We start from the raw sequence: 114367 nt of genomic DNA on the forward strand, positions 1-114367 counted from the left end.
ACTCGTATAGGAGGCAAGAGTAGATGTTTAGGGACGAGCAGCAGGCTATTGCAGTAGTTCAGATGAGTGATGCTGGTGACTTGAATTAGGGAACTGACAGTGGAATTGGGAATTTAAAGCATGTAAAATATATTTTAGAGGTAGACTTGGATTAACTGGTGATTAGATGAGGTAAAAGAAGGTGTTAAGAATGAGTTCCAGGATTCTGACATGAACAGCTAGTGATGCAGATGCCATTTACTGGAATAAATACTGAGGAGAAACAGGAAAAGTGCAGTTGAACTAATGTTGTCATAGACAACAAAGGCATGCCAGACAGATATGCCCATAAAACAGATAAAAACAGAATGTATTATAAAATGAGATGAAAGAAATTACGAAGTAATGGAAAGATTAAAAAATAACATCGTAATTTGAAAAACTGAGAAATGGGAAAATTTCCCAATGAACTAGAGAAGATAATAGGAAGGTATGAAAATATTGCTGGCCGAGCTCAGGAAAGAATACAAAACTTAAAAAATAATTTCAGACATGAAGAACAAATTAGAAGGAACACAAGAGTAAATAAGATGCCATAGATAACTTCTTAAGGGAAATTAAAGATGGAGGAAAATTAACAAATAAAGAGAAAAAAATGTGGAGAAAGTGATGGATATAAAAATTAGGCACAGGTGATTTAACATACATATAGCAGAAGTCCTTGAAGAAGAAAACCAAAAGCAATGAAACAGAACAAATTCTAAAAACTTTAATTCAGGAAAAATCTGCTGAAAGAAAATTTAAATATGCATATGAAAAGGAAATTCAACGTGAAAGAAGGGGGGAAAGGAAAATAAAAGCAAAGAAGTATGGTTAGTAGAAAACACAGAATAAGATGGGAAGTAAATGCAATAGAACTGTAATGACAAACAGTGAAAATAAATCAGAAATGATAATAAATGTAAACAAAGTAGACTACAGAGCTTATTACATTGGATTGAAAAAATTCAGCTGTATATTATATATGAGAAATACCTGAAACATAGACACATTAAGACTTATTAAGGAGATGATAAAAAAAATACACCTAAATTCTGTCAAAGCAAAATGTATTTGAGTCTTTAGCTTTCAAAATTAAGCTAGGACTTTAATTATTTCCATTTTTAAGAGGAAATTCTTTCTTCTAATCATATTTTTATCCCTAAGAGAAGGGTTTACATAATTTTCCTCCCCAAAGTTGGATTACCTATGTATTAAAATAATTCTAATAGATATTACCAAATTGCTTTATCATTTACACCGTAATCAACAACACCTGAGAAAGCCCTGCTCATTGTACCACTATTATTTTTTTTTACGAATCTTTCATAAAGGGAAATGATTTTTGTTTTAATCTTGTATTTCTCCAACTACAGATGTGGTTGAGTATATTATATGGATTTTGATTCATTATATGGATTTTCTCCTTTGTGAATTATCTGTTCATATCTTTTGCCTATTTTTTTATTGGGTTGTCTTTTCCTTATTAACTGTGCAACTTATGTTACAAATTATTATTTTTCTTCTCATTGCCATAGGTAACAACCTCCAAAACAATGCTGAATAATTGTGACATTGGGTATTCCTGACTATTTAATGGAATTGGCTCCAATATTTCTCTGATTATAAAAATCAGCAGGAAGCATTAACAGTCTTTATATTTAAGTAGTTTCATTCTATTCCTATTTTACCTTGAGTATTTCATTAAGAATTGCTGTCCCACTATCAAATATTCTTTTTCCTCATGTTAGTTAATTGCATTGTTGAGGTCTTCAGTGTTAAAATGTTTATCATTAAAATATACAGATATTTTCAGATAAAGGTAGAGAAACAATGTACTTACCATTTGAAAAATTAATTTAAAAAATTTAATTGGGTCTTAAACAGGCAAAAAAACTAAAAATGAGTTTACTATGTAAATTATTTTAAATTATATATTTTTCTTTTTTAAAAAAAACTTTTGGCTGTGTTGGGTCTTCATTGCTGCACGTGGGCTTTCTCTAGTTGCAGCAAGCGGGGGCTACTACTCGTTGCGGTGTGCGGGCTTCTCATTGTGGTGGCTTCTCTCGTTGCAGAGCACGGGCTCTAGGCGTGCAGGCTTCAGCAGTTGCAGCATGTGGGCTCAGTCGTTGTGGCTTGTGGGCTCTAGAGCGCAGGCTCAGTAGTTGTGATGAACGGGCTTAGTTGCTCTGCAGCATGTGGGATCTTCACGGACCAGGGATTGAACCCCATGTCCCCTGCATTGGCAGGTGGGTTCTTAACCACTGCACCACCAGGGAAGTCCCTAAATTAAGTATTTAATTAAATAAATCAAAAGATAAAGTAACACTGTATTTATTATTTTTTAATAAAATGCATTTTCAGAAATGTTTCATCACAAACTAGTGCTACAAAAATAAATATAAAACAAATATACATGTTTACATATGTTACTTGTAACATAAATACACATTATTTACATGTTCAAAATTCTGAAACTCCAGCATGTTTTGTCCATGATTCTTAACATGTCTAAGAAGTAGGGAAAAAAATAAAAGCACAAATATACCACACACCATTTATATTTTTGCTTTAAAAGATTGTTCAATACAAATATGTGAACACAGTAATTTTAGGAGTATATGTTCTAAGAGCAAAGTTAGGTGTCCTATTTTAGTCTACGACCACATTTTGTAAGTGACTCAAGTTTCATTCTGCTTTGTTCTCTCATTAGAATACATCTGTTATGGTATAGATTAAAATTCTCTTTTATAGAAGGGCTTTCTGAAGAAGTTTTTTAAAATGAAAAAAGTCACTTTACTTGAAAGCCAACAAAAACGTTATTTATTAAACATATATATATCTAAAAGGAGCTTTAATCAATGAAGACTAGGCGTTGAATTAGAAAACATCAAAAGGATGGAAGAAAGACACTGTAATTTCTGTCTGATGTATTCTGGTAATTTTTCATTTTCTCCATACCTAAGTGAAGCAAAAGAGAAAAAGATAAAATTATAACTTAGTCACCTGGTTTGTAAGAGTACCAAAAGTCACATTATATTTTTCAGTAATTCTTCAATGGCAAAGGCACTTCAGAGAGATCATACAAAATTATTAGATACTTAAATTAAGCATACTCAATTTGTTTCCTTATTTTTTAAAGATTTTTTTGATGTGGACCATTTTTTTTAAAGTCTTTATTGAATTTGCTACAACACTGCTTCTGTTTTATGTTTTTATTCTTTGGCTGCGAGGTATGTGAGATCCCAGCTCCCCGACCAGGGATTGAACCTACAGCCCCCTGCATTGGAAGGTGAAGTCTTAACCACTGGACCGCCAGGGAAGTCCCTGTTTCCTTTTAAAATAGACCAATTTCTAAATGTATTTAAATAATAAAAAGAAAATTAGGTCAAAAAACTTGAACAGACTTTATAATTTCAAAAGCAAGCTGAAAATCTGGATTCTTCATTCAATTGAAGACCCTAATTTAAAGAAAATACTAAGCTAAACACATTATAAATACATTTCTATTAAATATTAAAAATTTCCAAATGACCATATCAAGTAAAATCTGAACTTTTATCTTCTGAACATGGGTTCTACCCATTTTATATCTGTATCTTTCCACTTTCTGGATCATTTGAAAGAGTTGATTTAACAAAACCTCTCACTTTATGAGTTCTTTAAATGATGGTACTGCATATATACACACAAAAGCAGTTGGTAGATATCCACAAGTTATATTTGTACCAAGTATTTTCTCTACAATATGCACTTTTCATAAAGTAGCATGTTTGTACTGGTACTGTTGGCACCCTACCTCTTTTCAGTAGGTTATGGTTTGAAATGTGGAGACCAAACTACTGCTTATTGTTACTATTCCCAGATCCTCCTTGTTAGCATACTTATTAGCCTGGCATACATCCTCATTTAGAATGAATATATACATTCAAAAAAGTCTTTTAACATTAATCACTTTACATTAGATCAGGGGATACAGCCTTTCATTTGGGAAAAATAATCTGGTTACCTTTTAAAAGAAAGCTTCCTTGTTTCTATGTTCTTTTATGTAAATTTTCTAAGTATATTTGAACTTAGAAGTCCATTACTTATGAAAAGGGCCAACCTAGTTAGACTGAAGGAATAAGAAGGCTAAAGGAGTCTAACCACTTGGAGTGGATAATCCATACCAATTACCCTGCATTCCTGTAAACACTCATAAAATATGCATTAGACTATATGAGCTGCTATGAATATTTAACAGTTTAAATAATAATATGAACTTTGTCAACATGAAAATAGTAACTTTATTAAGTCATTTATTTCATCATATAGATAAAACAAAATTAGAGCAAAGAGCTGAATCTCAACCAGTATTTTAAGAACTTACCTAGTTGTTTGACCATCTGGAGATGTATAACTAATAGAAGACACTCCTGCTTGCACAACCAACTGGGACCCATCATTAAACTGAACCCACACAGCTCCACTAGTTAACTAGAAAAGTAATAAGCAAGCAAAATTACTACAGAGGATATGAACTTCTTAAAAGGTACTCATGTTTAAAAGGATTTTCATATAGTTTAAAAAGAAAACAAAACAACCCTTCAGGTAACTACAAATTTGGGGCTGTGATGGTAGTAACATTTGAGAATATTCATATCTTTTTCAGATTATTCCTTTAATGGATAGGGCATCATAAATTAAAATTATTCTACATAAATCCTGTTTCCCATTCATTTCCACTAGGCTATCTAAGCAACCTTTTTTTTTTTCCTTTCCCATAGTATTTCTAACCAAGAAGAGATTTAGGAAGTAACCAAGCAACACTTTCTTAAATTAGAATTTCCCTCTATTCTTTGTTCTTAGGCCAAAAGAATTTCTATTCTGCTTGAGAATGTTACATCTTTGCTTTTGAAATTGGTTTCTTTAGTCACTGATGTTTACAATGTGCCACTCCAAACAGAGTACAGAGAAGACATGGACACTGGAATCAAATAGACCTGGGTTTACATCCAGATTCTGCAAACTAGTAGGAATGTGCAAGTCAACCATACATTATGAGCCATAATTTTACTATCTATGAAAGGCGATAACATCAACTTTACTAGGTTTTATTTTGGGAAATGAGACAATGTATGTGGAAAACATGGTACCACATAGCATGTACTCAACAAATGCTGAGTTCCCTTCCCGATATTTCCTACCCCCCATAAAGGACTAGGCTATATTTTACTTCACTGGTAAGTAAAAATTACATGTGCTGTGCTCAAACATCTCCAAAGTTCAAGCTTTCAGAAAATATACAAATCTAAGTTTACACCTACATAAAATTCTTTAAGTTTGAAAGTCAATGTAGACCTAATTTTTAAATGCAAAAATTCTTTTCTGCCAAATAAAAATTACTCTATTAATATAGATTACAAATACTTTCTAAAACTTACGATGCCCTGGGCATTCTCAAATCCTAATGTTTAGCCATCATCATGACCTCTACTTTAAAAACAAATGGCAAGGGCTTCCCTGGTGGCGCAGTGGTTGAGAATCTGCCTGCCAATGCTGGGGACACGGGTTCGAGCCCTGGTCTGGGAACATCCCACATGCCGCGGAGCAACTAGGCCCGTGAGCCACAACTACTGAGCCTGTGCGTCTGGAGTCTGTGCTCCGCAACAAGAGAGGCCGCGATGGTGAGAGGCCCATGCATCGCGATGGAGGGTGGCCCCCGCTTGCCGCAACCAGAGAAAGCCCTCACACAGAAATGAAGACCCAACACAGCCAAAAATAAATAAATTAATTAAAAAAAAAAAATGGCAAGAATAGGTCACCTAGGCCCTAGCAGGCAATTTGTTATCAACAATATCTAGAGCTTTCCATCTGTATACAAATAAAAAAATGTGAAAATTATTAATGATATAATCAATGCAAAAAGTGTAAAAACTGTCTTGCAAAGAGAAATCTAACTTCTCACCTGTGTAGCCCAACCGACATTTTTCACAAAAACAGACTTGAAAAGTTGTGCTGATTTAGGGAGACAATCTTTTAGACTACTAGGAGAGCTGTTAGTTCCAGAAGCTGCACCTGCAAGGCCAAGTCCTTCATTTGTAACCATCTACAAATAATAAAAGAAAGAAAGATATTATTCCTTAGCATTCTAATAAGCCAACTTCAGCAAAACTAGATGATGACCAGATTTTCATTATCTTAAATTAATTTTTAAAGGACAAAATTAAAAAAAATACAATCACATTACAGAAAATTGGAAAAGTATAAAATAGGAAAAAAAATCACAGAACTACTGTTTTGATTTTGGTAGATTTCTTTTGTCTTTTTTTCCCAAGGTATAATTTTTCATAGCTTCAATTATAGTATGTATGTTTGTGTGTGTGAATACACACATACCCATATACACAAACAGAGATCTATTTCTTTAATCTTGCATTTTACTACATTGCTATATAGTTTTTATTAGCATGATAGTTCATTGAATAAAAATATAAGTTTGTTTAACCATGATTCTATCATGGATATTAAGGCAGTTAATGATATTTTACTAGCAAAAATAAAACTATATATGTTAATATATTTAGCTTTTTCCCAGAGGAGTCAGGTTAGGCCTTGCTGAGGTAATATTTAAACTGAGTCCTGAAAGATGAGAAAGAATTAGCCATTAAGAGGTTCAGGGAAAGAGTTCCAGGTCAAGTGAAGAGCATGTGAAAAGGCCCTGAGAGTTTGGCTTAATCAAAGAACTAGGCACAGAGAGTGTGGGGTAGGTAGCTCAGGATGAGACTGGAAAAGTAGGTAGGTGATAGTAAGGCCACAGTAGCGTGTTTTAGTTTGATATCAAGGACATTAGGCAATCATTGAAGAGTTTAAAGTACAGAAGTGACATATATTTACTTACAGAAGGATTAAGTATTGGTGCCTGTTTTGGAGAAGCTGCACTATTTATGATCATTCTATTCAGAGATGGTGTCTCTCTCATTGGGTAGTTTGGATCCACAGAAGGAGGAGGTGTTAAGGCCTTAGGTGAACTAGTACTACTAGGTTTTCTGAAGGAGAAAGATATGTCAAATACATTCTTTTAAAGCTTTCAATTTATAGAAAACAAAAGAATGTTCATAATGTAAACATTAAACTGTTTTTTCTAAAAAAACATTTCTACACATTTTAGCCATATTTAATAAATTTTCAAACATTTACCTTCCTACAATTATTGGGAAAAAGGGTGCACTTCCACTTTTCTTTTCTTCTTCTGAAATTATGGATTCCAGTGCTAAACAAATACGGTGGCCCTATTTCAAAAGAGTGCTTTCTGTCATTACTTCATCTATGTCATTTGTATTATTATTAATTGGTAAGAAAAAACCTACTAAAAGTCAGTACATACCTCATTAGCATGGTTCATATACATTTTTATTTCCTCTTTCAAGCTATTAACTTCACTTTCACCTTTTAAGGTGTAAGATTTGCCAGTCTTTTCGATCACCTGAATTAAATCTTCTGTTTTGTGTATCTTTGCTCCTTAAAAATTAAGCAGAAAACCCTTTATTATTTCTTTAAATATTACTAGATTTATATTCATTATCATACCCCAGTACATAATGACTCCCAGATCAAGGTAACATTTATATTCACTTATTGGCCATTAATAAAATGAGGCTCTCAAAGTAGTATTCAAAAAATAAAGGCCATTTTTCTTTTCCGCATATAACTGGCTTAAGTTTGATACTTTTATATTTTTAAAAAACCACTACTCTCATACAAAAACATAAGTGAAGGACAGCTATAATTATGTGTACTGTGTGAGTGCATGTACTATGTGTCCCTTAAAGGAGGAAACTTTACAAATTAAAAAGTAAACATCTTTATAGATTTAGAAAATAAAATTCTCTGGTTCAACCTTATCCTTTATTTATTATCCTAAAAATTTGGTATGTGTCCGTTTAAATTTCTAGTAAGAAACAGGATATTGTTTATTTCATGTTATTTTTTTATAATATCAATCAGAATGTTGTTAAACTGGAGCCAAAAGGGGAAAGAGAATTAATATACACATTAGAAAATAAATTGTTTACAAGCAAGTATATATAAATTTTGATTAACATTTGACATATAGTATAGTGTGCTGTGTAATTTTTATGTATGGATACACACACACACACACACACACCTTGCTGTGTTGGGGAGTTCCCTGGTGGTCTAGTGGTTAGGATTCAGAGCTTTCACTGCTGTGGCCTGGGTTCAATCCCTGGTCGGGGAACTGAGACCCCGCAAGCCATGCAGCGCAGCCATAAATAAAATAAATAAATAAATCTCATTGTGTTGAATTTACAACAAACAAAAAACCAAAAAACCCCACAACTACTAAGTTACAAACTAAAGGGAAAAAAATTACCATTTCTAAATGGCACTTACCATCATAAAACCAAACCTCAAAATCAGCACCAGGGGAATTCTCCATCAAAACACATTTAGCATATCTTGTAAAATAAGTGATTTTGGGAGATTTAGATCTTACAAGCTGCACAAATCTGGAAGCATATTGATATTTTCGCCAGTACTTTTCTAGGGAGAGAAAACAAAAAAGTTACCTAACATTAGGGAATAAAGTGTTGACATAAATTCCGTAACAGTCTAACATTTATTTCTACTCTTCCTCAAAAATTCAAGTCGAAAGTTAATACTCCCATTACCCAAAGTTAACAGTTCCATTACCCAAATAAAAATATTTTAGAGATGTAAGTCTACTATTTTAATGAAAACTAAAGACAGTATAATAAAATTCCTAAGAAGTATATAACAAAATCTGATGATTAGTATCATGATTATTTATTAAAGATTTTTTTGATGTGGACCATTTTTAAAGTCTTTATTGAATTCGTTGCAACATTGCTTCTGTTCTGTTTTGGTTTTTTGGCCATGAGGCATGTGAGATCTTAGCTCCTCGACCAGGGGATAGAACCCGCACCCCCTGCGTTGGAAGGTGAAGTCTTAACCACTGGACCACCAGGGAAGTCCCAGTCTCATGATTATTTTAAAAATCTCTTACTTTGAATCACTGACTCCTTGTTAAAAGTAAGATAATGACTCCAGGAAAGTTTTAATAAATGAAATGAAAAGAGTTCTACCTGAGATATCAGAACCAAATGACTTTAGGAAAAGAAATGTAGCACTTTTTATATTAGTAAAACATAGAGTAGTAAATTTTAGCAGTTCCCTGTAACTGGTCATTTATAATATTTGATAGTCTTGCTATGTGTCTTAATTTCTAACAGAGTTAGATTAGATAGGTTCTCTTATTTGCTTCTAAGTTACCTTAGGGAAGTCTTACTACTCAGTAGTTAATTTCCCAATTCATAATATCCAGAAGCTAAGCTAATTTAGTTAACCACAATTACAAGTGATCATTATGTAGCACAGTAATGATTTCAAAAGTCAAAAACCAGATACTTCATGTTGAATTTTTAACATGATTCTAGACAAATTGTAACTATACAAGTGTACAAATTATATTTGTGTGACACATGACTAATATTCTAGAGTTAGTTTTTACTTAAGTAAACAATAAAATACCATTATAACACAGAATATGACTAAATATTGGATTAGTAAGGTATAGCACATCTCACCAGATATAAAGTTATAAGAACATAACCTGCATCCCAACTGAAGCCAAAATATTTACAATTTATGATACCCACAGTATAGAGTTTATGTATATATAAATCCATTATCTAAATTTATTCCCTGGTAAATTTACATACCTGGTAAATTGTCAAAACTGTACCTACTGATGTTGTCAGTAGGTGAGGGCGGTCTATCTGCAAGAGGAAAACCTCTTCCGTCATTTGGATAATAAATAGTGATCTGGCAAAAAATTTTTAAGAATTCTGATTATATGCCATTAAGTTAGAGCACTATATTTTGTTACTAAAATTATAAAAAGAGCTCACATGTATATTATTTTTATTGAAAATGCTAAATATTCTCTAAAAGTAATTTTTTTGCTTTTTAAACTTAAGCCTAAACTTTAGATTTTGTTCCTGGTTATAATTATTTTTTACACCACACTAATTTATTTAAAGGTATGTAGTATACTATTTTAGTTTTTGAATTCCAGAGATACTATCATATCAGGAAAAGCGACTAAAAGTTGTTTTTTAAATATCATTATAGAACGAATGGAATGATAAATGCTTAAGTGATAAAGCTGCAAGATAATAAAGGAAATCCACATTACCATATTTCCATCACTAGATATATGAAGAACTTCTTTCACATATTCTTGAGATGCATACTCCTTTAGAAGCTCCACACATACCTCCTCTGAATCAAGTATGCTCACCTAAAAAAAAAAAAAAACTAAAATCAGTAACAATTCTCTTATTTACCAGAACAGTTCTGACATACATATTAGTTAAGAGAAAAGTACTTAACCATGGCAGAAACAAAAATTAAAGTAAAAATCAAATAGCCGCTTCACTGCAATTGTCTAGACCACAGGTGTATTTCAGCACAACTGTGAAACATAAGGAGCAAAGGAAAGAAGGTATAATGAATGAAGTGTGAAATGATAACCAGTGAACAGAAAGAAAGCAGAAGGTAGGGTGGAGAATTTAAGGGCTTGAAAAGACAATAGCACGCCAAATAAAGGCAAGACTGGGTGAAAGGGAAAACAGGGACAAACAGGATGAAGACAGAATTAAAAAATCAAAATCACCATTCCCAGTGCACACATGACATTAAAAAAAAATGCTGTACTTAATTTTGTGCATACTCCTTTTCTTTAAATAGTTTCAGATGTTAAAAAAAGTGATATTTTCTAGTTTATCTTTTTGAGACTAGATTAAATGTAGAAACAATGAAAACAAAAGCAAAAGATAGTATTAAATATTAACTTAGTTATTAGGATTGTGGATAATATTTAACACAGTATTTAGCCAGTATTACTTTTAAATGTTTTTCATTATCAATAATTTAAAATTCAAAAATTACTATCAATTCACCATTCTTAAAGTACCCAGAAGGAAACAATAGCTATTTTCCCATAAATACCCAGTCTCTTTTAAGTGAGTTTATCAAGTACGTATCAAAAATACAGGGACATTATAGGGAACTGAAAAGATATTATTATGTTTGATACCAGAAACCATATACTCAAGGAAAATATCATCCAGTGATTTAGAAAAATAATAGACATACCACAGCCTTCTTCGTTTTCTGTCTGATTGGTTTTAACCTGTAAGCAGTCAAAGGAGATGTAATGCTTCGTAATGTATGTTTCTGATACCCCAATAGTGGCTCCACACCCCTCGTCTTGCTTTGTTCGGAAGAAGGATCTAAGCCAAAAATAGATTCTTGTTGAATTATCTCAGGTTTACTGTGAAATGCAGTCATGTATTTCATGTTATTCAACTGTTTTGCAGAATGCGCATTATCAGAAGCATCAGGGCTCTTTTTGGCTCTTATATCAGTCCAGGCATTTCTTGTTGTGTCCTGCAAATCTGGATGGCCCTGGAAATCTCTGTTTGGGCTAATGCTGTTGCACTCAGTAGTTTCTCTTAAATGAGCTATAATATACATAGAATAAAGCAATTTAGTGAATAATTAAAAAGTCAAGTCTACACAAAACAATGTCATGCTGGTTACAATAGCATTCTTTTTTCCTGAGGAACAAAAGAAATCTAGTTTTAAAAAAAAGCTTGTAATTTTTCAGTTTAAGATACGGCATAAGGGAATTCCCTGGTGGTCTAGTGGTTAGGATTTGGCGCTTTCACTGCCAAGGGCCCAGGTTCAATCCCTGGTTGGGGAAATAAGATACCACAAGCTGCACGGCTCGGCCAAAAAAAAAAAACCAACAAAAAGATATGGCATAATAAAAGTGACTTTAAAAGGACAGTTTAAGCCAGACTGCAAAGGAATACCTTTAGTCTAAGACTAAGAAAGAAAAGATATTAATATGAAATTAATGTTTCAATCAAAGCAAAAACTAGTCACCTAGGGTCACTTACTAATACTAAAGCAACTGCCAATGCTGCAACAAATAATAGATTTGAGAGGAGTTCCCAGGTAATCATTCTACATAACATGTAAATTCACTCTCTTTAAGCTAAGGACTATTTCATCTTTACTTACAAAATATGCAACTAAAACCAAAACACTCTAAAATATATGAAATAGGTTTATTATTAATACTTAATATTATAAATGTATTTGTACCCACATTTCTAAAACAGTTCTTGAACTTTATCCATTTAAATTTTATATAGTTTTAGAGTTCACATGGGAACATTATTTTTTTTAAAGCCCTTAAAATGATTAGACTATATAAAACTTTGTAAGGCAATTTTTCTAATGCTAAACTATAAAAATCTATATCTCAGCTTTCCCCTTAAATGACTTTTAAGTGCCTCCCTCCATAATTCCCATTATGACAGAAAATATCCTACATCAAATAATATACTTTAAAATTGTAGCAGCACTACTAGAGTATTACAAACAAAGTTACTTCAGACATGTCCATGTTTACCAAATAAAAGTATCTATAAACACAATAGAAGGTTAAGTGCAAGATTAAGCACATGGCAGTTCTGTAGTTTTAAAAAACATAAACTTGAATTATCATCTTTAACAAGTACACATGAGAAGATTAATTCTCTTTTGGGCCCTTGAAAATAATATACATGAAAAAAATAGACTCTTGAGGTGACATAACTCTATGCTTAAATTACAGCCATATTACGCACTTGTCTGAGGTAACATGATACTTAGTAAAAAATTCTCTCCTCCTCTCCATGTTTCTTTTTTATTCTCTTTCTTCCATCATTATTTTCCAACCCACCTTCTGTGAATGTCATGTTCAATAATGAGAAATGTTTAACTTTCAAACTCTGTATCTATAAATAAAATAATGACTTGGATGAAAGCTGTTTAAAAATGTTTAGGTTTTAGTAGCTGTGTATTTTAGTGTATGTGAGGTCCCATTGGTACACTATGATGATCCACATCACCTTCTACTTAAAAATAAAGTCAACCATCTTTTGATTATTTTATAGGCACTGATAGTAGGTACTTATTACGAGAGGCTGCAAGAGCGGAGGGGTTAAGAGTAAAGTCTCTGAGCCAGACTGCTTGGGTTAGACTCCTCTCTCTTGTATTTATGGACAGTGCAGCTTGGCAAATTAACCTTTGCGTACTACTATTTCCTCATTTGTAAGACAGGGCTAATAACAGTATCTTCCTCATATGGTTTTTGTGAGAATTATTAATAAGTTAATAATATATGTTAAGCATTAAGGACAGTGGCTGATACAGTAAATACTCAAACTGTGTTAACAGTAATTATTACTATTATTGTAACAGTTTATTGAAAATGTACTATTTTCTTAAGAAAACCCAAATAGAAAACTGCAATGCTTGGTAAGTGGCCAAGTCATTAACTTTTTATTAAATAGTCCATTAAAAACTCACCATTTATTTGCAGATTCCCAAACCACTGTTGCACCATTTCAGTCTGAGCTGTCTGGTCTGGAAATGGAAAAGGAGTTTTTCCATTTTTTGGACAAAGATGATTGGAGCTAAACAAAGAAAAAAAATTTCCCATAAACTAATAAAAAATTAAAAGGTAGTAACCTTTTAACATAAAAAAACACTAAAAAAGGGAGCTCTCTTCTGATATGAATACCTAAAAATTTTTACATTAACTGTAGAACCCAACATTTGCATAACTAAATTGTGTCTATGAAGCTAAATTCCCATGCCAAAATGCCCATGGCACTGTGACATTTCTATATGGCTACTGTCCTCTTTTAATTTAAACATAAAAATCAAAGATCAGAAAAAGAAAAACACTAGTCACTAAAAACTTGCCTTCATGTGAGAAGCAGTCAATATGATTACTCATCACTTAGGGTCAACTTCTCTTTCTCTATTTGTGTGTGTGTGTGTGTGTACAGTTACTGTTAAGAGTACTTTAGGAATCAGACATGTTTAATATATGATACATCGCACTGGAGACCTGCTTCATATAAAATTTAAAATGACACTAGAAATTCCCAAGTATTAAACACATACTACAAATACATTCATGAGCACATATACTCATTTTAAGAGATTCTTAACCACAATTGAAAATCATCATTCTGATTCTCTTCCTATTAAAAAACAGAAGTCATAGTTAAAAGTGCCCCAGGAATATCTGACAAGGTAACCCTTAGTTAGATGCAGCTTCATGTTTGTGCTAATACAATGTTTATTGAAAAGTAAAATGCTTTTTGATAGAATTATTCTTACAGTGCTTGATTGTTATCAGGTCTTTCAAAAGATCCAGAACCATTGGATGTCTTTTCTTTAAAGAAGTGAAGAATATTAGCATTGCTGTTTGTGGATGAGTATCTTTCTTCATTTTCATCTACTCCTGATCTTTTGGATTTTGAAAGCATTTCTGCTGAGTAACATCGTTCCATTGGATACGTTTTCGCTCGCGACTGACTATTAGAGATGCCAGATCTATCAGAGGAATGGGCTCTACGAAGGTATCGAGAATGTGGCCTTTCTTCTGCCTCTTGGATTGCTCTTCCCCTTCCACTATTACTGGTTTCTTGTTCTTGATTTCCCCACTGAGTATAAAGGCTGCTTCCATCTCCTGAAGAAGAAAAATCACTTGAATTTTTATTCTTTGGAAATATAGTCATTTTATTTGGGAGTGGCTGGTCAATCAAAAGTCTTCTTCTGTCAAATAAACTACCACTCATACTGGTACTGGAAGAAGCCGTAATTGCAGTAGAAATTGTGGCATGTCCACTATCAATAGAGTCTTCTACAGTTCCTAAATCTTTACTTTTTGTTGAAGAATTTCGGGACATAAAAGGATGGTCTAATACTGAAGACAGACTTAAACGATCTGCTGGATTTCTACGAAGTAACTGGTGAATAAGGTCCTTGGCTTCTCTTGACAAAAAAGTTGGCATTTCATAATCTGCCAATACAACTTTATTTAACGTGTTCTTGATGGTGTCAGTGTCAAAAGGTGGTCTTCCAATAAGTAACGTATAAAACATACAGCCCAAGGACCAAATATCAGATTCAAGTCCATGTGCACTTCGAGTTGCAATTTCTGGGGAAATGTAATTAGGAGTTCCACATAAAGTATAGTGCTTTTCGTGTGGCATTTTCAATTGAGTGGCCAGCCCAAAATCAGCGATCTTGATGTTCATATTACGTGTAAGTAAGAGGTTAGAAAGTGTGAGGTCCCGGTGTAATATACCATGAGAATGGAGATACAGCATTCCTGTGATGATCTGGTGCATGAAGTGTCGAGCTATTAGAATGCAAAAATTAAAACTACAATTTAGAAAATCTGAAGATTCAGTATTTAGAATACATCATGAAACCCAAGTACATATGCCAGTATGACAATTAGTAAACTGGTTTGTAGCTTAGTTTTACCAGCCAAAATACCACTCTGATAATTTCATAATATTCTTTAATAATTCCTATTAAGACAACTAGGCACTCCTTTTAAACTCTGTCCTTTCCAACTAATGAGTTTTCTAAATACAGTTAAGGGAGGCTTAATTTTAATAGGAACTGGGAGTGACCAGAGTTAACTAGGGTAACCAGAAGTCCATAGAAAGAGAAAATATTTATAATTAAACAATTCATAAATAATTCAAATTGTAAAAAAGAGAAAAAAAGAAAAGCAAGCTGTATTTCCTTTGATGTCCTCCCAAACCCTCCTAAAAAGTAGTCACTATTAACAGTTTATATATATTCTTTTAAACTTTTCTTCCATGTGCTTATGTACACTTAAATCTATAGAAATACACTGTAATAAATGTTTTTAAAATATAAAAATGGTATAAAAATATAGTTTATTACTTTTTTTTTGCCACTTCACAATATTTCTTGGAGATATTTCTATGTCAGTACACATAGATCTCCATCTTGTTAAATTGCTATTGATTAATATTTGGGTCATTTCAAGATTATAAAAAAATACAACAATAAACATTCTTGTACATGCTTGTTTTCTTGTGCATATAAATGGGGTGCTTCATTATGGTAAATTCAAGAAGTAGAATCACTGGGTTCAAAGATAAAATTTAGTATTTTAATACCTTGCCAATCGCCCTTCAAAAGGCTGTTATTTTCAAGCATATCCTTGTTGAAATTAGGTAGTCTCAATCCAATGGGTAAAAAAATGGTACTCGTTATTTTAGTTGGCATTCTTATGATTACTACTGATTTTGAGCATCTTTTCGTATGTTTATTGGCCAATTATACTACTTCTTCTGTGAACAGTCTGCTTACATCCCCTGTCCATTTTCCTATACAATTATCTTTTCTTTTAAGGCATGCCTTATATTTGAAAATTAATTGGACAGCCATTTGTTATACAAATATTTTCTTCCTATCTTTAACTTTTAAATTTGTTGACAGTATCCTTTGTCATACACATTCTTAATTTTAATTAGTCAAATTGGTAATTCATTTCCTTCCTATCTTTTGCAAGTTGTCTTATTTAAGAAGGCCTTACTATTGTATTATGAAAAATGCAGTACTCATCATCAATATGTATATGAATTTATTTTCTTATTATGTATTATGTTCTTATTTTCAGTCTAAGGATATGAACATTTCCTTAACTCTTAACACATATGACCAAATTGTTTTCCAAATGGGTTAAATATAGATCAAATGGACAAAAAGCCTATCAGCAACCACCTTTCTTAGCTTTCAATCTTAGCCTGCAATGTCAGTTAGCAGGGTAAGATAATTTGAAAACAATCATTTGTGTGATGATATACGGACCTTACTTGATCCTGATCTGAACTGTAAAAAAAGTTACTTATAAGAAACTGGGGAAGCTGAAACTGACAATGTGTTTGACAGTAAGGAATTATTAGGTGTGATAGTGACTTTGTGCTTACGTTTTTTGTTTTTTTTTTAAAGTCTGCATTGTTTAAAGATAAAAAGATGTCTATGATTTGCTTCAATATACTCTGAGGAATTGGGGGAATAAGAAGGGTACAGATGAAACAATGAGTTGATAGTTTTGGAAGCTCAGTGGTAAGTTCATAGGGGCTCATTATATTACTGTCTCAACTTAAGTGTTTGACATTTTCTATAATAAATGGTTTCAACAGGTACTGTGTTTGACTTAGAAACTACTTTATAGTCATCAACAGCATCCTAAAAAGCTTTTTCTAAATTTGAAAAGATACACATTCAACTGTGACCAATGACTTAATTTAAAATGTTGTTTTGGCAAAAGATGGATAGCAAATTTCTTCTTCTACTTTATTTCTGTAATGCCTGAATTACTTACATGAATTAACAACTTTCTTAATTTGGGGGGGAAAAATCTCTTTTTATAGCCCAAAGTAATAATTGAAACAGTTTTACTAAATATTATAAAAAGTACATTCTTCAAAACTACAAAGAGTAAAATTTGTATTTTCCAAAACCAATTTTTTTTAAGAAAAATGAAAGAAAGAAAAGAAGCACAGCCTACCTTCATTTTCTGAGAATGGTTTTCTTCTGTTTTTTATATACCTGTTCATCTCTCCATTATGGCACATTTCTAATACTAGGTACACATAATTGTTATCTTCAAAATAGTTATACAGCTGAAATGTAAAAGGGCATAATAAATTATAATACAGAAAAATTCAATGCCCTTGGCCACTTCTATAAAATTTGTATCTTACCTCCAAGATAGAAGGATGTTTCAATTGGCAATGTATTTTCACCTCATTTTGGACTCTCTGTACCATTCCAGCTTTGTACATGGCTTTCTTATCTATCTAAAAATAACATGAGAGGTTTAAATGTTAATGATAAACTTTCAAATGTGAAGTTGTCATGTTAACTTTGAAAAGAGAAAGTATACTATAAAATATTCTGAAGTCCTTTTATCTTCTTTTTGAGATCAATTTATTTCGTTGTCTATTTTCCCCATGCACCTAGCAAAGTGCTTGACAGGGTGGACATTCAATAAACTTGCCCAATGCATTCTAATACACTCTACCAACTTAAAGAATTTAATAGCTCAACCATCATATCTATGATAATAACAACAAATAAAATTTAGCAAAGCTTTAAAACAAATCTTCCCTTTTCCTACTGGTTTAGGTGTTTCTTAATTTCCTTATGTTACTCCTATTAGACTGACTTCTAACAATCAAGAATAGTATTTTAGCTTTTTACAGTGTAATACAGAACTATGCACAGTGTATTCTTCTTATTATAAACAAATTATTATTTGTTCTTTGACTGCTACCAATTACTCTAAGTACATATAATTAGAACAGATACCAAATCTAATGAACATGAGTAAAGATAGAACACTTATTTAAGCATGGTTAAGGATCTCCTAAGAGATCCTTAAGTTTAACTGTTGGAACTACTGTCTTCTGCCTAAGCAATGGGTTTTTTACAGCATAAAGAAAAGGCTGGCAGGTAAGGAGTTTCTAACATCTCAAGTAGCAAACCTCTCTAGTTACTTGCAAAGCAGAAGTGAGAAACTGATTAACATATTCTTACCATTTTGATTGCAACTTCCAAACCAGTGTGAATGGACTCAGCTCTATAGACACCAGCAAATGATCCTTTACCAAGCAGATTTCCAACTTTAAAATCCTTAAAAGTTAAAATTAAAGAATATGTGTAATGATTTGCGACGCAGAAAGGAAGAAAAAATAGGAAGGGGCTGGAAAAAAGAGGCTAAAATGGATCGGGAGGAGAATTTGCATTCAAAATTCAAGCAGGTATCACACCTCGATACAGCAGGTGTCTGGGGTGGACAGCATGTTGACGCCTTGCGGGTCTCTGAGCTTCCAGGCTGGTCTCTGGATAGAGCACCCTAATGGTCTGGTTCCTCAGCCTCAGCGTAGCCTCAGCATCCTCGTCCCACCCCCAGCCTGCCCCCGAGAGCTAAGGCCCTGAACGGAATCCCGCCGCAACTCCCGCCGGAGGTAACCGCCATCCCCTTGGAGAAGGGGAAGACAGCCTTGCCCTGCTCTAGCGCGGCAGCTCCGGCGGGATCCCTGACAGGAAGCCGCGGTGTCTAGGGACAGAAGGGCGGGGCCGCGAGCAACACACCTGTCCCACCGCCCCCGCGTCTCAGAGGGGCGGGCCGCTCCGCCCTCAAACAGCCGGGCCCCCGGCGGTTGGGACCCTCCCAAAGCACTCCGGCGTCCAACCTGCAGCCGTTAGCTGCGCTCTATCCCCTTCCTGCCAGGGTCTCGACGAGTCCCGGCACTCCGACTCCCACCCGCCCTACTGGGGACTGCCGAGTCTTTTCACCTCGATCTTCTCCCCGATGCAGGTCGCCATATTTCCAGGCCGCGGTCCGTGCTCCCTGGATTAACTCCCTTTACGCAGTCCTTTCGAGGCAGCGCTCCAAGTAGGCAGCGTGTCTTGGCGTCCATCAGGCTCGGCTCTTTAGGCCGCCGCTCCCGGCGACGACACCACAGCCACCGAAAGGTCTCCCGGGCACCTTCCGAGGCCTGGGCGGCGCCTCCGCGCTCCCATTTTGAAAAACTCCCGCCGGTTGCCGTTCTAGCGAGGTTGGAGGGGACGTAAGGAGGCGGGGCGTTCCGCAGAAGCTGCGCCTGGGCGCGCATGCGTGGCAGGCTCCTTATCCGCTCGCCTCCGGGCCGAGGACCGGAAGTGCTTCGGCGGCCGAGAACTTGGTTGGGAGCATTGGCAGTTCGGCTCTTGGAAGACCCGCGCAAGACGGATAAAAAAGGTAGCCTAAGATATGAGATATTCACAACTAGTCAGTTACTTCACGGTCTGAAAAGCTACTTCTTCCAATTCTGTAAAGGGTTTAAAACAATTTTTGAATTCCAAATGCTTAAACTTGACGGAGCAGCGTAGGGGAAAAAAGTCAGTACCTGACTTAACCACCCGTTTACACCTCTGTACTTACTCCAGTTTTTCATATCTGTAATGAATGGATACGGTGCTTTAAGAAAATTGACTCCATTATTTATTTTGGTAAATTTCTATTAATTATAATGCCATCTGTAGAATAACACATTTGAGAGTTCTCACACACGTGCGATAATGTATTGATCAAAAAAGACCTCCGACGGGCTTCCCTAGTGGCGCAGTGGTTGGGAGTCTGCCTGCCGATGCAGGGGACGCGGGTACGGGCCCCGGTCCGGGAAGATCCCTCATGCCGCGGAGCGGCTGGGCCCGTGAGCCATGGCCGCTGAGCCTGCGCGTCCGGAGCCTGTGCTCCGCAACGGGAGAGGCCCCAGCAGTGAGAGGCCCGCATACCACACACACACACAAAAGACCTCCGAGGGCTTCCCTGGTGGCGCAGTGGTTGAGAGTCCGCCTGCTGATGCAGGGGACACAGGTTCGTGTCCCGGTCCGGGAAAATCCCACATGCCGTGGAGCGGCTGGGCCCGTGAGCCATGGCCGCTGAGCCTGCGCGTCCGGAGCCTGTGCTCCGCAACGGGAGAGGCCACAACAGTGAGAGGCCCGCGTACCGCAAAAAAAAAGACCTGAAATTTTTAGACGTTTATAAAAATCTTATATGTTCTTGTATAATGTTATGTCATAATTCTTGTTATTACTTTAAAATGTATATCTCAGAAATAACTAAAAAAAAAAAGACCTCTGAGGTTGGTATGATACACTTTATGCAGATGAGAAGATGGTGATATTCAGCAAGGACATGTAACAAACTGAGAACTACTCCACAAACTTAGGTCAGTTTCTAAATGGAAAGCTCTTTTCTTCTACATTAATGGATATATCAGGTTTATGTAAGTTTGTCTACCTGCAAGCTGTATAAAAGCTGTTCAGAGAAAAGTCCACTTTTCCCTTCGTTCCTGGAAATCCTTCCTTTAGGGTTATATATTACAACGCTTGAGCGGTTGGTTCCAGAGTCCAGTCTTCCAATTAGACTTGCTTTTGCTGTTAAACTTTCAGAAGTTCCTGTAATTTGCTGTCACTGTGGGGTTTTTTTTTGGGGGGGGTGTGGAGGTTGTGGTGTTTATCCTTTATTCTGTTAGTATCAGGGATTATATCGACTTAAAAAGAAAAGAATGTTTTAGAGCGGTTATAGGTTCACAGGAAAACTTAGTGGAAGGTACTGAGAGTTCCCATATACTCCCTCCTCTCAAACATGCATAGCTTCCCCCATTATCAGCATCACTCACCAGAAAGGTACATTTTTAGTAAGGATGAACCTACTTGACTCATCATAATCATGCAAAGTCCATAGTTCACCTTAGGATTCACTCGTGATGTTGTATATTCTATGGGTTTGGACAAATGTATAATGACATATATCCATCATTATAGTATTTTCACTGCCCTAAAAATCCTCTGTGCTCCTCCTATTCACCACCCTCACCCCACCCCAGCAACCACTGATCTTTTTACTTTCTTAATCGTTTTGACTTTTCCAGAATGTTGAATAGTTGGAATCATATAGAATGTAGCCTTTAAAGATTAGCTTCTTTCACTTAGTAATATGCATTTAAGTTTCCTCCATGCCTTTTCATGGCTTGATAGCTCACTTCTTTTAGCGCTGAATAATGTTCCGTGGTCTGGATATATTACAGTTTATTTATCCATTTACCTATTGAAGGACATCTGAGTTGCTTCCAAGTTTTGGCAATTATGAGTAAAACTGCTATAAATGTCCACTTGCAGGATTTTCTGTGGACATGTTTTCAGCTCCTTTCAGTAAATACCAAGGAAAGCAATTGCTGGATCTTATGGTAAGGGTATATTTTAGTTTTGTAAGAAACTTCTAAACTGTCTTCCAAAGTGGCTGTACCACTTTTCATTCCTACTAGCAATGAATTAGTATTCCTGTTCCACATCCTCACCAGCATTTGATGTTATCATTGTTCTGGATTTTAGCCTAGAAATTCTAATAGCTGTGTAGTTGCATCTTGTTTTAATTTGCATTTCCCTGATGATACATGATGTAGGACATCTTTTCATATGTTTATTTGCCATCTGTATGTCTGTCTCCTTTGGTGAGATATGGATTAAACTCTTTGCCTTGGTTTTTTAATCGTGTTGTTTGTTTTCTTATGGTTGAGTTTTAAGAGTTCTTTGTATTTTAGATAACAGTCTTTTATCATTGTTTCTTTTGCAACATCCTCCCAGTCTGTGGCTTGTCTCTCATTATCTTGAGATGTCTTTCGGAAGGGCAAAAGTTTTTCATTTTAAAGAAGTCCAGCTTATCAATTATTTGTTTCATGGATTGTGTCTTGGTGTTGTATCTAAAGGGCCATTGTCATACCCAAGGTAATCTTAGTTTTCTCCTGTGTTATCTTCTAGGAGTTTTATAGTTTTATTTTTAGGTTTGTGATCCATTTTGAGTTAATTTTTGTGAAGGCTGTAAAGGCTGTGTATAGAGTCATTTTTTTGCATGTGGTTAACCAGTTTTTTTATCACCATTTGTTGAAAAAACTATCTTTGCTTCATTCTATTGTCTTTGCTCCTTTGTCAATGATTAATTGACTGTATTTCTGTGCATCTATTTCTGGGCTCTCTGTTCTTTCCCATTGATCTATTTGTCTGTTCTTTCACCAATACCACACTGTCTTGATTACAGTAGATTTATATGACCCAATACCCTTAGTAGTATCGGTCCTCCAACTTTGTTCTCCTTCAATACTGCACTGGCTATTCTGGGTCTTTTGCCTCTCAGTATACACTTTAGAATCAGCTTGTTGATAGCTATAAAATAACTTGCTGGGATTTCAGTTGGGATTGCATTGAATCTGTAGATCAAAGTTAGGAAAAACTGACATCTTGACAATATTGAGCCTTCCTATCCATGATCACAGAATATCTCTCCATTTATCTAGTTCTTCTTTGATTTCTTTCATCATAGATTTGTTGTATTCCTCGTATAGATCTTGTACATATTTCGTTAGATTTACACCTAAGTATTTCATTTTGGGGATGCTACTGTAAATTGCATTGTATTTTAAATTTCAAATTGCACTTGTTCAGTGCTGGTATATAGGAAAGCAATTGACTTTTGTATATAAACCATATATCCTGCAACCTTGCTATAATCACTTATTAGTTCCAGGAAGGTTTTTTGTTGTTGTTGTTTGGTTTCCTACATAGGTGATAGAATAATCTGTGACCAAAGACAGTTATGTCTTCCTTCCAAACCTGTACATGTGTTCTTTCCTTTTCTTGTTTTATTGCAGTAGCTAGTACTTCCAGTATGATGTTGAAAAGGCATTATGGGAGGGGGCATACTTGCCTTGTTTCTGATATTAGTGGAAATGCTTCTAGTTTCTCACCATTAAGTATGATGTTAGCTGTAGGTTTTTTTCTTAAAATTTTTTTTTCTTTTTTGGCCATGCCATGCAGCATGTGGGATCTTAGTTCCCTAACCAGGGATTGAACCCCGCCCCCCCCTTGCATTGGGAGTGCGGAGTCTTAACCACTGGACCACCAGGGAAGTCCCTGTAGGTTTTTTATAGATATTCTTTATCAAGTTAAGGAAGATCTCCTCTACTGCTAGTTTATTGAGCGTTTTTATCATCAGTGGGTGTTGGATTTTGTCAAATACTTTCTCTGCATCTATTGATATGATCATGTGATTTTCTCTTTATCCTGTTGATGTGATGAATTACATTAATTAAATTTTGAGTGTTGAATCTCACTTGGTCATGGTGTATAATTCTTTTTAATTCAATTCGCTAATATTTTGTTGAGGATTTTTACATCTGTGTTAATGAGAGATATTCGTCTGTAGTTTCTTTCCTTGTAATGTTGTCAACTGGGTTTGGTGTTATGGTAATGCTGACCTAAGAGAATGAGTTAGGAAGTATTCCCTCTGCTTCTGTCTTCTGAAGGAGATTGTAGAGAATTGGTATAATTTCTTCCTTAAAAGTTTGATAGAATTCAGCAGTGAACGCATCTGGGCCTGGTGCTTTCTGTTTTGGAAGGTTATCCATCATTGATTCAATTTCTTTAATATAGATATAGGCCTAAACATTGTCTGTTTCTTTTTGTGTGAGTTTTGGCAGATTACGTGTTACAGAAATTGGTCCATTTCTTCTAGGTTATGAAATTTGTGGGCGTAGAGTTGTTCAAAGTATTCCTTTATTATCCTTTTCATGTCCATGGGATCTGTAGTGATGTCCTCTCTATCATTTCTGATATTAGTAATTTGTAACTTCTCTCTTTTTTTCTTAGTTAGCCTGGCTAGAGTCATATGAATTTTTTGATCTTTTCAAAGAATTAGCTTTTGGTTTTGTTGATTTTTCTCTATTGATTTACTGTTTTCAATTTCATTGATTTCTCTAATTCTTTTTTTTTAATATCTTTATTGGAGTATAATTGCTTTACAGTGTTGTGTTAGTTTCTGCTCTATAACAAAGTGAATCAGCTATATACATATGTATATCCCCATATCCCCTCCCTCTTACGTCTCCCTCCCACCCTCCTTATTCCACCCCTCTAGGTGGTTGCAAAGCACCGAGCTGATCTCCCTGTGCCATGCAGCTGCTTCCCACTAGCTATCTATTTTACATTTGGTAGTGTATATATGTCAGTGCTACTCTCTTACTTTGTCCCAGCTTACCCTTTCCCCTCCCGTGTCCTCAAGTCCATTCTCTACGTCTGTGTCTTTATTCCTGTCCTGCCCGTAGGTTCATCAGAACCATTTTTTTTTCTAGATTCCATATATATGTATTAGCATACGGTATTTGTTTTTCTCTTTCTTACTTGCTTCACTCTGTATGACCGACTCTAGGTCTATTCACCTCACTACAAATAACTCAATTTCGTTTCTTTTTATGGCTGGGTAATATTCCATTGTATATATGCGCCACATCTTCTTTATCCATTCATCTGTCTATGGACACTTAGGTTGCTTCCATGTCCTGGCTATTGTAAATAGTGCTGCAATGAATATTGGATTTCGCTGATTCTTATTGTTTCTTTTTTTTTGCTTACTTTTGATTTAACTTGCTTTTTTATTTTTCTAGTTTCCTGATGGGGAGGTTTAGATGATTTTATTTACTTAATTATTTTATTTTTTTCTTTTCCATTATGGTTTATTACAGGATATTGAATATAGTTCCCAGTACTGTACAATAGACCTGTTGTTTATCCATTCTGTATATAATGGTTTGCATCTGCTAGTCCCAAACCCCCAATCCATCCCTCCCCTACTCACCCTCCTCCTGGGCAACCCCAAGTCTGTTCTCTATGTCTGTGAGTCTGTTTCTGTTTCATAGGTAAGTTCATTTGTGTCATATTTTAGATTCCATTTATGTGATATCATATGCTATTATCTTTCTTTTTCTGACTTATTTCACTTGGTATGATAATCTCTAGGTCCATCCATGTAGCTGCAAATGGCATTATTTCATTCTTTTTTATGGCTGAGTAATTTTCCATTGTATATATACCACATCTTCTTTATCCATTCATCTGTTGATGGACACTTAGGTTGTTCACATCTCTTGGCTTTTGTAAGTAGTGCTGCTATGAACATTGGGGTGCATGTATTTTTTTGAATTAGAGCTTTGTCTGGATATATGCCGCAGAATGGGATTTCTGGATCACATAGCAACTCTATTTTTAGTTTTTTGGGGAGCCTCCATGGTGGCTGCAGCAATTTACATTCGCACCAACAGTGTAGGAGGGTTCCCTTTTCTGCACACTCTCTGCAGCATTTATTATTTGTAGACTAGACTTTTTACTGATGGACATTCTGACCAGTATTAGGTGATACCTCATTGTTGTTTTGATTTGCATTTCTCTAATAATTAGCGATGTTGAACATTTTTTCATGTACCTATTGGCCATCTGTATGTCTTCTTTGAAGAAATGTCTAGTTAGGTCTTCTGCCCATTTTTTAAATGGATTTTGTTGTTGTTATTGAGTTGAATGAGCTGTTTGTATATTTTGGAGATTAACCCCTTGTTGTTTGCATCACTTGCAAATATTTTCTCCCAGTCTATAGGTTGTCTTTTCATTTTGTTTACTGTTTCCTTTGCTGTGCAAAAGCTTATGTTTTATTAGGTCCCGTTTGTTTATTTTTGCTTTTATTTCTATTGCCTTGGTAGACTGATCTAAGAAAACATTGGTATGGTTTATGTCAGAGAATGTTTTGCTGTGTTCTCCTGTAGGAATTTTATGGTGTTACGACTTATATTTAAGTCTTCAAACCATTTTGAGTTTATTTTTATATATGGTGTGAGGGAGTGTTCTAATTTCATTGATTTACATGAGGCTGTCCAGCTTTCCCAACACCAGTTGCTGAAGAGACTGTCTTTTCTCCATTGTATATTCTTGCCTCCTTTGTTAATTGGCAAGATTAATTGACCGTAGGTGTGTGGGTTTATTTCTGGGCTCTCTATTCTGTTTCATTGATCCATATGTCTTTTTTTCTGACAATACCATGCTGTTTTGATTACTGTAGCTAATTGTAGTATTGTCTGAAGTCTGGGAAAGGTATGCCTCTTGCTTTGTTCTTTTTCCTTAGGATTGCTTTGTCAATTCTGGTTCTTTTATGGTTCCATATAAATTTTAGGATTATTTGTTCTAGTTCTGTGAAAAATGTCATGGGTAATTTGATAGGGATGACGTTAAATCTGTATATTGCTTTGGGTAGTATGGCCATTTTAACAATATTAATTCTTCCAAGAGCATGGGATGGCTTTCCATTTGCTTAAATCATCTTCAGTTTCCTTCATCAATGTTTTATAGTTCTCAGCATATAGTTCTTTCACCTCCTTGATCAGGCTTATTCCAAAGTATTTTATTTTATTTTATTATTATTTTTTTTTGTGGTACGCGGGCCTGTCACTGTTGTGGCCTCTCCCGTTGCAGAGCACAGGCTCCGGACGCACAGGCTCAGCGGCCATGGCTCACAGGCCCAGCCGTTCTGCGGCATGTGGGATCTTCCTGGACCGGGGCCTGAACCCGTGTCCCCTGCATCGGCAGGCGGACTCTCAACCACTGCGCCACCAGGGAAGCCCAGTATTTTATTTTTTGATACCATTTAAAAAGGGATTTTTTTTTTTACTTCCTCTTTCTGATATTTCATTGTTAGTGTAAAGAAATGCAACCAATTTTTGTATGTTAATCTTGTGTCCTGCTACCTCGCTGAATTCGTTTATCAGTTCTAGTAGTTTTTGTGTGGAGTCTTTAGGATTTTCTATATATTAGTATCATATCATTTGCACATAATGATAATGTTACCTCTTCTCTTCCAATTTGGATACCTTTTATTTCTTTTTCTTGTCTGATTGTTGTGGCTAGGACTTCCAATACTATGTTGAATAGAAGTGGGAAGGCCTTCAGCTTTTCACCATTGAGTGTTAGGTTGGCTGTGGGCTTTTCATAAATAGTTTTTACTATGTTGAGATATGTTCCCACTGTACCCACTTTGGTAAGAGTTTTTATCATGAATGGATGCTGAATTTTGTTAAATGCTTTTTCTGCCTCTGTTGAGATGACCATGTGGTTTTTGTCTTTTCTTTTGTTTATGTGGTGTATCATACTGATTGATTTGCATATGTTGAACCATCCTTGTGACCCTAGGATGAATCTAACTTGGTCATGATGTGTGATCTTTTTTATGTGTTGTTGGATTCAGTTTGCTAATATTTTGTTGAGGATTTTTGCATGTATATTCATCAAAGATATTGGCCTGTTATCTTCCTTTTTGGTAATGTCTTTTTCTGGTTTTGGTATTACGGTAATGGTGGCTTCATAGAATGACTTAGTTAGTGTTCCCTCATTTTCAGTCTTTTGGAAGAGTTTGAGAAGGATTGGTATAAGTTCTTCTTCGTATGTTTGGTAGAATTCCCCAGTGAAGCCATCTGGTCCTGGACTTTTGTTTGCAGGGATATATATATATTTAAATTACAATTAAGTTCAGGTTTATCCTTACTGATTTCTTCCTGCTGTATATGTTCATTTCTAAGAGAGTGTTTGAAGTCTCCAACTATGATAGTGGTTTCATCTATTTCTCCTTGCTGTTCTATCAGTTTTTGTCTCACCCAGTTTATGCTCTGTTGTTAGGTGTATACACATTAAAAATTGTTATGTCTTTTTGGAGTATTGACCCTTTTATCATTATGTAATACCTTTCTTTATCCCTGTTAACTTCCCTTACTTTGAAGTCTGCTTTGTTGCAAATTAATATAACTTCTCCTGCTTTCTTTTGACTAGTGTTAGCATGATATATTTTTCTCCATCCACTTACTTTCAATCTATGTGAGTCTTTATATTAAAGTGGGTTTCTTGTAGGTAAGTTTAGATAGTTGGGTTTTCACTCTGACAATCACTTGTCTTTGAATTGGTGCATTTAACTATTGAGCCGCAAAGTAATTATTGATATATTTGGATTAATATTTACCATATTTGTTGCTGTTTTCTATTTGTTGCCTTTGTTCTTTGTTCCTATTTTTGTCTTCTACTCTTTTTCTGCCTTTTAGTTTTAATTGATCATTTTATTTGATTTCATTTTCTCTCCTTTCTTAGCATATCAGTTATACTTTTTTTTTAACATTTTTTAGTGTTTTCCCCAGAGTTTGCAGTGTACGTTGACAACTAATCTTAGTCCATTTTCAAATAACACTACACCATTTTGCTGTAGATTTAATATTTGTGTCCCTCCAAATTCATATGTTGAAACCTTATGGTATTTGGAGATGGCACTTTTGTGTGGTGATAATGCCATGAAGGTGGAGACCTCATGAATGGGACTAGTTCCCTTATAAAAGAGAACCCAGAGAGCTCCCTTGCCTCTTTCACCATGTGGAAGTGAGAAGACAGCCGGCTCTGAACCAGGAAGCAGTTTCTCGTCAGCCACCAAATCTTCTAAAGAACTTCTTTTAACATTTTTGCAAGGCATTTTTGTTTTCAAACTTTTTATTTTCAAATAATTTCAAACTTAGAGAAAATTTACAAACATAATAGAGAAATTTCTCTATCAGTGACTTCACTGTGTAGCCCCAGGTGTGCTGTGTACTCTGTAGGACCTGTGAGTAATAAACCTTGTTGTTTTTTTCAAAGTTTCCTGATGTTTATTGCTGAAGGCATCTTGCAATCATAATAAGAACCACAAGGGCTGATCCAGCCACAGCAGTGGTTCTGAAAGGGGAAATGTTTGTGTGTGGGACTCACTGTGGGCCTGGGTGAATGCCTCGAGGCATTTCTAGCCCATAGCATCACTATTGATATGCTGATACTGGTGCAAAACACACATATGTTTTATATCACAGGTTACTAACAAACAACAAAGAAGCATCCAAAAACAGCCGTTTCTGCTCCTCAGGTGCAACCATCTTCAATTCATTTAACACCTTAGTTTTGTATATTTTACCTTATTACTAAATAGCATGCTTATGTTCTTTGTTGATTTTTTAGTTTTAGATTTAAATCTATTTTCTATTGTAGATGAGGAATTATGTATTTAGTTGTTTTTACTTTCATCCTTCTCTGTCCTCCCTTCATCTAATCTCATCCTCCAAATGTAGTTACCTCATAATTTTTGTTTATCACAATATTCAGTTTATATTATAATTAAGTAAATATCACTAACTTCCAGCTGAGACATAAAATCCTTTTTCCTTTATTTATGTAACTTTTGGTTTTCCCTACAGTTAAAAAGAATGAGAAACAATGCTAGTACCCTGAACAATGCAAAGAATAGTGATGTATAGCTCTGAAGAAGCTATTTTAAGAACATCTCTGCTTTAAACTTATTCAGTGATGTATGTCAATTATTTCTCAGTAAAACTGGGGAAAAATATCTAATTTCTTAGGACAATTAGTTTCCCTCTGAAGTAGCCCAAGTCAAGAGATAAGAGTACTTTATTACGACAGTCTGTTGGCTATATATAGAATTTACAAATAAATGTGAGGATCGTAGGGAAGCTTCATTTTCTACCTTCTGTAGCCTATAATTTTTAAAATATTTATGTTGAACAAAATTCCCTCTCTCACTCTCTCTGTCTCTTTCTTTAACCAAGGGCTGGGTTCTCAGGGTAAATGCTCCTAGTTGAAATACATGTCCTCAAGTGGCTTACCTATGTGTCTCTGTCCATGGGTGACTTTGAAGTGTGCATGCTTTTTCAAGCAGGATCATGCTGTATTTTATGAGACTAACTTTTTTCTTTGTGGTCTGTGGCTTAGTAACTGCTCTTATTCTATAGCAAATGACGAATGAGGACAGGCAAAAATGAGTTTTCATGGCTGCTTGTCTCAGGATGTGAACAGACTGTCTCCAGCAGCTGAAAACATTTGTGTCCACACAACAGGCCACCAGGCCTGGGTGCCGAATCTCCCTTACATGGCATCATTTGCCTCTAATCAGGATACATTTTACTCTTGTGGAGTGTTTGGTATAGAAAACTGGTATGGGTAAACTGACTTTCTCCACTGCTTATAATAAAATATTCCAGTTGACTTTATGAGGTGAAAACAGTTTTCATTTGGTGAGCTAATCAGTTAACAGCTACACCGAGTGTCTTTTTTGCAAAGGATATAGACACAAACAGATTCATTGGAAAAAAATGCTGTCGTTGATTAGTTATATATGCCTAGGTATATGTAGAATGTAGCATATGTACTAACTCTTATATACCACCCTTATACAGCTCTTATTCTATTCTAAGTGCCTTACATACATTAACTAATCTTATCCTCTCAATAACTATATGCAATAGTTATTATTTTATAGATGAGGAAACTAAGGCATAGAGATGTCAAGCAACTTCACCAGGGTCACATAGCTAGTAAGTGGCCAATGCATGATTTGAATCCAGGGAGTCTAGTTTCAGAGTTTGGGTTCTGAGCCACTATGTTTCTTTGTATTTATTATCCCATTTTGTATTTATTATCCCATTTTGATCAAGACAGACTACCTGGGTCGGCCTGGTTCAGTAAAGGCCTCACATTTTTTCCTGGCCTAGAATGCAAGAAGCAGTCTTCTCCACTGTGATGCTTACTAAACATGAGCTTCGTAGGTCTCTATCACCCTTCTTTCCCTCCAGGCTGATAAGAATTTAGGTTCCTTACCTCACAAAATGAGGTGACTTTTTCAAACAGAAAAGTAGCACCCAGAATGAATAGGTGCTCAGAGTGCACGATGGTGACAGTTCACCCCAGGTCATTGAAATGCATTATGTCTGAAAGTGACAGGCAAAGTTGAAGACAATGCTATAGTGTAAAATGTTTCAAGCCCGTTATTCACCCCAAGTTAGGTGACCCTTTTGTCTTTTAAGTGACCATTTATTAAGTGCTAAGTGCTTAACTGCATTATTTCATCTGATCCTCTCAACAGCCCTTGTAGGTTGTGGTTTATCTGCATTACACAGATGAAGAAACTAAGACTCAGGGAGATTAAGTAAATTTTCTTTGACTCCAAAGTCCCTTTCAATTGTATCAGAAATTTTCAACTTCTTTTGTTTTTGTTGCTGCTGAATCCTAAGTTTAATGAAAATCCCAATTGCAAAACAGACAGTGGCAGTGGGGTCCCAGAAGTTCACCTGTTAGCCTCATAACTCCCCTTTCCCAGACGCTCTAGTCCTTCACAGACCACATTTGGGAAACCACTGAATGTCCCCTGCAGTTTAACAGCTGAAAATCACATCCTGACTTGGTGTGGTTGACTGTGGTTGATGTCTCGTCTTGTAGGAAGATTTTCCAACCTGGGACACTTTGGGGACATTCCGCAGCCACTTAAATGTAGACTCCCCTTTAGACTGAACAGGAAGATACAGAAGGAAGTACACCTTCCTTGTCTACAAGGTTTTCAGACTTCTCCAGCACCAGGTGTTTTTTTCAAATTTCATTTTAATTTGTATGTAATATACTATTATTTTGAAAATATTTGTTAAACTATTACTCTCTCTTAGGTAATCAATGTTAACTTTGAAATGGTTCCTTCCATACCTTGCTATTTTTGTACAAATATATACATATTTCCTGTTACTTAAAGAAATGGGATCATTATATGTACTGCAATTTATATTTTTAAACTCCCAGTGTATCAAATTAATTACCCAAGATCACCACATATAAATTGAACTTATAATTTCCCATAGTATAGACATACCAAAAGCCTGATATTTTCATATAAGAACTTGTCACATTGGCTACTGGAAGTCTAAGGCCTTGTATTTTTGGTACCCCCTCCTTTTTATTCCTGAGAGAATTCTGAGTGGGGCTTCTGAATATTCTTGGGGCTAAGCTGCTTACAACATAAAGCTGGTGACCCCAGGAATGGAGGACTGACCTACCTTCCATGGTCTAAAGTGCAGGATACCTTCCTTTCAGGCACTTTCCAGTATCCCCTACATTGGAGGGACCCATTGTCCCCTCCATACCTATTCTTTTTTTCTTTTTTAAATTTTTGTTTAACCTATTTAAACTAAAAAAGAAAAAAAAAAAGCACCAACCCCCCCCCCCCCAGTTCATCTATTTCTCCTACCCCCACCACCTGCCTCTTGGAACCACCAGTCTGTGTTCTGTATCTATGAACTTGTTTTGTTCATTTGTTCATTTTTTGTTTAGATTCCACATATAAGAGAAATCATGTGGTATCTCTCTTTCTCTCTCTGACTTACTGACTTGTTTTACTTAGCATAATGTCCTTTTAGTCCATCATGTTATCAATTTGTGCAAGATTTTTTCTTTTTTATGGTCAAATAATATTATAGTATATATGTAAAATACCATATCTTCTTCTTCTTTTTTTTTTTTTTTTTTTGCGGTACGGGAGCCTCTCACTGTTGTGGCCTCTCCCGTTGTGGAGCACAGGCTCCGGAAGCGCAGGCTCAGTGGCCATGGCTCACGGGCCCAGCTGCTCCGCGGCATGTGGGATCTTCTCGGACCGGGGCATGAACCCGTGTCCCCTGCATCGGCAGGCAGACTCTCAACCACTGCACCACCAGGGAAGCCCACCATACCTTCTTTATCTAATTATTTATCAGTGGACACTTAGGTTGTTTCCATATCTTGACTATTGTAAGTAGTACTGCAGTGAAACATAGGGGTGCATGTGCATGTGTAGTTTTGACTTAGTGTTTTTTTTTATTTGGATAAATACCCAGAAATGGAACTGGTAGTTCTATTTTTAATCTTTTAAGGAAACACCATACTGTTTTCCATGGTGGTTGCACCAATTTATGTTCCTGCCGTCAGTGCACATGGGTTCCCTTTTCTCTACATCCTTGCCAACACTGGCTATTTGTTGACTTTTTGATGACAGCCATTCTGACAGGTGTAAAGTGGTATCACATTGTGGTTTTGATTTGCATTTTCCTGATTAGTCATGAGGAGCATCTTTTCATGTGCCTGTTGGACATCTGTATGTCTTCTTTGGAAAACTCTATTCAGATCTTCTACCCATTTTTCAATTGGGTTGTTTGTGTTTTTGCTGTTGAGTTGTGTGAGTTCTTTCTATATTTTGGATATTAACCCCTTACCAGATATATGATTTGAAATTATTTTATCTCATTCAGTAGGTTGCCTTTTTGTTGATGGTTTCCTTTGCTGGGCAGAAGCTTTTTAGTTTGATGTTTTGCCATGTGTTTTTCTTTTCTTGGCTTTTGCTTTTGGTGTCAGATTTAGAAAGTCATTGCTAAAACCTATGTCAAGGAGCTTACCACCTATGTTTTCTAATAGGAATTTTATGGTTTCAAGCCTCGTGTTCAAGTCTTTAATCCATTTTGAGTTAATTTTTGTGTATGATGTAAGATAGTGGTATAGTCTCATTCTTTTGCATGTGATTGCCCAGTTTTTCCACCACCATTTATTGACAGCTTGTCCTTTCCTCACTATATATTCTTGACTACTTTATCATGAATCAGTAGATTGTATAAGTGTGGGTTTATTTCTGGGTTCTTGAGTCTGTCCCATTGATCTATGTGTCTTTTTTTTTTTTTTTTTCCCTGCACTGTGGGATCTTAGTTCCTTGACTAGGGATTGAAACCAGGCCATGGCAGTGAAAGTGCCAACTCCTAACCATCGGCCCTCCAGGGAGCTACCTATGTGTCTTTTTTAATCCCGGTGCCATACTGTTTTAATTACTATAGCTTTGCAACATAGTTTGAAATTAGGAATCATGATGCCTCCAATTTTCTTATTCTTTCTCAAGATTGCTTTGGCTATGTGGGTTCCTTTGTGGTTCCATACAAATTTTAGGATTGTTCTGTTTTTGTGAAAAATACCATTGGAATTTTGATGTTTTAACAATATTAATTCTTCCAATCCATGAGCACGGCATCTCTTTCCATTTATTAGTGTCTTCAGTTTCTTTCATTAATATCTTGTAGTTTTCAATATATAGATGTTAAATTTTGGGGTCAAATTTATTTCTAAGCATTTTATTCTTTTTGATGCAGTTGTAAGTGGGATTGTTTTCTTAATTTCTTTTTCTGATAGTTTGTTATTAGTGTATAGAAGTGCAACTGATTTTTGTGTATTGATTTTATATTCTGCAACTTTACTGAGTTCATTTATTAGTTCTAACAGTTTTTTGAGGGAACCTCTACTCTTTTCTATATATAGTATTATGTCATCTGCAGATACTGACAGTTTTATTTCTTCCTTTACAATTTGGGTGCCTTTTATTTATTTTTTTTGATTAATTGCTCTGGCTAGGACTTCATGTACTATGTTGAATAAAAGTGGCAAGACCGGGCATCCTTGTCTTGTTTGTGATCTTAGATGAAATGCTTTTAGCTTTTCACCTTTACATATGATGTTAGCTGTGGGCCTATCATATATGGCCTTTATTATGTTGGGATATGTTCCCACTGTACCTGCTTTGTTGAGAATTTTGTCATAAATGGATGTTGAATTTTGTCAAATGTTTTTTCTGCATCAGTTGAGATGGTCATATGATAATCCTTCATTTTCTTAAAAAAGTTATGTGTATCACATTGACTCATTTGTGGATGTTGAAACATCCTTGCATCCCTGGAATAAATCCCACTTGATGGTGTATGATCCTTTTAATGTATTTTTGGATTCAGTTTGCTAATACTCTATTGTGGATTTTTGCATCTCTTTTCATCAGGGGTACTGGCCTGCAATTTTCTTTTCCTTTGGCATCCTTGTCTGGTTTTGGTATCAGGGTTATGCTGACCTGTGAAATGTGTTTATAAGAGTATCCCCCTCTTTTATTTTTTAGAAGATTTAATTCTCCTTTTAATGTAAAAATTTATCAGATACTAAAAATTTTCAGATATCATAGAATGATAATGATTTCCAGTAGTCAACAAAAATTTTTAAATGTGTGGTGGAGTGAGTTTTTCTTTTTTATGGAGAAAAAAATAGCTCAAAAATTCCCAAAGTTTTTGAAAGACATTATTAAGTATACATATTCAAGAAACTCTTTAGATCCCAAGCAGGAAAAATACCATGAAAACCACACCTAGGCACATTGTGATCAAACCTATGAAAACTAGAGAAAATGAGAAAACTTTGAATGCAGCTAGAGAAAGGCAATATATTGCTGCAGGGAAACAATGATGTAAGTGATGCTGACTTCTCATGAGAGATAATGGACCAAGAAGACAGGGAATTGACATATTTCAGTGCTCGGGCGGGGTTGATGGGCAAACCCTGCCAACTCAGAATTTTGTGCCTAACAAAATATTAATTCAGATGAATAGAAACAAAGAGAATTCATCATCTGTTAACCTGCATTACAAGAAATGCCAAAGGAACATTTCAGGCTGAGTGGAAATGATACCAAATAGAAATTCAGATCATCAGGAAGGAATAAAGAACACCAGAAATGGGAAATATGTGGATAAATATAAACAAGTATCACTTTTTCTTAATTTCTTTGAAGTTTACATCAGTAATTAAAGTAAAAATCAAAACCTTTTACTTCGAGTTTTATGTTGTATATAAATGTAATATATATGACATTTACAGAATAAGTGGAAATTGGGTAAGTTAAATATGTTTGGAAGATTCTTTGAAGTGGTACAAAAGTACCCCCAAATAGACTATGAAAGTTAAAGATATATATATTGTGATCCCTCGAGTGACTGCTAAAAACAAAAACAAAAAATAATGCAAAGAGGTGTGACTAGTAATGTCAGTGAAAATGGTGGAGTAGGAAACTCTGGGGTTTTGTACTTCCCTAGAAACACCCACAAAAAAACTGGCAAATTGTCAGGATCAAATTTATTGGAATCCTGGAAGGTAGTCAAAGGTTTATAGCAATGAAGTGAATGCTTTATTAGGAAAAGGGTGACCTAAGCACATAGGAGAGCTTTGTGGCATTTAAGTTACCTTTCCCACACTTCTCTGTTCCCAGATTGGTCCTGGTTTTGAAGGCATCAACCTGTGTTCTTGGTGTGGGTTCCTAGTCCCAGAGGGAACAGAATAGACCTTGTTCTCAAAGAATTTTGATTGTCTGTTTTGATTTGTCTTCGGTTCCTTGACATATAGATGTTTGCCTTTGTTTTACCCAATGTGGAACTCTCTGGGTGGAGAATTAGCTCCATGGAAGGCATCCCTTAAACACATTGAGAGACAAATGAACGAACCACTGCCACAAGTGAACAAGATGCTGTGGCAAAAGATAACAGTTGGGACAAGCAATAGTTGCACAGTAGTCACACAACCTCAGAGGACAAACTGGGAATTAGATACTTTGGGGCAATAGGAACTTTCAGAATTTCCTTTGTATACCAGGGCATCTAAAAGGTTATCCACATGACCAGGGCAGAACACATACAAAATACTTGAGAAGACCCTAGCCTTTCAATATTGGTTGATCTTTAGTCTCAGCATAAGCAGGAAGTGAAGGCTAGAGTAGAGTTTTATATGGCCCAGCTAAATGTTGAAGGAGTGCCCTCAAATCTGAAAAAAGAGAAGAATCCTTTTTTATCTTGTTTCTTTTCTTGGCTCCAGCATCCAGAAATCTCTGTCAAAGCATTAGCTGAATACTAAGCTAAAGAAACATATACTTCTGAGAAAAAAGTATAGTCTTCACAAAAATAATTTAGAAAGTTTACTAAACAGTCAGTTACAACCCACCATGAGTAACAACAAATTCTGAGGAGGGGGTGGTGAGAGAATATTATTTCCAGAGATACCACATTATAATACTAACATGTCCAATTTTCCACAAAAAATATGAGGAATGCAAAGAAACAAGGTATGGCCCATTCACAGGAAAAAAAATTCACAGAAACTGCCCCAGTGTCTGAGGAAGCCCAGACATTGTACTTACTAGACAAAGACTTAAAATCAAATGTCTTAAATATGTCAAAGTGCTAAAGAGAACCATACACCAAGAACTAGAGAAAACCAGGAGAATGTTGAAATGTCTGAACAAATAGAGGATCTTAATATAGAAATTATAAAAAAGATTCAAATGAGAATTCAGTAAATAATGAAAATAAAATTTCACTAGAGTGTTTCAACAACAGATTTGAGCAGGGAGAAGAAAGAATCAGTTAACTTGAATAGGTCAATTGAAATTATCCAGTTTGAGGAGCAGAAAGAAAAAAGCATGAAGAAAAAGGAACAGAGGTTAAGAGACCTGTGGAACACTATCAAATATTCCAACATATACATAATGAAAGTTCCAAAAGTAGAGGAGAGAAAGGGACAGAAAGAATATTTGAAGAAATAATGGCTAAAAAGTCCCATATTTGATGAAAGACATGAACCTTCACATCCAAGAAAGTCAACAAACTTCAAGAAGAATAAATTTAAAATGATCCACACTAAGACACATTATAAACAAACTATTGAAAAACAAAAACAAAGAGAAAACCTTGAAAGCAGCAAGAGAGAAGTGAATCACCACAAAGAAGGGATCCTCAATAAAATTATTTCTTATTAGAAACCATGGAGACCAGAAGATAGTATGGTGACATATTTAAAATACTGAGAGAAAAAAAAACAAAACAAAAGTGAAAACCCTGTAAACCAAGACTTCCATATCTGGCAAAACTATTCTTCAAAAATGGAGAAAAATGGGCTTCCCTGGTGGCGCAGTGGTTGAGAGTCCGCCTGCCGATGCAGGGGACACGGGTTTGTGCCCCGGTCCGGGAAGATCCCACATGCCGTGGAGCAGGTGGGCCCGTGAGCCATGGCCGCTGAGCCTGCGCATCCAGAGCCTGTGCTCCGCAATGGGAGAGGCCACAACAGTTGCCACAAGAGGCCCGCGTACTGCAAAAAAAAAAACAAGACGTTCCCAGATAAACAAAATCTGAAGGAGTTTGTTGGTTATAGAACTGCCTAAAAGAAATGTTAAAGGGAATCCTTTGATTAAAAAATGAAAGGACAGGGACTTCCCTGATGGTCCAGTGGGTAAGACTCTGTGCTCCCAATGTAGGGGGACTGGGTTCAATCCCTGGTCAGGGAACTAGATGCTGCATGCGTGCTGCAACTAAGAAGTTCGCATGCCACAACTAAGAACCAACGCAACCAAAATAAATGAATAAATAATTTTTTTTTAAATGAAAGGACATTAGACAGTAATTTGGAGCATATGAAGAAATAAAGAATACTAGTAGGGATAATTACATAGTTAAGTATAAAATATAATGTATTTTTTTGTTAGTAAATTTTTTCCTATATAATTTAAAAGACAAATGAGGAAGTGATAATAATAAGCCTATATTAATGGACACACCATGTATAAAGGTATAATTTGTGACAAGAACAACATAAGAAGAGATGGAGCTATAAAAGAGTAGATTTTTTTTTTTAAGAGTAGATTTTTTGTATACTGTTGAAGCTAAGTTGATAGTTATTGGAACTAGGTTGTTATAAGTGTAAGATATTAATTGTAATCGTTAGGGTAACCACTAGAAAAATGACTTAAACTATATATATTGAAAGGAAATGAGAGGAAGTAAAAACAGCATGCTATATAAAAATCCATTAAACACAAAAGGAGGCAGTAATAGAGGATAAAAATGATATGACATACAGCAAACAAATAGCAAAATGGCAGAAGTCCTTCCATATCAGTAATTGTTTTGAATGCAAATGAAGCTGAAAGGATTTTAAAAGATAATCAAGTATATACTGTCTATAAGAGACTCACTTTGGATTGAAGGAAACAAATAGGTTAAAAGTGGAAAGATGAGAAGATATTCCATGCAAACAGTAACCAAAAGAAAGGTGAGTGGCTATACTAATATGAGATGACATAGACTTTAAGTCTATGTCTGTAGTTATAGGAGGAAGGGGGATCAAGTTGGCACAGTAGGAGAACCTGGAGCTCACCTACCTCGCAAACATCAAAAATACATCTGTATGTGACACAACTCTCACAGAAAACTAACTGGAAACTGGCAGATCTCCTATACAACCAAAGTTGCAAGAAAGATCTCCATGTAACTGGGTAGGACAAAAGAAAAAAAAAAGGGGCCTCAGGTTGGGACTGGTGCCCCTGGGAGGGGTCTGGAAGGAAAAGGAGGTCCACATGGATAGTTCCTCAGACTAGGGAGCCCCCTTGCCTACTGGTAAATCCACTGAGGCAGATAGAAGGCCTGGAGAAGCCTAGACTCTACTCAGGAGCAGTGTCACACGTGCTGGCTTGCTAACAATCAGGGTGGAAATAGACTTAACACTGTCAGCTGCCGCCTTGCTGCATTTCCCAATCTGAAGGGGTGAACACCCCCATCCCCCTCATTTCACACCACAGCCTGGCACAGATCAGGGCAAAGATTCAGTGTCTCTGCGTAGAGACAGACCAGGGTGCCTGGGGTGTGATCTCGGTGGAACCACAGAGAACATTGTCAGTGCACCTAGCGGGGTGGTTGGGCAAGCCAGGCAGACGCTGTCAGTGTGCACATGGGGTGGTACCACAAGGACACAGAGCAGCTAAGTGCCGAATCTCAGGCAGACAGGCCCTGGCAGAGGACTCATCTAGCCACGCAGAGACAGCCTGGAGGGCCTGGGGTGTGATTCACGGGGTGCTGAGGAGCTCTTTGTCAGCCTGTGCATGATGGTGGGCCCAGCCACAGCACACATTGTCAGCACATGCCCCGAGCAGCACCACAAGAATGTGCAGCAGCTAGGTGCTGAATCTCGGGTAGTCAGGCTCTGTGCAGTAGCATGTGGCAATTAGTTTCCCAGCAGGAGTGCCCCAGTTCTGCCCACTCTATACCACAGCTTCATGCCAGATCTGGGGCAGATGGGTTTTGGGAGAGGTCGGCCAGAGGCAACCCAGGTCTCAGGTGGCAGCATAGCTGCAGTGCCTCAATCCCCAGCCACAGCCTATTCCACACCACAGCCTTTCACTACATCTGGGATGAACACAATGGAAAAAGATGCTACCTTGGGCTGCTGAGCAGAACCATGGATGCCTGCACAGGCAGCGCATAGGGTCACTGTGACCACAGGGGCCTCGTTTGCTTCAGCAATCACCTCCTTTGGGGTAGGGCACACACTCAAGAGGACGGAGCCTGATTAAACCCAACCCTCAGGGCTTCTACTTCAACAACTGGGGAGTAGACCCTGCCCCCAGCAGGGTGGTGACAGCCACAGAACAAAGAGGAGGCCCTGCCTCACATCCAGCGCAAGCTTTGAACACCACAACAGCAGTCACACCTCCTCTCAAGGAGATAATGACCAGCACACATTGAAAAAGACATGGCTGGCTTCCATACCAAAACCAGCCCTTGCATCAAAAATATTGGACACACACAGTCTACACAGGGACTCTCCTACATAAAAACACCCCTTCAGAACCGTAGTGGGTAACTGTTTCTCCTAAATTAATAGAGACAGAGAAAGTTAAGTAAAATGAAAAAACAGAGGAACTACTCCCAATTAAAGGACAAGAGAAATTCCTTGAAAGAGAGGATTCTAAAGGCAGCAAGAGAAAAACAAGGAGTTACAAGGAAACCCCCAGTTCCCCTATCAGGTGAATCTTTTGCAGAAACATTGCAGGCCAGAAGGAAGTGGTATGATATATTCAAATTACTGAAAGGGAAAAACATGCAACCTAGGATATTCTGCTCAGCAAGATTATCATTTAGAATAGAAGGGAAAATAATTTCTAAGACAAGCAAAAACAAAGAATTCAACAATGCTAAACGTACCCTAAAAGAAATATTGAACAATCTCTAAAAAAGAAACAAGAATCTAAAGAAAAGGGGAAAATCCCAGTAGGAAAGGCAAATATATGGTTGAAGATCACTTAAGCCATTAAGTGATCTTGCTAGTATTCCGTTGAGGATTTTTGCATCTATGTTCATCAGTGATATTGGCCTGTAGTTTTCTTTCTTTGTGACATCCTTGTCTGGTTTTGGTATCAGGGTGATGGTGGCCTTGTAGAATGAGTTTGGGAGTGTTCCTCCCTCTGCTATATTTTGGAAGAGTTTGAGAAGGATAGGTGTTAGCTCTTCTCTAAAAGTTTGATAGAATTCGCCTGTGAAGCCGTCTGGTCCCGGGCTTTTGTTGCTTGGAAGATTTTTAATCACAGTTTCAATTTCAGTGCTTGTGATTTGTCTGTTCATATTTTCTATTTTTTCCTGATTCAGTCTTGGCAGGTTATGCATTTTTAAGAATTTGTCCATTTCTTCCAGGTTGTCCATTTTATTGGCATAGAGTTGCTTGTAAGATTTAAAAAAATCAAATTTTTTTTTTTTTTTTTTTGCGGTACACGGGCCTCTCACTGTTGTGGCCTCTCCCGTTGAGGAGCACAGGCTCTGGACGCGCAGGTTCAGCGTCCATGGCTCACGGGCCTAGCTGCTCCATGGCATGTGGGATCTACCCGGACTGGGGCACGAACCCGTGTCCCCTGCATTGACAGGCGGACTCTCAACCACTGCACCACCAGGGAAGCCCTCAAATAATTTTTGTAAAACATTATAACTACAAGTAGCACTAAAAGATAATCATGAAAACGTAAAATAGGACATTAAAATAAAAAAAATATGAGGGAGGGGAGTACAAAAATGTAGATATTTTAGAATGTGTTTAACTTGTATGACTATCAGCTTAAAGCAAGCAGATATTGTTATGGGTCGGCATTCTTGAAATCCAGAGTAATCACCAATCAAAACCTTACAATAGATTCACAAAAAGAAAGGATCTTAAGCATATTATTGGGCTGACCAAAAAGTTCCTTTGTTCTTTTTCTTTTTAAATAAATTTATTTTAGTTATTTTATTTTTGGCTGCATTGGGTCTTCGTTGCTGCACGCAGGCTTTCTCTAGCTGCAGCGAGTGGGAGCTACTCCTCATTGTGGTGCACAGGCTTCTCATCACCTATGGTCTCTTTTGCTGCGGAGCACAGGCTCCAGGCGCACGGGCTTCAGTAGCTGTGGCTCTTGGGCTCTAGAGCACAGGCTCAGCAGTTGTGGCACAAGGGCTTCGTTGCTCCAGGGCATGTGGGATATTCCCGGACCAGGGACCGAACCCGTGTCTCCTGCATTGGCAGGCGGACTCCCAACCACTGTGCCACCAGGGAAATCCCATTCCTTCAGTTTTTAAGTAAAAATAAAAGACATTTTTTATTTTCACCAGGAACGTTATTGAACAACATATTCACCATTTTGTTCTACTACCTTCTGCCATTTTTCACGCAACTTCATAATTCCATCTTCCCCAAATTTTTTTTTTTACATCTTTATTGGAGTATAATTGGTTTACAATGGTGTGTTAGTTTCTGTTTTATAACAAAGTGAATTAGTTATACATATACATATTGTTCCCATATCTCTTCCCTCTTGCGTCTCCCTCCCTTCCACCCTCCCACCCCTCTAGGTGGTCCCAGAGCACCGAGGTGCTCTCCCTGTGCTATGCGGCTGCTTCCCACTAGCTATCTATTTTACGTTTGGTAGTGTGTATATATGTCCATGTCACTCTCTCGCTTTGTCACAGCTTACCCTTCCCCCTCCCTATATCCTCAGGTCCATTCTCTAGTAGGTCTGTGTCTTTATTCCTGTCTTACCCCTAGGTTCTTCATGACATTTTTTCCCCTTAAATTCCATATATATGTGTTAGCATACGGTATTTGTCTTACTCTTTCTTACTTCACTCTGTATGACAGCCAGAGTGAAGGTCCATCCACCTCATTACAAATAGCTCAATTTTGTTTCTTTTTATGGCTGAGTAATATTCCATTGTATATATGTGCCACATCTTCTTTACCCATTCATCCGATGATGGACACTTAGGTTGTTTCCATTTCTGGACTATTGTAAATAGAGCTGCAATGAACATTTTGGTACATGACTCTTTGAATTATGGTTTTCTCAGGGTATATGCCCAGTAGTGGGTTTGCTGGGTCATATGGTAGTTCTATTTGCAGTTTTTTAAGGAACCTCCATACTGTTCTCCATAGTGGCTGTACCAATTCACATTCCCACCAGCAGTGCAAGAGTGTTCGCTTTTCTCCACACCCTCTCCAGCATTTATTGTTTCTAGATTTTTTGATGATGGCCATTCTGACTGGTGTGAGATGATATCTCACTTTGATTTGCATTTCTCTAACGATTAATGATGTTGAGCATTCTTTCATGTGTTTGCTGGCAGTCTGTGTATCTTCTTTGGAGAAATGTCTGTTTAGGTCTTCTGCCCATTTTTGGAGTGGGTTGTTTGTTTTTTTGTTATTGAGCTGCATGAGCTGCTTATAAATTTTGGAGATTAATCCTTTGTCAGTTGCCTCATTTGCAAATATTATCTCCCATTCTGATGGTTGTCTTTTGGTCTTGTTTATGGTTTCCTTTGCTGTGCAAAAGCTTTGAAGTTTCATTAGGTCCCATTTGTTTATTTTTGTTTTTATTTCCATTTCTCTAGGAGGTGGGTCAAAAAGGATCTTGCTGTGATTTATGTCATAGAGTGTTCTGCCTATGTTTTCCTCTAAGAGTTTGATAGTTTCTGGCCTTACATTTAGGTCTTTAATCCATTTGGAGTTTATTTTTGTGTATGGTGTTAGGGAGTGATCTAATCTCATACTTTTACATGTACCTGTCCAGTTTTCCCAGCACCACTTATTGAAGAGGCTGTCCTTTCTCCACTGTACATTCCTGCCTCCTTTATCAAAGATAAGATGACCATATGTGTGTGGGTTTATCTCTGGGCTTTCTATCCTGTTCCATTGATCTATTTTTCTGTTTTTGTGCCAGGACCATACTGTCTTGATTACTGTAGCTTTGTAGTATAGTCTGAAGTCAGGGAGCTTGATTCCTCCAGCTTCATTTTTCGTTCTCAAGATTGCTTTGGCTATTCGGGGTCTTTTGTGTTTCCATACAAATTGTAAAATTTTTTGTTCTAATTCTGTGAAAAAATGCCAGTGGTAGTTTCATAGGGATTGCATTGAATCTGTAGATTGCTTTGGGTAGTAGACTCATTTTCACAATGTTGATTCTTCCAATCCAAGAACATGGTATATATCTCTCCATCTATTTGTATCATCTTTAATTTCTTTCATCAGTGTCATAATTTTCTGCATACAGGTTTTTTGTCTCCTTAGGTAGGTTTATTCCTAGATATTTTATTCTTTTTGTTGCAGTGGTAGATGGGAGTGTTTTCTTCATTTCACTTTCAGATGTTTCATCATTAGTGTATAGGACTGCCAGAGATTTCTGTGCATTAGTTTTGTATCCTGCTACTTTACCAAATTCATTGATTAGCTCTAGTAGTTTTCTGGTAGCATCTTTAGGATCCTCTATGTATAGTGTCATGTCATCTTCAAACAGTGACAGCTTTACTTCTTCTTTTCCGATTTGGATTCCTTTTATTTCCTTTTCTTCTCTGATTGCTCTGGCTAAAACTTCCAAAACTATGTTGAATAAGAGTGGTGAGAGTGGGCAACCTTGTCTTGTTCCTGATCTTAGTGGAAATGCTTTCAGTGTTTCACCATGAGGACGATGTTGGCTGTGGGTTTGTCATATATGGCCTTTATTATGTTGAGGAAAGTTCCCTCTATGCCTACTTCCTGCAGGGTTTTTATCATAAATGGGTGTTGAATTTTGTCGAAAGCTTTGTCTGCATCTATTGAGATGATCATATGGTTTTTCTCCTTCAGTTTGTTAAGAATGTGTATCACGTTGGTTGATTTGTGTATATTGAAGAATCCTTGCATTTCTGGAATAAACTCCACTTGATCATGGTGTATGATCCTTTTAACGTGTGTTTGTTGGATTCTGTTTGCTAGTATTCTGTTGAGGATTTTTGCATCTATGTTCATCAGTGATATTGGCCTGTGGTTTTCTTTCTTTGTGACATCCTTGTCTGGTTTTGGTATCAGGGTGATGGTGGCCTTGTAGAATGAGTTTGGGAGTGTTCCTCCCTCTGCTATATTTTGGAAGAGTTTGAGAAGGATAGGTGTTAGCTCTTCTCTAAAAGTTTGATAGAATTCGCCTGTGAAGCCATCTGGTCCCGGGCTTTTGTTGCTTGGAAGATTTTTAATCACAGTTTCGATTTCAGTGCTTGTGAGTTGTCTGTTCATATTTTCTATTTTTTCCTGATTCAGTCTTGGCAGGTTGTGCTTTTCTAAGAATTTGTCCATTGCTTCCAGGTTGTCCATTTTATTGGCATAGAGTTGCTTGTAGTAATCTCTCATGATCTTTTGTGTTTCTGCAGTGTCAGTTGTTACTTCTCCTTTTTCATTTCTAATTCTATTGATTTGAGTCTTCTCCCTTTTTTCCTTGATGAGTCTGGCTAATGGCTTATCAATTTTGTTTATCTTCTCAAAGAACCAGTTTCTAGTTTTATTGATCTTTGCTATCGTTTCCTTCATTTCTTTTTCATTTATTTCTGATCTGATTTTTATGATTTCTTTCCTTCTACTAACTTTGGGCATTTTTTGTTCTTATTTCTCTAATTGCTTTAGGGGCAAGGTTAGGTTGTTTATTCGAGATGTATCCTGTTTCTTAAGGTAGGATTGTATTGCTATAAACTTCCCTCTTAGAACTGCTTTTGCTGCATCCCATAGGTTTTGGGTCGTCATGTCTCCATTGTCATTTGTTTCTAGGTATTTTTTTATTTCCTCTTTGATTTCTTCAGTGATTACTTTGTTATTAAGTAGTGTATTGTTTAGCCTCCATGTGTTTGTATTTTTTATAGGTCTTTTCCTGTAATTGATATCTAGTCTCATAGCATTGTGGTCAGAAAAGATACTTGATACAATTTCAGTTTTCTTAAATTTACCAAGGGTTGATTTCTGACCCAAGATATGATCTATCCTGGAGAATGTTCCATGAGAACTTGAGAAAAATGTGTATTCTGTTGTTTTTGGATGGAATGTCCTATAAATATCAATTAAGTTTATCTTGTTTAATGTATCATTTAAAGCTTGTGTTTCCTTATTTATTTTCATTTTGGATGATCTGTGCATTGGTGAAAGTGGGGTGTTGATGTCCCTTACTATGAATGTGTTACTGTTGATTTCCCCTTTTATGGCTGTTAGTATTTGCCTTATGTATTGAGGTGCTCCTGTGTTGGGTGCATAAATATTTACAATTGTTATATCTTCTTCTTGGATCGATCCCTTGATCATTATGTAGTGTCCTTCTTTCTCTCTTCTAATAGTCTTCTTTTAAAGTCTATTTTGTCTGATACGAGAATTGCTACTCCAGCTTTCTTTTGGTTTCCATTTGCATGGAATATCTTTTTCCATCCCCTTACTATCAGTCTGTATGTGTCTCTAGGTCTGAAGTGGGTCTCTTGTAGACAGCATATATATGGGTCTTGTTTTTGTATCCATTCAGCTAATCTGTGTCTTTTGGTGGGAGCATTTAGTCCATTTACATTTAAGGTAATTATCGATATGTATGTTCCTACTCCCATTTTCTTAATTGTTTTGGGTTCGTTATTGTAGGTCTTTTCCTTCTCTTATGTTTCTTGCCTAGAGAAGTTCCTTTAGCATTTGTTGTAAAGCTGGTTTGGTGGTGCTGAACTCTCTCAGCTTTTGCTTGTCTGTAGAGGTTTTAATTTCTCCATCAAATCTGAATGAGATCCTTGCTGGGTAGAGTAATCTTGGTTGCAGGTTTTTCTCCTTCATCACTTTCAATATGTCCTGCCAGTCCCTTCTGGCTTGCAGAGTTTCTGCTGAAAGATCAGGTGTTAACCTTATGGGGATTCCCTTGTGTGGTATTTGTTGTTTTTCCCTTGCTGCTTTTAATATGTTTTCTTTGTATTTAATTTTTGAGTATTTGATTAATATGTGTCTCAGCGTGTTTCTCCTTGGATTTATCCTGTATGGGACTTTCTGTGCTTCCTGGACTTGATTAACTATTTCCTTTCCGGTGTGCAGAGGCCGGTGTGATGTTGCACCAGCCTGAGGCGCGCTGTGTGTTCCCCCCGGGGAGTTGTCCCTGGATCCCGGGACCCTGGCAGTGGCGGGCTGCACAGGCTCCCCGGAAGGGGGGTGTAGATAGTGACCTGTGCTCGCACACAGGCTTCTTGGTGGCAGCAGCAGCAGCCTTAGCGTCTCTTGCCTGTCTCTGGGGTCCGCACTTTTAGCCGTGGCTCGCGCCCGTCTCTGGAGCTCCTTTAAGTAGCCTTCGTAATCCCTTCTCCTCACGCACCAGGAAACAAAGAGGAAAGAAAAAGTCTCTTGCCTCTTCGGCAGGTCCAGACTTTTTCCCGGACTCCCTCCCGGCCAGCCGTGGCACACTAACCCCCTGCAGGCCGTGTTCACGCTGCCAACCCCAGTCCTCTCTCGGCGCTCCGACTGAAGCCCGAGCCTCAGCTCCCAGCCCCGTGCGTCCCGGAGGGTGAGCAGACAAGCCTCTCGGGCTGGTGAGTGCCAGTCGGCACCGATACTCTGTGCGGGAATCTCACTGCTTTGCCCTCCGCACCCCTGTTGCTGTGCTCTCCTTTGCGGCTCCGAAGCTTTCCTGCTCTGCCACCCGCAGTCTCCGCCCGCGAAGGGGCTTCCTAGTGTGTGGAAACCTTTCCTCCTTCACGGCTCCCTCCCAGAGGTGCAGGTCCCATCCCTATCCTTTTGTCTCTGTTTATTCTTTTTTCTTTTACCCTACCCAGGTACGTGGGGGGTTTCTTGCCTTTTGGGAGGTCTGAGGTCTTCTGCCAGCATTCAGTAGGTGTTCTGTAGGAGTTGTTCCACGTGTAGATGTATTTCTGGTGTATCTGTGGGAGGAAGGTGATCTCCGCCTTCTAAAAAGTTTTGATACAAATATTGAATCATGAAGTTGTACACTGGAAACGAATACAGTGTTGCATTTTAATTATACCTCGGTTAAATGAACAAACCTGTAGTTTTGACTTTCACAGCTAAGTCTTTAGTCTACTTGGATTTGATTCTTCTTTATACTGTGACATAGTACTTAGTTGTGTTTTCCCCCATGTGGATGACAACTTTCCCCTGTACCTTTTAGTGAGAGTCTGACCTTTGTCCAATGTTCTATATTGTCACCAAATGAATGGTCTTTTTGTGGGCCCTCTATTCTGTTCCACTGCATTCCTGCACCAATATTACGCTACTTTAACTAAAGCTTAATAGCTTTATATGTATAATGCTGTAGCCAATACCCTGTTTTTATTTTTCTTTAAAAGTGTCTGCAGTTCTTGGCCTTTTGCATTTCAATATAAATATTAGCTTGTCATTCTCCAAAAGACACCTGCTGAGATTTTGACTAGACTTGCATTGCATTGCAATTGGAACTGTATTGAGTCTATGTAGCAATTTTGGGAGAACTGTCATTAACAAGATCAAGTCTTCCAATCTTTGAACATGGTATTTTTCTTCATTTAGGTCTACTATAATGTCTCAGTAATGTTTTATAATTTTTTCTATCTATGTAGATTATATAGAGACCTCTATATAGAGGTCCTTTTTTTTTCCCCTGAAACGTTGATTTATCTTTTAATCTTTGTATTTTCCTGTTTTTACAGTATTTTTACAATGAGTATGTTCCCTTTTAAAATTTTTATTTATTTATTTGAGGTATAGTTGCTGTCCAATATTCTATGTTTGAGATATACAACAGTGATTCATAATTTTAAAGGTTATACTCCATTTATAGTTATTATAAAATATTGGCTGTATTTCCTGTGTTACACAATATGTCCCTGTAGTTTATTTATTTTATCCATAGTAGTTAGTTTGTACCTCTTAATCCCCAACCCATAACTTGCCCCTCCGCCCTTCAGTCTCTTCATGATAACTACTAGGTCGTTCTCTATATTTGTGAGTCTGTTTCTTTTTTGTTACATTCACTAGTTTAGTTTTTAGATTCTACTTATAAGTGATATCATACAGTATTTGTCTTTTTCTCAGCTATTTCACTTAGCATGATACCCTCCAAGTCCATCCAGGTTGTTGCAAATGCAACATTTCTTTTTTATGGCTGAGTAGTTTTCCATTGTATATATACACCACATCTTCTTTACCCATTCATCTGTTAATGGACATTCAGGTTGTTTCCATATCTTGGCAATTGTAAATAATGCTGTTATGAACACTGGGGTGCATGTATCTGTTCAAATTAATGTTTTCATATTTTTCATTTATATACCCAGTGTGGCATTGCTGGATTATATGGTAACTCTAAGTTTTTTAAGGAACCTCTATACTGTTTTCCATAGTGGCTATACCAATTTACATTCCCACCAACAGTGCAAATGTTCTCCACACCCTCTCTAGCATTTGTTATTTGTAGAGTTTTTTTATGATGGCCATTCTGACTGGTGTGAGGTTGCTACCTTATTGTAGTTTTGATTTGCATTTCTCTAATAATTTGTGATGTTGAGCATCTTTTTCATGTGCCTATCGGCCATCTGTATGTCTTCTTTGGAGAAATGTGTATTTAGATCTTCTGCCCATTTTTTGATTGGGTTGTTTGTTTTTTGATATTGAGCTGTATGAGCTGTTTGTATGTTTTGGAGATTAATCCCTTGTCAGTTGCTTCGTTTACAAATATTTTCTCCCATTCTGAGGGTTCTCCCATTCTGAGGGTTGTGTGTCTTGTTCATGGTTTTCTTTGCTGTGCAAAAGCTTTTAAGTTTCATTAGGTCCCACTTGTTTACTTTTGTTATTTTCATTTCTCTAGGAGGTGGGTCAAAAAAGATCTTGCTGCTATTTATGTCAAAGAGTGTTCCGCCTATGTTTTCCTCTAAGGGCTTTATAGTGTCCAGCCTTACATTTAGGTCTTTAATCCATTTTGAGTTTATTTTTGTATATGGCATTAGGGAGTATTCTGATTTCATTCTTTTACATGTAGCTATCCAGTTTTCCCAGCACCACTTATTGAAGAAACTTTTCTCCATTGTATATTCTTGCCTCCTTTGTTATAGATTAGGTGACCATAGGTGCATGGGTTTATCTCTGGGCTTTCTATCCTGTTCCATTGATCTATATTTGTTTTTGTACCAGTACCATACTGTCTTGATTACTGTAGCTTTGTAATATAGCCTGAAGTCAGGGAGCCTGATTCCTCCAGCTCCATTTTTCTTTCTCAAGACTGCTTTGGCTATTCGGGGTCTTTTGTGTTTCCATACAAATTGTAAAATTTTTTGTTCTAATTCTGTGAAAAAATGCCATTGGTAATTTGATAGGGATTTCACTGAATCTGTAGATTGCTTTGGGTAGTATAGTCATTTTTACAATATTGGTTCTTTCCTGGGCTCTCTACTCTGTTCCATTGATTACTGTAGCTTTGTGGTACAGTTTGAAATCAGTGACTGTGCTACCTCCAAGTTTGTTCTTCTGTCTCAAGATTGCTTTGGCTATTCGGGGTCTTTTGTGTTTCCATATAAATTTGAAAATTATTTGTTCTAGTTCTGTGAAAAATGCCCTTGCTATTTGATATGGATGGCATTGAATCTGTAGATTACCTTGAGTAGTATGGTCGCTTAAATTATATTAATTCTTCCAGTCCATGAACACATTATCCCTTTCCATCTGTTTGTTTTGTCCTCAGTTTATTTCATCAGTGTTTTATAGTTTTCTGAGTTCAGGTCTTTTACTACCTTAGGTAGGTTTTATTCCCAGGTATTGTATTCTTTCTGATGGGATTGTAAGTGGGATTATGGGTAAATTTTTAACTCAATCAATCTCTTTAATGCTTATGTTTGTTTTCCTTGATTAACTTTGGCAGAGGCTTGTCTGTTTTTAAAAATATGATTTTCAGGGCTTCCCTGGTAGCACAGTGGTTGAGAGTCCGCCTGCTGATACAAGGGACATGGGTTCATGCCCCGGTCCGGGAAGATCCCACATGCCGCCGAGCGGCTGGGCCCGTGAGCCATGGCCACTGAGCCTGTGCGTCCGGAGCCTGTGCTCCGCAACGGGAGAGGCCACAACAGTGAGAGGCCCACGTACCACCTCTCTCTCTATATATTATATATATAATTATATATATATATATAATAATATATATATTACTTTCAGATACATGTTTTCATTCTTTATTCCATTTACTATTGATTTCAGCTCTTATTTCCTTCTTTACCTTTTAATTTTCTTCAGGTTCATTTTGCTGTTATCTACCTTTTTACTGGTATTCTTAAGCCATTACATCTTTTACATCATTTTAAGTATATGCATTAAAGCATACAGGCATACCTCAGAGATGTTGCAGGTTCAGTTCCACACCATGGTAATAAAGTGAATATGACAAAGTGAGTTTCACACATTTTTTGATTTTCCAGTGCCTATAAGTTATCTTTGGGACCTCCCCAGCAGTTCAGTGGTTAAGACTCATGCGTCCACTGCAGGGGGCACAGGTTTGATCCCTGGTCAGGGAACTAAGATCCTGAATGCCATGCTTGGTGCAGAAATAAAATAAATAAATTAAATAAATGAATAAATAAAAATAAAGTTATGTTTACCCTATACTGTAGTCTGTTAAGTGTGCAATACCATTAAGTCAAAAAAATACATACATACCTTACGTAAAAAGTACTTGATTGCTAAAAAATACCTACCATCCTGTGACAACACACGGTTGCCATAAAGCTTCAATTTGTAAAAAAAAACAGTAAAATGAGGTATGCCTGTATAAAATTCTAAATTAGTGCTTCAGCTGCAAGTTACCAAGTTGCATTTCATATGCAGGTTCATTGACTTAAAGATTGCTGAGTGCTTATTATGTGCATGCTCATGTACTGCAATGAGAGAAAGAGTAGGTCCAAAAGAGATTGAGGTTTAAGGGGTACAGCTGCCATTTAAAGCAGTTTATATTGTCATTCAAGTAGAAGTATGTTCTGATTTTCAACAGGATTTGACTTTTCTATAAGTTCATTTTTTTTCAATTCAAGCATATGGAATTTCTTTTGGCTATGGTGTCATGTTTACTAAATATTACATATTTATGTAAAATAGTTTTACCTGATAGCTGAGTGACAGTTCATATAATTATATTAGATCTAGGTTTTAAAGTTCTATTCATTTCTGTTTATACTTATAGCCTACTACCAGTTATCACTGATACTGTGGGCCTAAACTTCTTTTCGTAGTTGTCAAATTGCTTTATATATTTAGAGGCTGTTGTTTCAGAGTTACATTTCTGGTGAATTGCTCTACCATTATTAAAACTCTGTATACCAATACTCCCCCCTTTTTTTCCCCACTGTAAAGGCAACTTAATCTGATTAATAAGTTTCTTTTGATTGGCATTTTTTCATTAATTTACTTTCAACTATTACATCATTATGTTTAAGAAGTGTATTTGTAAACACTACATGTAGTTCTTAAACTGCTAAGTTTATGGTACTTACGTTGTCATAACTAGTGATATTTGGACTTCTATTTTATTTCTCTTTGTTCTTTGCTTCTCGTTGCCTTCAACAGGGTTAGTTTTCTTTACTACAAATTCCTAGTTATTTGTTCTTAATTTAACGTGAATCTTGTTATGTCTAAAACGAATACACAAATCCTTTTCAGTGAGGTTAAACAGGAGACCAAATATAATTGTGAAGAAAAGTAAGGAAATGCTGCTCAACAGAACTGCTTCAAATTGCCTTTTGGCATTTGCAGGATGCATGAACCATCCTGAACCGATTTCTTTACCTTTCAGCAGAGGGGAGAGCTTGAGGATAAAGTATTAGGAGGTACTTACAGTCAACGGACATTCCTTCTTCACCTCGGGAAGGTTATCAACTCTTTGCTGTTTAATCACTAGGGATTGTGGGTTAAAAAAAAAAAAGAGCAAAATCCTCTCCAGTTCTTCCCCAAATCAGGATAAGATGAACAGGAATGAACTGCCAACTGTTCAGCCTTCTAGACTTTGAAAGTACTCATTTCCATTTCATTGGAAAGTTAAATGGGGGTATAAATATTTTTCTGAGTTGAGGATTTATTATCCTTCTTATTCTCACAAATTGTTCAAGCACTAGAAGATTAAGCACCAAATGCTGTAATCTAGACCAGGGGACCTCAGTTGTTTCCTTATCCCAACATGCTATTTGACACATGTTCAACTGGAATAGCAATTCTCAAAAAGAGGTCAGGAGAAACTTGGGCAGGGAGCTCCTCTTTGTGTACTGAAAATTTCTGAAGTCTAGTTCATTTATCACTAGATTTTCTCTTCTAATATAAAGTTAAGTTATTCGCTGACAACACAGTATTAGCAAACTACTATTGTAGTTTTCAGAATCGATATCATTTGATGGTTTAAAAAGTTTGTCAATTTACTCAGAACCCTCACTGCCAAGCAAATTTATGTAAATGACTCTGATGACCTGTCCACAAACCACCAAGTCAGTGAAGTTCAGTATGTGAACATTAAGCCTCAGGTGTGTAAAACTCATGGTTCAAAGAGTAAGTAGATAAATATATTTATAATTACATAACTTCTTGACAATGTGCACTTGCCATCCAAAACTGAAATGCATTTATCAATTGCTGTTTGTTCACTAGTATGAAGATGCCATTTTATATATATAATGTTTTATATACTTTGATTCTGTGAAATGTAAACATTTTAAATGTGAACCAAAATTGTATGCCACATATATATTAGCATCATATATAATAACATTACCGACTTAACATTACAAACCATTCTCAAGTCTGCTTATTGAAACTAAGGGTCTGTTATATGCAGTTTATAGACACATCACACTTCATTATGATTTTCTGCTTTGCACTGGTCAATCTGTGCTAAAAACAAACTGGGAAATTGAGAAATCAAATGCAGTAGTTTTCTTTAAAAAAAAAAAAAAAAGCTAGTAGGTACTAAACTGCCAGAAGGTATTTTATACTAATGACTGGAGTCGGAGTCACTATGTGTATAAATTATTTTAATAATGGTTGGAGAAAGGAAAAATGACTTGGATGCCATTTTAGTACTAAACAATTCAGTAACTTCATTAAAAATTTGCTTCTATATTAAACAACAATGGCTTCATCCTGCCAAATATAACATTTTTTACTTTTAATGTGAGTCTCCTTCCAAGACACTAAGCCATAAAAGTATTATTTCAGGTGAAGAAACCACAACACTTTAATGTTTCCTTTGCTTAGCTCTCCATTTCTAATTACATTTTTACATCTACATTCTGGGTGGGTCCATAAGATTTCAAGAGCATGTTAACTCAAGGTCTTGGAAGCAAAAAATTTAAGAAATTCTGAAAAACAGCAAGAAGGATGCACAACACATGTACGTAATCAGAAAGCAGCAAAGAATTGAAGTTGTCTGATCTTTAACAACTGTTTTGAATTTCTGACCCTTTTTGTTACATTGATATCTGGATTAAAAACGAGGGACGTTGGTTACTTAATACACAGTACTCACAAAATTGACCTCTTTTGGTCTAGAACTACTTAAAAGTATTCAAAGGCCAGAATATGAAAAATCTATTAAGCCTTATTAAATTTTAGAGAAATTACATATGGAAACTTATAGCATGGCTTTTCAAGTATAAATTTAAGAGTCAAAAAATTCTTAACAGTAAGATTTGGTTTTAAAGTAAAAAGACAGGTAATAAAATTAGCCATCAAAGTGATCGTAAAAGTATTTTTTTAAATCCATGAAATAAAAGGCTTAAAGAATAATCCAAAATAAAACAAAATGTAATTGAGAGAAATATAATGATTATTTAAGAGTCCAGAACTGAGAGATAAAACAAGGTAACTGGAAAGACTAAGATAATTTCCACTTATAGTGTAATATACTATAATGCAATTAAACTATCTAAAACATGTTGAAGTTCACTAATCTCTTTATAGGATGGGTAATCAATACACTTCCCTAATACTCATCATGTGACCTAGGACATGACAGTAAATTAGAGATTCCAAAGCAAAGATCATTACCATTTATTTTTGTTGCTGTTGTTGATATGGATTTTGACCTGCCTGACAGACTAAGTCAAATGTTCGTGATTCAATTATTAGTTTTCTTTCTTTGACTTGAAAGCTCCAAGTTATTTCATAATGTATCTGAACAGACATGCCTTTTGTTTTAATGCTTACTCGAACAATATGCTAGAGGTACCCCTAGAGATCTGGAAGGTGAAAGAGCCATTACCACTTATAGGTACTGACTACTGCCATAGACATTTAGGGGTTTTTCTTCTAAGCAGTTTGTTAATATTCTAAAAATTCCAGGTACCCTGTTATTGTATGAAACAATCACCCTTGAATTTAACAAGGGAAAAAAACTTAAGACATCTGGCTATATTAGAAACCCAGAGCTGTCTGGTTAAGAAACATGGAAGAATATTAATTTTAGTTTATTGTGTATTAGAGATGTGAAAGTAAAATAACTAAAGCTTTTGTTTTGGTTAAAGACCTGGTCTTGATCTGCATTAAATCTTATTACTTTTTATCAAAAGAAAAGATTATGTGCTTCCTGGAAGTTGTCTTAAAATTATACTTTGGCTTAACCTTGACAAAAAAAAAAAGGTAGTTTTAAAACTGTTTTCTCTTTTTTGATCAAAAAGTCTGTCTCTTCTGAAATTGACTAAGAAGATTAGTTTGGTAAATGACTGATAGTTATAAAACATACTGTAGTTAAGAGGATAATAAAACATTAGAATCAGACTTTATAAGCATCCTGACACCTGTGTCATTTGAAAAGATATCAGTGGCTGACTTTAATCAATGCCATCAGATTTTAAATACTGAGGTATCAATACAATCAGATATGCCTCTCATTAAGTTTTACAGAATCCACTATCACAAAACCAAATTCCACTTAGAAGTTCTGAAGTCTAACCACAAAATAACATCTACTTTAGAACTGAAGTTTTTTTGTTGTCAGATTCTAAAAGTTGAGAAAGATGAAGTTATATTTGTCTATCACTTCTAAATCTATGACATGTAAAGTTAATGCCAAGACTTTAATTGTTGTGGACTACCAAATACCAACTATTAAAAACAAAACAAAATCCTAATGGGAATGTTTGTAGGCTTAGTTTTACAATTCAAATTTATGAAAACAGAGGGATGGTTAAATCTGTTTTGGGTCAATTGATCACTGTATTCAAATGTCTATTATCTTTAAATATAGTCTTTCAAAACAGTTGCATCTGTGCTAATTTGGATAAACTGTTTTAACATATCACTTTATTATATTGATAATTGATCCCCAAAATTCACTTTAAAGACTTCTAGCTAGGAAATATAATCATAAGTATACTAAAAATTGACCCCCCAAAGTCTAAGAAATCTTTATTGCTTCTTAAAGTCTAATTTTTACCTTTTTAAAATTGAGATTATCTGTTATTCCAATAGCCTCATTCTTTGGTGTGCTGTTTGTATTGATAGTTGTTTTAAAACTTAAGTATTCTGTATATTGCTAAGGAATTAAAACATCACAGACTTTCTTTTGTTACATTATTTAGCAATCTGTTTTTAAAATCACCATGCGATTGGCTATCAGGAGTTGATTTCTAAAACCAAATAATTTATACTTTTCCAGAGTCGTAGTGTATTAGATTAATACATTAAATTAATCATTTCCTATTAATCCTATTAATCATTTCCTACATACTTAGTTCTTATTTGTTTACTACAGGAATACATCCTATTTTGCAATGTATTTTTAAAAATAACTTCTAAAATAGTGGCTTTTTATTTTGAAAAAAGATCTTTAATTTTTCATCTAAGCACTGCATATTTCATACAGATTAAAATTAAACTGAACCCATGCCTTCTACCCAAAACTATATTGAGAACATTTTCTCTTTTATTACTGTATTCAATAAATAATTATAAGGTTAAGGGCTTTTGAAAATCATTTAAGTTGAATAAATGGGTAGGAAAAGTATACATATTATCTTTGGATATATTTAACTTATTAAATGAAGTGTTACATAACTGCAGGAATTGGAATGTTATAATTCTGACTAAAACACAGAACTATATAAACTGACTTATGGAACTGGAAAATGTCAGGATGTACTACACAATTCAGATGCAGAAAGCTTTGTTCCCATATATTCCCAATTAGTTTTGGAGGTACAGCTCCTAACAAAGTGGGTGGAGATTTTCTTCTTAAAAAGCTGTGAATGCCCTATGTGTACTGTTATATATTCCCTTTCATAACTTTTATGCTCTTACTGAAGTGAACCTATATATTCAACATACAAACGAAAAGTAACAAACATGCTTTTAAAAAAATGTATTATTTCATCATTACTAATGTATATAATTACTTCATTAGTTTGAAAACATTAAAAAATATATTGGGTCTATATGATTTTTTAATGCAAAAAAGGGACATCTCCCTCAAAAATGATGAATAAAAATCCCTGCAAAATGCACTGCTCCATACTTTCCTTTCAGTGCAGACTACACTGTAGAAACAGAATCTCTCTTAGAGAACTAGTTGTGAGAAGTAACGACTATCCCTAAAGATATTAAACTCTCAATTTTTATTACTTAAGAAAAGTCCATATTAATTTGTTTTTAATCCTTAATATAAAGATGATGTAGCTTTGGGGAAAACTGAGCCTTTCAAAATTTTAACCTATGTCAATCTAGTTGATTGGCATTAAGAACACAAGTGCCCATGCATTGTCTATGCTTCTTTTTCTTATAGGTTGAAAAGTCATTTCATTCTGCTCCCATATCAAGCTTCTGCACAGAACTGAACAGTGTGAACAAGTCTGGTGATGAAGCACAGATTAAGTCTTTAAAATATCTTAATTTCACAGCCCTTCAACACATATAATTTATATATGAAGCACCAAAACTGGAGCCAAGGTCTGAACAGGTATTGTAACAGCAGGAACTATAATTTAATCACATCATATCATATTACACTATGTAACATTCTATATTTTGCCTGTTGATGTGTAACACAGTTAAGTTTATTACAAGCAGTATTTCCTAAGACCTATGGTATAAGTGCTTCTTTTCAAGTATTACTGCTTATTTAGTGTTTATATGTTAACATTAAGTAAATCAGTGATAAATGTATACAATGCAATACACATTGTGCCGTTTCTCCCTGCCCTCTGTTAACATATTAACAAAATCAACTAAGAAGACCAAAACAACTATTAAAACTAAAACAAGGTTATCAACATCACAGATGCATGTCTGAGTAGGTCAACAGCATTTTCCCCTTAACATGAAGGTATTTTCATCAAAAATGCTTCATCATTTTTGGGCCAGCATCACTTTAGCAGCAACTGGTCTTCAGGACAAGTAGATCAGAAGTTTCAAGTGCTAAAGACACTGAATTACTCTAAGAAACATCAATCCACATGACTAATGAAAAGAAGCTAACTGCTGGTGTCACCTTAACATAAAATTGTGCATTTTCCTTTTCAATGTGTGATTTAGTTCATTTATATGATGAAAACAAAGTTTTGAAGTTCTCATGGCACACCAACGAGATGGACTAATTTGTCAAGGAACCTCTTATTTGTTTTAATATTTAAATTATAACAATACCATAACTAGAAAAAGGTCAGTGACTTGGTGGCTTTAAACCACATCAGTGTCAATATTTGTTTTTCAAAATAATGATGCAATTAAATCTATGCTTCTGCAACAGTAGCACAATACAGTATCCTTTCCTGAATAAAGGAGCTGAGGTTTATCCAAGTAGAAGCTTTAAATAAGGTTGCCAGCTACTTATCAATCTTGCATGTTTGACATAAAATATATTAGGAAAGCTTAAACTGACTTGTTAATGTATATTCAGCTAAATCTTCACATTAAGCAGCAATGGAAATGAACAAGAGGTGCACTCAATATAAAACACTTTTCAAAACTACTCCAAAAAACAAATGACAAAAAGTGGTTAAGAACAACTAAATGTCTGTTGTGTGTACCAGATGTAAAAGAAGAATGGACCCTGTGGTTACTTGCACTGTTTGAATTACGTGAAGGTGAAATTAAGACTTAGTCCACTTCCATCTCTCCAGAAGATTTAGTATGCTGTGTGCTGTCTTTTGTTGTATCTGGTTTAGTTTCAGTCCCACTCTGTCCATCCACTGGTCCGTTGTGTTCACTATTAGCTTTTGCCTTGTCTTCAGCAACCTCTACTTTTGGTTTGGGCTTATAAATGATGGGGTTACAGAAATGATCCAGTTCCTAAAGACATGAAGAAAATTGATTATATTAAAAATATTATGTAACAAGTTACCATTAACATTCTAAAGTCCACATTAACTTTCTAAATTTCCACATAATTCCACATTCCTGAATAGCTGTTGGCTCAGCTAGATAACCAACTAATTCTTAAACTACCGATTTACCTTCTCAGCTAGTGTTTGTCAGGGGTGATAAGAAACTATTCAGTCTTTAATAATATATTCTGTATTTACTGTTCCTAAAATTTTTTCCTCATAATTTGAATACAGTGTATTTTGGCAGGAATCGTTTTTATTTTATTTATTTTTTTGGCTGCACTGTGCAGCATGCGACATCTTAGCTTCCCGACCAGGGATTGAACCTGGGCTCTTGGCAGTGAGAGCGCGGAGTCCTCACCACTGGTCCGCCAGGGAATTCCCAGGAATAAATTTTAATTCATTCCTTTAAATTATGCCGAGAGCTCTGTTATGAAAATTACATCATGTAATACCTATTGCATAAATTAAAATTTCTCAACATTTACAAAAAACAGTTTTAATAAATGGAATTATATAAATATACACACTGACTTCATTTACTTTCTGAAAACAGCTCAGTAGCCTTTTCTGTTGAAGGAAAAATAAGCCATGAAAGTAAATTCAACTTAATAATTTAAAAGAGATATATTTTCCATATCCTTGCTTTTTCTACACAGAAATAAAAGACCATTTCAGATAAAGCTACTGAAAACACTTTAAGTTCTTTCAAGACCAGTGTCACAGATATTGGGATAGGGACGGAAACATAGAAAGTAACATCCTTGGAGAGTGCTTTAGTGCAAACTGTTCTTATCACACTCTGCATCTCATCTGATTAGGAGTAAATTACTGTAGATTCTTTGTCAAACTTTCTCAAAAGGAAAATACTCTTATTTTATGATTTTAAAAAATACCCATTTTGGTACAGGAAAAGTTGCTCAACATCACTAATCATCAGAAAAATGCAAATCAAAATCACAATGACATATCTCACACATGTCAGAATGGCTATCATCAAAAAGAATACAAATAACAAATTTTGGCAAGGATATAGGGAAAAGGGAACTTTAGGTACACGTCTGGTGGAAATGCAAATTGGTACAGCCATTATAGAAAACAGTATGGGGGTTCCTCAAAAAGCTAAAAATAGAATTACCATATGATTCAGCAATTCTACTTCTGGGTAAATATCCAGAAAAAATGAAACTACTAATTTGAAAAGATACATGCACCCTAATGTTCCTAAGCAGCATTATTTACAATAGCCAAGATAAGAAGCAACCTAAGTGTCCATCAACAGATGAATGGACAAAGAAGATGTGGCACGTATATACAATGGAATATTACTACTCAGCCATAAAAAAAGAATGACAATTTGCCGCTTGCAACAACATGGAGGGTATTATGCTTATAGAAAAAGACAAATACTGTATGTTATTACTTACATGTGGAATTTTAAAAATAAAGCAAATGAGTGAATATAACAAAAAAGAAATAGATTCACAGATATAAACAAACTAGAGGTTACCAGTGGGGAGAGGGAACTGGGGAGGGGAAAGATACGGGTAGAGGATTAAGAGGTACAAACTAATATGTATAAAATAAATAAGCTACAAGGATATATTGTACAACATAGGGAATACAGCCAATATTTTATAATAACTTTGAAGTATAATCTATAAAACATTAATCACTGTGTGTACACTTGAAACTAATCTTGTAAATCAAATACACTCCAATTAAAAACACCCTAAAACCTGTTTTTGTTTTAAAAATGAATCAAATACCTACAGACATACTGAACTAGATTAAAAAGAATCACCTGAAATTCCATCTCCTATAGATTAACATAACTAACCTTTTGGTGAACATCCTAGATGTATGTCCATGCACACACACATCTCCAAACATACAAATCTATGAACATGCTAATTGATACAGTGAGATTACAGAATCTAAATAAAGTTATCTTTCCTTTTTCACTGAATATGTTGTATAAATCTATATATCTAAATAGATTTACCTCTGATATCTTAAATACTATATTTAATTGTTGAAATGTGTTTTAATATTGAAATATGCATCAATTTATTTATCTAGTTTCTTACTGATAGGTATTTAGGTTGTTGCCAGTTTTTTGCTATCATAAGCAAGGGTATTTATCTGCATATACTTATGCAACAGTCAAATTAAGGTGAATTCCTAGAATTGTGATTTCTGCATTAAAGGGTAAACTCATTTTAAATTTCTATACATATTCTGAAATGATGTCCCAGAAAAACGGTAACAAATTTAACCAAGTTGCTCAGGAAGAGCGTCCATTTCTTCACACCCTTGGCAATTATGGCAAAGATTGTGAATGTAAACACACAACCAAATCAGAGAGAAGAGATTCGCATTTCTTAGATTAGTAATGAAGATGAACACCTTTTCATGTTTATTGGATATGTATTTCTTTCTTTGTCAGATGTTTTACCAATGTCTTTACTCATTTTTCTACTTAGATGCTGATCTTTATTATCATGTTTGTCCCCGTGTTTTTCATAGTGTTTTCTATAACCTTTGATATTTTCAGTAGTAATGTTTTTTAAACTGGAAAGTTTAATCTCATAAGTAAGATTTTACCATGGAATTTTACACGTTTCAAACTACGTCAAAGACAAACATATATTGCAGTTTTACAATGGAGGCTCAGAAGTATTATACAGCCTAGAAAAATCGGACATATTTGGAGTTGTCACATTGCTTTACTTCATTCTGTATTACACTTAAAATCTAAAAAACAGCTTTGCGTATATGACTAATTAAATCAAGGAACAGAGATGTCCCACCTAGAATGTTTTTTTTCCCCCAAATTAAAGATTAGCCTCAAATTCCTGTTTTTCTATATTCTTCTGCCAAGCTGATTATTTCTCAAAGTATGGCTCCTACTAACAATGTTTAGTGACTGAACCCATGAAAAAGCGAAGTTTATAGTTTCTTACCTTTGACTTTGCGACTATTTCTGAAACTTTGACCACAGGATCTTGAGTGAGACTTAGTTTGTTCTGTGCATTCATCTTACTGTTCAGCCAACTCATGGCTTCACTGATATATTTTTCAACTTTTTCCATTTCAGCAGGATCCAAATGATCGTATCTTTCATCCTATTAGGAAAAAAAAAAAACTTTACTTAATGTAACAGGTTTTTCAATAAGCACCAATTTATTGATAATTTCTGCTTAAAAGAGTTAAGACTCTTATTGAGTGTACACCTCACACATACGCATGTGAAGAAGCCATTTACAGACTACACAGAACTGAAGAAACTGGGAGAAAGAAAAATCAGTATGGGGTTTTAAAAGGAAAGGCCTTCTGAAGAAGTCAGGTTTGGAAAAGAATGGTGAAGAGTATTAGAGGAAAAAGTAGTATTTAGCCAAGAAAGAAGCTGCATGGACTTAAATTTGTCAGGGAGTAAAGAAAAATAAGTTAAGCAGGCACATAGCAAGCTAGACAGAAAATTCTGACTGTACAACAGAATATGTTTAAGTTGTTGACAAGAATTACTGGGTTGGCCAAAAAGTGCCTTTGGTTTTTAAGTAAAAATAAAAGACACATTTTCCATGTTCACCAAGAACTTCACTGAACAACGCATTCACCCTTTTGTTCCACTACCTTCTGCCATTTTTCAGGCAACGTCATAATTCCATCTTCCCAAAACTTTTTCTTTATGAGCAAAGAACCGTTCCAGGCCTTTTACAGTCTTCCAGGGCACTGAAATTTTTTCCATTAAGAGAATTTCGTAAAGACCAAAATAAGTGGAAATCCGAAGGTGCAATATCTGGTGAATATGGCAGATCAATTAGAACCTCCCAGCCAAGCTGTAACAATTTTTGCCTGGTCATCAAAGAAACACGTGGTTATCCTGATGGAAGATTATTCGTTTTCTGTAGACTAATTCCGGACGCTTTCCATCGAGTGCTGCTTTCAGTTGGTCTAACTGGGGGCAGTACTTGTTGGAATTAATCTTTTCGTTTTCCAGAAGGAGCTCATAATAGAGGACTCCCTCCCAATCCCACCATATATGCAACATCACTTTCTTTGGATGAAGCCCGGCCTTTCGTGGTGCTGGTGGTGGTTCATTTCGCTTGCCCCATGATCTCTTCCGTTCCAAATTATTGTACAGTATCCACTTTTCTTTGCCCCTCACAATTTGTTTTAAAAACGAAACGTTTTCATTACATTTAAGTAGAGAATCACGTTTGGAAATATGATCAAGGTTTTTCTCGCTTAACCTATGTGGAACCCAAACATCAAAGTGATTAACATAACCAAGCTGGTGCAAATGATTTTCAACACTTGATTTGTATATTTTGAGTATGTCGGCTATATCCCGCGTGGTATAACATTGATTGTTCTCAATGTCTCGATTTGATCGCTATCAACTTTAACTGGTCTACCTGATTGTGGAGCATCATCCAGCGAGAAATGTCCACCATTAAACTTCACAAACCACTTTTGACACGTCTGTTCGGTCACAGCACCTTTTCCATACACTGCACAAATCTTGTTTTTCAGTTGCATTTTTACTTTGCTTGAAATAATAAAGCATAATATGCCGAAAATGTTGCTTTTTTCTTCCATCTTCATTATTAAAATGGCTACACAAAAATCCACCAATTTTGATGTTGTTTTTAAAATGCATGCTGATATGACAGCTGTCAAAATACAATCTAATAAAATTGTTTTGAATGAAGTTTAAGACAACTAAGTGCTAGTAGAGCCATCTTACAAAAAAACCGAATGAACCTTTTGGCCAACCCAATACATAATAAAATTTTGTCTGAAAGAGACAACTGCAGCTGTCACATGTAGGCAGCGATCTAAGATGTGATGATTTAGACTGGCAGTCTCAAAACCAGAAAGAAATGACAATGCAACATATAGAAAGAGGATCTCCTCCCCATTCATCCCTCTATCTGCATGCTTTTTTAATTTATTTTTTATTTTATTTTTTTTATTTTTTGCGGTACGCAGCCCTCTCACTGTTGTGGCCTCTCTCGTTGCGGAGCACAGGCTCCGGACGCGCAGGCTCAGCGCAGGCTCACGGGCCCAGCCGCTCTGCGGCATGTGGGATCTTCCCGGACCGGGGCACGAACCCGTGTCCCCTGCATCGGCAGGCGGACTCTCAACCACTGCGCCACCAGGGAAGCCCCCTGCATGCTTTTAAAAAAATCTCTAGCCTGAACCTCTTCCCTGAACTCCCTACTCTATAGCCAACTTCCAACTTGAATTCTTATTTGTAATGTTTGAAACGACTTACCTATGTTTCAAACTCATGATTACCTCCCCACCTACTCTTCCAACTTCTCCCCGTCTCAGTAAATGGCAACTTCACCCTTGCAGGCCAAAAATCCTTGGAGTCATTTGACTCCTCTTTCTGTTATATTTACATAAAATCTATCAGTGAATCTTATTGGCTCTGCCTTCAAAATATATGCAGCAGAAATCCAACCACTTCTTCCCCCTCCACTCTCCGGGTTCAGGGCTCCGTCACTGCTTGCTTGTGTTATTCTAATGTTTTAACTAGTCTCTCTGCTTCCGTAGCCTTTAAAAGAAAAGTCAAAATTTAAAATTCTATGCTCAAAAGCCTCCAGTGGATTCCTATCTTAGTGTAAAATCCAAACTTTTATAATGGCCCACTAGGCCCTTCATGATCTGGCAGCTGATAATCCCACCCCCCAATGTTCTGAGCCACACTGGCTTCCTTACTGTTACTCCAACACATTCTCCCCTTTGCAACTGCTATTCCCCCTTTGTTAAGGACATTCTTTTTATAGTTATCATACGTCTTGAACCCTCACGTCCTTTAATTCTCCCCTCACATGATGTCATCTTATTAGTCTATATTTCTGACAAATCTCCTCCACCTATGGCAGTCCCTTACTTTTCCCATAGCCCTTATCACCATCTGACTACTTCATAGTAACTCATTTATTGTCTATCTCTTCCCACTGAAGCATATTAGAAACAAGTTCAGTGTTTTGTTTGATGCTGTAGTTCCAGAACCTTGAAGAGAGCCTAGAACGTAGTAACTCAAAATTCTTGAGCATAAGTGAAATCTTGCCTTGCTTTGAATAATACTTTAAACCTGCATCCTCAAGAAGACTGCTACAGCCTGGCGAACACTAGGTTATAGTAGTTGTATACAGATCTTCCAATACCAGATGTGAAATACTCTTGGTGTTTTTATTTGTCTGCTTGTTCCTTCTTACTTTTCCATTATCCTTACATTCTATTTGTACTTATATGGACACTGATATTGGCAGGCACATTCACAATCAGTACCTGGGTTATTCTTTTAGGCAGGCTGGATTGCACTCTTTATTTTACAGAATTTACAAATCTTTATTTCTAAAATAAGTAATCACCCTCCACATTGTGTAGTGAAAAGCAGTATAGTTGTTAAGGGTCTGCATGTTTCAGATTGCTTAGGTTTTATCCTGACTGCTTCTCTTAACCTACCTGTGTAATCCTTGACAAGTTTGCTTAAGCACTGCAATTCTCTTACATAATACATTCTTGTGAGAATAAAGTGAGATAATTCATGCAAAGTGCCTAAAATTTAGTAAGTGCTTGATAAATGTAAGCTATGATAATACCCTGCCTAAATCTTTCTGGTGCTGGCCTCTGCAGCCCACTGATGCAATTTTAACATCAGTGGTAAAACCTGGGGGAATTATAGTGGATATCTGTTTAAAACAGGAGTCAGCAAACTTGTCCTGCAGGCCAAATCCAACTTGCTGAATTTTTAAATAAAGTTATTCTGGAACACAGCAATGCCCATTCATTTACACATTGTGTGCTTGCTCTTGCGCTACAATGGCAAAGTTGGGTAGTTGTATAGAGATGGTAGGCCTACAGAGCCTAAAATATTTATTATTTGTTCATTTAAAGAAAAAGCCTACTAACCTCTGATTTAGAGGGCAAAAATCATCAGCTTAATTTTGTCAAATCTTACTGTTACATCCAAATGGAGATATTATCTATACAACTAAATATTTCAGGCTGAAAAACAGTGGAAAGGTTAAGGGTAGTAAGATAGATTTGGGCACATATATAAAACAATAAATGATACGGGAGTTACAGATGAGTGAAAGACCGGAAGACAAAGTGCAACCAAAAGAAAAAGAGGCCAAGGGACAAAATGAATGCTAGCAGAGTCCAGTTTCAAAGAGGCCTGTAAATTAAAAAAGGTCCAAAAAAACCTTCTGCACTATAATGAAACACCTAAGAAGAAAACAATGCATTTGGTCACTGGATTAAATTTATAATATCGTTTTAGGGAATTTTAAAAGATTAAAGCCACATATCTGCACTGTATTTGAAATTATCAGTATCCTTTACTGATAATTTTACAATAAAGAAAAAAAAGTTTAAGTTTGGTGCACAATGTCTCTGGAATTTGGTAGCAACAACTGCTATAGCTTTGTAGTTGAGAATTTTTAGATTTACCCCACCCTCTCTGCGTAATACACACCAGTTTACTTTATGAATTCAATACCTTGTTTCTGTATGCTTCTATAACTTTCATGACAAGTTGGATCTTTTTTCCCAAGTCGTTTAAAGCTTTTGGTCTCTCTTCATGTTCCACGTACCTCATTTGAATTGGCTGGCCATATTTCTGTTAACACAAGTTTTTTAAAAAGAAAAAGTTATTAACAGAAAACAACTTCTATTGGGCCCTTACAGAATGATGAATAGGAAAGAAAGCTGGTCAGATTAAAATATGTCCCCTCTTGTTTTCCTACATGGAGATGAGTTCCAGTTGTTATTTGCTTACTGAATCCTACACAGGAATGCCTATCTTCTCTCATTCATTAAGATTACCTCTTGATTCCTCTCAAATCCAAAGAAAAACTTTAATTACTTTAAAGTTACATGTTAAAAGTCTATAAAACCATTAAGAAAACCATAAGGACTATATACTGTGTGCAGGACTCACGTATTTGAAACTTGGTTTCAAATATTTATAATGCATATAACTCTCTAAAAGCAACATGATTACTGGGATTTCCTGATATTTAATACCTATTGAATATTATTTGTTATATTTATTCATTAGATTAAGATGTGTATTTTAAGTATAGTGCTTAAAAACAAAAAAACCCATTCAGCCCCTTGCCCCAGGTGCCTGGTAGGAGGGAGTTTCTAAATTTTAAAACAGCCTCCTATAACTTTGAGGAGGGGAATGCATTAGAAAGACAAATATTTTCTTTCAAATCCTTTACATATTTAAATAAAAATCAGCTTATTTTAGAGCAATTTTAGGTTTTCAGAAAAGTTACAAAGGAAACAATAAGAGCCAAGCACCTTTTCTCTAATGTTAACATCTTATTCCTCGTGGTACATTTGTCAAAAATAAGAAACCAACACTGGTGTATTACTATTAACTGAACTCCAGATTATGTGGATTTCATCTTTTTCTGTTCCAGGATACCATATTGCATTTAGCCTCTTTACACATCATACTTTTTATTGTTAATGTTTTTGAAAGCATTTTAATTCCTAAAAGCCATCTCAAAAAAAAACAGTAAAGCCTATGAAAACATCTATAACATTCATTTCTATGGTTACTTATATACTTGAAGTGAAATAATCCATTCTGGGAGCTGCTGGGCTTTTCAGTTATTTCTATTAGCCTCAGCTGCCTGGTTTGCGCCTCCAGCCCCAAGTATATATATTTTAGGGAGATGGGGAGTAAAAACCACCAAGATAAAATACAGTAAAGCTAGTTTTGCATTCATAAGCTTAGGTTTTCAAGTTGCTTTTTAATTATTCCCTTTGAAAGTAATTTATTGGCATGAAGGTAATTTTTGCAAGGTATTAACTTCTTTTGCTTTTAAGTTAAGTAACTTCTTTTGCACACACCACCCCCACCAATCCCTAAAGGGCTTCCTTTTCCCATACGCTAGAAGTCCTTATTAATGTCATCACCTAGCATCTGTGTATTCACTTGCTACTCAAAGAATGGTTCAGGGACCAGCAGCATCAGAATCTCCCAGAAGCTTATTAAAAAGTGCAGAATCGGGCTTCCCTGGTGGCGCAGTGGTTGAGAGTCCGCCTGCCGATGCAGAGGACACGGGTTTGTGCCCTGGTCCGGGAAGATCCCACATGCCGCGGAGCGGCTGGGCCCGTGAGCCATGGCCGCTGAGCCTGCGCGTCCGGAGAGAGGCCACAACAGTGTGAGGCCCGTGTACCGCAAAAAAAAAAAAAAAAACAGAGTGCAGAATCATGGGCCCAACTCGGATATACTGAACCATATTTGCTTTTCAGTAAGGGCCCCTGGTAATTCATGTGCACATTAAAGGACTGCTATGATTCACACTAAGAAGGAAAATTTCCTGTCATCCTTCCAATCTGAACTTCTAATCTTTTAAAGCATTTTTTTTTCTGCGTGGGGGGAGCGCTGGGTAGCAAGCAGGAAGAAAAGAGTAATAGTGGTCTTTTCTTAAAGTCAGACCACTGACCTAGTAGAAGAAGGGCAGCTGGTGGACACATCTCCTTATTTCTTTGTAAAAGGACACTGAAGAGCAGGGGTACTATTTCTGAAGTTCTTTGCTGGCCTGGTGTCCCACTAATTTCACATTAGTTATAATGTGAAAATAGGAAAGGGCAGTGTATTACTCCTCAAACTCAGAGCAGTCAAGGGGGAAAGAAGCAGAGCAAGGGTAACTCCTTTAATGGATAAGGGGTCAGGCTGACAAATCACTTATTAATGACATCTCAGAAACATATGGCTTGTATGAAAGTAATATTAACACTCTGGTCATCTGCTAAATTTTTATATCTGAGTATCATGATAGACAAATATGATTATACATTATTTAATTTCAGTTATCATGTAGCATTACTCACCTCAAATTCAGAGAACACTTCCTCTTACACATACCTGCCTTAGTAATTTCTTATATATTTATTAAACACATACACTGTGCTCTTACACCATAATTTTTAGGACAACTTAATGTTCTGTTCAACACTAACATGGACTTTAAAAAGTTTACCTTTAGTTCTTGAAGCTTATCCACATAAATCTGTTTAGCTTGGTCCTCTCCTTCTTCATAAAGCCAATTTTCTGTGTCTTCCAATATTGCAGACAGTTTTCTCAAGTCCTAGTTATACATTTAAGAGATACTGATTGAAAATGCTCTCCTTAGAAATAAAAGTCATCAAGGAAGCACAAAATGTTTTTCAAGTGTAAAAAATTATTTTTTTCTGACTTTTTATTTATAAACATCTTTCTCACCAGCCTTCTGTAATTTGGAAAAATAACTAAGAACCATTCCTAAATGTGCTCAAAAAGATTGACAACAATAACACATTTGGTACATTTATTTACATAATTCGTATTAGCATTCTCAAGTAAACATTTAAATAGTTCTCATAAAAAACTACAAAATTTAGACTTACTTCTAGAGTGATGAATTTTTCATAGACAGTGCCAAGCTTGTCCCTAAAATCATATACATATTCTTCAACAGCATTCTTCGCATCATTTCTTTCTTTCTCTAATTTGTCCTGCATTATCATCTTCCCCTATTCAAAAAGTTTCAGATTAGCTGCCATGAAAACACTAGGGAAATACAAACCAAAACTGCAATGAAATACTACTTCACACCTACTAGGATGACTATAATCGAAGAAATGGAACATAATAAGTGTTGGTGATGATTTGGAGAATTTGAAACCCTTGTACATTGCTGTTGGGAATGTAAAATACTGCAGCTTAGGAAAAAACAGTATGGTGGATCCTAAAGAAGCTAAACAAAGATTTACAATATGGGGCTTCCCTGGTGGCATAGTGGTTGCAAGTCTGCCTGCCAATGCAGGGGACACGGGTTCAAGCCCTGGTCTGGGAAGATCCCACATGCCGTGGAGCAGCTGGGCCTGTGTGCCACAACTACTGGGCCTGTGCTCTAGAGCCCCCAAGCCACAACTACTGAGTCCATGTGCCACAACTGCTGAAGCCCGTGCACCTGGAGCCCGTGCTTCGCAGCAGGAGAAGACACTGCAGTGAGGGGCCCCCGCACCGTGGCAAGGAGTGGTTCCCCACTCACCGCAACTGGAGAAGGCCTGCGTGCAGCAACAAAGACCCAACACAGCCAAAAATAAATAATAAATAAATAAATTCTAAAAAAAAAAAATAAGAATGACACTATGACCCAGCAATTTCACTCCTAGGTATATAACCAAAAAATTGAAAGCAGGAACTCAAACAATTATTCGTATGCCAATGTTCACTGCAGCATTATTCACAATAGCCAAAAGGTGGAAATAACTCACTTGATCTGTAACAGATGAATGGATAAGTAAAATGTATATATACAAAATGGAATATTACTCTACTATAAAAAGAAATAAAGTTCTGATACATGTTACAAAGTGGATAAACCTTGAAAACATTATGCTAAGTGAAATAAGCCAGACACAAAAGGACAAATATTCTATGATTACATTTATATGAGTTATCTACCAAATTCATAGAGACAAAGTATCGATAGATTGGTTTACTGGGGATTGGGGGAAGGGAGGAATGAGAGTTATTACTTAATGGTTACAGTTTCGATTTGGGGTGATGAAAAGGTTTTGGAAAAGATAGTGGCAATGGTGGGACTCCCCTGGTGGTCCAGTGGTAAAGAATCTGCCTTAGAATGCAGGGGACACGGGTTCGATCCCTGGTCAGGGAACTAAGATCCCATGTGCCACCGCTATTGAGCTCACGTGCCTCACCTACAGCCTGCGTGCCGCAAACTACAGAGCCCATGCACCACAACTAGAGAAGAGAAAACCCACACACCACAACGAGAAAGAAGCCCATGCGCTGCAACGAAAGATTCTGCATGCCTCAACTAAGATCCTGTGTGCCGCAACTAAGACTCAATGCAGCCAAAAATAAATAAAATAAATGAATAATAAATACATCTTTAAAAAAGATAGTGGCAATGGTTATATAACTGTGAATATAATTAATGTCACTGAATTGTATGCTTAAAATGGTCAAAATGGCAAATTTCACGTTATATATATTTTACAATTTAAAAAATAATACCAAAAGCCACTGAACTGTACACTTTAAATTAGTGAATTGTATGGTATGTGAATTATACCTCAATAAAAGCTTTTTTAAAAAAAACCATAGGGCTTCCCTGGTGGCGCAGTGTTTGAGCGTCCACCTGCCGAAGCAGGGTACACGGGTTCGTGCCCCGGTCCAGGAAGATCCCACATGCCGCGAAGCCTGCGCCTCCGGAGCCTGTGCTCCGCAACGGGAGAGGCCACAACAGTGAGAGGCCCGCGTACCGCAAAAAAAACCAAAAAAAGCAAAAAAAAAAACCCATAGACTATGTCATTGTACATATTGGTGTTCAAATCCCAGCTTTCCCACTTACTACCTTTGAAATTGCAGCGAAGTCACCTAACCTAAGCCTCAGTTTTCTTATTCTAGAGCGCTAACTTCTATCTGTCTCGTATGGCTGTTAATAAGATTGACGTAATTCACATAAAATATTTAGTACAGTGCCTGACACATAACTGGTACTGAATGAATGTTGGTTTTGGTAAGTGACACAGTACAGTGGCTGTGATCTTGAGCTTTGGAGACAGACTACCTGGCTCCAAAACAAAAGGTTACTCTTTGAACTTCGGTGATTCAGTCTACCTCTGCCTGTTTCCTCATCTATTAAATGTAGATCTCTAACAGTACTTACACTTCGTAGGTTTGAGGATTAAATAAGATATCAAAGTATTTAAAGATGTTAGCAAAAATCATTATTGTCAAATCAAAAGCAAAGAAAGAATCTGAAGACTAATAAAAAACAAAATTTGTACTTTAACAAAAACATAGTATTTTAAACGTAATACTACAATGCACTGATATTTATGAATTTAAAATAGTGAGACAGGAAATCTAAGAAAGAGTGGATATATGTATAGGTATAACTGATTCACTTTGCTGTACAGCAGAAACTAACACAACATTGTAAAGTAACTATATTCCAATTTGAAAAAAAAATAGTGAGACATGGACTTCCCTGGTGGCACAGTGGTTAAGAATCCACCTGCCAATGCAGGGGACACAGGTTCAATCCCTGTTCTGGGAAGATCTCACATGCCCCAGAGCAACTAAGCCCGTACGCCACAACTACTGAGCCTGTGCTCCAGAGCCTGCGAGCCACAACTACTGAGCCTGCATGCTGCAACTAGTGAAGCCTGTGCACCTAGAGCCCATGCTCCACAACGAGAAGCCACCGCTTTGAGAAGCCCGCGCACTGCAATGAAGAGTAGCCCCCGCTCACCACAGCAACAAAGACCCAACGCAGCCAAAAATAAATAAATAAAATAATTTTATTTTAAAATTTAAAAAATAGTGAGCCATTTAAAAATTTAAGAAAAAATCTTATACACAAAATTTATCATTAGCTGCACTTCCCCACAATTCATTCCTTTGAGAAAATTAGTCTCAAATCATACAAATTCAGAATTATTCAGGATTATCTCAGAATTATTTCTAGAGATAGAAATGCTTCACATAAAGTGTAGCCTTTAATAACTAATGAATAGGTGATATACTTAGGTACTAGAAAGAGCAGCATTGTAAAGTCAAAAATCTCTTTAGGAAATTTCCAGAATAACATGCAGCAAGTGGAGAATATGTGGCACTTCAAAGAAAACTGACCTTCTTTAATGCCAGTCAAGCCTGTAGAAATTAGTAACTACCACTTAAGTGTAAATTTTAATATAAAAAAATTACTTTTACACACAACTATTGGTAAAGAAACCAAACTCTTTTCCTCAAGAGACTGTAAAATGAAGCATGTAAATATGTAAAGAAAATTTCAAGAATGACAACAGATTCTAAAAAGTATTAAATGGAAGTCAGAAAACATTCTGAATTGAACGTTAATCTTTAAGGACAACACATTAGAAGAGGGGAGCTGGTAATACTTTCCTATACAATGTCTGCTGGGTGTGCTACTGTTAAGACATAATAAAAGGGGGTAAGAATTACTAGTATTGGAAAGGCCTTTCTCTATAGTGGAGACAATCCATGTTTTTCATGTAACTAAGGTGAAAGTTACACTGTACATGACACAAATACAGCTCAGCATTTTGTCCAAAATAAAATAGTTCAATAATCTATTTAATAATTCCTTATGAGTTATAGCCTAGTTCCACAAATTTGACGGATAATCATTTACTTCTACAAAAATTTCAGAACACGCTACCACCTATTTCAACATCAATTCTGATTTATATACCTCATTTTCAATGTAGATGTTGAGAAGATCTTGGCCCAATTGCCTACACAGGCTACTCTGGATGGGTAGATCAATACTCTTGATTCTTCCTTTTTTAATGGTCTGGTTTAATCGCTCTTGTTTATCTGAGGGTACAGACTGCAAAAGAAATGCAAGAAAAGTATAAATTTCTAAAACTAGCTTAAAAATATATTTAAGAGACTGATTTCTGATGAAACAAAGTAAAATCAAACAAAACTATTATCATCTACTATACTTTAATTAAAAACATTATTTTACTATTGATAGTATTTTACACCCTGTATACACTAAATATTGTGCTGGAAATGCAAATTAAAACCACAGTGAGGGCTTCCCTGGTGGCACAGTGGTTAAGAATCCGCCTGCCAATGCAGGGGACATGGGTTCGAGCCCCGGTCCGAGAAGATCCCACATGCAGTGGAGCAACTAAGCCCGTGCGCCACAACTACTGAGCCTGCACTCTAGAGCCCGCATGCCACAACTACTGAAGCCCGCATGCCTAGAGCCCGTGCTCCGCAACAAGAGAAGCCACCACAATGAGAAGCCCGCGCACCGCAACGAAGACCCAACCCAGCCAAAAATAAATAAAATAAAAACCACAATGAGGTGCCATTTCATACCCACTAGGATGACTATAATAAAAAAAAAAAAAAAAAGAGGAAGAGTTGGTGAGGATATAGAGAAATGGAAACCCTCATACATTTTTGACAACATAGTAAAATATTGCAGCCATTTTGGAAAACAGTTGGGCAGTTCCTCAAATTGTTAAACACACAGATACCATATGACCCAGCAATTCCATTCCTAGGTACACGCCCAAGAAAAATGAAAATATCCATCCACACAAAACCTGTATATGTTCATAATAGCATTATTCGTAATAGTCAAAAAGTAGAAACAATCTAAGTGTCCATCAGCTGATGAATGAATACATGTGGTATGCATCCGTATGATACATTACTCAGCCATAAAAGGGAATGAAGTACTGATATATCCTACAACCTGGATGAACCCTGAAAACACGCTTAGTGAAAGAAGCCAGTCATTAAAGGACTATATATTGTATGACTGTTTTTATATGAAATATCCAGAACAGGCAAGTCAATGAGACAAAAAGATTAGTGGGTGCCTAGAGCTGGCAAGGGGAGGGTTGGGAGGAAAACAAAGAGTTACTGCTAATGGGTACAGGGCTTCTTTTTGGAGTGATGAAAACGTAAAATTGTGATAATGATTGCATAACTCTGTGAGTATATTAAAAACCTTTGAATTGTACTTTTAAATGGGAGAATTGCATGGTATGTAAATTACATCTCAATAGAGCTGTTGAATAATTAAAGGCAAACATTGAATAAAATAAAAAAATTAGAAAAATTAGTTTCAGGTTTTATATTACTTGAGCAACTAGGATTTATAACTGAATCTTTATAGCCTTTGGAAAAAATCTATACAGCTAACCATCACAGATTAAATTCTGCTCAGGTTAGAAAAATCTGTCAAAGATGATAGTTTAGAGCTGTAGCCACATTCATCGGGGTGACTGGGGCAGGGTGTTTCTCCCTTCTCTTCTATCAGCAATCATTTTCTTAATAAAATAATGACTCTTAATAAGAGAGTCATTTATCCTTTAAAATTTTACTTCCAAAATATTATTTTGCACAAAAAAACAGCTTTATGACATGCAGCAAAATGCTTAGAGTGGTTAATATTCAGATGCAGCATTATTGCTAATTTAAGTTTTCTTCATTTGTCCTATTCTGGTTTCTATTTTCTGAGATTACATGATTTTTAGTGAGGAAAAAAAAAGTAATGAAAAACACCTTTTTTCCCCGCCAAAAAAATAATTTTACTCATATTAGAGTTCATTCTTTTAAAAATCTTCTATAGTGAGTCACTGAAGTGTATTTATTCTGGTTATATACTTTCATAATACGAAATTTAAAACACCAGGTGTATTAAAAGCATGCATTACACAGCAAATGTATTAACTCAAAATATCAATCTCAAAAAGACACAACCACAGTAATAGTATAACAAACCTTTGTTTTGGTTCCTGTATGATCAATTTCTTCTTCTGGAGTGTGTTCAGCATGACATTTTTGATGACCCTCTTCTTCCTGGTCAACCTGCATTTTATCCTGCAAAGAAAATATGTAATTGACAATATCTGTAGTCTTTTTCTTTCTTTCTTTTTTCTATTTGTTTGGTAATGAACAGCATCTTAGAGTTCAAGCCTGTTTTCAAATATGTGAACACAGTGAAGTAGAAGCTGTTTTTGAGAGTAACTATAAATAACTAGATTAACAGGTAGTAAGTAAAATGAAAAGATCTATTTGATGCTATGTGAATAAATCTTGTTTCATTTACCTGTGGCCAAATAACTGCAAAATAAATGGAAAATTGTTCTCAAGTCAAATTCACAAACGAAGATTCACAAAAAAAGAGAACATTAAACTTGACATGAAAAATGTTTATAAAGAACTTAATGTGGGAAAATAAAAAGATACAAAATTTAAGTATTAACATAAATTCAATTACATTTTTTAAATGTAGGAAAATACTCAAACGAAATGTATCGAAACTGTCTAAGTAGATGTCTCTGAATTATTACAATTTAAACTTTTAATATTTTTCTTAATGTCTAAAAGACAAACTTTCAACCCATAAGATTGCCAAGATGGACTCTCCGCTTGGCAAACAATCACAAGTATTAAGTTTTTCTGGTCTTTCATAATCTTACCCACCACCATCCTCCTAAAAAGGAGAAAGCTTGGAATTCAGGAATCAGGATAATTTAGGTCTTCATATATATATATATATATATAGTTAAGTATACATATAATGTCCAGAAGGCTATCTTGAATAAATGCTTATTTGTGCCAAAGAGAAAAACAAGTTAGAAGATAATTTACACCACTGTTCTTCATAATTAAAAGGTCAGCTACTGAAATTCCACCCCCAATCCTCCCTGCCCTACCACCTTCCAACTCTACAATTTTCCCAACCCTATGATGGAAAAGCGGTGGAAAATGTGTTATAGTGGTGAGTTGCGGTAATGCAGAAAGACACAAATACATTAATAACTCTATTTCATGTAATACTAAGAAAACAATGCTGCCAATTAAGGCCAAAATACTTTATCACTTGGCATTTTTATTTTATACTTATTGAAAAAGTTCTTCTATTGTGTATATATTCATATCTCTAAAAGAAATAAACCAAATAATATGGTTAAGGTATTTCTAAAACGACTCCACATTAAGAATCCAACTCTTCTAAATCACTTAAGTTGTTGATGTCTGAATTTTTCTACACAATATTGTTCTCTGTGCCATCAAGAGCATTAGTGACCCAGCCATTTGTTTAAAAATTGCTCCTGTATGGTCTCTAATGTTTTTTTATAAGCCACTGACACATCTTCTACAAGTTTTTTTTTTTTTTGGCCGCGCCATGTGGCAGGCGGGACATTAGTTCCCCGATCAGGGATTGAACCCGTGCCCCCTGCAGTGGAGTCTTAACCACTGGACCGCCAAAGGAAGTCCCCTATTCTACAAGTTTTATGATGTTTTTTTCTCTGTCTTACCAGAAGGAGTCAATAGATTATTTTCGGACAACAACCAGGCCTGATATTCCTTCCTTGAATGGTCCTTAAGTTGTTTAATGTCAAGGGGTTGCAATTGCCTACTCATGCCATTAGGAATAACAACCAAGTTCACACATGTACAGATGATGAGAACTTCTCATGATTACTGCCATAGGCAACAGTGAATATAAGATATTATCATTTGCATGACCCATCCCAATTTCAGATATATTAAGTGGAAAACTGTACATCTTACAATTGATATGAGAGTAATTTGTTAGTCTTTTAAAATAATTTTAAGAAGGTTCATAGGAATATTATCACTAGTGGGTAAGTTAATGGACGTGCCTCTAGGCTGGCTTCTCTAATTGATTTTAAACTCCACGAGGGCTGAGACTGTCTTTCTATTCACTGCTATATCCAAACACACAATTTAGGTACTTCTAGTTATTTGCTGAATAAATGAAAAAGCACTTAAGAATAAAATCCAGAATAATTATCTAATCTGTCCCTTGATCTACCTTCTCAATTTCTTTTTTTTTTGTCACTCTCCCCTTTTCTGTATTTTATATTATCAGCTACCTTAGTATCTGTAACAATAAAAAAGGATATCCTGCCATCAGGGCCTTTGTTATTCTCTCTGTCTGGACAACTACCTACCTGATCCTTACTCTCAAACTGCCTTTTCATCTTTCAGGCTAGCGTTCCTTTTCCTTCCTCACAGGTGGCTTTCCTCATCACTTAATTTCCACTATGCATCCCCTGCTTTTAATTTCCTTTATATTTATATGGTATCTTGTTGCTTCTAGCCTATCCTCTTCCATTAGAATGTAAGTTACAGATGGGTGGGGACCTTCTTTATCTTGCTTATTACCACTGTATCCTCAGTGCCTGGAACAGTACCTGGTACATATAAGTAATCAGATGTTTTGAATTAAAAAATAGAAAGATAAACAACCCAAATTGTCAACAACTGGGGAATAAATTGTGGTACATTAGTACGATAGTCTCTTTGATCCTTCACTGTGCCATGAAGCCTAAGTTGTAATACCTTCCTAATATGTCCAGATATTAATAAATACCTAGAAGAAAAGTGTCCATTTTCTGAGATATCCTTATACTGTATTGAAGAAAAGTTGGCAATCTATGTTATGGTTTTTCAGGAAAATCGAAGCCATCTTAATTTTTAATGAAAAAATGAGGCCCATAAAATAATCTCTCATAAATTGACTCTCATGCAAAGAAAGACAAAAACAAAGAACTCCTACTGTTGCTCACTGATATATGTCTGGGTTTCATCGACCTAAGAGCCAGCAATGTCAGCAAATAGGGAACAGTAAAAAAGAACTTATTATCTTCTTACCTTCTGCTGTAAAGCTTAAAACAATTAGCTTCCAGAGTCTACTTTGAATTTGTTCACATTTTGGGAGCAGGTAAGGGAGAGACTGCTTTATAATGGTATTTAAGCCTTAAGCTTTTTTTTTTTTTTTTTTTTTTTGCGGTACGCGGGCCTCTCACTGTTGTGGCCTCTCCCGTTGTGGAGCACAGGCTCCGGACGCACAGGCTCAGTGGCCATGGCTCACGGGCCCAGCCGCTCCATGGCATGTAGGATCTTCCCGGACCGGGGCATGAACCCGTGTCCCCTGCATTGGCAGGCGGACTCTCAACCACTGTGCCACCAGGGAAGCCCAAGCCTTAAGCTTTTAAACTTCTGGATACAGAATTAAAGAGAAAAGTCCTAGAGAGAACCATTAAGCAATACAGTACACAGGATGTTTTCTACACAGTAGGGTACTCAACATCACCCCTTATGTTAAAAGCAATGACAAGGAAATAATTTACGTTATTAGCAAGAATAAGGAAATAAACTACAATTTATTCAACACCTATTGTATCAGCTAAGGTAGGGATTTAAAAGGAGATTAATATATGTGAATGTGCTCACCAACAATGCTAAGTATATGATCCATAATGTTAGTTACCTTTTTTTTGGCTCTTGATTATATAAATTATAAAAGAAATAGGAACATCTCACTTAAGAAGAAGAAATACCCCTTATATGGGACACCAACTACCTGGGTTCTAGTAAGCCGAAAACACTCTTGTAAGCAAATCAATCTATGAATGGCCAAAGCAGATGTTATAAATTCATACATTTTATTCACAAGTGAGTTTTTTAAGTCCACATTCAAGAGATCATCCTAAAGGACTGGCTAACTGGATTTCAAGCCCACAGACAAATAGAAGCAGCAAATAAGAAATGCCAGGAGAGGTAGAAAATGGGTGCCATACTCTCCTTGTTTTTAGTGCCCAGGATTCACTAACATTACACAGAGAAAACTAAAGGTCTAAGACATTACACAGAGACTTTGAAGAAAAAGAGGTGAAGAAAGTGAAACAGCTTTTAAAGAACTCACTCTAAAAGGCACTGCTGGTGGGAATGTAAATTGATACAGCCACTATGGAGAACAGTATGGAGGTTCCTTAAAAAACTACAAACAGAACTACCATACGACCCAGCAATCCCACTACTGGGCATATACCCTGAGAAAACCATAATTCAGAAAGAGTCATGTACCACAATGTTCATTGCAGCTCTATTTACAATAGCCAGGACATGGAAGTAACCTAAGTGTCCATTGACAGATGAATGGATAAAGAAGATGTGGCACATATATACAATGGAATATTACTCAGCCATAAAAAGAAATGAAATTCAGTTATCTGTAGTGAGGTGGATGGACCTAGAGTCTGCCATACAGAGTGAAGTAAGTCAGAAGGAGGAAAACAAATACCATGTGCTAAGAAATATATAAGGAATCTTAAAAAAAAAAGGTTCTGAAGAACTGAGGGGCAGGACAGGAATAAAGATGCAGATGTAGAGAATGGACTTGAGCACAGGGGTAGGGGGAAGGGTAAGCTGGGACAAAGTGAGAGAGTGGCATGGACATATATACACTACCAAATGTAAGGTAGATAGCTAGTGGGAAGCAGCCGCATAGCACAGGGAGATCAGCTCGGTGCTTTGTGACCACCTAGAGGGGTGGGATAGGGAGATGCAAGAGGGAGGAGATGGGGGATATATGTATATGTATAGCTGATTCACTTTGTTATAAAGCAGAAACTAACACACCATTGTAAAGCAATTATACTCCAATAAAGATGTTAAAATAAAAGGGATACAGAATGCTTTCAATTTTAGCAAAAAAAAAAAAAATATTAAATGGATTAAATGTCTGCCATACATTGTTGTGAACTACAATTAGGAAAATTAACTTTTCACCTATTACTCTTATGTTTATTTATGAAACATTGACTGTATCTTCACTAACATATTAGGACAGTATTTCCTTCTCCTCAATTCAAGGAAGGGAGGATATAATAGGAAAATAACACACGGGAAGAAGAATGAAAGAAAATGCCATGGTCCTTAAATGAAGTACTTTAAGGAGTAGTGGTAGAATTCTGATCAATCTGGAAGAAAAGATTTTATAGTAGCTGTTAGTACAAACAGACAAAAAGACAACTTTCACAAAAGGGAGAAACTGTCTTGAAATTTAAAATCTTAAAATCCATTCTTAACATGCAGAAATATATGAAAAATCTAGGGCAGACCTCCAATTATGATTTGAAAAAAATCCAGCAAAAGCCATTAAAAATAACTTACAAATAGTATACATAAAAAGACGAAAACTTTATGTAATGGAATATAATAACTTTCTCCTAAGATTCCTTCATTCATAGTATGCCAAGAGTAAATACAATGTTAGAGTCATATAACTCTTTCATAAAGAAACTGTCAAAAATCTGTTTTAATGTTACTGAATGTACAGCACATTCTTCTGCTCAACTGCCACAGATATCTCCTAACTAAGCTCTGAAAATTTCTTTATTAAGCATGTATTCTCAATCTAAAAACACATATGTATACAGTTCAGAATTTATCATTCTGAATTGGATTTATGTGTAAGCTAAAAAGCTAGCTATAATAAATGTTTTTAATAGAAATAAAGAATTTAGGAACAATGACTCCAGACACACATATGCATATTTTCCATATAATGCTATGAAAAATACACAAACCTCCGAAAAGCATGTTACAATGTGAAAAGATGTAGAGCATTTAAAATAGAATTATTCTTTAATGATTTTATTTTTAAAAGTTTATATACTTATTCCTATAGCAGAACTTCAGAGCAAAACCTCAGATATTAATATTTTCAACTATTAAAAGTACCAGGTAGAATTAAGATACTGCATATATTAGAGGAACCTTTTTGAAACAGAATTTCTACATACCACATCATCTTTGCTTTCATTCTTAAAAGAAGTTTCTGTCTCCATAGGAACATCACTGTGATCCCCTTCTATATTCTGCTTCTCAATTACTGATGCACTAGCCACACTGAAGATTCCATGGATGTTAATACGAACTTTAACCTTAACTTTGGAACTATCACCATCAGACTGTGGGAAAACATTCTGAATAGTGAAGCTCCCTTAAGGAAAAAAGAGCTTTGATCAGTACATAGGCCTCAGATTAACTCATTCAATTCATTCATTCAATAGTTTTACTATGATCTTTCAGATGCTGGCAAAAGAAAATCATAAATTATCATATGCTGATTAATTTCTGTGGGACATGCATTTCCCCCAGATTACCTTTTTAATATACTAATAAACCTGGTATAAACACTCAGACAGGTTAAGCAACCTGCCCAAAATCATCAACAACAGGAAAAAGGAGAGTTGGGATCTTAACCAAGGACAATCTGACTGAAGGCAATATCACTTTTAAGTTTTACAATGTTGCTACACTAAAACCAAAATAACAAAACACAATTTCTGAGTTTGAAAACCAAACAGATATTACCTTTTTGCTATAAACTTTGCAAATCATAATCATCTTGGTAATTCATAAATAAAGCAATTTAAAATTTTTTCTGGATTTTTCCTATAGCAAAATTGCTAAGTTATCCAGTCACTACTACCTACTGAGGTCACTTTAATTTTTCACTTTAAGAAATCTGATGTTTTATTTTTCAGAAAAAAAAAATCTCAAATATATAATGTTATCCATAGTAAAGAGACACTACCAGGCAGAAAAACTGTATATAAAAAATCTGGCTGACCTATATTAGAGGTTGAATTATGACCTCCCTCTGGCCCCAATTCATATATTGAAGCCCTACTCTCCAGTAACCTCAGAAGATGACCTTATTTGGAGATAGGGTCTTTACAGGTAATCAAGTTAAAGTGAAGTCATCAGGTGGGTTCTAATCAAATGACTTGGCGTCCTTATTTGGAGACAGATACATACACAGGAGAACGTCATGTGAACATGAAGAGAGCCATTTATGAACCAAGAAGAAACACCTGGAATGGATCCTTCCCCCACAGCCCTAAGAAGGAACCAATCCTGCCAACAACTTAATTTTGAACTTCTAGACTCCAGAACTGTGAGATGATAAATTTCTATTGTTGAAACCACCTAGTTTGTGGTACTTTGTTCCCGAAGCCCTTGAAAACTAATACCATTTTCAATAATGTACTTCTACTGCTTTAAATAATGTACATGAAAAATTAATAGTCTCCTTTTTTAGTCTATCAATAAAAGTAGCACATATAGAAAATTTTTTAATTTAATATTCCTTTTCTTTTAAATGATGTAAATCATACTTTGTTTTATATCTTCTAAAAGATTACTCAGCTAAAATGGATATTACAGTCTCCTATTTCCACTTTTGTATTAATCTAATGATTAACTGGCTTCTAGTTGTTGCCAGTGAACGTAAGTTTAAAATCAGAATATGTAGTCTGGCAGCACAATTTCAGTTTACCGATTAAAGAGTTCTTCCATTAAAAAATAACCCTCACCCAAACTTTTCAGGTCAATTACAGAGCATTTTAAATATACCTTTCAAAATGAATTAAAAAGATTCAAACTTGCTGTTATTCCAGAAATAAACTCTGAGCACTAAAAAGTGCACATTTAGAAAAAAGTATGATTATTTTTCTTTAAAAATCCAGTGCTGGCTTAGCTGAAATGTTACTTTGTTTCCTTGATTCAAATATTAACATATTTGTAAGAGGCTAAAATTTATGAAAAAAAAGTTTTGGAGTTCTCTTACCAATTCTTGGATCTGGATAAGGCACTTCATGTAAATTAGTATAAAATGCTTCTAGTTCAAATGGTTCTTTCTTGTGGAAAGTAATGACTTTTGAGAATGGGGCAGGATGGTTCTTACAGAATACTTCACATTCCCTAAAATGGAGCGGGAAAACAGTTTAAAATAAATAGAAAGTTGCCTATGAACCTAATTACAGAATCCATCTCATTTTTAATTCATGATAAGCAGCAATTTTAAAGGCCTCTGTGCACAAATTTTAAGAAAAAGCATTACTGGTTTTGCTATAAATAAACATGCCTTTTGACAGGTTTAGGGCTCAAAGTTCTAGAACGTCTGACATAGTAACAGACAATTCTATCCTACTGAGAAAAATTATCTGAGAATAGGTATATTTTGTTTGTTTGTTTGTTTGTTTGTTTTGGCGGTACGTGGGCCTCTCACTGTTGTGGCCTCTCCCGTTGCGAAGCACAGGCTCCGGACGCGCAGGCTCATCGGCCATGGCTCACGGGCCCAGCCGCTCCGCAGTATGTGGGATCTTCCCGGACCAGGGCACGAACCCGTGTTCCCTGCATCGGCAGGAAGACTCTCAACCACTGCACCACCAGGGAAGCCCTGAGAATAGGTATATTTTAAGGCAATATATAAGGATGTTTTTGCTCACATCTGAGGACCAAATTCTATCGATATTTTTGAAATTTGTGCAAAAATTTCAATTTCTTGGGGGTGCAGATGTATAGAACACAGAACAAAATCTTAAAAGCAACTTCAAAACCTAAATACAGGTTTATTTTATTATACCAACTATACTTCTGAAAAGCAGTCAAATATAATATTTGAAATACAGATTTTTATTTTAGTAGGAGAGTAAACAATTTATATCCTGGGCAGTTCATGGAAAAGGAAATGTTAATGTCAAAGCAAGAAAAGACTTGCAGCTCACAACAGTCAGAAATGCAAATTTAATAATAAAGTACGATTTAAAAGTGATGCTTTTATTTGGATATTCAAAGAAAATGACTGGATAGATATATACCCAGCTGTTAACAATAGTTAGTTACCTCAATAAAATGGGCTAAGGGAGTTGGGATATGGGAAATGCAAATTTTTAAGTTTTTATATTTCTATACTGTGATTTTTATTTGAAAATAGAATGTTTTACTTTTGTAATAAAATACTAATTAAAAAATATGCCATAATGGTTTACAGATAATATATCATTTTCATATTCTCCTTGTTTCTAAGATAGTATTCTAAAGTGTTTGACAAGTTTAAGAAGTATAAATTCCTCTAATTTAGAATAGTAGGTTCAATTGATTATTTATGACAAGCTCTAACCAAGGCTTTAGAAGTAACTTACCCAGTCCCATCTTCAAAAGAGGTCTTCCAACTTAATGTGATTGAATAGGGAACAAGGTCTGTTATGGAAAATTCACGCACTTTAAATGCTGGTGAGAGAATCGCACACTGAAAATAAGATGTATACCATATTTAAATCAACAAACACCAAACATATCCTAGGTTACCATGATTGAACTGCTTAATAAAGTTCTTATAATAAAATAGTTACATTTTAAAAATTTCTGGGTTTTTGGTAATAACTAGTTAAAATTTTAAAGTGTCAGAGCACTCTTTCTGTGACTTTACAAAAACTGATGTAAAATATGTTTAAATCTCAAAAAAAGAATTTTAAATAGGAATACTTATAAGAATTAATAAAATAAATGCTTTTTCGGTATAATTACAGACATACTGTCCTATGATAGTTTAAAAACAAATGGGACAGACACAACCCTTATATTTTAGGAATAATTTCAATTTACTTTTAGCTTATTGATAACTGGTTGGACAAGATAATATTAAAAAGTTCTTTGAGGCCTATCACCATATTTCTGGCAAAATATACATTCTAAAATTTAAAAAAAGACTAATAATCATACCTGTAATGCACACCCTCTTGCAACAGCTTCATCAGCATTTAATGTGGTACTTATGTCTTTAAGAAAGAATTTAGTGATTTGTTCCTTCACAGCAGGAATTCGTGTTGCTCCCCCTACAATTTCTATACTACTTATGTCTTCACATTGTAAGTCTGGAAAATGAAAGGTTTAATTGAGAAAAATAAGACAGTCTTTATAAAAATGTGAACAGTAGACCCCAGAAAGTACTTTTTTAAAAAAATGTATTTTTTTATTTGCTCAAAATGAGGTAAAATGGAAAGAAGTTAAAAATAAATTTTGGAAAAAAGCAAAATTTAATAGATATTAATTATCTACTTATCAGGCACTGTACTTGGTCTAGATGATGCAGTGACCACAAGAACAGACATGCACCTCATGGACTTCAGAGTCCTTCAGTTTTAACTTCCACCTCACAAATTGCCACAGAAGGTAATTTTAATTGATTACAAAAAACTCTAACAAAAAGCAGTCATGTCCTCATTTCAACTTTCAATCAATCTTTAAAATCTTACATATAGACATCTTCAAATATAACTAGCATTAGTTTTATGATGTAAACAATATGAGTCAGAAGGAGTTCTCATAAACTTTGATTTCTAGTGGCCCTGCTCTTATGAATAAACAATGAGTTATAATCTCCTTCTCTAAAACAAGAAATATAAGTCTTCAAAAAGCACATGAATTTTTTATTGTTTTTACCATTTTCTACCCCATTCAAGTAACCCCATGGTACAGTTTTGATGGTTAGTTCAGTAACTTCCACTTACTAGCTTGTTCCATTACTGCTTTTAATGGTGGGTCAACTCTGGCTAAGAGGGAAGCACATAATTGTTCAAACTGAGCCCTATGGGAGAATGAAATAAAATTCATTATTTGGGGATATAAAAATTGAGCATATCTTCTAAAATAACAGAACGAAGAAAAATCAGACATGAACTAAACATAAAATAAGGAAACACTTTTCAAACTGAAAGCATGCATGGTACCTGTTCATTTTACTAGAAACATCAAGGTCATTGATGAAACACTCAATGTTCAGTGGAAGGTCTGATGCATTTGCACTCATTAGCTTCTTTAGTTTTTCACATTCCTGATATAAGCGCAACAAGGCCCGAGAGTTTTCTTTTACATTTATCTTATATTTTGTCTTGAACTCATCACAGAAGTAGTCTACTAAAACCTCATCAAAGTTCCTGCCACCCAAATATGGATCAAAGGTAGTAGCCAAGACCTGTTTAATTGAAAAACCAGAACTGAATTTTCAGAAATATTAGATGTTTTCAGCACCCCCTCCAAAATACCTTTTAAAATTAAAATCAAAACCAAAGAACTTGACAAAAATCACAGGGGTACCAAATTTGGAACCAGTTATATTAATTATTACTTACATTTAGCCAACATATCTAACCACTCTGAATTATCTGCTTTAAGTTATAGATCTATATACCTACGTGAAAGAATAATTCTAATTCTGAAATAACTGAGTTACAATGACTAAAACTTCATTATCTCACAACCCATGGTTCTATAACAACACTGAACAGGTGGGCCAAAAACCAAGTTTAAGAGAGCAAAGAAAGGGTCCTAAGTAAGTAACCAAAAACAAAACAGCCAAGAAGAGCCAATCCAAAGATTAAATCTAAAATATTGTAATTGGTCAACTTACAAATCAGGAATTAGTGCCCCCATCCCTCATAAATATATAGAAGGAACAAAAAAGCACGCGAGGGAACAAAAAAGAAAACAAAAAAAATGAAGAGGAGAGACAAAAATTTAATAAGCTTGTTGAGCAATAGGCCCCAGTTAGCAGTCGAGTGGAAAAGGAATAGACGAGTCACAGCACTTCAACGATATAGTTCTTGAAAACAGGACCAAGACATCTAGTCTCTCTCCCCGAGGTAGAGGGCAAAAATAACTACTTATAATAGTCATGACTAAAAAAGTAGAATCCCACTGTTGGTGTGGTTCATCAACTTCTTTTTCACAAGGATGGGTGGTGGAATAGTGGTAAACATCACAGTAGGATGTGAGCACAGACTGATTGGGATGTTATCCCAGATTAGCACGAAGAATCCATGGACAGACTTCTCATGAGGTCCAGTATTACCCAAAATTAGATGTAAAATTGTGTAGGTATGTGACTAGTGCAAATGTGCATCATTCTGAGAGAAGGGCCATAGCTTTTATCAAACTTCCAAAGGGGCCTGTGATCTAAAAAATTATAGCTCTATACTCTAGGGTATTCACTAAAAAGGAAGAAAGGAAAATGTTCTTTTTTAATTAAGTTAAAATTCAACACTAAATACCAAGGATTAAATCAATTTGCAAGAAACTATTCTACATTCACTATGAGTCATTTCCCTTTAATTTTCTGATTACAAGGATGTTAACATAGTACTATAAATGGCAAGACGAAAGGCTCTAAAAGGTGCTGGATAACCCAAAGCATTTACTCTTCTGAGCTAATCTATACATGTGTGTAATGGGGGGAGAGAGAGAGTGTGTGTTAAGTCTGGGTAAGATAATCAATGTAGAAATGAATACAAAACCAAACAAAGGCTGTAAGAAGATAAGCATATAGAGGTAAATAATACCACACTGTAGAAAATTTTGATTAGGACTCCAGGATAGAAAGGTTTCTAAAGACAACGGGAATCATTTTAGAAATGTTTCCTATGTACATTTATAAATATGTAATTTATGCTCCCTGATAGGTGACTGAAAACCTCAACAATAGTAAAAATAGCTAACACATAATATCTGCTATATGGCATTCCAAGCATCTTATAATCATTAACTCATTTTATCCTCAACAAGTCTATGAGGTACTTACTGATAATATCCTCAGGTGAGGAACCTGAGATTTGGGGAGGTTAAGTAACTTGCTCAAGGTCACAGTTTTTAAGTGGCAGAGCCAGGATTTAAACCCAAGCATTAGGGTTCTCTATATAGTCTCATATGCTCTTAGACATTAAAATTAAATATAGTAAATCATTTATTTACTTACTTTAAGTTTTCCTTTGTTAAAAGCACAAACTGAGATCTGGTAGGCAGAATGTCCCATATCAATAAATATTACATTTCTTGGTTTCTCATCTAACGGAGGAAGATCCTGTTTATAAATTCCATATGCCAGTGCAACTATGTAAGAACAAAGAATTAGGTTAATTCCAGCCTAGCAATCACTTGGGAAACAATAGGCAAGTCATGTTGATACTACATTTTAACACACAGTAGAGTAATACAAATTATTAGTTTCAAAGTAAATTCACTTTTCACAAATTGGTTAATGTTTTTTTCTCTACCCATCTATAACCCTATAATATTAATGACTCTTATAGCCAATGAAAGACATGTTTAAACTCTGCCATAATGTTGTGCTCCAAAATGACAAGCTTATATCAGTACATAATAGAGTTAAAAAATAAATGCTTTGTATTAATTAGAAAAAAGACTATAATAATATTTTTCTGACAGTAATTTTCAAATTGCAAACTGCTCACCTGCAGTAGTTTCATTCATTAGCCTTAAACAATTTAAGCCTGCAACCTGGGCTGCAGCCATCACAGATCTTCTCTCAGCATCAGTGAAAAAGCTCGGAATCTGGTGTTGCAAAACAATAATTGTTATTAGTTCAATGTAACAGATTTTACTTAAACATTTCATCAATTGAAAAATGAACTTATGTACAGCTTAAGGCAAAGACTGGTGTTCTAATAAAATAAATGAGGAAAAAATACTAGTTTCTTTTTTAAGGTTGGCAATTTCTACATCATAAAGTTTGACCTAAAGTATGAACACAAATTTAAAGCAATTAGTAAAACAGAATTAATATTGTAGGATTTCAAAAATATGTTAAATCCTTCTCATGTTGGTCTATAAAAATACTTATTTGTTAATCTTTAATAATGAAACACTAAAAACCCAAGAGTCTATTAAAATGAGATTGGTTAAATATGTTATATCCACATAATGGAATCCTACATAGATGTTAGAATCAGATCGATTTGAATTGTCATGGAATAGTATCTTTATTACATTAAAAAAAGGGGGCATGTAGAGCATGATTTCATTTTTGTGTATGTATGTACTACTAGAAGAATATATTTCCAAATGTTTACAATGGTTGTATTTCAAAGGGAGGGGGAACTATATTGCAGGGGACTTATGATGAGCATGTGTTTCTTTATAAATCACGAAAAAACATTAAATATATTTCTATTAAAAAATAAACTCTTAATTTAAAACTAATAATTAAGATTACATATACTTATTACTGTCAAACTAAGAAGCACTTTCATTTGGTCTACAGACAGATTTCTAAAAAGCTAATTTAGTATATCCATGTATAAAACTTGGGGCTCTTCCAATTTTAAGTAAGTAGTCTCCTCCAATCTTAGTGCTTTTTGAATTTAGAAATTTCATTTAATAGATAATAACACAAAAAGAACTTGAATTTTGATAAGTTTGTATATCCTGATTTTGGTATTATCCTTCAGACAAAAATCTAAATTATAAGGTATGGTTCACTTAATTTTCACTAAGCACTTATGTACCAGTACTTTTCTAGCCATTAGGGATATGACAGTGCATAGAGCAGAAAATACTTCCCTTTGTACAGCTCACATGGGTCTACTGCACTGATTACAAAGTTAATAATGCCCAAGAAGTTCACAATGCCATGTTCTGATACTAATTTCTGACATGAAAGTAAAATCAAGTATGGCTAAATAAATAGGGATGGATTTGAATTTAAGATACATTTTTAAAATGTGCACCATTCTGACATATACTTTCAAGTAGCAGTATAATGGAAGAGTTATGACCACAAGTTATTTAACTTCTCTGTGTCTCAGTTTTTTCATCTGTGAAATTGACGTTAATAATATCCTACCTACAGAGTGGTTCTGAGGATTAAATGGGTTAATACACGTTAAATGCCTTTAATAGGGCCTGGACAATGGTAAACTCTATCATTTACTATAACAAAATGACTGGAAAACAAAATACTAAGCTAATATTTTTCTCTCATTTAAAAATTCTATATACACCTGACAGGGACTTCCCTGGTGGCACAGTGGTTAAGACTCCATGTTCCCAATACAGGAGGCCGAGGTTCGATCCCTGGTCAAGGCTAGATCCCACACGCATGCCGGAACTAAGGAGCCCGCCTGTCGCAACTAAGACCCAGCACAACCAAATAAATAAATATTTAAAAAAATACACCTGACAAATTTTAATTACTAAATTCATTGAAGAGTTCATAATACGATTCTATTTTTCTGATGACATGAGACTCCTGAACTTACGTAGTCAAGTTTAACAATACTAAGAATATATTCACATTTAGGTGACAACATATAACTTAAAAACTAGTTATCAATATATAATGGGATCTCAAGAGATAAAACAGGGGGTAAAAGATTAAACGCTTTGTTAAGAATCTTTAAAAGACAGATCTTTTCTTTCTGAAAAGTACTGCATGATCTCACCTATATGTGGAATCTAAAAAAGTCTAATTCATATGATAGAGTAGAATGGTGGTTAACAGGGGCAGGGAGTCGGGGAAATGGGGAGACAGTGGCCAAAGGGTACAAAATGTCAGTTATGTAGAATGAATAAGTTCTAGAAATCTAATGTACAGCATGGTGACTACACTTAACAATACTCTATTATATACTGGAAATGTGTTAAGAAAGTAGATCTCAGGTATTCTCACCACACAAACACAAAAAAAGTAACCACAGGAGATGGATACGTTAATTTGCTTGACTGTAGTGATCATTTCACTATGTATATCAAAGCATCATGTTGTTCATCTTATATAAAAACAATTTTTATCTTAAAGCCTCAAGTGGATTTTGAGGGGTGATAAATGTGTTTATTATACTGATTGTGATGATGATGGTTTCACGGGTGTATGCGTATGTCAAAACTTCTGGAAGTATACACGTTAAATACATCTAATTTATCATTTTAAAAAAAGGATCTTTTATTTCTGATACAGAATATACAGAATCTCAAATTCCCAACTGGGCATTTTCAACCTTTGACGTAAATGTTACTAAGGTCGGTCCCTAGGGGTGGGACATTAAGTGCTACCTGGAAAGATTCTTAGGGATAAGTGGCAGGTACAGCAGTCACCAACTAATCAAATACATTAGTTTTTATTTTAAGATTCACTGATTATCACAGTTAACTTTATGGGAAACTCAATCCTGAACTTTATCAAATAAAATAATTTTTTAACATAAAAGTAAAAATGGATTTAGGTTATTTACTGGATAAGGGCAGAAGGAATAAAGAAAAGGGAAGAAAAATATTTCATTACAACATTAATACACTGGAAAATATGATTCAAGAGTGTTCATTACTGAGGTAAAACTTACTGAAATCACACAGTCAGCCACTGGTTTCTTCAAAGCATTTTCTGAAGTCTCTTTAAGCTTAGCCAACAGCATTCCAGTAACTTGCTCGATTGCAAAAGGTCTCTCTTCTTCTAGGTATCGCGCCTAAAGCCAAAAGAGGAGATATTTATCAAGAGTCATTTATTGACCTAGTATTTTATGAGCACCTACCTTATACATGATCGATACACAACAGTGAAAAAGGCAAAGTCCTTGCTCAATGAAGTTATATACCAAAAGGATTGCTCTCGTATCATTATGTCTCATCTCTGAAGTTCCAGTGCCTTACACATAGTATTACAACCAAATAAATTATCAAGAGTGTCTTTACATGCTCCAGATCCCCATCTCCCAGAAGAGCAAGTTTTATCATTCACTACTCTTATAAACAAATAAGGGGAAAAAGATCAAATAATCTTTCTTTTGGAAGTTAGAACTCTTCTTGGGTTTAAAATGAAAACTTTAGTAATACAGTTTTGTGAAAAGGAAATGAGAACACAGCCAAAAAAAATTCCTTATTTAAAAAAAAAGAAATTTAATATATATTACTGTATATAGATGTATACATGGAATTTTTAAATTATTTTTTAAAATAACTACTTCATCTCATACACAGGTTTAAGACTAGGTTGAATTTAAGCACCTAAAATGAAACTTTACAGTGCTTCTTGACCAAGGAATACTGTGCTTTATTCAAGTAATCAAACCCTTTCATAATGACAACCACAATATTTATAAGCAATACAAAGTTACCTTAGAACCCATATGATAACTACATCCAACTTACAGAAGAAAACGCTATGCCTTTTAACTTTGTACCCCAATGGAGTGAATACACTAAACTTTGGAAGAGCTTTAAAGAACTTCTCAAGCAGCACAATGCATGTTTGTATATAAGTGTATAAGTATGCATAAATAATTATACAAAATTTACTTTGAAACAGACTTAAAATTGATAATCATTTGTTTCCATATCAATTTACAAGTAAGTTCAAAACCAAGCATTACATGAAATTACTGTCTTTAAACATGGGAAGAAATCAAGCACATTGAAACAAGGGAAAATGAATCAAGTACCCATGTGTCTTAGTCTGATTATAGGAGGCACAACAGTACAGTATTTTTAAAAATAATATAAAAGTTAGATGAAATAAACATCAAAGTTTATTCAAACAAATGTCAGAAAAAATAAGTGGATAAAATGCTTGAGAAGTTGAATGCTAAAGATCTTCAGTCTTCAAAAGATGAAGAAACTTAGTTTGACACAGGACTGATTAACGTTTTCAAAGCCTCTTCAACTAGCTTACATGCACTCACTATGACTGTATAAAAATTGTATCACTTAAAAATTAGGTTTTGGCCTAGTGGTCCGGTAGTTAGGACTTGGCGCTTTCACTGCTGTGGGCCGTGGTTCAATCCCTGATTGGGGAACTAAGATCCTGCAAGCTGCACAGCCTGGCCAAAAAAAAAAAGACATACAAGGTGTTAAAACTTTACTTCGGACTTCTCTGGTGACATAGTGGTTAAGAATCTGCCTGCCAATGCAGGGGACACGGGTTCGAGCCCTGGTCCGGGAAGATCCCACATGCCATGGAGCAACTAAGCCCATGTGCCACAACTACTGAGGCTGCGTGCCACAACTACTGAAGCCCGCATGCCTAGAGTCCGTGCTCTGCAACAAGAGAAGACTTTACTTCTAGTGCATTCTTTCATAAGACATGGCCACCAAAACTAGAGGGCAAAAAAAGATAGAGAAAGTTATGGAGTAGACGGTAAAAGTTCTCATCACAGGGGAAAAAAATTGTGCAGTGATGGATGTTAACTAGACTTACTGTGATCATTCTGAATGTATGCATATATTGAATCATTATGTTGTACACCTGAATTAATACAATGTTATATGTCAAAAAAATTAGGTTTTGGCTTTCTGTAAAAATAATTTATTTTGTTTTTATCAAACTACTCACAAAGCATAATTTTTAATTTTCTTTTGAAAGAATAAAAGCAAAAGAATTTAAGTAGTTTAGAATAAAACTGCTCCACAAAGAGTCATTAACCAGAAGTTATCATATCTAAAGGACATGTGAATATTATTTTTTATCTCATTTATTGCTATCATGACCCATCCAGCTTCCTAATCAGAAACTCCTGATCCACAAACTTCACCTCCTGATCCACAAATTTCACCATTTTTCAACTTGTCTTTAATCTCTCATGGTGTCTTTTTTGAACTACTGTAAGTCTCATGTCTCCTTACTACAACTCATCATCCATCCTGTAGTCAGAACCCTCTTCTAAACATGGAAATATATATCAAGTTTAAAATCAGCTATTAAAATTTTTAACTTTGAGATATAATTCATATCACATAAAGTTTATCCTTCTGAAGTATATAATTCAGTGGTTTTTAGTCTATTCAAAGCTGTACACTGATTACCATTAACTGTAGTATGTTTTCATCACCCTAAAAAGAGTGACCCATTAGCAGTAGTAGTAGTAGATTCACCCATTCCCCCTTACCCTTAACTCCTAGCAACCACACATCTGTTTTCCATGTCTATTGATTTGCCTGATTCTGGATAGCCATAAAAATGGAATCATACAATATGCGGCCTTTTATATCTGCCTTATTTCCAGTTAGCATGTTTTCAAGGTTCATCCATGTTGTAGCACATATCAGTACTTCACTCCTTTTTATGGCCAAATAATATACTCCATTGAATAACTATACCATATTTTGTTTATCCACTCATCAGCTGATGGACGCTTGGGTTGTTTCCACTTTCTGGCTATTATAAATAATGCTATTATGAACATTAGTGTACAAATTTTTGTGTGCACATATGGTTCAATTCTCTTGTGTATATACCTAAGAGTAGAATTGCTGAGCCATATAGTAACTCTGTGGTTTGGGGTATTCTGTTAGTTTTTGTGAACCAATCTATAACTTTCTGTCTCAGGATATAGAAGTAAAAATCCAGAATCCATCTCTTACTTGGAAGAAGAGTTTGCTTTAATACTTCTGTAATATGTTATAAGATTCTTCTAAATTAGAGAAAGCTCATTATAGAAATTAACATACTTTTGGGGTCTATTTTTCTAAATCACATCTGCCTTTATTCCTTAAAAGTGGTTCACCTCTGAAAGTTCTCCAAATAATAATCCTTTTTTCTTGACAATAAAAGTATTTGGATTAAAAAGACTATTATTCTAAATCAGATTCGTTTTTTGCATTCACTAAAGCATATTACGAAAACTGCCTGTATTTTTGGTATAAAGGTACTGCATCCAGAGGAAAGGAGTTAAATTAAAAAATTTTTAAATATTTAAAAACAGGCAATATTATCATATTTGGTTTCTTTAATTTGAACATATGTTTGCATTCTGGGAATATAAGCTTACCTTAACTCCTGCACTTCCATTAGACATCTTCTGCAGCTCATAGGGAAGCCTGATCCTTTCAGTTTGCACAACAGGATCATCAAATGATCGCCCATGAAGCTTTTTGAAACCATGAATTGTATTTCTTACATTCGTGATTATCTGTTGGCAGTAAACACTTTTATTTATCAATTACTTAATTAATGCAAAATAAACACTATGCTAATACTTGAGAATCACCAAGTCTCCTTATCCTACATATCCAAGTTCAGAATCACACACAATCATTCATTCTTCTGGTTTCTAATTGATAGAAAAATTACACTATTGCCCCTCCAACTCTGCTCCTACCTTAGGAATGTTAGATTCAAAAAAGAAAACTTTAAAACTTTTCAAATAATACAATGAAAATCTATCTACAACTCATTTCTGGCTTTCTTCAACACTTTTGGGCTAATAAATTAGTATCTTTGATTTCTTTCTTTCCACTTTCATTTGTGTTTTTATTTAAACTATGTTTTTTATTGCCATGTTCTTCTTTTACTCTCAATATCTTATTCTTTGTGGTACTATGTTGCTTCCACTGCTGAAAACTGCTCCTAGGCTAGTAAATTAAAACTCCTTCCATGTAACATGATGCTAAGTTAAAGTGTCTTAATTTGTAAATAGCTTGTATTTTGGCAAAGTAATTTTTTTCTTTAACTAGAACATGTAGTTCAAACTATAGAATATTATTGAGATCCAGTTGTTTCCCTCTCAGTGATCTTTAAAGTCAAGTAGATCTTGATCTTCAATTATGAGATGAAAACTACTGGGATGCTGAATTACCATGTTGATCTCTTTAGCTTTTTTGGAGAAGTAACTCATAGTTTGCTTTCTTCAGAGAGTCTGAGGTCTACGATACACTTAGAACATCAGCCAGGGGACTTCCCTGGTGGTCCAGTGGTTAAAGAATCCACCTTCCAATGCAGGGGACACAACTTCGATCCCTGGTCAGGAAACTAAGATCCCACATGCCACGGGGCAACTAAGCCTACACGCCACAACTGTTGAACTTGCGCGCCTCAACGAGAGAGCCCATGTGCCGCAAACTACAGAGCCCAGACGCTCTGGAGCCAGAGAGCCCATGCACAACAACTAGAGAGAGAAAGCTGGCATGCCACAACTAGAGAGAAGCCCGCAAGCTGCAACTAGAGAGAAGCCTGAGCACCGCAACGAAAAGATCCCGCATGCCTCATCGAAGATCCTGTGTGCCGCAACTAAGACCCAACGCAGCCCCCCAAAATAAGGAAAATTAAAAAAGAAGAAGAAGAAGAAGATCAGCCAGAATACGAGATGTAAACTTTAGTGAAGGGGTCCTTTTGGCACAAACAACATTTGTTTATATGTAATATGAAAATGGAAAAGAAAGAAAAAAATACATTCATACACAGGCCAACTGTAAGACAATCTTCATAAAAAAAAATCTTAAGCAAAAATTCGTGGATAAATGAGTCAATTGAATAATTGAGTACAAAAAGTCATGAGGAAAAATGCCCCATTAAACAGACTTATTTTGTAATAAAGAAGACTCAGGTATATATTAAAATGTAAGAAATAATTGTTAAGGGTTTTGGTTCATGGTAATAAACAAAGTCCAAGGAAGATGAACCTATAGCATGGAATGTTAAAAGTGAATGTTTTATGCAAACGGATTTCAGAAGCCTAGAAATATAAATACTTAAACAGATTCCATGTAAAGTAGTAGTAAAATAGTAGCCACAGAGGATTACTCTGCATATTAGTTTCTCCATTTTTTCCCACCTTCTTTTACAAAGACATCATTCACTTGTTGTAGAAGTATATATTCTAGATAGGAGGATATCCCTCATAGAAAGTGACCATACAAGGAAAAACTGACGCCATTTGGTAGCATACTCTGACTTCACAACTAAGATTTTTTTAAAATAAAATTCAAGAAATATTTTACAACCCAAAGCAAAACATATTTAGTAAGATACAAAGATATAAGGACCAGTCATCTTCTTTATTCTCTTTTTTCACTCTCAAGTACATAAAATGGGAGCTTAGTTACCAATATGAAGTTAACTCTGCCTGTAAGTCAAAACATCTACAGGAACAATTTACCTGGCTCTTAGCTGCATTTCCAATGGCTCGCGTTCTTGATCCCAAAGATATACAGGCTCTAAACAGGAAAAAAACAAAAAGTTTGTTCTCAAGGTATTTTTATACTAATGTGCTATTACTCTGCTTCTCTCTATATAAAAATGAATTAAAGGAATGAATATAATTATGTATTACTCAAAAAAATAGGTTACTGAAATCAGAATTTTACATATTTTTAAACTTTCTTGAGTAATAGAATAGTGGTCAGAATAAAGGTTAGAATTTTTCTTAATGTGCTAATACTTGGCAACACTGTATTGGTCCCAAAATTGTTTTTCAAATTCTACTGGTCTATGACTTACTAAAAAGACTAACTGTATTTAGTTAAGGCCAGGCTCCTTGGATCTAAATCCTGGCCCTGCCCATTAACAGCTGAGTAACCTTGTAGAAATTACCTAACCATTATTTGCCTCAGCTTCCCATCAAGATAGTGTTGATAATAATACCTACTCACAGAGTTGTGTGAAGATTAAGTGAGTGAGTATAGGTAAATGCTTTGAACAATATGATTGTTGCTTTTATTACTGCAAATGTAATTCAGCTTATAAAAACAAGTGTAGAGTAACATTTTTATCAAAAAAACTTTCAAAAAAAAATTTCATGTTGTGATTCGAGAAAATGTTTCCATGGTTTCAGTTGTAATTACAGGTAATTATTCATTCAATCAAAAAATATTTACAGGCATTGTGTGTATACTAGCTACAATCACTATGCTTGGAGAATATAGTCTATCAAAAGAAAATCAACATATAAAATAAAATTATGAATGATACTAGCAAAAAAAGAGAATAATTACTTCTAGATAATAAGGTTTAGAAAAGCAGGTGAAAGATGTGATTTCTGAATTAAGACTTGAAAGAAAACATTTTAATATGTATCTGTTTTGTGGAAAAGGACATTCCCAGTATATGTCTATTTTCAACATGACAGCCTGAGTGATCCTCTTAAAGACAAACTCCTCTGCTAAAAACACTTCAATGGTGTCCTATCTCCCCAACAGCCAATAAAGCCCTTCATGGTTTGGTTCTTAGCTGCTCTACTCTGGAACTTCAATCTAGGTACACAGGTCTCCTTGCTATTTCTGGAAGAGGGCAAGCACATTTCTGCATCAGGGGCTTTGTACACGCTGTTCTCTCTTTCTGGAACACATGCCATGAGCTCTCACTTCTTTCATGTCTCTGGCTCAAATGTCAGCTTATCCGAGATACCTTCTCTATCTTATATAAATAACATTCTTGCTCCTCCCCAATACATACATCTCCTGTTTCCCCAATTTTATTCTTCTCCATAATGTATCACCATCTGATACAATTTATTTTTTTACTATCTCCACAGTAGGATGTGAACGCCATGTAGGTAGATAATGTATGTCCCATTGCCTTGATCTGCACTATCCAATATGGTAGCCACTAGCCACATGTAGCTAGTAAAATTTAAATTGACTAAAATTAAAAATTCAGTTCCTCAGCATTAGTCACATTTCAAGGGCTCAAGAGCCAAGTGCTTAACAGCTACATATGGCTACTGGATATGCAGAGAACAGAAAATACATAGAACATACACTGTAGAATAGAAAGTTCTGGATAGCACTGGTCTAGACATCTGGTACATAACCAAGGTACTTGCTGAAAGAAAGGGAAGATGACTCCTAAGGTTAATGCTCACTTGGAGACTAGGAAGAATACAACTTTGCTAGTTTCATAGGACATTTTGGTAGATACATCAGAGGGCCAGATTGTACAGTGTCTCAAATGATATATTATAAATTTGAAATATATTTCAGTAGGTTATGAGAGTTCATTAAAGGCTTTTGAATAATAGAATGAACACTCCATGCTTACGTATAATACAAAGTGGAAAAAAAAAAAAGATCCCAGAACAGTGCTTTTCAAGGGCTGAACAAGATATTGTTATACTGGGGACACAGGATTTTTCAGGGAAGGCAAGCAGTTAAGTTCATTCAGTCAATTTAACAGATGAATACTGAGTAACTACTACATGCCTGGCACTCTGTTGGGTACTAAAGCTATAATAATAAGGGGAAAAAAGTCAGACATCGTTTGGCTCCCTTGGAACTTATATTGCTATAGAGGCACAGGTGAAAGTAAACTAGGTGGTACAAAAACGGGTACACATGGTGCAACAGCACGAATTGACCTAAAAGAGGATCAGGAATGGCTTATCGGAGAAAGTGATGAGATTTGAAGGAAGAGTAAATGATGATGGATTCAATTAGGGGAGTGTTTGGTGGAGATCGTTTTTTTTGGGGGGGGGGTTCGCAGGCCTCTCACTGTTGTGGCCTCTCCCGTTGCAGAGAACAGGCTCCGGACGCGCAGGCTCAGTGGCCATGGCTCACGGGCCTAGCTGCTCCACAGCATGTGGGATCTTCCCGGACCAGGGCACGAACCCGTGTCCCCTGCATCGGCAGGCGGACTCTCAACCACTGTGCCACCAGGGAAGCCCTGGTGGAGATCATTTTGACTACAGGAATGGGAGGAAGGCTAGAAGTTATCAATAATCTCTATCAGTACAGTAGCAGCTGAGACAGAAGGAAAAGGAATTAAGAGATTTTAGGAGCTAAAACTCAAAGGACTTTGTGATGAACTAGGTCTTCGCGGTGCAATCCGGCAGCCACCAGACACACGTGGCTATCAGGCACATGAAACGCAGCTAGGCTGTGTAAGTACCTCGCGCTAACCAACTGTGACACTGGAGCTCCAGCGCAGTTAATCTGAATTGGATGTATTTATTTTAAGTGTGAAATACACTCTGGATTTTGAAGATTTAAAATTTAAAAAGAAATGTTACAATATCTCATTAATTTTAAAACACTGATTACATGTTGAAATAAGATTCTGAATATAGTGATTTAATCAAGTATACTAAAACTCTGCCTGTTTCTTAGCTTTTTAATGTAACTACTAGAACATTTAAAATTATGTATGTGGCTCACATACATTATATTTATTTTTATTGAACAGTGCTGGAATACATAATAGGAAGAGGTATCAAGAATAATGTCTAGTCCAGTTTGTGTAAGAGGGTAGATAGTGGTGCCATGCAATGGGACAGAAAACACTGTAAGAGAGACACGTTTGGGGATGGACCTTCACAAGTTCTATTTTGGACATGTTGAGATTGAGGTACCTTTGAGACATCCAAGCAGATATATATGTAGGACTAAAATGTTAAATGTGATGAACAGATGAACGAAATGGAAGTTACTTTTAATTGTGATCTGGCCAAAACATATAGGATATATGTAAGAATCAGTTACAGGAATCAGGATATAGTAAGAATAAGAATATATAGTAAGAATATATAGTAAGAATATATAGTAAGAATCAGGATATAGTAAGAATCAGTGGTTCAGGTGACATCTTCATTTCTCTTGCAAATAACTCCTTGATTCAACACAGTCTTTGCCAGAGTAGATATCTGCATACCTGATATAGCAATCCACGCGGATGGTTGGCATTCCACCCTAAAATTCATCAGAGAAAACATGGACTTGCCATCTCTTAGCCTGTTTATAGTCCATCTTACTCTCAACTCCATTATTTGGATACACTTCTGAATACTTTTTTCAATACGAGGCTACCAACATTTCAATGCACAGAAAATCTTATTCTTAGGTTGATTCTCAAGAGTTTAACTTGTTAGAACACTTAGTTCCAAATAAGATTGATTCAACTATCATTTATTAAGTGCTGTATTCACTGAAATACGTTTTGCACCTGTATCACTTCACAAGGAAAGCTAAACAGTTATTATCAGATATTCTTTTAGGTTAAAAGCAGACAACTTTTAAAGTTTAAAAATTTAATGTTATAACTTGGAAATACCCAGTTTCAATACAGAGAAAATTGTCCTCACATACTAAAGTTCTTCGAATTCCTTCCTTCGATTTTTTTTTCAAAAAGATTCTAGAACACAGCCATTAAATAAATACCTGCCAAGGATTCTCAGAAAAATCAAAATAAGTTAAATACCTATTCTCTTTCAACACTTTTACCTGACCTTTAGTAATACCAAGGAAATTACACACATATTAGGTTGATATAAAAGTTCTTATAGAAAAGGATATTCAACAGTTTATACAACTATGTATCACATAATCCAATTATATTATACTTTTTATATATTATTTCAACTACTATTTAGAAATTCCATTTTATACCTAAAAGAAAAAAAAAAGGAGAGTTCACAATGCAGCTTAAATATATTATATCCAGTCTGATGTTGCCACCACAGTGGTAGTCTTAGATTCTCAAAGAATGCCACAAAATTCTAAACAAATAAGCAAAGCTTCTGAATGTCCTATATCACTTTTAGTAGAGGAGGGGCATAAAAATCAAATGACAGGATATTACTTTAAGAAAGATGTACTTGTATTTTCCCTTAAAATCTAAGATTAACTTTCTGTCTCTCTTATAAAGCCTATTTTTATAAAGCCAAGGCATGGTTAGGTTGGAGAAAACACATACTGCCAATAGACTATGAAACTTCTCACCTAAGAGGGCAACACTAAATTTGTTTGCTTCTTTATAAAGCAAAGGATTCAAAACCTCCTGATCTTACCATTTACACTTTAAAAATAGCCCTATTTTTAGAAATCTCTGCTTTCCCTTGCCAGTCCCATGAGACCATAATTACTATTTATAGCCTCTTTGGCTATCATTGAGTAGATGCTAAGAAATACAATAGCTGAATTAATGATATGAGAGGACAATCAATTAGTTTAAATCAAAAGGTCCGCTCCTTGCATGGCCAATTTGGCTCTGAATCAAATTGTCAACCGCTGATATGGTTGCCAAGATGTCTATAGAGCAGGGTTTCTCAACCTTGGTACTGCTGACATTTTGGGCTAATTTTTTTTGAGGGAGTGGGGCTATTTTGTGCACTAGAGGATTTCAGGAGCATCTCTGGCCTCTACCTGCTGGAAGCCAGTAGCACTCCTCCTTTCCCCCTCCCCGTGTGACAACCAAAATATCTTCAGATATTGTCAGATACGCTCTAGCGGACAACATCTTCTCCAGCTGAGAACTACTGCATCATTTCCCAAATAGTGTTCTGTACAAAATGATTCCTTAGTGGTTCAAATAACTTGGAGACAACATTCTTAGAGTGTTTCAATGCCTATAAACAAATTAAGGGATCTGAGAGTTTGACAGTAAAGAAAACATCTAGTTATTATTTCTCAAAATTAACTATCTGGAAAAAAGTTGCCCTAGAAGGGGTGGGGGAGGAATGTTCTCAAAAGGACTGATTGTTGCCATTTCCTTTTTAGCTTGCTACTTAAAAGTATAAAACTTCTAGGCATATATGATTTAGTAATAATATAAACTTTTAAATCTTTCAATATGGACAATGCATAAAACATTTTAACAGATAAAAATAATAAAAATTCCTTTAATAGTTTCCAAACGCTTCTAGTAAGCATAATTCACAAATTAGTTTATAACTTGAACCCATTAACAGAAATCACAGACATTTATATAGGTAGACACAATAATTAAAAAGCTGATTAGATACATTAAATGAGACATATTGTTTATTTAGATTATTAGATTAGATATATTATTTTAAAAGCTGACTATCTTACTTAAAATTCATCAGTTCAAAGACAAATATCCATGCACAGTAATTTTAAGTCTTTTGATTATGACTGCCTAGAACAGAGGTTTGCAAATTACCCCTTGCCACTTATTTTTGCAAATTAAGTTTTATTAGAACATGGCTATGGTCATTAATTTGTATTTTAGTGATCACATACTAAAAAGACTACCAATGACATGAAACACCTTCAACTCGTAATAGATATTATGTAATTTGTACCTATCATTCCTTGACTTCTAGAAACTTTTCAGAATTTGTCACCCACAAATTCAAGGCAATGACTGGAGATTCATTTTGTTTCGTGCATAATATTCATACTAAAAGATTTTATAGTTCTAGCTTTGGCCGTGCTTAAGTGTGAGATACCTGCCCACCCACTCCTTTAGGCACAATTTCATTTTTTAAAAAAAGAAGGGTGTGGGAAAGCTGTTCATTGAACTTTGTTTGTCAACAGCAAAATATTTTGAAATGTACACTAATGGTAGTGTATAGATAAACGGAATGCTGTACAACCATTAAAAAGATGAGATAAATTAGAGTCATATGAGCAAGTCTGAGATGTCCACAGTATATTTTGAAAAAAGCAATTGCAAAAGATGTATAATGTAATTCTACGTTAAAAAAAAAAATCCCAGTTATATACATATACTTGCAAATGTATAGAAACACACTAAAGTTTAGGAGGTGTCTGGGAAGAGAAAAAGGAGATTTACTTTATGTAATTCTTCAGTATTTAAAATATTTTAAATCAAAGTTAATGTAAGCTAATAGTAAAACATACAAACAAAACCATTTCATATAGTACAAAGAATATTTAATTAAAAAAACTGCAAAAATATTCTCCTACTCCAAACTGCTATTATCATAAAAAGTCCTCCTACCCAACTAGCCACTGTTAATGTCTGTAGTTTTGTCATTTTCTGTGTACAAAAATTTTTATTTTCAATACCCCAAGGTAAGTGATTTCTACTTTTGTGCATTGAAGAGGACATCTCACATATTTGAGGTGTAGTGTATAAATAATATTTTCGCCTATTTTCAGATTATACATACACTGGAAAAGAAATAGGGAAAAAGTAATGAAGACAGAAAAACAGACAATTGAACAGTAAGTCGGATCCTACAGAACGTTGATGACAAAACAAATACGTACACCTAACAAAAATGTCTTGAAATAATAGTTTGATTAAAAGATCCATTTTCCTTACTGTAAAATAAGTTCATAAAAATTCAAAACATTACAGACTATGTATTAAAAGCACACTCTATAATTCTACTGTCAAGAAATATCCATTGTTAATAGTTTATAGTCTTTCCACACTACTTTCCTCCATAGGTTTACACTAACTTATTTTGTGTACATATTTTTTAATGAATTTCTAAATTGAAACAAGATTTTTACATGTTCTTAAAATAACTTAAAAGCATATTAAAACATTTTAAAACAAGATAATACTTCTTAAAAAAATAGCCAAAAATAGATGACTTGACTGATATTAAAGATCCTTCTCTCTACAGTAACTGCCCAAACAATTTGTCCCATGACATCCCCATGAACCCAATATATAGATACCATCCATATGCCAATGGATAATGTAAGGACATTGGGGTTCAGGGGTCAAAGCAGCCTGAAACTGAATCCAGTTCACTGCTTACTAGTTCTTGGCCAAGATACTTAACTTTGCTTAAGGCTTCTTACGGAAAAAGATAGCTAGTATTATCAAACTCATAGAACTGGTGTGATATGTGTGACAGCGCAAACACAATGCTTAGCACCTAGACATCACTATTATCAATACAGGCAGGCAGCATGTTTTAGCTGACCACATGCTTTAATCTGATAATGAATGAGGATTTCTGGCTGCGGTTTTCTTTTCCCATGTGTGAAACTAATCACTTTGATATAACTGAGTCTAGCATGGAAATTCCAATCCCTACATCTATACCTAATCAAGCAATACAAACATATCTAAGGCCTTAAGAATGTACACACTCAGTAATTCTACTTCTAGGAACTTATTTGAAGGAATTAAGGGTCAAAAATTTAGTTATAAAGATAGTTATCGCAACACTGCTTATAAAAAGAAAATATAAACAACCTGAATATCCAATAAGGGATGAATTAAATTAAGGAAATGATTATACAGACACTAAAACTAATAGTATAGAAATATATTTTATATATAAAGAGGACACCAAATAGAATATAAAATATAATCTACCCTTGAAATACACACAGAGAAAACCATCTGGAAGTTTTATTTCTGGATGGAAAAATTATAATTTTCATTTTCATCTTTTAACATGCCTATATTTCTACAATAAACATGTACTATTTGCATAATAATTTTAAATAAGAAAATATTCAGAAAAAATAAGTTAATATTTTATTCAATTTATGCATGTTAATTTCTTTCTTCCTCTTCAATTTATGCACGAGATAAGAGAGGCTAGTACAAGCACTCCCAACTTTACAGAAGGTGAATCTGAAAAACAGGTTTAACTACTTGCCCTTGGTCCCTTAATTGTACACCAAACTTAAGGAATTATCTTTTTCATTAAATTGTTCTTTGTTTATACGTGGGATTCTCCCATGAATCCATAATCAAGTTTGTTAAAGAATGAAACAAATGTGAAAAAGTATGGATGTTGAAACCAACTAAATCAAACATTTCCTACCTCTTTTCCACAGGACCTTTTTATCAATATTTTATCCTATTTTAATCTATTCTATTCTATTCGCCTCAGGTCACGTGGGATATTAGTTCCCTGACCAGGGATCGAACCCGTGCCCCCAGCAGTGGAAGCTCGGAGTCTTAAACACTGGCCTACCCAGGAAGTCCTCACAGGATCTTTTTATAATGTATTTGCATCTCAGAAATACCTGTGTCATATTACCTTGATGTCAGCAACTGGAATATGGAAAAAAATTTTTTTTGAAATGCTAGTTTTTGTGTATTATTAAACACTGTGGTGTATTAGAAAAGTTACAGGTCCTCTAATAGTTATGCTTTTTGCAAGACAGGCATTTAACGAATAAATGTCTAGGGATCAGAAAGGGCTATGTTTTCACTCAAAAATGTAAGTCCTGCAAAGCAAATATACAGTATAAGAACACTGGACTACAGTGAAGTATTAGTTCAGTAACAATAAAAGACATATTTCTGAGATAAATGACAGTACACAGCCACAGAAAGAAGGGAAGAGTTGCTGATACAAGCTAGGAATACAGTCCTTCCACCTTTAGAACTTTCTACTTTGGATTAGGCTCATTAAATCTAGATATTAGAAGTGACTCTCTTACAATCAGAAAGATCATTAACTCTCAGCCACACAGAATTTGCCAGTGTGCTTAAGAATATTAACAAAGAGACTTTTAGAAGACTTAAATAAGCAGCCTAATTTCTAAATAACTCTCTTTGAAAGTTTGGCCAGGCTCTTTAAATTTAAAGAGTCATGGACCCACTACTAAGATTTCTGAGCCTGGAAATGCAGTATCTATTTTACAATTCTCGTTTATGACCTTTTAGGATAAGGCTTTAAAGATAAGGGGAACGTCCATCCTACCTCTCACTTTTTCTCCATAGGCTAAGTCCCTGAAGCCAAAGACTGCCCCCATTAACCTTTACTCTGCTGAAAGAGCAGAGTGGAATTTCCTAGTCCTTTTCTGGCAGAAGCCCATATCTGCTGTGGCTTAAAACAAAACGTTGTAGAGATGAAGTCATAAATAGTTCACAATTACTACTTCACCTTCTCATTGTGCATAAAAGCCAGAAAAAGATGTAAAAAGAAGAGTTCTAACAGTACTATGAAAATTAACTGACCTATGCTCACATTTGAGAATACAACGATCCAAAATTTCAGTAAAAGAAATGTAATGCATATAATCCAGAAAAACGTGGTATAAAACCTTATAGAATATTCTTGGAAAGAAACCAAAGCACAAAATGATTCAAGTAAGCTATCGTCAACATCTCCTTGACATAATTTAAATTACTCATAAAAGTGTAGTAATATAATTATTTAAAGGCTTAGCTTAACACTGACAAGATTAGTCTTATATTTAAAGTATTGTATTTTGGACCATTCAGAAGGGTCAAATTAACATGTTTAGTTGCCTCTCCATAGGAAATAAGATATGGACAGTTGGTTTCCTCATAAAATTACCGGTAACAGGAGTCTACAATAAGAAGCTAGTTTTTCATACCCTGTCTTACTTAATTCTATTCTTTGCTAACTTCCCAGATCAGAGAAACAATGGAACTATGGAAACATGTTTCCATGACATAATGCCACTCCTCCTAAGTGTTTCGTTAAGTGTTGTAATGGAATCACTTCACAGTCATGCTTATACAGGGCAGCGGCCTCTGACTCTCCAACGGTTCATTCTGTAGAAATATGCTTTTGGTAGGTTCTAACTCCCCCACTTTCCTTTAATGGATGAACATTACCAATACTTGAGGCCAACGACTCCCATCCCTGATTCTCTCCCTATTAATGTACCATTAACCTACGCCCCTGGAAACCGATCCGATTACCTCGAATTCTCAAGGACACTGAGATAAAAACGTGAATATCTCAATCTCTTCTTTAAAAACAAACAAAAAAGGTTTTCTGGGTCAGATGAACTTGCAACTCATCTTCTGATATTTGCAGTCTAAGCTTTCATTTCCTACTTTTTTTGAGAGAAAGCTGTCACGCTGACAGATGGGGAAAGCAGGAAGGGAAAAAAGAATAAACAGTTTTTCTACTGAGCGAGCGGCGATGCCCGCCCGCGGCCAATAATCCCACACAAGCCCCACTAGGGGTAACCAAAGATCTTTCTCCAGTGTTCCGGACATCGTGGTGGTACCACTCCAATCCCTTTCCCGAAAACTAAAGCAGGGCCGCCGGCGGACAGAGGCGTGGTGGGCGGCGTGGGTGGGGGGAGAGGGGGCGTGGGTACAGAAAGGAGAGATGGGCCAGCTTTCCGAGTTAAGTCCCTTGTCCTTGAAGGAAAAGCAGCTGTGCGGAGCGAGTACGTCCGACTCTCACCTGGGCGCGCCAACCCGCGGTCCCTAGAGATCGCAGTTGATGCACTGCACCTGTCATCTCAGAGTTCCGCGCATCAGAAGAAACCAGCGGGCGGGACAAGCGTAAGGGTCGGGAGGAGACGTTTCCTAGGGTTATGACCAGACAAGGCACTTACGGGGTACACCTGTCGCTGTACTCATTGGCGATGGTTTCGATGCCGCCACTCCTCGCTACCGCGATGTAGCAGTTGAGAAAGCCGAGGTCAATGCCGACCACAGACATCCCGCCGCCTAATGGTCGGGGGGATGGTGCTGAAGCCCTCTGTGCGGGGACCGCGTCCTCTTCTAGGCTGTTGTTCCTGGAACTGCGACTCCTACGAGAAGCAAAGGAGAGATGACCCGAAGTCGCTGCGCATTAAAACGAGGGCAGCGCGTCGGGGAACCCTGGAGGAGGTGGAGGCCGCCCGCGCCGCAGCCTCCTCCAGCCAGGTCTCTCTCCACTGCGGTTCGGCCGCCTCCAACCGGCAGTTACTTGGGTCTGCGCCTGCGCGTTCGGTCGCTGGGGAGGCGCGCCGGCTCCCCCTCCGCGCCCGAGGCTGCTCCCGGCCTCGACTTCGGCCGCTTCCGTCAGCACTCGGGCAACGGCTGCCCGAGGAGCTGCGGGTTCGAGAAAGATCTGGAAAATGGAGGCGGCTGAGGCCGCCGGGAGTGGGAGGGAGGAGAAGGGGGAGCGGGAGGATCGGGCAGGAGAGGAGGAGGGTAAGCAGAACTAGCTAGCTCGGTCGCCACCGCGCGGCAGCGGGGCACACTGCGGCTGGTATAGGTGAGAGCGGCCGCCGGCGGTTTGCCCACGTGTTCGGAAGGACCCCTTCCGATTGTTTTGGCAACCGGGGGCGGCCGGTCGCAGGGGCAGGACACTGCCCAGGCCTGCCCGGTGTCGGGCGCGCAGCGTGGCGGTTGATGACCCGGCAACCACCTCCTCGCTCTTTCCCCCGAGGGCCCGCCCGCAGCCTTGGCTCCCCCCCCAACCCCCGCCGGCCTCGCCGCCCCGAGGTGCCCACGTGCCGCCGGCCGGCCCGCCCGCAGTCCTGCCGCGCCGCGCCCGCCCCTGTGAGGTGGCTCCCATTGTGCGGCCGACAGCGGCCTCGCCTCGCCCTACGGGGCACTGCCGATCCCGGGCGGGGGCGTGGGGGAAGGAGTCCTTTTCTCCTCACAAGTGCCAGTGTCTGGTATGAAAGCCAATGGGACTTTTTTTTTTTCCCCTCCTCACCAGGGCTTGAAATACCAAAAAAACCTTATATCAAGAAACAACACACTGACAACTTTCCCTTCGTTTAACTTCCCTCATATCCTAAAAGGTGCAGTCTCATCCACTAACCCTTACCTCTGAAAACCAGTTTTACAGGAAAGCAACCTTACGCCTGTGTGTCGCCGTGACACCAAGCAAGCCTGTGCGTGGCCTCCAGCCTCTGCCCTTTCGTCCGCAGAAAAGGAGCCTCCGCTGCCCCAGCTGTCTGCTTTCTTCATTTGATCAGCATCTGTGTCTGCCTGAAGTTTGGCTGTCCTGTTCCTTCTCATTCGTTTCTTTGTGAGTTTCTTCCTTGTTCACTTCTTCCTGGGGTTCCTGTTCCTTGTCATTCGGTGCTTCGTGGTCCTGTCCGTTGTCGTTCAGTTCTTCCCGGGTTTCCTGTACACTCTCGTCCAATTCCTTGTGTGATTCCTGTTGCTTCTCGCCCGATTCCTCAGGTCTTTCCTGTTTCCCGTTGGTTGGTCTCATGAAAGAGACTTTTTTACGAGGTTTTTCCGTACGCTCATTGTCCTTATTTGTCCACTTTCTAAAAGAACGTAGACTTCTTAACACTATCAATGCTGCAACAGCCGCAGCAGCAAGGGTGGCTATAGCTCCTGCTGCTGTTGCTATGAGGAATGTGAAATCCATTTTCAAGGGCGGTACTGTGGAAACCGCAATGTAATGTTTTGGCTCTGGTCTTTCTACGTTAAAGAATCACACCGCTCTTCCGTCTCACAAGCACACCGGAGAAGTTGGTGACACCCGTCGACGCCGTCCTCTGTCCTCTCCGACGCGGCGGGTGTCGCGGCCTCGCCTCCCAGCAGGCAGTGCGTGAGCAGCGAGGGGACTGGGTGCCGCTGCTCCCAACAGACCCCGGGCCCCAGTGCTGCTGGGCGGCTCCCGGCTTCTCCCCGCTCTCCTCAGTTGCCCCTGCGGCCACCATCCTTTTAGGCCCGCCACCGTCCGGATTTTGTCCAGAATATCCTGAAATTCTCCTAGGACCATTTATTTCTCCATGTTGTGTGTACAACTTGAGGGTGTGAGAGTAATTTTCCTATTAAAAAAACACAAAATATCAGAGTAAAAAGAAAGATTTGGGATCAGGCGCAAGGGATTATTATCATTACATTCTCTACATTTACTGGGAGTAAATGAGAATACCTCCTGGCTAGGTTTGGGGTCACATAGACTTGGGTTGTAGTCCCAGCCTCACCTAAGTTACTAGCAGTAGGACCTTCGGCAAGTTACTTAACTATCCAAGTCCCATGTTCAAAACCTGTTAAAAGGAAGACGACAAATACACCTATGAGGCTGTTTTTATTATTAAATAATGTGAGCATAGCCACAATGCCTGGAACCAAAAAAGCCAATACATGGTAGGTATGCCCAGCTGCTGCTACAACATAGGGATTACGTTGATTTATGTATATTGATCAATGTATCCATCAATCCTGCTGTATTCTCAAAAATTCTAATATTTGTAGAGTTTCTTGGATTTTCTGTATATAGAACCATATGGCCTGGGAAATAACCAAATTTTTTCTTCATTTTTAATACTACTTCTTTTTTCTCAATTATGTTGCCTAAGCTCTTCAGTACAATGGTGAACATAAGCTATAGCGGTGAGCATCCTTGTCTTGTGCTTAACGTTAAAGAAAATACTTCTGCGTTGATATAAAAAAGCTAATATTATCCTCTTTTCCTTGCTAAGAGTTTTTCTCGTAAGTGGATACTGAAACTTAACAAACGCTATTCATCATCTATTGAAATGATCTTTTTTTCTCCCTAAATCAGTTAATGCAGTGAGAAATACTAATAGATTTTTTAACATCCCTGTATTCCTCGGATAAACCTGTTAGGCCACCCATGATGGTTCTGTTTTTAGATATATTGGATTTAGCTTGTGATTATTTTATTTAGAATGTTTGTATCTATAAGGTTTAATTTTCCTTTCTTTACTCTTCTTGCTAATATCAAGATTATACTAGCTTCATAGAAGAAGTTGAGGAGGTTTCCCCTTTTTCTTTTCTCTGGCAAAGTTTTGGTAAAACAAGCCTGAAAACCGTCTTGGCCTGGAGCTTACAAGTAGATTTATGATCATGGGTTAAGTTTCTTTAGGGGATACAGTCTTTGTTTTCTATTATTTCTTGTATCAATATTGATTTATATTTTTATTGAAAATTGACCATTTCATGTAAGCCTTCACGTTTGTTGGCATAAAGCTGATTATTCATTTATTTAAAAAATCTTTTCTATGTGTCCAATATTCTCATTCTTAATATTATTTGAATCTCTTTTCTTGGCTCCTATCACTAGTGGTTTCTTAAAGTGCTTCTGGGTTTCTTGCCTGTTTATTATGTCTTTGTTTTCTATTTCATCTGCTCTTTATTATCTCCTTCTATATTTGTTTACTTTGTCCTTTTTCTAACACCCAGCTCATTAATTTTGTCTTTCTTGTTTTCTAATACATATATTTGCAGCCATAAATTTCCTTCTACATACCATTTTAGCTGAATCTCTACCTGAATTTTCAAACAGTTGAGCTAGAAGAGTGGGCAGTGTAGAAAAAAAATCAACTTTACTGATATTACAGAAATGTGTCTATGGGCTTATAATTATTGCACTCCAGAATTAAGCAGACTTACCTGCTTAGTTATAGTAATATACCTAGTTTTACATTGGGGCCTGCCCCTGAAAAAATGCAAGAAGAGACCAAAATGTGTGTAGGCTCCCAAGAAAACTGAGAAAGAGTCTAAATTATCCCCCAATTCACCAAGTTACTTCTCCCACCAAAAAGTCTTTTACAGCCAGTGTTTATCTTGGTTTACCAATACGTTTACCAATTTGTTTACTTCATTGCTTCTTGCATACCTCTTTCCTTCTGGGTTTTCTTTCAGTAAAGGTCTCTGAATGGTGAATTTTTTGTTTCTGTCTAAAAATCTTTACCTTTTGAATAATAATTTGGTTGACAATTCTTGATTGACAGTAACTGTCCCTTATCTTTTGGCATCCATTATTATTGATGAGTCTAAATAGTGTTCCTTTGCAAGTCATGAGTTTTATTTCTTTGATATTTTGTAGTTTCATTAGGATGTGTCTAATGTGGATTTTAAAAAATATATGTATAGCTGATTCATGTTGCTGTACAGCAGAAACTAACACAACACTGTAAAGCAACTATACTCCAATAAAAATGAAAAAAAAAATGATTTCCCAAAGTTATACAGCCAATAAGAGCTGAGTAGGGATTTGATTCCAGAGCAGGTATACCCAACCTTTACCTGACCCTGTTTCCTGAAAAGAGGACTACTGCAAGAACCAGATGCTGACCTGATTCCAATAATGGAATCAACAACAACTACCTGTGCCTCTCTGGGCAAGCCACACAATCTCTGGGGTGTAGTTCCTTCTTCTGTAAAATGAAGATGGTGGATTTTGCATTCTACAAGGCCAACTGTGAGCTCTCAGGTTATATTATCCTAAAATATACTAGTTGTATAGTATTAGTAAAACAAATTTAAATTAGATATAGGGAGTCCAAGATTTGCCACTAACTTTTGTGATTCATTTAACCTCCCCAGTTATCATCTACCTTTATTATCTACCTCACTTCAAGGGGTATTTCTAATTATGTATGTCAGTGCTTTAGAAATGTGTTTGTGTAATACAGCACAAATATAAAGTACTATCCCAACATCTTCAATAAAATTTATAGCATTATAAATTTTTTAAATTTACTGGGAATTTTTTATTAACCTGAGGTTGGATGGATTTTTTAGGTTCTGGAGAAGTCTCAGACATTGTCCTTTGATTACTGCCTCTCACCCCTTCTTTTCAGTTTCTTCTAGATCTCCTATTAGAATGTGTAGGGTCCCTTTATTCTAACTTCTATGACTCTTAGCCTCTTTTTGTCATGTTTTTAATTTCAAGCACTCTACCATTTCTAGATGTTCTTTCAAACTTGTCTGTTCTTTCATACTGTACTATTTGTATTATTTTGCTTCCTTTAAAAAATCTATTAAATCATTTTAAACATTCTAACTTTATAGCCTTTTAGAGTATTTTATCACATTTTTAGTTCTTAGAATTAGGGTGCTAATTGCTAATTCTGATTGTATCTACCAACTCTGCTACACAGTGCTTGTTTCCTCATATGATTTATGTTTTCACCATGAATTCCTCCTCAGTAAGGCTGCTTTTTCTGTGGGATTTTTGTGTGCCCTGGGTCATAGAAGTGTCCCAGAGAGGTTTTGTATTTGTTTCTTTCAGAGCCCTTAGGAAGTCTCACTGGTCCTAGAACAGTTTTACTTATTCAGTTTGGAGTTCCTGTATCACAGATAGTACTTATGTATATATTCTATACTTTGTTGTGATACAAGCCTGGGGGTTATGATTTCTCACAGATGACTTTCCTTTTTCCTACTCACTGCTTTGAGATGGTTGGCAATCCTCCTTGTCTATTATGGTTTGGTGCCTATCTTCCTAGTTTTTCCTCTTAAATAAAACTCCTTCCAACCTTTCAAAACTTTATTGGACAGTTTGTGTGGTTGGTAGGCACAGCATGTTCAGTTTCAGTCCCCTAGGTTAACATTTTATTTTCTTTTGTCCTAACTATATACATGTTGCAGGATTCAAAGAACAGGCTTTTGGTCTAGCAATTTAGTAATTAAATTGTTTGCTCTCTATGGATGCCATTTTTAAAGACTTTTTGCCTCTAAGCATGTCCCTAAACAAATTAAAAACTTTTATCTTTTCTTAGTTTATCTTTTTACGGGACACTATTCCTAATTTTTATTACTTTAACTGATTTTCTTTGGGCCATCTTAAATCTTCCTTTTGTTGTGGTAAACAGAACTAATGATAGTATAGAAGCGTCTTCTATCTTGTTATATAACTTTCTGCGTTATGTTGACCACTGCAAGAAATCATGTTAAGAGTTTTCAAAAGAGTTAACTTTTTTCCTCAAGTGATAACACCAAGTATATTAAAAAGTATAGTTTGTATTATTTTCCATGAAATATACTTTGCCCTGTGCACCAGTAAGTTCACTCACCCTATTTTGGTTT

The 114367-nt window shown here is 36.0% G+C and overlaps 2 protein-coding genes and 1 long non-coding RNA gene across 10 annotated transcripts; 1 reads left to right on the forward strand and 2 right to left on the reverse strand.

Moving 5' to 3' along the window:
- Positions 1–2336: 2336 nt before the first annotated feature.
- PLK4 (polo like kinase 4) lies at positions 2337–19441 on the reverse strand. Of its 5 annotated transcripts, none has more exons than XM_004325607.4 (16): positions 19306–19441; positions 18544–18639; positions 17709–17804; positions 17513–17627; positions 14290–15316; positions 13468–13574; positions 11200–11336; positions 10238–10342; positions 9762–9864; positions 8413–8562; positions 7385–7518; positions 7198–7289; positions 6899–7046; positions 5966–6106; positions 4388–4494; positions 2337–2979 (listed from the first exon to the last, which is right to left on the reverse strand). In XM_004325607.4, exons 1-16 carry the CDS (start codon positions 19333–19335, stop codon positions 2877–2879), a joined length of 2691 nt encoding a protein of 896 aa, XP_004325655.1. In that variant the 5' UTR covers positions 19336–19441; the 3' UTR covers positions 2337–2876. The 5 variants fall into 5 exon arrangements, with proteins under 5 accessions (XP_004325655.1, XP_004325652.1, XP_019783462.1 ...); XM_004325604.4 differs by having other exon boundaries at positions 11200–11567; XM_019927903.3 differs by lacking the exon at positions 19306–19441 and adding an exon at positions 18777–18907 and having other exon boundaries at positions 11200–11567.
- A 119-nt stretch (positions 19442–19560) lies between these two features.
- LOC109548768 (uncharacterized) lies at positions 19561–105945 on the forward strand. Of its 4 annotated transcripts, XR_004526607.2 has the most exons (6): positions 19561–19750; positions 57917–58090; positions 82649–82795; positions 83939–84089; positions 104041–104106; positions 105747–105945. It is a non-coding gene; the product is annotated as an uncharacterized lncRNA (long non-coding RNA). The 4 variants fall into 4 exon arrangements; XR_012331873.1 differs by having other exon boundaries at positions 82649–84089; XR_012331872.1 differs by lacking the exons at positions 82649–82795; positions 83939–84089.
- Positions 54156–109789, reverse strand: HSPA4L (heat shock protein family A (Hsp70) member 4 like). The gene is made up of 20 exons (XM_004319870.4): positions 109395–109789; positions 108187–108384; positions 97341–97398; positions 95235–95375; positions 91815–91937; positions 88929–89028; positions 88433–88566; positions 86412–86656; positions 86193–86269; positions 85405–85556; positions 84825–84931; positions 83468–83601; positions 81636–81835; positions 75793–75891; positions 73736–73873; positions 69891–70016; positions 69485–69592; positions 66982–67101; positions 62423–62584; positions 54156–59421 (listed from the first exon to the last, which is right to left on the reverse strand). The coding sequence occupies exons 1-20, from the start codon at positions 109586–109588 to the stop codon at positions 59230–59232; spliced, it is 2808 nt and encodes a 935-aa protein (XP_004319918.2). The 5' UTR covers positions 109589–109789; the 3' UTR covers positions 54156–59229.
- Between the last annotated feature and the right edge of the window lie 4578 nt (positions 109790–114367).

This window comes from Tursiops truncatus, chromosome 5 (genome assembly GCF_011762595.2).
Source record: "Tursiops truncatus isolate mTurTru1 chromosome 5, mTurTru1.mat.Y, whole genome shotgun sequence".
In the NCBI taxonomy this organism is placed as follows: Eukaryota; Metazoa; Chordata; class Mammalia; order Artiodactyla; family Delphinidae; genus Tursiops; species Tursiops truncatus.

What these genes read in the sequence shown, in the direction of transcription:
- HSPA4L (XM_004319870.4), bottom strand. Translation starts at nt 109,588, where the DNA reads ATGAGAAGGAACAGGACAGCCAAACTTCAGGCAGACACAGATGCTGAT. An exon ending in TACAGCGACAGGTGTACCCC is followed by an intron (nt 97,399 to 108,186) that starts GTAAGTGCCTTG and finishes TTTCCTGTTTAG; the next exon opens with AGCCTGTATATCTTTGGGAT. An exon ending in ATGAAAGCAAAGATGATGTG is followed by an intron (nt 75,892 to 81,635) that starts GTATGTAGAAAT and finishes TTTTCTTTGCAG; the next exon opens with GATAAAATGCAGGTTGACCA.
- PLK4 (XM_019927903.3), bottom strand. Translation starts at nt 18,809, where the DNA reads ATGCTGTCCACCCCAGACACCTGCTGTATCGAG. An exon ending in TGGGAATCTGCAAATAAATG is followed by an intron (nt 11,568 to 13,467) that starts GTGAGTTTTTAA and finishes TGTATATTATAG; the next exon opens with CTCATTTAAGAGAAACTACT. An exon ending in CAGTTTTGACAATTTACCAG is followed by an intron (nt 8,563 to 9,761) that starts GTATGTAAATTT and finishes TTCTCTCCCTAG; the next exon opens with AAAAGTACTGGCGAAAATAT.